This window comes from Paramormyrops kingsleyae, chromosome 16 (genome assembly GCF_048594095.1).
Source record: "Paramormyrops kingsleyae isolate MSU_618 chromosome 16, PKINGS_0.4, whole genome shotgun sequence".
Lineage (NCBI taxonomy): Eukaryota > Metazoa > Chordata > Actinopteri > Osteoglossiformes > Mormyridae > Paramormyrops > Paramormyrops kingsleyae.
Window position 1 is genome coordinate 11,866,609 of NC_132812.1, and position 143,039 is coordinate 12,009,647.

The 143,039-nt window shown below is 47.4% G+C and overlaps 4 protein-coding genes across 10 annotated transcripts in view; 3 read left to right on the top strand and 1 right to left on the bottom strand.

Annotated features, from left to right (window-relative positions):
- Positions 1-9,728: 9,728 nt before the first annotated feature.
- On the top strand, positions 9,729-86,729 carry LOC111845408 (adenosine deaminase RNA specific B1). Of its 5 annotated transcripts, XM_023814804.2 has the most exons (12): positions 9,729-9,980; positions 38,360-38,445; positions 51,605-51,751; positions 68,093-68,167; positions 72,829-73,757; positions 75,927-76,041; positions 76,569-76,737; positions 77,431-77,582; positions 78,692-78,860; positions 80,418-80,599; positions 82,119-82,297; positions 82,475-86,729. In XM_023814804.2, the coding sequence occupies exons 4-12, from the start codon at positions 68,140-68,142 to the stop codon at positions 82,649-82,651; spliced, it is 2,100 nt and encodes a 699-aa protein (XP_023670572.2). In that variant the 5' UTR covers positions 9,729-9,980; positions 38,360-38,445; positions 51,605-51,751; positions 68,093-68,139; the 3' UTR covers positions 82,652-86,729. The 5 variants fall into 5 exon arrangements, with proteins under 5 accessions (XP_023670572.2, XP_072557064.1, XP_023670573.2 ...); XM_072700963.1 differs by lacking the exon at positions 51,605-51,751; XM_023814805.2 differs by lacking the exon at positions 38,360-38,445.
- Positions 86,730-102,459: 15,730 nt separating this feature from the next.
- Positions 102,460-106,201, bottom strand: LOC111845401 (anterior gradient protein 3-like). Its single transcript, XM_023814794.2, has 8 exons — positions 106,088-106,201; positions 105,681-105,790; positions 105,451-105,514; positions 105,309-105,361; positions 104,112-104,188; positions 103,663-103,726; positions 102,826-102,909; positions 102,460-102,619 (listed from the first exon to the last, which is right to left on the bottom strand). The coding sequence occupies exons 2-8, from the start codon at positions 105,778-105,780 to the stop codon at positions 102,570-102,572; spliced, it is 492 nt and encodes a 163-aa protein (XP_023670562.1). The 5' UTR covers positions 105,781-105,790; positions 106,088-106,201; the 3' UTR covers positions 102,460-102,569.
- A 1,265-nt stretch (positions 106,202-107,466) lies between these two features.
- Positions 107,467-123,870, top strand: traf3ip1 (TNF receptor-associated factor 3 interacting protein 1). 3 transcript variants are annotated; one of them, XR_011982940.1, is made up of 16 exons: positions 107,467-107,758; positions 109,634-109,702; positions 111,358-111,519; positions 111,870-111,998; positions 112,268-112,564; positions 112,648-112,722; positions 113,900-113,975; positions 114,110-114,130; positions 114,369-114,453; positions 115,055-115,150; positions 115,240-115,375; positions 115,718-115,754; positions 116,265-116,338; positions 121,552-121,775; positions 122,409-122,949; positions 123,170-123,870. XR_011982940.1 is itself a non-coding variant. In XM_072700412.1 (15 exons), the coding sequence occupies exons 1-15, from the start codon at positions 107,636-107,638 to the stop codon at positions 122,572-122,574; spliced, it is 1,770 nt and encodes a 589-aa protein (XP_072556513.1). In that variant the 5' UTR covers positions 107,467-107,635; the 3' UTR covers positions 122,575-123,870. The 3 variants fall into 3 exon arrangements, 2 of the variants coding, with proteins under 2 accessions (XP_072556513.1, XP_072556514.1); XM_072700412.1 differs by having other exon boundaries at positions 122,409-123,870; XM_072700413.1 differs by having other exon boundaries at positions 113,903-113,975; positions 122,409-123,870.
- Positions 123,871-139,179: 15,309 nt separating this feature from the next.
- The window catches only part of LOC111845407 (uncharacterized), a 7,495-nt gene continuing 3,635 nt past the window's right edge, over positions 139,180-143,039 (top strand). Inside the window, exons 1-2 of the mRNA XM_023814802.2 lie at positions 139,180-139,299; positions 139,965-140,194. The gene's annotated coding sequence lies outside the window, so the exon portion shown is untranslated. The remainder of the gene's footprint in view (positions 139,300-139,964; positions 140,195-143,039) is intronic.

Genomic DNA, 143,039 nt, shown 5'->3' on the forward strand with positions numbered 1-143,039 from the left:
CTCAGTTCCTGGCTCCCACAAAGCACCATTATATGCCATTATGCAGCCGGTCAGACTGTCAGAGCACCTATGCTCTCCTCGCGAGAGTCCCTCACCCAGGGACCTTCTGCGGGTCAGAATAGACCGGCCATCTGTCCTGTTCTTTCTTCCCTGCTCTGTTCCTCCTCTCACCCCAGGAGAAGGGTGCGAAGAGGAGGTGACTTCCTGCTGTTTACAGGATAAGCAAGAAAGACGAGCAGTGGGAAAGGTTTCGAGATGCCCGGAAGCCACAGAGCTGCTGTCACACGACTGTGATTCACGGCCTGATTCATGAGGACAGGGCAGGTGACACAACGAGCCCAACAAAAGCATTAGCTCACAGGGCACCGTGAGTTAATTGATCGATTTTTATTGGTGTTGCTGAGTAGCAAAGTAAAAGGTTGTAAAGGGGCATCGATATCTCACACACCCATTCACAGGCACACAGACATTCGCACGGGCCGGTGAGGCTTAGCCCCACCCACACCAGGAAGCCCCCCCCCCCAGCCCCACCCAAACAGCTGCGTAATGGGAGCGACGCCTCCCTTACAGCCACTGACCTCTGCAGCTACCATTTCCAAACGACTGTCCAGCTATGTCTACCTCCCAGGATACGGCAGAAAACATGCCGACTATATTGCCTGTTTCACCAGAAGCGAGGGCTTCACCATAGCCTGTGAAAGCACTGCCATTGGACAAAGGGAACTGGGTCTCTTGCGGCGTCAGGAAGGAAGCAGTTATGACCTCTTCCTCATTTAACTTCAGTGATATTTTATGTCACATGTACATAATGCACATAAAGCAGAGCGGCTGGTTAATGCCTCAAAGGAGATATTGACCACTGGGGGGCAGCTTATTGAATGTTCCATCAGTTTTTTGCATCAATAGGACATCCTGCGGGTTAAGATGTGCCAGTTGGGCAGTTCTCTAGCTGGCATCCACCCCGTTTGAATCAGAACTTCACGTAAAAGCTTGGGCCCATGATGCAGCTTGTTTTAAATCCCTTCGACCTGATTACTCCAAGCATGGATGTTCTATGCTGTGTCCTCCATGTGTTGCCATGTGTGTTGGCAGCCCTGTGTGTGTGTGGATTAGGTTTATATTACACTGTGGGGAGCAAATGTCCCCCCAATATAATAAAAACCTGTTTTTTTGACATTGTGGGAACCGTTTTTCAGGCCCCCACAAAGATCTATGAAGGCTATCAAAAAAGTAAAAATGCCAAAAGTCTCATATTTTGATTAGTGATAATGCATAAGGTTAGGGCTGGGTTGGGGTTAAGGTTGTCATGTTGGGATTAGGGTTTTCCCCATAGAAATGAATGGAGAGTCCCCACAAAGATATAATTACAAATATGTGTGTTTGTGTGTGGTGTGTGTGTGTGTGTATGTGGCTGGGTGGGCGGAGGTGTGGCCTGCAGCCCTATAAGAGAGAGAGGGTCACATGACCACATTTCCACAATTCATTATCCTGTTCTTGATTGAATGCACATAAATCGCCTCATATCCCTTTACGGCTCTGTTTTTCCTCCCTATCTTCCCCACCCACTCCCTACGTCAAATGACCCTGTCGGCCATTCCGATGCAGGTCGTTCCTAACGCCCTCCATTTGTATAATCCCTTCTTGCCTTGGAAAAGGGTGCAGCCAAAAGACAGCGAGAGACTCACCCTCATGTATCATTCATAACCATGAGGGTGGGGGCGGGGGGGGCAGGCCTGACAGGTGGCTAGACGGCCGTAGGAGGCAGCGGTGAGGAGCGGCCTGGCATGGCGCCCAGAGCACGCCCTTCAGGAGCAGCGGGAACATGGCAAGCACAACCCTGCCGGACAGTGCAGCCGTCCACCATGTTGGTGTCTGTTGACGGCGATGGGCATAAGCTTGTGCATTTCACCAGTCAGTGGGACGTCTGTCCTTCCTACTCACAGAAAACACAATGACACTGGAGACAAATTCCCGGTCTGCCGGGGGAATCCGCGCACTCAGACCACCAACCGCTGCCATTCTGTGGCTCTACAAGTGGGATAATTCCACAAACCGCGTGGATTAGAGGGATGAACCACACTGCAAGGAGATGGAACAATAAAAGTCGCAAAGGAAACTATTTGTAATCCCTACGGCTGAAAAATAATCTTTCTAGTGAGTACCTCACCACAAATGCACATGGCCGAGGTGGCCGGGCAAGCATCCTAACAGGCGGCTTTGCTCAGGAAGGATGAACGCCTTTTAATCAGCGACGCACGTCTCCCCCGTGATCTCAAAGCAGACGTTGGTATCGCTTGTGGTGGAACAGACTTTGATCGGGTCCTTTTCTGAGAGATTTGAGAGCAAACGAGAGTGAGCTTTACGTTCCTTCCTCTGTTGACTGCCCTTCTGGGGATCGTTTAAAACTTGAATTGGTGCCGTGTCTCCGTGACAATGGCACACCTGTGTAATTGCCGTGACAACGTGCCGACCTGAGGTGAACTCTTCTGAGGATCTCTGACCTGTAGCAAACCCGTCTGTTTATTAGGATTTCTGTAGGCTCTTGTTGGTAAAGGGGGGGGGGGAATGGGGGGTGTGATGAGTCTGGGCTTGATAAACCCTGCAGCTGGCATGAATGAGGGCACACCCTTTCTCTGTGGTTCCGGCTCCGAACAACATCCCGACAGCTCTTTCATGCTAGTAAATAAAAGCTTCCAAGGTTGCCGTGGCGACGCCCCTTGGGCTCATGGTCTATTTTTGATGCAGCCACCTTTGAAAGCTCAGTCCGCAGTCCTTTACACCACCTCCGCTGATGCCCCCAGGCTTCTCTGGCGTCGACCTTGTCCTTCGATGCCAGTGGACATGCTTTCATGAAAAACAACAGACTCACCAATTCATAGGTGCCTCAGAGCAAGAAGAGAACAGACACAGACCCCCGTGGAAACAGCCCGATTTAAGGGTGGGGGGCACGCTGTTACAACACCACACCCCCTGCTCTGCATATCCTGCAGCAATTGGCTTGTTTACTTAGGGATCGCCGCCCTGGGCCAGCACACAGGCCACGCCCCCTTGCATGTGCTCTGAGGGCATCTGAAAACACTTACTGTAAGTTCTGAGGATACCGTGGAAATATATCCAAGCATGAACATGTGCTGCGAAATCCCTGTTCATAAATCATCCCACTCCCAGGCCGGGTATGTTCGCTCCCCATCGGAGGGGGGTCATTCCCATTATACGCCATTATGTGTGAGTCTTGATTTCTTCAGGGGGCAAATTCTAACCACAACAGCATGAGGAAGGAGGGGGGATTCTGTGTAAAATCTCAGAGGTGGTTCAGAGTGAGGATGTCAGTGCAAGATCTCATTGGTTCAAGAAAGAAAATCCATCCATGTACTGTATATCCAGGGTGAAGGGGACTATCCTAGACAGCGTTGGACACAAGACAGAGGACAGGGACACAAACTAACATGTATTTACATGCATGCAGCAGGAAAGCGGAGCACGCAGAGAAAACACACACCACGAAGAGAACATGCAAATTCCACACACAGTCACACATGCACACACACACGCACAGATTAGGTATCCATATCTTTGTGAGGGCTCTGCATTCATTTCTATGAGCAAAACCCTAATCCCAACTATGACACCCTTAACCCCTACCCAGCCCTATTCTTAACCATAAGTAACCAAACAAAATACAAGACGTAGGACATTTTTACTTTTTTGATTGCATTCACAGATTTTTCATAAAATTGAGTTCCTCGTTGTGGGAACTGAAAAGACATGCAAGGTAAAAATAGCAGGCTTTTATCATTTTGTGGAGCCATTTAGTCCCCACAATGTAATTTACACATAACCCCCCCCCCCACACACACACACAGAGTGGGGCTGAGATTCAAACCCTCAAGCAGGAGGCTGCAATACTTCCTACAGAGCCCTTCCATCAGTCGAAAACAAGAACATTAGCAGAAAATTGGAAAATCACTAATGTTTACTTTTCCATACGAAACTGCTTGAGTTTCGGGCCTAAATTTCAGCCTGGAGTGACTGTAACCTAATATTATATTTGAAGCCTTATAGGAAAACAACTTCATTTTGCACAAATGAATCTGGCGCTTTCGGCTGTTGTGGTAGCAAAGTAAAACAAGTATTCATCTGGATTCACGTAGAACATGTTGTTTTGATTATCGTCTTGTGACTTTTTCTAGGATTGAAATGTGTACATGCTGATTCCTCCCAATTAACTTAATTGGTCTCAATGGAGCTGATGTATACAAATTAATGTCTTTAAAGGAAAGATTTTCATTAATCAGCCCAGTGTTTCGGCTTCTGGTGGTGAAAAGCTGTTCGGTAAAATAAGTGCGAAACAAAAACTGGAAAAAGCAAGTCAGCTGATTCTGAGATCGAGCTAATTTAGCACAACAGAAGCATAAGCTGTTACTTTTGCTTGTGCAGTCACAACATCGGAGGGCTTCTGTCCAAACTGCCTCTTCCTCCATCTGTCTCTCACTTTAGAGTCCTTCCCTGCCTCATCATTTCCATTCCTAGATCCTTATGCAATTTCCAGCGAAACCATAAAGTGTCGTTTCAGTTCTCCATAGAGGGATTTACTGCAGGATGCACGCGAAGCTCAGCCACAAAAGGGCCGGCTAAATGTGCCCAGTAGCAAACAGCCAAACCACTGTTTTGGGTCTGTTTCCCCAGCACAGGATTTGTGCCCCCCCCTCCCCTTTGTTTCCCACCCCAGGGCAGACACACGATCTATGTGTCCTGTTTCCATTCCTGGGAGCGACCTTAATGGCTGATCGATGCAGGGGGTGGCACTAGGACAGGACATTGCACTGGCTGTGGGGATCTCACCAGTGGCCTAATAAAGGTGAGCCATCCATTATTTTCAGTGATGCAGCCCGAATCCCCTGGGTTGTAGGTTCAAATCCCACCACCCCCATTCTGTAAGTTCTGCCAGTGTCCTGCAGAATTTCTCTGGGTTCTCTGACTTCTTCATGGCCAGCATTCATTACAGTGAGGACGATTATATAAAGATACATATATCATCCATCCATCCAAGCATCCATTATCTGAAACTGCTTATCCTATTTAGGGTTGCAGGGGGTCTGGAGCCTATCCCGGAGGCGACGGGCGTGAGGCAGGAAGCAACACAGGATGGGGCGCCAACCCATCGCAGTACATACATCAGTAATATAATAATGATGGAAAGGAAAATGAATAAAACTGACTAACAGTCTTACAACCACTTCTTATAAACCCCTGCGGTTAAAACATGGTTTTGGCTAAAGTCATTCGCTTTGGTCATGCTGACTTTATTGCGTGGTGTGGGTTACTTTATAGGTGGAGACTCCACAAGCTCTGTCAGGGGTTCAGTCGGTTCTCTCATTCTTTTCCCAGCCTAGTTTGTCGCATGCTGTTATTAAAGTCCACAACTTTGCATTTTAAAGATTCAACGGTCCTGTTGCATGTGACCAGTTTGAGACAGGAGCTGAATTCACTCCCAGGGACCACTGGGGAGCGCTCTATCGGACCCGTCAGGGAGAGCCCGTTTGCCTGGCAGTTGAATTGCTGGCCTCTTGGCAGCATTTATTATACATCACAAGGCTGGGTCCCATATGGTGCATCAGCAGGACCACACAGTGCTCACGTGCACAGGACTGGCCTGTGACCTCAGACACACCCCCTTCACGGCTTCCATTGGCGAGATCAGTGCCACCGGACACCAAACTTTTTAATCTTCTTCTTTTATCTGGTCAACTACAGCCCCAGCAGAGGGAACATCACCCGCTTCCCCTCCTCGTCTTCCTCCACCTCCCCACCTGCTGCTCCCTGAAAGGCTCTCTGATTCGCTTCCAAACATGCCCCGTAGGGTGGGCTGCTGGGAAATGGCAGCCCACCCTTCTGCATGCTGTGGAAGGCACCCATGGCTGCCAGTGCCCTGCAATGCAGCTCTATCACCTTCGGGGGACCATCTGACGAATCATCGTTACTATCGGTACGGGTCCATCAGCTGTGACTCAACCCCTGGACAGGAAACCTCTACAACTGCATAAAGGCAGGAGGAGACTGTGTCCTCCCGGCCGTCACGGATATCCCAGACTCCTCCACCGGCGAGAATAAATAAGGCGATGAAATGCCAGGGAATCGGGGGAGGGAGTGGTGACTGGGGAGTGGGGGTGAGTATTATTTACGTTTTCCTGAAGGGAATCTGTGAAACCTTTAACGGGAGTGGCGGCAAGCCAGAGCGGTGACTTCAGGATTACGTGTGAGGCTGAGCCGGATTCCTGCCATCCCCCCCAAGCCCCCGGCAACCGGCCATCCTGCACAACGGCTGCCACCAATGATGGATGGGAGGGGCTATCTCCCCGGAAGAAAAAAAAACAAACCTCCACATCCTTTACTTGACTTTGTCACCTTGCCATTGCTTTCAGGGCTCTGTGAGAGATAGTCCTATTTTTTGTCCAGAGCTGTGATAATTCAATAAGGCATCAAAGTTATTTTTCACCTTCACATCAAGTTTTTAATTCAATATAAGTGATTTTTACTGCATTTGATGTTTGGAGGAATACCTGAGGGAGCCTGGTATAATGAATCAGGTCACACAGGTGTGTTAAATGCGCAGCACTGATTGTATTGCAAAATCACAAGATAGCTAATATACAGGTATTTTTAAACATGGGATTAACTGAGGAAACAAAGGACTATAGATCCATAAACCTGGATCATAAACTCCCCAAAGTTGCCTGATTTTGGATAACAGGTAGGGACAGCATACATATTCTCAGCAACTCACCTCAGTATACATGGAGGATCTCCATGACAACTGCTGTTGAAGATTTTTTGTTGGCCCTGTGTGCTGCCTTAAGCTGATATTTCATTGGTTGATAGCTGGAGAAGTGCTGAATGTTCTGCGCAGATGGATATTTTGCGGTGATGGGCAGTAACGGCTGCCGTCACGTGTCAGCAGGACCGTGTCATGGAATGGATGTCATTCAGAGGTCGGGACCTCATGAGTATTCAATAAACAGGGCTGCTGCAGTAGAAAGATTCAGGGAACTCTGCTGGGTCTCACCTTCACACCATGACTCTGGACCATCAGCCATTCAGATTACATCTTAATGTAGGGCAGCCAAGTGGGGAGCACTGTATCCTCACACATCCAGGGCTGTGGGTTTGATTCCTGCCCCAGACTCTGCGTGTGTTTGTTCCTTACAGTGGACTGTCTGGTGCTCCCTGAGGACCCGGTTAGGAAACGCTGCCCTACAGAACCCACCTTGGGTCTGCCTGGTATCCCCTGCCCTTTGCTTGCTGGGACTGTCTCTGGGTTAACTGTGTCTGTGTACCAGAGAATCAGTTATGGAAAATAAAGTGATGGATGTTGACTGAAGGCCTGTGTTACATATTTCATATGCCTAATGTTGTTCTTCAACAGGATTAAGTCAGGTTTAAATACACCGAGGCTGTATTTCTCTGTATATATGACTTTCTCTGTAGTCTCACAAGTATATGAAATTCATATGGGCTTGGTGAGGAATACTAAAATCTCCACTTAGGCTGTTATAGCATCCAAATTGTATAAATACCATCGTTTTTACCCATAATTCAGTGGAGTGGCCGAGCTCTCTCCTGTTACACACCCCGTTCACAGGCATGCATTTAGGTTTGGAGAAAGAGCACTTTGTTCTCTTCAGCGGGAAGGAAGGATCTCGGCTTGGACAAAGCTACTGGCAATGGCAGCTGAACTTGCAGCGAGTGTTTTCACGCAGACAGAAACCAATGAGAGGTTGAAGTTATCCAGACAAAGATGTACTGAGAGAACTGTCAATTCCACATCATACCATCATTCCACTGTGTCCTGGGTACACTGTGGCCACCAGATCAATTAAATCTGCCTTCTCAAGGAAGAACAATGCAACTTTATTATTTTACTCCTCTATCATGCTTTATCAGTGTTCACTCAACAAATAGCTGACCTGGATATAACCATAAACCAGTCACTACTAGTGAAACACATGCATGTGTGCGCCGCGTGAGGTGTGGCAGTGTTTAATGGTACAGTATTACGGAGATAAATGGATCACATATAGGTGTCTGACACACAGATAATGATAATGACCTGAGGACTGTGTCCTCAAAGGGATCTAGCTGCTATTTTGGGACTATTTCTTCTCTGAAATGAGTTCCTTCACAGATCAATAAAGAAAGGGAAAGATATAGCTTCTCTTTCTAATCGAATCTGTGAATGCTTGCTAATGGTGTCGCTCTAAGGGGCCTCAATACCAACACAGCGAAACCTCCTTCAATTCAAGCTAAATTTGATTATGCATAACATCCTAAATGTACTATGAATCACATTTGACTTTATTACAGTTGTATAGACTGGCTTGGTGAAGCAAAATTTATTGCATCTTAATAGCAATTAAACTCAGTAAACATTGCATGAACTCCAGGTGTCAGGGTTAAATTTAGGAGCCTTTTATCAGATCTTACTTTTTAAAAGGCATGTTTGTGTATTTATAACAATGATTTGTTTTGCATAATGGGTATTCTCTTCAACCTGCAAAGCTCAAAATGAATCACAAAACGTTAATCAGAGTACAAACTTGCAACATTACTGAGCACTGGAGTTAGGCTAGCTCTCAAATATGTGCATGGAAACGTTTACATGTCACTCGTTGGAAGATTAATATGTTCACATTTGAGGCCCGTGGACCACATGGTGATTCTGGTGGAGTCCGTGCTGTGTCATTTGACATCCTGATATTTGGCAGAAATATATCAGTGTTCACAAGGCAGGATAAAAATATATATATATGCTGAGCAATGGCGGCAAGAACATCCCTGACAACTGATCTCACTACAACACTTATTACATGACAGATTTTGAACTAGCATTTACAGAGCCAAAAATAGGGAAAAATCCGTCTAAATGAATTTCTCCGAATGCTCTCTTTTCTAGAAAAAAAAAATAAACTCGCAGGTTTAATACGCTAAAAAATTAAAGAAAAATATGCTTTGATCTCATACTAACAATAATGTTTTGAAATTATAGAACTTAAAACATTAACGGAGATCTTCAATTATTCTTAAATTATGGTTCTGAACTTCTGAGCACTTCTTCGCCGATCTGTTAGTCTAATTTTCTACAAGTGATGAAAGCTATAAAAAAGCTAGAAAAATATATGTTAGATCATTTTAACATTTTATTAGTTCACATCGACTCTACAGCTGTGCATGTAGATGTTCGTGTAGAAAGGTTTGTATATGTTTGTATTCCACGTTAGTGTTTGATTAACACCTTCTATTGCACAAGCCTATGTTCATCATAGTTGCGAAATAACGTAAGTTATACTCATTGACTTCAGTGCTTTCTGGAGAAAGTTGAATTACATTAGGATGAATAAGGCATTAATTAGTTCCAAAAAATTTAAAGGCAACAAATGTAAGGCAAATTCATTTCTAAATTAACATAATATTCATATAATATAATGGAAACTCAAAAAACCTAAAAGAATAAGTTTCCTACATAAAATGAACTATACAACCTCTAGCAACACAAATACGGCTTTAAAAACACTGCAAGTCACCAATAAATTATGGTTACAGCCAATCCCTTATGACTATTCATCCATCGAATCTCACTTATCCAATCGACTCGCGTAATTTGGCAGCCACCTCTTTCTAATCTTCCAATCAAATCCGTGAGGTGAGGAGCGCTCCCGCCTCCATGCGCACTCCCGACCGTGACCAGAGAAAGGCGGCCGCTCAAACGCCATCCTATCCCCGGGAGACGACGCTGCGTCCATGGTGCGCGTTCGCGACGGGCGCCTTCACGAACGCATCCCGGGCGAATCGCTGGCTGTTCGTTGCTCTCCGGAGCTCCGGCGCTGCGGGGGAAGCGGGTGATTTCTGCCTTTAAATCTAATGGCGGACGAGCACCACTTGAGAGCGCTTTGAGAGGTCCCTTCACTGAAACGACCACAGACACAGTGAGTACTAATACCCAGTTGTTTTTCCCACCGGGGCGGCGCGTGCATGAATGTTCACCGCCGACGAGCGGCACGTTTATCCCGGGTTCCGTGGGTGTTCGGCCGCGCACCTCGGTTTTCTGGTGCTGCTCGGTTCCGCACTTCGCTGCTATATATAGCCGCGGGTTTCGGCTGCGAAATTTCCCTCGGCTGTCATTGTTATTCTCTGTCCGTTTGTATCGTCCGCCTGGTCCTACAGTACCAAAGCGGCTACACTGGGCTCCGCGGGCTGTCACGCGGTGTCGCGCGGGCATCTCACGAGCCGTGCTACAGCTAGCTGCACGGCTAACATGCGACCTAAGGGGGTGGATTGTGATTATGGTAATTTTGGGGGGGTGCGCAATGACACGAGGTGTTAGAGCTGCAGTCGGGACGAGGAGCCGACAGGAGGGTTGCCTGGCGATGTAAACACGTCCTGCGGCAGCCTTAGTGTAGGTAGCAGGTGATCGGCAGTCCCTAGTACCGTGCCCCCGAAGCCCCGCTCTGCACCACGCTTTGTCTATTTGTATAGCCCGAGTGTTAGTTGTTTTTTTTACGACCGTGGTTTAATTATATGGGATGCCGGTTGAAAATGCGCGGAGACAGGCTCGGCTGACGCACGCCTGTCTCCAGGCTCATCTGCCCGCCGGCTCCGTCCCGTGAAAGCGCCTAATAAATAAGGAGACTTTTTCTGGACCGAATTGCCGGGACATTTGCGCCCCTTGCTAGCGATTCGGCAGTCAGAAAAAAATACAACAGTAAAAAATGAAATAAAAAGAATCTCTCCCTCAGTACAGCTTAATCACATGTCATCTGGTCGCAGAACATCAATGGTGATGTTGACAGATTTATAAGTGTGCATGTGTCATGTAAACAGAAATATACATATATTTATATGTGTGGGTAATTATATGTGTCTATATAAATGTATACCAGCTTCTGGACTAGGATAAGCAGTTAGAAGATGTATGGATGGTTGTACCGTATATGTGTATATTTCTTCATACTGGTGATGATCAGGGTGCATAAAGTACTTACAGTCTGTCAGCAGTGTTTGAAGCCTCAGCAAAGCAGATGGGTCCCACTGTGACACTTTTGGACGACGAGCTGCAAAGCAGCAGGCGGCTGAGTGTGGCCCGTCCCCACACCGTGGTGTCTGGTGAGCGGCGCCGGAGCTGAGGTGACATTGTCATGGGGGACAGCGTGACAGCTTGCCGGTGTGACCATGTGACACGCTTTTCTTCAATCTCCATGAATATCGTCATGCAGCCGTTGCTAACACGTTAATCCACCTATGCAGAAGTGTGGGTCTTCTAATATTGTATGCTCTCTGCTTGCATATTGGTTGTTGTTTAGGTAGACTGAATGCTGTTAGGCTTCCCTAAAATAACCTTGTACTCTGTACATCCATCCATCCATCAGTCTGTTTTGTCCTTTTTCAGATGCTGCCACATTTGTGTGACTTTGTTGGGCAAAGATCAGTCATGATCCCTTTGTGTCGTTTGTCATGGTTCTGGATTGTGGAGGGGAATTCCTGTACCTCCCCAGGAAAGAAACCCCTTGATTGGTGCACTTTTTTGTCCGAATGGACTCTGCCACATTCAGCGACGTCATTTTTTAACATACATTATTCGGGGGTTTAGGGGTGTGGGGTTGCATTTTTCTTCAGTGAGGGATGCTCACGCTGGACCCCAGCTTCCGTCTCTCCCACGTTCCCTGGATTTTTCAAAGCTGCTTCAGGCTTATCTTTGAAATGTTATGTTCTGAATGTTCAGTTTGACTTTAACTATCCCATTGATGAATCGTCCAATAACACGTCTGCTTATCAAATAAAACAACATTTGTTTAAGACTGCATAATTACAACATGATGTTCTTGTTATAAGTCTAGGATATAATTAATATATAAAATATAAAAATTATTGGCTCAGGGATATTACCTTATGTGTGGCTGTTCATCCTCACCTGTGTTCATTTAGCGGTCTCTTACTGAGTCTTTAAGCTGCAGAGTGGAGCTTTGTGGCAAGTTGGCAGTCGCAAAAATATTTCTTTAACTGAAATGAATGTGAGTGCCGTGTGGTCGTAATCCATGACAGAAACAAACCTGACCCTGTTTCCTGGCTGATGTGGAACAAACATGCATTCTGGCCACATATACCCAGATGTGTATGTTTACAGTCTCACTTGTGACCTGGACACCAGCCTGTCTTTATCCTGAATTAGGACATAAACACTCCATGCATTTCTGTGGCTGGTGGTCTGCAATGCTAGGCACCAATGCTTGCCCTTTGCGGAGGAATCCCGCACTAACTGCAGTGATGTTAAGTGAAAAGAAAAAATAAATGATGCTTTATTTTGCTATTTGCACCAGGAAATTGGAATTCTTTAGTTTTCAGTAGAGCTGGGCGATATAACGATATTATATTGGGCATGCTCAATGATCACCAGGGTTTCTGATGACAGGCAAAGCATTTGGCCAGACCCTAGCTTTTTGGTACAATACAGACGTTTATTTACACCCATAATTTGGTAAGCATATTAATATTATGGCTAAAATATTAATGCCATGCATTTTGTGACACCTGAAAGTTAATAATCTGTATAAACTTGGTGTATCTTTATGTTTATTAAATTCAGTTGGTGGAGTTCACCACATAATACTGTTTTGGTATACTACGGTTTGGTATACTTCAGGGCAGTATGCACTGAAGTGGCGGCGAAGAAAGGAACAGCTCAGCAGCCACAATGTCTTTTAAAAGAGGAGATCTTGTGGATAAACGAGGTAAAAAGACATAGGCGGTGTGGTGGTACTTTCTGCAGTTTAAAGTCTGACACGTTTATTAAGCATATGGATCTGCCAAATTTATACTAATTACTAACTTTTGGGGGTCATAAAATGCCTCATATTTTAGCTGTACTACTAATCTGCTTAACAATTTGTGGGCGTAAATAAACGTCCGTATAGTACCGAAAAGCAGGCGTCCAGCCAAATGTTTCGCGTGTCACCTGAAGCCCTGGAGATTATTGTGCATGCGCGATATAATAGTGATATGATATCGCCAAGCCCTAGTTTTTGTATCCTGTCTTGCTCTCCAAAGTCTGAGACATAAATATATACAGTTGAAAGTGAAACTTGTGGTCAAGGGAGCAGGTTCATCCATTTATCCGGCACCCTTGGAACATTTTGGGGGACTAAGGGCCTATGTGAACATGTGACTGTACTGCAGAGCATTTGATTCGAACCAGTGACCTTCTGATCACAGGCACAGAGGCCTAACCCTGCGAGTCACACGCAGTGTTAGTGATGGCGTGAGTTTCTTGGCTTTGCAGTGATGTGACACGCCTGGGCGTTTACTGCTGTAGTGCAATACTAGGCTAATACGGACTTATGGAAAGGAACCATGGGGCCGTTGTATCAATTTTTATGCAGTAAAGCAAGTATTCATTTTGTTGTAATAAGTTTTTTGAACATTTTGAACACTCACAGGGGAGAGGGTCCAGTTAAAATTGTCTTTGTTGTTAGGTCAGGATTTCTCACCTCAGTGTGATGGACGCGGGGGTGAATCACACCAGCACTGAAGAGCATTTTATCCTTTTTAAGCTTTCGTTCCCCCCTTTCGGGAAACATGAACACCCCTGTATAAAATCAGTTTTGATTGCTATTAGAAGAAAAATTGGTGTGCTAAACAGTCGGCTACCGCTGCTAACGCTGACCTCTGGCCTTTTCCTTTTTGTTTTGTCCCCAGGGTTATTAATGTGATATTTTAACTGCCCGCTTACTGCCTTTCAGTCGCTGGTAAGTCTGTTTGCCTGAAGAACAGATTTCAGTAAATGTATTTTTTAACATGTTCTCTTTCTTACCTGAATTGAAATCCAAAATACTATTTACTATATGACAGAATGATATCGTCGGTCTGGATTTTACCCCAGCTTTAGAAAAAGATGGGATGCGGCGTTTTAGAAACCCTTTGCATCAAACGGGATGTAATATGTATATATCGGGTAGAGTGTTCCGCTCCACATGCAGGCACTGTGTAGAGCGTGGTGTGTCCCATCCTCCATCTGAATGTGTGTGTTTGTGATCTTCGTCGTAACATAATGAAACATCCCGGGACGAGTCTCGCAAAGGGCACACACCCTTCTCACTTATCTGGCATTTTAACCTAAAGTGACTTACAGTGGATGGAAGGGTTACAGTTTATCCGCGCTCCCTGAGATTCAAACCCACAAACCTTGTGGTGCTCACATAATGCTCTACTTTTTGAGCTACAGGAACTTTTTGTGTTTATTTGCTCTTCCTATTAGAAATAATTCACCCTCAGGTTTTTAAATTGACTACAAACAGTGAGGTTGGAAATGCAGTTGAAAATGTATGTATTTCTTTTGCTCCCCTGATAGAGTCGGGGACATCCGGCAGTCTGTCTGCCTTGTCCTCTCGGGGGAAACTGCGACAGCGCAGGAATGCCGCAGGTATTCTCAGTTTTAATCTGCAGGATACAACAGGACGTGACTGGCACAGATGGATGGGATGTGAGCGAGCGAGCGAGCGAGCAAGCAAGTGAACAGGCGGGAGGTAGAGCCAGATGCTCTGTGTGGAGTATGCCTTGTTCAGAAAAGCTGGTTTGTTTACCGTGTTATGATCGTACTCATATCTTTAACTAGTAACTTGAAGCAGATGTAATTTCAGACCATGGTAATGGCTAAATGCGGGCTTGGGTTGGGTTATATATAAACTAGTAAAATGTGGCGAGTCATTCAGAGAGTCTGTACAGGCCTGGTGTTGCTGGTCTCTGTCTGACATGGGTTGCAGCGTACAGGCTAACTGGGTGCTGGCTCGCACTCTGTGGCTGTTGGCCTGGTTGTGAGGCCCCACCTGAGATTCCAGAAATAGTCATTTGTCCTCCCCAGAGGCCTGCCCCCCTCCCCGCCAGAGGATCTTTCAGGTGCGGTCATTCATCACACCGATGGCGTTTTGGTTTTTTGAATTCTCGGTTGCATAGCTCCACAACCTCTTTCAGGATGGGTTTTGTAACCCGTTTCATAACCTTAAATGTACAGCGACTGGTGTTTGGCAGAATGGCCATGGGGTGGTGGATTGTCAGCATCATGAGGAGATGGGGCATGTCTCGAATCTCCCCAAGTCACACATCCTTACGCTCACTGTATAAACTCTCGGACAGACATTTGTGTATAAACCGCGTGTAAATATGTCGCATGCGAACCTCTGCTGGCAGACACACCCTGAAACTTGTCATTGTTTCAGATTTTTTTCTCTTTCTGCTTTTCTTGGCAGTTGTTAGAAGGAAATTTGTCTGTTACCTTCGCGCCTGATGATCTTGCCCTTTTAAGGACTGAAGTGGTGTGGTTTGGGGGGGGGGGGGGGCGTGGATGGCTCAGGGCAGGGTGACATCACATGACTCCTACTCAGTTTGACTGTTCGTTATTATTAAGATAAGCTCTGTCTGCACCCCTTCGTAATCCCGCTCAGACCCCAATCCCTGTCCTTCGAACCTAGTTGTGGTCCAACAATATCTTATTGTTTATGTGCGTGTTGCCTCCCCAGTGTGCCCCCCCCCCCCCCTCAAGCCTGGAGTTCATGCATAAATAAAGTGGTCTGCTCCTTTCCTGACCGGGGGCATAACCTTGTGGCATTAGCAGTGTGTCTAGGTTCCTGCTTGAGCTGTGCCTTTCCCATTGCTGTTCCCATCCCATCCCATGTGACTTGCTCCCCTCCCCCCGCTATGACCTGTGTTTCATGCGAATTTCCGTCGCGAGGCTGTGCAAACTGGAGCAGGTCCCGTCATACCTGGAGCAATTGCTCAACATGTGAGTGTGGGGGCGGACGTGCTTTTGATTTGTGCTCAGATGTTTCACTGGTAGGTTTTGGCATGCAGGGCAGAGCTCAAGGGGAATGTTGCCAGTGAACAGGTGGGCGAGGCCTTCTGGAGCCACCTCTGGTGACTCACCATGACTTGCCAGGGGTGCATGTTTGGGTAGGGGGTGTTAAGCTACCCTTTCCCCCCCCCACCCCTGTCACCCCTTGCAGGATTTGGGTTTGCCACATGTGGAATTGGAAGTAGCTTCCTGGGATTTTGCGGTTTTTCATTTCTCTGCCATCAGCTTCTCCCTGTTTCCAGAGGGGCCTTCTCTCCTGTGCCATCATCATGTTTCGACTGAATGTGAGGCAGTTTGAATATCTGCCCCCCCCTCCCCCCGACAGTGGCTGTACAGGATGTTCCTGGTTTTGTTCCCTGTTCAGTTTTACTTTTTTTCGTGTCTGAGTTATTTTATGGTCCTACCTCATGTCTTTTTCTTTGGCCACTGGTCCTGGTACCACGGTACCTGTGGCCTTGTTCCCGTGACGATCAAAGAACCGCATTAATAATGCATTGTAGTATTAAAAGCCCACTACCTAGGTTTTGTAAGCTTTCCCTCCAGGCCCCTCTGGCACCCCAGCTGTCCTGTGTGACCATCTTCACTTTGCACAGTTGTCTTGCCTTTGTGTGGCTTCAGATGGGCCTGTATGGATTCTGGATATATGCCTTCATGGACCCTCCCCTTGTCCAGCCCTGGAGATGCACTCCTGAGTAAATCTGTTTAGGAAATATGGCAGAGTGGTCGAATAGATGAACACCATAAGAGCATGTTTTTAAGAAGCTGTCCACCCTGGTCACTCCTCTCCTCTGAGGCCCAATGGAGTTTGCTCAGGTTTTGCGGACCGGAACGAGTTCGGGGGGATTAACGAAGGAGGAGAGTCGAGGCAGAACCGTGGTCGGCTCAGAGTTACAGAAACGGGGTTTAGATTTGTGGCCTCTGGCAGCGAATCATCTGCCGGGCAACCTGTCCCTGGGTGAGCAGTTTCCTGTCCTCGGTGCAGGTGCAGACACCCTTGGGGCATGATGTCAATGGCTTATAATCCCCTTTGCTCTGAAATGAGCATGGCGGGTGGCGCGACCCTGAAATGTTCTGGTGCTTAAGCTGAGAGTTTAGATTCTGTTAATGACCCTGGGCCCACATACTTAGGCACAAACCCATTCCCCTAGATTTGCCCACTTCCTCAGTCAGTTGGGGCTTTTATGTGTATGTATGTATTTTATGTATTTTTTTTTTCTTTTACTGCATTCAGTTTTGTTCATAAATAATCATAATAATTGATACTTTTATTGATCCCCTCGGGGAAGTTATCTTTACACCTCCCCCAGCTTGCTCTCTGTAGGTAAGAGCAAGCCTGCTGTGAAGGGCAGCACCCAGGGAGCTGGGGGTTAAGGGCCTTACTCAAGGACCCCCAGATGTTCTGAGGCCAGACTCGATCCGGCGACCTTCTGAGCATAGGCACCAAGGCTTAGCCCACTGAGCCACATGCTTTCCCTATGCATTTGGACCCCATGACCGGCAGAGTAATCATATCACGGCTGGGCCCTTGAGCAAAGCCCTTAAACCCACCTGCTCCTGGGGTGTTGGATGCTGCCTGATCCTGCTCTCTGACCACAAGCTGCGTCACTTTGGACAAAAGCTTCTGCCGAATAAATAAATGTAAATGTGATTTTACGTCCAGGAATGCAAAGCTGGGTAATTGTTCAACTTCCATGGTCTGTAACAGTGCTGGGGACTTTGTAATTTGAGATCAGGACTTAATCCCTTCTAGTGTTTTCTACTCTGAACAGATTAAAAAAAAACAATAAGGCTGCTGGAGGCTCTCACAGGTTTACAGGGTGCAGCGTCTGTTTTTCTTCCTTCCTTGTAATACTGCTCCTGTAAGTTAGACTCGTTTTGGTTGACAATAAACGTGTTCTTTCCAGGGACAACATAGCAAACTGGTTAAGGATATGCTGTCGTACCCAAAACGTTGTTGGTTCACGTCCCGTTGTGTTTGTGAAAAAGCGGCTTAGGCTGAATTGCTTCAGTTGAATATTCAGTATGTCAATAAATTAAGTATTGGTTTTCTTTTTGGCAAAACGATCAGCTGAGCAACTAAATGAAAGCATGTCCTTGCCGCCATGCTGTTTCTGTTTACCATCGCCACTGCAGTGCCACGCGAGTCCTGTGTTTTACAGTAGTTATAAAGTAACATGGTAATTAACAGGCCCAAATTCCAGCTGCCCCTTGGTCCCTGTGAGCACGTTTGTCCTTCTGGTAGGGCTGTGTGAGGATGCAGGGTCCTAGGGTCTGCCCTGTTCCTCATGCTTCCTTTTGCCTTATGCTGGCACTCACGCTTGTGCTAATGGAGGTTTCCTGGCTGCATGCATAGGCTGATGCATCTGTCCACCATGGCACTGCAGGGCTCCCACTATGGCAATACTCCCAGAAAGGGGGGGGGGGGGGCAGAGAAGGTTTGGTGTTGAAGTGTGAGATGGAGACCTGTATGGCCCCAGTGCATAGGAGAGTGTTTGAAGGGGGCTTCTGTTGGCCAGACTGTACTCATCAATCTCCACTGTCCCCTGTCCCCTCATAGTCCCTGGAGGAGTGTGGGTCAATGGCCTGGCACCAGGGTCCGGTTGTTTTTTGCCTGCTCAGTGGCAGCCTGACCCAGCAGAACTGATTTTCCTCCTGCTCTTAACTTGGCGTGGCAGCATCATAAATCACACCGGCACCGTGGCTGCACTGTCCAATTGCACGTTCCCTGTGACCGATGAAGACCAGCTCCTGATTTAAAGCCAGTCGTTACCAGGCTATAGTGAGGCGGGGTTAAAAAAAAAAAAAACAAAACTGTGTTTTCCCCAACTCCTGTTCTCATCTGCATTTGAAATGAGCCTCACAGAGTATGCCAGGCACTTCATATATACTGAGAATTTGTAATTTTTTCCCTCGTTTCTGGGGCAGCTTTTAGGGTGGAGTGAGGCACCTGATTGGTCGCTGCTACACTCACTGTTCCTCTTCGCACCTTAAAATACATGCCCGGCCTCACGCACGCACCCGAGGAGTCGACACAGCCCGGCTTTTTTCTTTCGCCACCTGGGCTCGTGTGCTGGATGCCCTCCAGGACTTATTTCATATTTTTTTTATAGGGAACAGAGAAATGAGGGTCAGGTGTGCCTGGAATTTTAACAGCAGATCCGGGAGATGTCGTTCCGATAGGCGCGGCGGGAGGGGGAGGGCTCCGTGGGGTGCCTGCTCATCCGACGGGAACATTTTAATTTGGTCCCCGTTTTCCAGTCGGGCCAGGCGTGTTATGGCAGGCGAGGATACGTTCCCTGTGCGGTATCGGGGGAAGAGATGGAGATGGTCCTTCTCCAAATTCCGCTTATTTACATTAAAATATTCCATGTCCCCAAATTCCCTGAATTTATTCACGCTCCGCTCTGCCCCAAGGCTGTCGGGGCTATTTATACAAGCAGCTCCTGACGTAAAGAGCGTATGTGAGCAGGACAGACGGAAGGGGTCCCACTCTGAGGGAGTGGTTCTTCCCGATTCCGTGTCAGGGGCTGGTGGAGTGGTGGTTGAGGAACCGGTTTTATAGATGCCATAAATCACTGAAAGTCATCTCCAAGAAAAACGGCTCTTGTTTTACTTGCCCTTCTGTAGAAGGGTGGCAGGACGAGGATGGAGGAGGCGCGGACGGCTAGGGATCACAGCTAAACAGGTCGTGTCTCATTCGGCCGACTGCTTTTAGCTGAAGGAGCCCCTTGGTAATGTTACTTACAGCCCTGGTGCAGTTTGGGTCTGTTTCTGTAAATGTTAATTTGATCATTTGAGTTTGCTGTATGCTGTATACTATTGGGGGTGGGGGAGGTGGAGGTGATTGTTGTCATGCAGAAATACGCAAGTGAGTGAGCCTGACACGTCTCTGTGGACACAATGGAGAGAACCAGGAACACCTGGGCATGGCATGTGAGATCATTATTAACTCAACAGAGAGTAGAAGTCTGACGTATACAATTCCGCTCTGTTAAAAAGGCAGCCTTTAAAACAGGGAATGGGGAGGATAAACAGAATTATGTTAAGGGTATTAGAAGCCTCCAAGATGGAAGATTTACTGTAGCTGATATTTTGCCTCTTGGATTCTCAGTTTTTTGGAGATTGCTCCAGGCCCTTGTGAAATGCCTGGGTTGTTCAGGCCATTGCCTTGTTTTCCCTGTGCACATCACTGCATTTCTGAACGAATGCATATAAGAAAACACCAGGCTTATTTTTAGTTTGTCTTTCCTGTGTTTTGAGGCAACTTTTTGTTTAGTTGATTAGTTGAATGAATGAATTTACTTGGGTTTCTCTTACCTTGCTTGAGTTCAGTTATTTAACTATTTGCGGGAAACTGACTGAGTTCTTTAAACGTCTGTTTAGCGGACTGATCATGTGGATTGTTTGTCTGGGATCGGAATGCCTCCAGGATTCCGATTCTAGAGCCTCTCATCCGTTACCCGTCAGTGCATGGCAGAATATTAATCAGTTTTATTTATGAAATGCACGGTTTTGGAAGACACACAGTCGGTCTTGAATTGTTTCTTTCTTTAGCTTCCAGATGGCTGAAATTTTGGCAGAAAAATCCTTTGAAGTCGGCATATTACCAATCGTCTATTAGAATGCGGGAAAATGGGAGTAAAAAGTCAGATTCCACTCGGTCTTTGTTTTATTTATTTTTATATTGTTGATGTTTGAGAGAAGAATAAAGCTTGTAGCCAGAATGTCATTGTGATGTTTCTAGAAGAATAGTAGTAATTAGTATGTGCAAGTTTTCTCAGACCTGAGTAATTTTGTAATCTTTGTAGGGTTGGACTTTGTAGGGTGGTTCGGTACGGTCCACGTACGGCGATGTACGGTCTACGTTGGCTTCTAGCATATATGGTGGAAGTCTTGGTCTGGGTTACTCCACACTATCGGTGCCCTGAGGCTGTTTTCCAAAACCAGTGGTGGACCTCAAACCCCCTCGATGCCCTCTGTACGTTCGGCTCCCCCGTCGACCCGGCTGGACGTGGTACTTCAACGGCTGAGTTGCTCTCTGCGTCGGGACCCTCTGCCCTCCGCCTGAGGCGAATGACGGCCCCGGGCAGCCGCCGCTGAAGTAGCTGCCAGCTTCGTGCTGCTCGCTTGTTAGAGTGCCGTTTCCAGCTGCATCGCTTTACAGTGCCGATGTAGTGGTAATTGAGTCGTCTGTCCGCAGGGGTCTTTAGTGCTCAGATATACATCCAAAGGGGGCGGTGGCGCAGGAGGGAGAACGGGCACGTGGATGTGGCCCACAGCGCCGGGAAGATGATGTTCAAAGTAGAGCCCTCAAAACCAGGGAAAAACAGCATGACCTCCTTTAAAAAACCAGAACCCTTCCATTTGTCACCCCAACCTGGTAGGGCGACAGCCCTGTCCCTAAATAGATACAGCAAGGTTCACTCCCGAGCATGAGCTGCTGGTTTTAACACTGCTCTGAGCTTGGTGTCTTGCTGGGTGTCCAACATGACCTAACACTCGCTGTTTCCTCCAGGGTCTTGCCCTAATGTTCAGTTAATACTGAACCCTGACTCTTCATTACATGTGGTCGGTGTTCAGTACCAACAGAACATGTCCTCTGGGGTTAGTGAGCAGCCACTTGTGTCGCAGTATCCCGAGTGAGCAGCTCTGCCCACCGTGCACTGTCGACATCTCTCCTGTCTCATAAAAGCCAGCTTGATTTGTGGAATTTGAAAGGGGATGCCTTCGGTCTCCGCAGTAATGTGTGAAGAACGTGCTCAGGAACCACAAACATGGACATGGGAGGATGATGTCCGGTCTTTTTTGGGTCTTTTTTCCCACGTGGCACGTGAAGGAGAGCGCAGGGTTTTGGCCTGTGCTGCGGTAGCTCTGCTAATTCCCTCTCAGAGGGCTAACCCCGTCTTCCAGCTGCTGTCCAGCACTGGGCTTCTGGGATAACAGCTTGCATTGCTGGTCTGATGACTTTTTAATGAAGGTGCTTTGTAGTGCCTGAAGATGGGTGACGCCAGTGGCAGTAGCAGGCAAAGGCATCCCCCCTCCTCCCCTTGTCGCTCAGCTAACCTGTTAACTGATACCGTTTAGATTAACGGATGTGGCTGTTCAGGTTGACCCGGGAGGAGTTTGTCTCCACAGGTGCTGGGAAATGGCTGCTCAGTGTGTGCTGATCTCCCTGGGATACGGGCTCCATGGCACTTCCTCATCCCCCCTTATTGGCATGGCGTCCTGGTGCCGCGGTGTTTTATTTTTAGCCTTGATGTTAAAGGGCCTTTATCTCAGAACAATAGGGCTGTTGCAGCAAGCAGAGATCATTTCCCTATGGTACGGTAAAGTATCTATGGAAATTTGCATCCTTGTTGCTTCCGTGCCTCCATTCCAGATCAGAGCCACGTCTCCTCCTGTAAATCACGTGCCTGGGGTGTCTGGAGCTGGAGTGCTCGGTATCTCGATGACGTCTTCTGGCTGGCCGAGTGAAAAGGCACCTTGGGCACATTTGCTCTCCTCCTCTCTCCTTCTCCCTCCCCTTCCTCTGTCCTCTGTTGCTTTTTTGGGTTATTTATCCACTCAGCAGATGCAGAGGATGATGTCATTGTTCTCTAACCCACTCGTGCACCTGTGTTCGCTTCTCAAGAGCGTGCCCGCTGTCCCGTGCATCCACAGTGCCTGCGTTGGCGTCTCGGCCGCTGGACGCAGGCCCTGCCACAGAGCTTGAACCCTCTGGCCGCATTAGTGCCATCGGAGGCCCCCAGGGGCTCCTTGCTTTGACCGTTGCTGCCGTCGCTCCTGATTGTGACCTCCACGATCGTTATGGCCTCATCTGCTAATGCAGCTGATGTGCGGCCCCGCGCTGGCCCAGGGTATGCCATCGTTCACCCCTTGCTGACCGATCCTTGCCCCAGATTTCCCTCGCCAGCTCCATCTGCAGGATGGGTGGCGAGGGGGATGCTGAGATGGTCCCTTGGAGCCTCAGCTGTCTGCGGAGTGGCCTGTTCTGAGCTGCAGGAACAAGGTAACCATATATGGACAAATTGCAGGAGAGAAACCCGTATTTGCTCAATTTGATTGCTTTGCTCGATAGCTGGGGGAGGGGGTGGGGGCCTCCCAACTTTGGGCCTGCAGTCGTGCCTCAGCCTGTCCCCCCCTTATGGGGCGGGGCTGTCTCATAAGGGCACCCCCACTTCCCCATACTGGGTGGGGTGCAGGTTCTTTCATCCTGGATCTCCAGGGCTCCTCCAGCAGGCCAGTGGCCATCTGCCGCAGCCTTACGCCCGTGTCATTCGCTGTACGTATTTGGTGCTCCGATGAATTTTTAATGAAATCCTTTCACCCTGAGCCACTTATGTAAGTGTTAGAATGAAGCCCCCCCCCCCCCCCCCAGCAAGCAGAGCCAGGCTGCTCCCAGCTGCTCCCACACCATCACTGTAGGGCTACGTCACGGCCTGCCAGCGAGGTCCACCCGGCCCGGTACTGATCCGTTTGCTGACTCGACACAGCGAAGCGCTTTTTCCCTTAATTGAACACCATTATCAGTAGTGCTTCAGGGGTGGGAGAGAGGGGCTTCGTGGCACGGTCTGGTGGATGTGTTCTGGAGACCCAGCATTCCATCTGGGTTGCTCCGTGTGACTGATCAGCTGATAGGCTTGGGGATACCCACCGGATCTGCCCCCCTTTATCTCCTGGAAGTGAGCCCACCCCTATTCCACACATGTGCTTCCTTGTTCCTGCTGCTGTAGCAATGTTCGCTCAGTGTAACATCCATATGATTGTGCTCCAGCATTCCCCCCTTCTGCAGGTTTTATGGGTTACGGTAGTGTGGAGGTTGGTGGGGGGGTGATCTCTCCCTCCTTATGCTGCAGGCATCTGCTTAGGTAATGTATACACTAGCGTCAGCCCAGTAACATGGATGCATTAACAAGTGTAAAGCAAGAGTCACTGCGGTGTTGGACTGGGTGGCGGTGGGGGTGGGGGGCGCTCAGATTATTATATTATGGTGGTTATCCAAATGTTAGGAAGTAACGCGTCAGCGCAGTGTTTTCAGAGCACACTCTCACGCGGGACTTTAGCCCGGGCTTAGCTGCGACTTATTGATCCAGAAACGCCTTTCATTAAGCCTGTGTTTTTATTGCGAAGTGGAATAAGCAAACCGTGTGAGGGAGCATGTGCTTTAATTAAACGCTGCGTAGTTCGTTTAGGGTTTAAATGCTGTTTATCAGGACGGCTTTATGTGGAAAATTGTGGTGATGGCAACTGAAATGGAAAGAGTCTCATGAAGACCCAGTGTTGTCACCTCCCAGAGTGCTGGGGCCGTCATAAGGGCGTGATTGGTGTCGCCATGCCGACCACAGTTACTCACACATGTGCTCAGTGTTAATATTAATTTCTTTGTGGGGACTCTATTCATTTCTTCTTAACCCCTACCCAGGCCTAACTGAAACCATAAGTAATCAAACAAAATACAAGACTTTTGGCAAATTTAGTTTTTTGATTGATTGATTTTTTATAAAATTAAGTGTCCCCTTATGAGGACAGAAAAATCTCCCCACAAGGTCAAAATATCAGGTGTTTATCATATTGTGCAGGCATTTGGTCGCCATAATCAATAATCTCAGACACACACACACACACACACACACACACACACAGAGCATTGCAGACATGTGCCTTGTTATCAGAATTGATGCCGAAGCCAGGCTGTGGGAGCATTGAGCTGCAAGGCCGACTCCCACTCTCCGCTTGCAGATGCGCAGTTCCTTCGTTTATTCCTGCCCATGGCGTGCCTCTGCATTTTGCCCAGGAACGAGCTGCAGAGTGATCGATTTGCCCTGACAGCCGTAAATAAGGGCAGAGGGGTGGGCATGGGGCGTTCGTCTGGGGCATTATGGTCCCGCTCTGCAGAGGGGTGGGCATGGGGCGTTCGTCTGGGGCATTATGGTCCCGCTCTGCAGAGGGGTGGGCATGGGGCGTTCGTCTGGGGCATTATGGTCCCGCTCTGCAGAGAGGTGGGCATGGGGCGTTCGTCTGGGGCATTATGGTCCCGCTCTGCAGAGGGGTGGGCATGGGGCGTTCGTCTGGGGCATTATGGTCTCTGCAGAGGGGTGGGCATGGGGCGTTCGTCTGGGGCATTATGGTCTCTGCAGAGGGGTGGGCATGGGGCGTTCGTCTGGGGCATTATGGTCTCTGCAGAGGGGTGGGCATGGGGCGTTCGTCTGGGGCATTATGGTCCTGCTCTGCTCTATTCCCATTTTCCCACGGTGAGAGTGCGGCACGGCTCCATATCCAGTGACCAGCAGCAGGTGCTCTCTGGTGTTGTCTTTTTATTCCTTATTTATTGCACCCTGAGTGGTATTAAGGTAGTGGTTTTGTCCATTGGTGCCGTAATGAGTGTGGCACCGTCCAGTTGAGTACCTCTGCGGTTTGCCGGGAGGGCTTGCGGGATGGGGGGGACTGTCCTTGTGACCTGTGGAGAGGTCTTTGTACAGAAATGTTCAAAAATGTTCACTACCAAAAGGTCTGCATTTCATTAAGATGATGGTGGTGATCTGATCTGTTCCTGTCACCTTTCTGATTCAGCCTTTTTCCCAAACTCTGCTGTCCATGCGAATCTTTGGCGGGGGGCTTTGGCTCTGGTGCTGCAGTTTTTCACCTGGCTGAGGGCGAGGTCTGATTGACAGTGCTCCTCACTCACTATGCCCAGGCTAACTTCTCTCCAGTAGCAGCCTCCTGGAGCTCCTTCCCTCCCTTTCAAACTCCATAGCCATCTGTGGCTCTGACACACTGGAGTGGTAGCTGTACAAATGCCCCCCACTGAACTCAAAGACCTTTGGATAATTATATTTCATTGTACCCTCGGCTCCCTCCCCTCGGCTCCCTCGCCCCCACCCCTCAGCTCCCTCCTCTCGGCTCCCCTCGCCCCTTCCCCTCGACTCCCTCACCCCCTCACCTCGACTCCCTTGCCCCCTCCCCTCAGCTCCCTCCTCTCGGCTCCACTCGACTCCCTCGCCCCCTCCCCTCGGCTCCCTCCTCTCGGCTCCCCTCGCTCCCTCCTCTCGGCTCCCCTCGCCCCCTCCTCTCGGCTCCCTCGCCCCCTCCCCTCGGCTCCCTCGCCCCCTCCCCTCGGCTCCCTCGCCCCCTCCTCTTAGCTTCCCTCAGCTCCCTTGCTCTCCGTCCCCACTCCTCTTGGCTCCCTTGCCCCCCCCCATCCTCTCGGCCTCCTTCCCTACCTCCTCTTGGCTCCTGGCTGTTTTTTTTTTCTTTTAAGCCCCCGCAAGGCAAGCCTCTTGTCGCCCTGCCTGGACCCTTCAAGTCCAATGCGCCCCAAGAGCCCTGGGTTCTGCTTGCTGATGTTTCACTGCACACGGCTGACATTTGAACCAGGAGTTCGGCTCGGATGAAAATCTCCGGACCAGCAGAGCAACAAATTCGATTTTTTTTTTTTTCCTTCACTGGAGGCGCCTGACTCAAGATGTCAAGTTAAAACTGTAGTGACTTAATGTTTTTCTCCCCTCTTCTAAGCCGAAAAGCAATTTGCCATTTTTAGTCTGTCCTGTTTAACTTGCAGTCCAAGGCGGGAATGAGTTTTTCCTCTTATTCTGGGTGTGTGACGTGGTCTATTCATTGCCCCCCCCCTCCTCCCCCCCCCCAAATCACTGTCATTGTGCCCTTGCTGCTGAACTGTCCGGAAGACCTACCGCAACCTTGGGCTGTCCAGCATGGTCCAAAACAATCCAAATCTAGTACAACACTTCCCAACATAGTCCAAACAGTACCAACATGGTCCAAAACTGTCCCAAATGGTTCAAAATACTTCCGATTGCTTCCTTTTCTGTAAGGGCGTCATTGGGGCCGAGTGTGGGGAGGTTATGGGGCTTTTCTTGAGCCTTCCTCACGCGCCACTTCATCAGCTTGCTTTGTGTTTGCCTTCGTCACCCTTGTTTGCTATTTAGGGGATTTTATGTACCAGTAAAACAATCAGACAAAGTAACCGCAGAGAACATGCTGTCTACCAGCACTTCCCAGTAGCCAGTAACCCTTTAAAGACCACATTGTCCCACATCTCTCTGTATCTTACTGACCGTTTCTAACACGAACTGCAGTGGGGGTAAGTGTTCGCCCGCCTGTCCCCGTGGATGGGATTCAGAGTGTGGGGGCGAGATGACGTAGCGCTTAGCTGAGGTTGTGCATCTGTGTAGCAACTTCCTGAAGGACAAATGCTACGCGGTGCCCCCTTCTATGTTTGGTGTGAAGGTCCAAGTTAGTGTGGGTCATGTGAAGCTAAAGCAGAGTGCGTGGCTGTGTCTGGTTTAGCTATCAGGATGCGTGGTGTGATGTAATGCTTCTGCGTGTTTCTCCAGGCACCGTGCCGTGCATAAGGCTGGCCGGCTCCTTCGGCTGGGTCACCGAGGACCTGCCCGTGTGTGACCTCTTGCCGGACTCGTAAATCTTTCCATTTATGGCCCATCCCCTTGTCCAAACCCCCCACACCCTCTGCATGCCTGGTCCCATGGGCCCCTCCGTCTGCCACATGAGTGGCCCCACAGTCGCTGGCAGGGGCTCCTAATGGCACATCATCTCCCTTGGGGCCCCACGGAGAAAAGCTCTCTGGGTGCTACGACTGTTTTTACCTCCTACCGTCCTCTCCTGGTCTCTTTTCCAGAGACACACCAGTATGGCCCGACTTGCTTTTAAAGCATTTTCCATCCACGCGTCCACCTATTGATCGACCCCTTCCCAAAATAGCCTTCCCCGCTGAGGGCTGTGGTCAGTTGTGGTTTTGGTGGGGATGCCTTAAGTTCTGTGTTGTAAACGATCAGTGAGCAGTTCTTTTTAATATATGAAATATTCTCTATGAAAAGTATACTTAGTCTGTATTGATTGCTTCCTGCAGTTTGCAGTTAAAATACAAATATCAGGTGTCTTGCAGTGACTTTGACGAGGCTGGAGTTACCTGCATCGTGTTGATACATCTTAGGGAGATTATCTTCTCAGGGGGGAGAAACACTGCTCTGTAATAGATGTTTTTTTCCTACTAACAGGTTTGCGAGCTTTTCAGGCACGTCTGCCGATGTTTGTCAGTGGGTTGGGAGCCACATGACACACGGTCGACTTCATCAGACCATTCGAACCCAGGACCCCAGTGGAGTCCTGCTTACAGTGAGCCATTTTCCTCAAACACAACCTCAAAAGGTCATTTCAAAATTAGGTTTTTGCTAAAGATCTGATGAAAATTATATGTATTTCTGACTTGTACAAAGTCAGCCTGGCCAGTAGGGATCAGTCTGCTGTGCCCTTCATACCAACTCTAATAATATTATGTGACTGTCTTACTGAGCCATTTCTCCATTTTCTTTGGTCTCTTACCATGGTGACTCTTAATGCAGTGTCATGTTTAACATTTAACATCTTTTAATGTCTGCACTTCTGGCCTTAATTTGTTTCAAATCAGCATGTTTGGAAAATCACTTAAGCACTTTGGGAAAGCTGTTTTTGAAGACGCTATATAAAAATTGAATGAGACTGAAGTGAATTATAAACCACAGGTGGGGATTTAACACAGTAAGAAGTGAAGGGTGTGTTTATCCATTTTCTAACCACTAATCCTTGTCAGGGTTGTGGGGGGGGGAGCTGAAACTTCTCTGGGGGAGCATAGGGCATGAGGCTGGAGTGCTCCATGAACAGGATGCAAACACATCTGCTAATTAGGGAAAGTGCTTGTTTTCATGAGAGAAAATCACCCAGACTCTATCTCTGCACAGAGGGTAGGGTGGGATTCGAACCCCGAACCCTGGAGACAAGAGACAGTGCTACCCACCGTACTGCCCTTGGTGTGCTTGTGTTGGCTTAAAATACAAAAAAGGCATGCATATTCAAGTTTACATTTGGCACTCAGCACCAGTGAAATGATCTCTACTGCAGATATCCTGAAATAGATATTCCCCATATCCCTAAATACTGTGCAGGAAACACGCTCCCCAGCTTCATAGGAAGTGACAGTGGCAGACTGGGACATGTGAGTGTGCAGCGCACATGTTCTTGTTTATGGTAATTTATAAAGTATATGTGGGCTTTCATATTGGTCCTTTTCTGGAATTTGCACTGGGTTGTGTGACGATGAGGCTCAGAGGAAGGATTTGCCTCCCCCCCCCCCTTCCCCAGTAATCATCAACCAGTTATCCGGGGGTTTATAAGGGAATGGAGGATGGCAGGTCGGGGGGGGGGGAGGTCTCTCGGCTCCTCTTCTATGCTATTATCTGTAACACAGTGTCCTGACCAGTCACACAAAAAAACAATCTGTCTAAAATATACTCCGGGTCAGTTTGAGATACAGGAACATATTCTTGCATCCTCCAAATGCCCCCGCCAAGCCGGCATTCGTCCTGTGTCCTTCCTGTGTCCGATGTGCCTGTCTCAGACATCGGCGTCAGGCCCTGAGAGAGTCGGCAGGCTCTTCCCATCCAACCCGCTGAAAAGGTAGGACAGGAAGTGGGGTTTAGGGGGTAAAAAAAAAAAAAAAACATGTAGCCTGACACTAAAAAGCAGGAGCACAGCTGTTAACCTGAATGTCAGCTGTGAAATGTCTGCACCTGCGATCTGTGCTGCTTTTTTGAGGATACAGTTCAGGGAGCCGTCCCCACAAAGACGCTAGAGACTGAGAAATGTGTTGTCGCGCTCAGTTCCTCTTTTTTTCATTCTCTTATGCAGAGATACTTAAATAAATTATTTCAGCTGAGACGTCCTTCAAGGTTAGCCGTGTCTGCGACTGTAAACTGGCAAAGCAGGTCGTCAGTTGACACATCCTGGTCGCAGTTTCAACATCTCCCTCCCTGCAGTGTCACTCCCTCCAGGATATATACCACACTGTGGTTCTTCATTTACTGATGGATTTATTCTTCTTATTGTCATCAATCCACCGTCAAACTGTTCACAGTCAAATGAAAGATGTGCACATTCAAATCAAACACTGTAGAAAGTAAAACATAAATACACCCAATGAAACATAAACATAAATAAACATACCTTCCTTGCTCCACACAACCAAGAGGGAATGAGTCCACTTGAAGGAATATCAACTTCAAGACAGGAAACGTAACATCACATTAAACTCTTTAAACCGGTATGCAAAACAACTTCTATTCATAGCTTCATGGCAGAAACACTGCCATTAAAACATCTGTGCACAACATACAACGTAACGTAGTTACTAGTTAGTGTTAATACAAATCAAATCAATATTTATGAAAATAAATCAAATAAGGAAAATAAAATGCAAGAATAACATTAAGAAATATGTAAACAAAACATATCCGGAATGGCATATTTATGGCAGCTAAAGATGCATATAGAATAGGAAATGTACCAAAAGCATGGTACTTGGTGTGGTGGAAAAGCAGGCTAAGGTGAGGGTTTGGCACATTGACTGCCCCAAGAGGCTCTCTAGGGGGATTCCCTCTCTGTACAGGAGCACCGTCCGTTAGACCCCTGAGTGGATATATGCAAACAGCATTTATCGTTACCCTGTTCGCTGGGCGTGTACCGCCGCCTGGCAACCCTAATGAACCTGGACTCAACAGCACCCCCTGGCGTTGTGGAACATGGTGACGGGCCGCCGGCCTTTCTATTCCTCTGATTTATAAACTTTTCCTTTACTTATTTGGCTGCGGTATTCTGTTCTGTATTTTATTATGGCGGCACAGTCGATTTCGATTTAACCTTTAGCCTTTGACCTTTTCCGGTGTCCATCATGCTGCTCAACTGTACTGCTGTGACTGGCACTTGGTGTAGCAGAGATGGAAACCAAGTCCCTGTTGGACCTGCTGGACCCACTCATCTATGCCTGTTTCTTTCCTTCCCCCATTCCCTCCTTCCATCCCCTCCTCCCCTCCTCCTCTCGCTCTCTCCTTCGTTCTCAGTTCACTTCAGTTCATCTGTCTCAACCTTAATGACAAATGATATGAATCGGCAAAACGTTTGGCCAGAAGCATACGTTTACATGTCAGCCTGCCCGACCCCCCACCCCCCCGTTTTTGGATCAATCAGACCCTGCTGAATGTGTGTGAGCCGCATGGCATTTGCTGTTTTCTCCCTGCCTATTTTCTCCCCTGCTCCTGCCCCCAGTGTCCCGGTTTTCTGAGGCTAGGAGGACGTCACAGACTGTGACGGTGCTCATGTCCTTCAGGAGTGCTGGCCTGCCCATTCACCACTCACTCTCTCGTTATCTTCTGCCCTGGTTAATGCTTGTGTTTACTTCTCTGGAAGATGCTGACGTAAAAACTGTCCTGAATAACCCAACCTGTCCCCCCCATCATCTTCCTGAAGGCCCATCTCACCTACCTTTCTAGGCGTCCCAAAAAGGTGACTTTAAGGCAGGACACCTCCTTCCATTCGAGTCCACCACTCCCCCCCCTGTGGAGACCGGGTCACCATGCCTGGTTAAACTTTCCTGCCCTTTCCAGAGAAAATAAGTCTCCTTTAGCTGATCAATTGTATTTTCTTTACATCTGGGTTCTCAGAGAGAGAGAGAGAGAGAGAGAGAGAGAGCTGGGCTGGGCTCCAGTTGGGTCTATCAGGTTGGACGCCCATTTGCCACGTGCACCTTTGCAAGTGGTGGCCATGTGACCTATACCACACAGGTATAGCGTCCTTGTTTGCACCCCCTTGTCTCTCACCCCGCCCCCCCCCCCCCCATCAGACAGCACGTCTCACAGTACGCTATACCTGTGTGAGAGGAGCTACTTTTTTATGGCTCCTCTGGACGTGCCAGTAACCGGCAGAGCACGTCAGGATCGTGGGGGGTCAGTAACCGGCAGAGCGCGTGAGGATCGGGGGGGGGGGGGGTCGTCAGTATCAGTGACAGGCAGAGTGTAGTCAGGGCTGGAGGGGATCAGGGAGTGTGTGCCCTGGGCCTGACATACTCTGCTCGAACCTCCCTCGTTAAGTGGGGGGTTTAACCTCGCCGTACCTCCCCACAAACTGACAGAAGGAGGTGCTTTAAGCTGAGCCTCCATGCGGAAGCCTCTCCGTGACGCCCAGTCCGGCCCCTTCAGCTCCCCGTTACCCGTGCTGACTCACCGTGCCTCCTGCAATCCCATGGACCTCAGTGGGTCGTGCCCGGGGATCGATAACGCTGAAGATTGGTGATGAAGGCATCTCGGGGGAGCTTGGGGGGGAAACCTGCGCATGTAAATGGACCCCCCTCCCCCATCCTGCATGCGCCCCGGAATGCAGCATCGGCCCGGCCTGTGGGGGATGAGCCGTTTAATGTGCCTCTGGGGGCCGAGGCTAAAGAAACTTCAGGTGCCAGGCAGAAATTCTTCAACGGGGGCAGTGGGTAGCATGTAATGACTGTATACTTCACATCCACTGACCGGCAGTGAAGATACAGGCTGAGCCCTGTTCATTACAGGGTTACGAAAAAGGGCATTTTATTTCAGGGCTTTCTCCATGTGGCTGTTCTGTCATCATTCCCACAGCCAGGAAGCCGAGCACATTCCCATTTCTTCCCCCCTCCTCCTTTTTTGATGTCCTTCTCCTTCATTCCTAACCAGCATCAATGTAACATATTCCCGGGGACCCCAAATTTTTCTGACCCTGTGTTTCCACCATTAATACATTTTACATGGACAGTTCATGTTTACTCTTTGCATTTGCCTGTAGATTTTTAGTGCAATTTTCCAGAACGTTTCAGCATGCGGGCGCAAAAGGTCAGGAAAGGAAGTTGTCGGTGCTTACAAGGTGTTCAGAATGCGACAAGGTATTGATCGCGTGGCCCAGTCAGGACAGATGGACATTGATTTTATTCCTGCTGTTAGAGTTCAGCAGGACTGTCACGACCCTGAGTTCATTTCTTCGCGTGAAAAAGCACAAATTGTGTGCTTGCGGCCCAGATTTGTGTGTCCAGATCAGTGTTCCAGATCCATGGTCCACCTTGGCACAGTTTGGGTGCTATGCCTGTCGGGAGCCTGTTGTAGCCCCCATCTCCCAGATTAAGAAATGAGATTTTGTGAGGAAGAGGAGTGCCTGGATTAGCTGAGCTGAAGGTGATGGGCTTGGCTGTTTGCCTGTCCAGTTAATCACAACCTCGTTTGCCAGTCTCTCCTGCTTTAGATATGGGGCTTTAGCGATTCACGTGTTCAAGCCCTCGTCTGCGAATGATGTCGACATGGCAGGTTGTATCCCAGCAGCCCCGTGTCACTGCGGTTTGTCAGCCACTGATGTGCGAGTGATGGCCAGTGCCCTTCCACAGTTAAACGGTCACCCTTCTGTTTCATTTTTGTTTTTCTGATTTCTGAGGTCTATTGGGGGGGAGGTGGAATGTCAGTCTGAATTTACATGCTAGCTTTGATGAAAACATAATTATGGTGGGGTTTTGGTACACAGGCTGCCTTGCCTGCCCCCCTGAGTGATGTGTACCCCTGTGTTAAAGCGGGGATGCCCCAGGGGTGTGTGTCACTGGGACATCTTTCACTGCTCTGTAGCGCTAAATGCTGTGTTGTGTTCTGGGAGACCCGACACCTCCTCCGAGACCTGATCCTGTTCCAGCTCTGGGATTGTCTGTCTGTTACACCGAGTTCTTCTATGACCCCAAGGCCCGGCCCCTGAGTTTGCTGCGAGCTCCTCTCCCCGCCGTCCTCCCTGAGCTTTGTAGTACTGCTGTAAGCTAATTGCCGTCGCTCCCGGCCCGTTAATCCAGATTAGTATGGAAGGCAGCCCGTGCTGGCAGAACGAGGCTCAGCGTCCAGATCAGGGCGGCCCTCTCGGTGGAGGGGTCGGGACAGCGAGACTCTGTCTCCATTTGGTGTGGCGGTCAGCAGGGCCGATGTGTGCCAGTCTGGCCCTGGCTGGGCTTGCAGATGAATCCCTGCACTCCTTCAGTGGATTTAAAAAACAGCCGTTTTATCTTGAATTTGTCCCCTCGTAATTGTTGAATCACATGCGCCTTTCTGCAATTCCTTCCATGATCCATAAAGTATCCATCCATCCATCCATCCACCCATTATGCAGGTATAAACATACAGAGAGGTCTTTCTAACCTCTGTGGGTCGATAAACCCAGATCCAGACTCTGCACGGTGCCAGAAATTTCTATTGGCCACAGCGTCTGGTGGGTTGGGTTAATTCAGATTCTGCTGTTCCCCATGTCTTTGTGCCTCTTCTGGGCTGGTGTTCTGGGGGTCCTGTCCTCACCCAGCACAGCTGTAACCCTTGTCTCACCAAGCGAATGTAGCGACATACATTAAACCAGATTTATGTTAATTTCTCAGCTCAGGGATACATGGTCACTGATCTGGTTGGGGTGACGTACACAAAGGTCCTCTGGTCATTTTTAAACCGCAAATGATCGTGGTGCTGTGAGAGGCAATTCATTTACATCAGCCTGAGAAACATTTATGTCAATAGTGTGCCAAAGATGCTCGGTAAGATGAAAACCTGCAGTTTGTCAGCTCTGAGACTCCCTCAGATAGGCTGGGAAACCCCTCCAGTGGGTCCAGAAACGCTCTGATAGGATAATAAGAATAATGATGATAATAATAATAATAATTATAATAATAACGACACATTTATTGATCCCTATGGGGAAATTATCTTTTTGCCTACTCCATCTTGCTCTCAATGACACACACACACATTTGTAAGTGAGAGCAAGCTTGGTAGCAAAAGGCAGCCACTTGCAGCGGCACCTATGGAGCTGGGGGTTAAGGGCCTTGCTCAAGGGCCCACAAACGTGACTATTCTGCCGAAGTCAGACTCAAATTAGTGACCTTCTTATTACAGGCACGGAGGCTTAACCTGCTGAGCCACACATGAACTCCTCCATTGACTCCTGACTCGCTCTAATAGGCTGAGAAACCCCCCTGTAGGTCTGGCCCCCCCTCTCCCATTGGGCAGGAGATCCCACCTTCCAGGGTTATGATGCTTTAACATCCTCTGTGCTCTACCACAGTGGGACAGAAATGTGTGAAATTTTCCATTTCTGAGAATTTGCACTTTGTTCTTGGTGGTCTCGTCTGTGAGACGATGGCCACAGGGAAGGTGGCCATTGCATATTTCCAGCCCCTGACTGCTCTCTCCCTCTCAGTTTTCTCAGCAGAGAGCTGCCCATACTGCTATAACACCGCACCCAGCCCCTGTCTAACCCTTGAGAGCTTTCACCGAAAATTGCAGGCTACCTTAGAGGCAGGAAAACCTGCATCGAGGTTGCAGATGAATCTGAGAGTCGGTGTCCGGATTTAAAAGGACCCTTCCCCCTTTTTTGCCCTGCGCTGTGGGGGCGAGGCACTGCCTCACCACGGCTTGGGGCACTGGGGAGGGAGCTGAGACCAGGGTGCTTTGGTCCCTCTGGGAGGTGCTGTGTCCTGCTGCTCTCCCTTGTTTGCTTTGACAGCTGTATTCGCTCCCTTACCGTAGTTTCCATGTTTGGGTGTCAGGGTAATGACCTCCAGCTGTAATGGATGTGAGGCTAGTTTCTTCACTCCTCACATGTCCTGCCTCCCCCATGGCACCCAGAGGCACCTCTCACTGGCGTTGGAAGCGAGAGCCCGGTAGGTCCAGCCCTGAGCTTCATGACATACCAGCGCCCGTGCCCCCATCCTGGCACTATCAGGGTGCCCTCCATCCCGCTGCTTTACCCTCTCGCCTGCCGACGTTCTCGCGGTTACGCCTCCAGCTGACGTCAATGGAGACAAGCCTGCTGGAAATGAGGAGGAGGGGGGCATATTTGGGGGCTCGGCGTCACGTCCCACCAACCTGGTGCTGGTTCTGGTTTCGGCACCCGGCCTTGTATCTCAGCCCGTTTGGCTGCCAGGAGCAGCAGGGTCTCACGGTCGCCATCGCCACTCCGCCACTGGGTCGCCGTGGCGACACGCTGCCTAGCGGCGCGCCATGTGCCCTGAAGCAGATGGTTCTGTTTTCTCTGGCTTATCCGGCCATGCTTGCTCCCGCCCCCTGCTGGCCATGCATCACATTTCTGCAGATGGGGCTGGGATCGCCGACTCCGGTTAGTCATTCCTGTCTCTGACGCCTTTTTGGTCTTGGTGGGTAATGGGTTTAGATCTCATGTATAGGGGCATATCAGTGACCTTGTGCCATGCCCTCACCCCCTTCTTACTGCTCAGCCTTTCAGCTTTTTCTTTTTTTGTTTGGGCCAAGGGCAGGGAGGAGAGAGGGGTTTTGTGGAACAGCCTCTCACAGTCTCATCAGAAATGACCTGATTGGACCCCTTCTCCATTCGGTACTCACCCTGGCTTCCATTAGCGGCCATCGGGTGCCCCTTGACCTGTGTGAGAGTAAGGCTTCGGATCACAGTGTCCATTGATGGGCTCCCAGCTCTCAGAACAGCGCACTCAGTCCCGGCCTGCTCTGTATCTGTATCTGGGGGTGGCAGGGGGTCCTTGATATTTAAGATTTATCCACGGGAGGCTGGAGTGTGATTCCGCATGCTCTAGAACAGGGTCTGCGACACCTTCCTCTGGAAATGCGTTGTTGCCGTAGGGCACCGCCGGACCCCTGTGTGCCTGGATGTGTCATGGTGACGTGGTGTCAGTCCTGTTCCCTCTCGCTAAGGGTGTGCCCTCTGGGTAATGACAGTCCTCCCATCAGCACGCCCTATCTGGTGATGCCTCCATTTCCTTCTCCCTCTGTTTAGGACAATTTACATCTACCTTCATTTCTCCTTCCACCCCGTTTACCCTCCATGGAAAGCGACCTGGGGAGCAGCTGACATCCCCCGTGCTGTAAAGTTAGAGGGTGAGGGTCAGTACCCCCTCCCCCCCCCGTTTGGCAGAGCTAGCAATGAAGGAAGACTCTGCTTCTAAGGGCTCTAATGTGTTGTTCCTGGTGGTGCTGCAGGCCGCCCTCTGTGTGTCATATTCGGGACCCCAGGATGTGCACAGACCTTTAACCACAAACCTGTCCTCCGTGCGCTCATAACCACAGGCGAAGCCTCGTGTGGGCGCCACAGGGCCAGAAGACACTCTGTGTCTTTTTTTTTCTTTCTTTATGTCAGCTGACAGTTTAGCCCCTCCAGAAGACAAGGGGTAGTAAATCCTCATTTTACAGAGGAGGCGGTGGGATTTCATTACCGCTGCTGTGCTAGGTGCCAGGAGAGTGGCGAGATGCCTCCGTCTGGTGAGACTGCAGAGAGGACGTGCCCGCCCTCCCCCAACCCGCCGCACTGCCGGCTCTCCATCCCACAATGCACCTCTCTGGCGTTATTCTGTGGTTCGGTTCCTTTTGAGTGACTTGAAGGGATCGTTCCCGCTTTCGAGCTGTGAATTATCAAATGTGTGCGGACATCTCTGTGCTTCGTTAAGTGTTTGAGCTGAAATTACGCATATGGAGCCCTGGAAACTAAAGCATCTGTGGGGGAGGGGGGACCTGCCCCCCTCTGCCCACCTTCTGTCATGTGTGCTGGAATCGCGGCAGCACTAGTGAACAAAGTGGCGTGGAGCAGACACGACTACGAGCTCTTTCGGCACGCATTAAGGAGAGATGTGTCGCTGGGAACTCATGGTGATTCTATACGTGTTTGCAGCTCTCTTTAGAGGGCATGGGGCTGCCACATGACAGGTTTGTGAATTAACAGGCCAGTGTGTCTGTTTTTGAGATGGGGCAGCAGAGGCTGGCTTCTCCTTCATGGTCACATGCCCTGACGAATACCACAAGACTCTGATTGGGGGCGCTGTGGGAAGCTTTCCGGAACTCTGCTGCCTGTGGTGTGTTATGTCCCAGATTATGCCGATTTTGTTGAAATAAATAAAAATTGTCACTGTGAATTGGGATCACCGAATGCCATATTTAACATTGTGCGCATTGTCCCCCCTGTCCCTAAATGGCCCCGCAATGTTTCCGGCCGATGATAAAGAGCCCAGAGTGTCCTTCAGCGGCGTGAATGTTGGGGACACGGAGCAAGCCTGTCCAAGGTCACCCTCAAGTGCAGGGGTGACCTCTCTGCTCGTTTTGGTTTTGAAAGCGGGACTCTGTTCTTTTTCCCAGAATTCCTCCATCTGGAATTCTCTCCCATCCCTGCCGGGTTTGTATCCTGCACCCTTTCGGGCGCGGCCCAGTTTGAACCCCAGGCCCTCATGGGAAGTCCGGATCACACGCTACAGTCTCTCGCCTTGAGCACAGGACTGTTACCACCCAGCTCAATGGCGGTGCCTTGACCATGTTCCGGAAATGAGAGTGACAGTCCGTCCCCGTCAGATTACATGTTGGAGGTGCTGTAATTACACCCTCGGCTGATTAATTTAGGAGATGTAATTAGCGCCAAGGACGTCGAGGGATGGTGGTTAAACTCTCCTGTCTGCGGGGGATGTATCGGGCCGCCCAGGGGCCTGTCCCCAGCTTCACCTCGTCATTCAGCACAGGTCCATTTCAGGCAGCTGATGGGTCCCGAGCTTTGTCATTACTGCATGTGACGGTGGGTGTAGCGACAATGGCGGTAGCTGACGTTGCTTCTCCATCCTTGTTTCAGCGCTTGGAGCTTGGAATTCTGGGCTGAGCGGCAGATAGGGGCCAACGGAACAGACACACACCCCCCTACAGCAGCCCGGGTTACAGGTACGACACCAGCGGGTTCGACAGGCGACAGGCCAGGCATCCTCTAAGCTGGGAGGCTGAGGGCAGTGCCTTTAGCTGCTCTGAGGGGGGGGGGGACACTTTTTAAGCAGGCAATGTCATTTCCTTCCATATCCCCATACGTTGTCTCTGGGCAGTGAGGATGGAGGATGGAAGGTGGGACAGCGCCTTTAGTCTGGTGGGGTGGGGTGGGTCAAGGTGGGGCCTCAGATGTCTCTGCATCATGGATTAATGCCCCCCACCCCAACCCCACTACTGACCTTACAGGATTTAGGAAGGGGGTGAAAAATAAGGTATGTAAATGCTGACCATGGTGTTAGAATAGGCAGCATTCTGTTGGGGGGGTGGGTTATGTAAGTATGGGATCTGGATTTGCTTCCTGGTGACAGTGGCATGTACATCAGTTGTAGGGGGTGGGGGGGGGGGGTCGCACTGCCATACTGACAAAAGCATGTGGACTATACCCTCCCCCAAACCCCCTTCTGAGCTTTAAATCTGAGAGGTTAATCTTTCAATGCTGTGGAAAACGGAAGCATGCTGGATCTTCTTTGCACATGGGGAATTCCTAATCGGCACATTAGATTAACCCGGTGCTGGCACCGTGAGTCAGAGAGGTGCTGAGGCACTGGCGGTAATGGTCCGAGAGGTGCTCAGGGACTGGCGGTAATGGTCAGAGAGGTGCTGAGGCACTGGCGGTAATGGTCAGAGCGGTGCTGAGGCACTGGCGGTAATGGTCAGAGAGGTGCTGAGGCACTGGCGGTAATGGTCAGAGCGGTGCTGAGGCACTGGCGGTAATGGTCGGAGCGGTGCTGAGGCACTGGCAGTAATGGTCGGAGCGGTGCTGAGGCACTGGCGGTAATGGTCGGAGCGGTGCTGAGGCACTAGCGGTAATGGTCGGAGCGGTCCTGAGGCACTGGCGGTAATGGTCGGAGCGGTCCTGAGGCACTGGCGGTAATGGTCGGAGCGGTCCTGAGGCACTGGCGGTAATGGTCGGAGAGGTCCTGAGGCACTGACGGTAATGGTCCGAGAGATGCTGAGGCACTGGCGGTAATGGTCAGAGAGGTGCTGAGGCACTGGCGGTAATGGTCAGAGAGGTGCTGAGGCACTGGCGGTAATGGCAGGACTGTTTCCGTCGCACTGCATTTAGGCCTTCATTTTGTCACAGTGAAATCTTCGTGTTTGGGCTTCCTGGGTCTCATTTAGCAAAGTGTACATAGAACAGTTCCTAAACATGTGTATGATTCGTCAGTATGCCCAGGCAAATTGGTATTTATCACTTGTGAGTACAAACAGCCATATGAAGTAAACGCTGATACAGTCCTGTGAATTTTTTTTTCGTTTTCTAATAAGAAATATCAAAATATTAATATTAAATCTTTCAAGTTATATCTGTAGGTAAAGATGGTGCAATTGTATCACCTATGCAAAAACAAGAAACAAATTCACTTGTTTAAGAAAGGAAATTTAAATATGATGCCAATTCCTACTGAGGAAAAAGTTAGGACACCCAATGCCCTAATAGCTATTATTTCTCCCTTTGGCTGAAATAACCTGAGACATTTCTTATAACCATCTATCAATCTCTGACATCGAATGGCAGAAAGTTTTCCCCACTCTCCAATGCAGAATTCCTTAAGGGTGTCTTCATGCTTCAAATCAACCCACAGCATCTCACTAGGATTCAGATCCGGGCTTTGACTTGGCCATTCCAGAACGCTCCATTTCTTTCTTGTAAGCCATTCTTTTGTAGATTTACTGGAATGTTTTGGGTCATTGTCATTTGCCTGGTCCACCCCTACTTCAACTTCAACTTCTGGACAGATGTTCTCACATTGTCCTCAAGGACCCTCTGATATGATGAAGAATTCATAGTGGATTTTATGATTTCAAGCTGGCCAGGTTCTGCTGCAGCAAAGCAGCCCCAAACCATGACATTTCCACCCTCGTGGAACCTCATGGAACCCCACATACCCCACAGTTGGTATGAGGTTATTTTGCTCAAAAGCTGTCTTCGGTTTACGCCAAACATGTCCTCTATTATTGTGCCCAAATAATTCAATTTGAGATTCATCTGTCCAAAGCACGTTGTTCCAAAAGTCCCGGTCTTTGTCTAGGTTGTCTCTGGCAAACATCAGTCTTGCCCTGATGTTTTTTTTACAACAAGGCTTTTCCTCCTTGCACATCTCCCATGTAAATCTAATTTGTCTCTTTCTGATGGCAGATGCATGTACCTTGACATTAACTGTCAGCACTGCCTTCAGCCCCCACCCCAGGAAACCATCTTGCGTTCTGCTCTTGGGCTGAACTTGCTAGGACAGCATGACCTGGCCATGTTGGCAGTTGTTTTAAATGTTCTCCACTTGTAAATTATTTTCCAGACAGAGGAATGGCTGATTCCAAACACTCTTGAGATCTTTTTATATCCCTTCCCAGACTCGTATGCATCTACAATCATCTTTCTGAAGGCCTGAGAGAGCTCTTTGGATCCCACCATGGTTCTCACCATTTCAACAATCAAGAGCAAACCAAACTTAAATGTCTGTGGTTTAAATAAGACAGGCTCCACCAAAAAGATACAGATATGGTGCACCTGAATCTAATTCTGGGCATTTTAAATAGTGATGAATGTGAGGGCGTCCTCACATGTGCGGCAGGTAGGGTGACCACCTAATCTGTGTCAGAGGGACACTATGAGCTACCTCAGGTTTCACAAGCTACTTTACAACTGAAAGTCTCCTGTGCTTGACTAATTAGTTCAATTCTTCTTGTGCTTTTACTGGTTTGTTTCCTTGATTGAAAGACTCATCCAGCTGTGTCACATTTACATTAGTGACACATGCATGATTATAGGAGACTGACCAATCAACAAAGAGGCTGCAGCGGGATCTTGATTTAATTAGTGACTGGACTAATACCTAGCAGGTGAAATTTAATTTAGACAAATGTAAGGTAATCCATGCAGGGAGCAGAAATATAAAGTACAGATATTTTATGGGCTCCACTGAAATAAAGGTAGCTGATTATGAGCTACCTTTATTTATATGTGTATGTTGATGCTTCCATGTCCCACTCTTGCCAGTGTGGGGAAGCAATTAAAAAGGCAAATAGGATGCTGGGTTTCATCTCTAGGTGTGTGGAGTTTAAGTCAAGGGACGTGATGCTAAGATTATACAATTCCTTGCTAAGGTCCCATCTAGAATATTGTTTGCAGGTTTGGTCACCTTAAATAGGACATTGCTGCCTTAGAAAGGGTTCAGTATAAGGCTACAAGGTTGATTCCTGATTTTAGAGGAATGTCTTATGAGGAGAGGTTAGCTGAGCTGAATCTGTTCAGCTTCGAGCAAAAGAAACTAGGGGGGGGGGGGCATGATCCAGGTATATAGGATTCTAACAGGCCATAGGTAGAGAACATTTTAAACTGGTTTGGAGAAAGCACTTATTTATACAGCGTGTGGTTAAAGTGTGGAATAGTCTTCCTGCTAGTGTAGTGCAAGCTAAGACCTTGGGTTCCTTTAAATCAGAGCTAGATAAGATTTTAATAACTTTAAGCAGTTAGTTGATTTCTCCCCAAAGAGCTTGATGAGCCGAATGGCCTCCCTCTTGTTTGGAAATTTGTTCACAGCAAGAACTTGGTGCACACAGTGTTCACAGTGAAATCCAGGTCGTTTTAATTGAAATGGGAGTTTACAGAGCCTGTCCTAGCCCGTTGTATCCCCCCTGACATGGGTTAGGTGGTCACCGTAGCTCCAAGAAGAAATGTCATAAATGAACCATGTATGGGCATATAAATGGGCATATAAGTTCTGCATGACACACATCAAACCGCACAATAGGAGAACATGTTGCAAAAATAGAAAGCATAAAGAGACATATACCCCTATATCCATATTTCTGTTTGTATTATATGTTGCACTATTTTCTTGTATTATCTTTTATCTTTTTGTACTTATTGTGAATTAAAGTAAAAAAAAAAAAAAAACTGAAAGGGGAGAAATGGATCTTTGTTCTGCTGTATGAATATAAAAAAAATAGGATATTGTTTAGCAACTTTACCAGTGATCTGTCAAAGAAAAAGAAGAACCTAGCTTGGGGACAGGTGACACGTGAAGTTAATGCTGTGTCACCTGTAATAAGAACGACGGCAGAGGTGAGGAAGAAGTGGTTTGGTCTGAAAATGACCATCAAAAAGAGGATCACAGCCCACAGATCCCACATGTGTGACACAGGAGGTGGCCCAAGTACCACGTCAGTGTCACCTCTGGATGGTAATATAGCTGATAGGAGTGCAGCTCTACCCCCCGTGGATGAAGCCGCACTGTCAGATATCGGTACGATCATTTTGGTTGAGTTTAACTGGCTCCAGCAAGTAACGTGTGTTGCAGACCATCAAGTGAATTTTGCCAAAAGTGAATTGTGTCAGACACATCAGTTGACTTGCAAAGAATATATTCAATGACAGTGATATTTTATTTTCCAGGCAAGGACCTTATATGACTTTTGAACGATTCCTTGTCATTAGTGTGACCTGCCTGTACATACTTTTGTGTGAACATAACTAGATCACTGTGTTTGTCTGTTCATGCTTGATAATTAAATGGGAGTCTGTGTGTAGCCTATGGTTTGCTTCAGTCTCCCTTCTTTACCGCTAGGGGTTTGTGCACATCATCGGGAGCGTTCATAAATATACAAGCATTTCTACTCACAGGAAGAATTTGATAAATAACATTCTATGAGTAATAATGTGCAAACGCACCGTTTACACACACACCTGTTTGTACGCACGGTTGATAAATGAGACCCCTAGTCTGACATTTGCAACTTGCCAGTTGGTTGAGTAGAGATGAGGGATCTGGGGTCCAGAAAACCCCACCCCTCCAAAAAACATTGATCCCAAATAGCAGACAATCCTTAGGGCAGGTATTGTGATACTGGGGGCAGGGGTCATGGAAAAGGTGAGAGGGGAGACGTGATTGTGTTGCTGGATGGAGGTGCAGGTGAAGAGGTTCTCATTTATTTTTATTACTGCAATGTATTTTTTCATGCCCTGGCTTGTCAACTAGAAATTATGTTTATGTTCTGGTTTAGGAACCTATTCGTCATGCTGAGTGTTGAGCACGACCTCCGCATGACCCGCGTGGTGCGGCCTGTTTGTGCTGTGACAGCTACCCGCTCGCTATCGTGCGGCCGACTGAGACCGCTTCTGATGTGGCAGTCAGCGCCCCCTCCCGGGCGGCAGTAGTGGCAGGTCTCCGTCGGGTTCTCCCCCCCTGCGGCCCCTGCCACTCTGCCGCGTTTGCCCTTATAAGGAGCTCCAGGCCAAGCTGCCACTGAGGAGCATGGAGACTGACGGGTCCCCGTCTCTGGGCCTCGTTCATCTCGGGCCGCCTCTCAAATGGGGCCTAATTGGCTCCTCCTGCGTTTCGAAGGTCCATTAGTCAGATCTCAGGATGGCTGGCACAGTGAGCGGGGTCGTGATCCCGACTACATCATCGCACATGCAGACACACACAGAGGCCTGCCTTCACTCTAACGAGGTGCAGGAGTCCGCAGAGCCTCTCCAACACACACAACTCCTCTTTGTCTTCTCCCCATCTGTCTTTCTCCCTCTTCTTGTTTTTCTGTCTCTTATCTGTCTATATCCTCTCTCTCTATGTCTCTCTCTTCCTTCCTGTCTGTCTGTCTATCTGTTTCTTTGGATAATTTGGGCTTCCGACCTCCACCTTCTTCAGCTCACCATCGCTTGGTCGTGTGCTCCAACAGGGAAGCGAGGTGATCTCTCTGGTTTCCCGGGGTGGGGGCCGAAGGCGGCGCTGACTAATGACCAGGGCGAGGATGACCTCACTGTCTGTTTATGTTGTAGCCCATGCCCGTTAGCACGCGCTTGTTAGCCATTCTTCATTAGCATTTCCTTGTTAGTGTGCGTTGTTTTCCCAGTTTCCCGAAAAGTCATGCTAACGGATGCCCTGTGTATATCATCACGGTGAGCACGGGAGACATGGAAGGATGGAGGGATGGAGGCATGGAGGCATGAAGGGATGGAGGGATGGAGGGTGGGCACTGCGACCCACCCAGTACATGTACAGTCACAGGGTTCATTAAACTGCAAGCACCATCATTAATGCGGAAACACTGACGATGACAAGCTACCATATGAAAAGTAGGGCTTCATTACCACCAATTTACTGAATACTGACTTTTTAAATTTCTGTCTCAGTCCCTGTTATAATGATTTAAAAAGTTATAGTACTTACACTCAGTGGCCAGATTATTAGGTTCACCTGCTCGTTAACACAAGCAGCTGTAACTAAATACAAAGAACACTCAGACAGTGTAAAGAGGGATAATGTTAATGTGTGTGTCAACTTTAGAATAAGCATTAGAATGTTAAACTTTAAATTAAAAAATGTAAACAAAATGAAACCGCCTACTATGGAAGCTGTTCCGAGTCCTACCTGGTACTGCAGAAGGGTACCTAATAAAGAGACCATTGAGTGAGTCATGTATAAATTATACGTAACATATAAACGTGTCAAATACATTAGACGACTTTAAGATATTTGTACAAGAAATATCCTGCAGGTGGATATTTCATAATTGCCCAGCTTGGACAGATGTGATTGGCCGGGCTGGTCCTGCTGATGTGATTGGCCGGGCTAGTCCTGCCGATGTGATTGGCCGGGTTGTGTATCGCCCTGCCTGGAATGAGGATGTTCACAGAGGGAATCCTAAACATCCACTCCCCTGTGTGTCATCTCATTTTTCCATGCTGGCTCTCGCCTGTGTTTTGATTAGCTTTCCTTCCCTGAGTGACGCCATGATGGTCGCCCTTTTATATAAAAAGCCGTAAAAGAAGAATTGTTTTCCCAGCACGAGCAAAATTGGGGCTGCAGGTATATTTCGGAGAAAGTTTTCCCCTCAATTTTTCCTCTTTGATTTCCAGAGCTCAGTGTTCGTGACAAGAAGCTGGACGTAGCGGCCGTAAGTGGGTAATTAAATATTTATTGGGTTACCAGCTGCTTTCATGCAGCTTACATCATAACTGACTTCTCCAGCTCTTAATTTCACACTTACTCCTCCTTCGTACCCTTTGAGAGTCTCCTGACACCCTGCGGGATGAGCTCCATCGCTTCCCTCAAAGTACCCAAACCCGCTTCAGCTGTCCATCTGTTCAAGAGCCACCTGACATTCTCATTGGTCTGCCTGGCATCTCTTTGGGCATGACATATACCTGCGCAGGTGGGCCACACCGGTTGTAGAGTTTCACCTCAGTGTCACTCCTGTCTCTGGTATGCTGGGGGCACAGGCGTGTTTCAAACGCAGTGCCCAGGAGGGTGTCAGACTCTGTTATGTAACCCTGATATTTGTTGGGTTTTTCTGAAGGAGGAATTAAGGATAAGTTGGTTTAGAGCATCACTCTGAGATTTCTGCCAGTGTAATATGATGGAAAACTTTTTTCCGAATGCTCTCTGACCAGGTCTCCAGGTGGTCGCTGGTTTCTTGCTCACTGTTTACACACCAGTGACACTGAAATTCCGTCCTTTCCCCTGCAAGCCAGTGACGGCATAGGCCATTCGGAGCTCACAGCGACAGGCGCGGTGCGGTACACACAGCTCCCAGTATGTGTGTGTGAGTGAGTGTCAGAGGGTGGGCGATAGGCGGATTGTGCTTGGCTTAGCTAAATCTGCTTAGGTTTAGAGACGGCTGAAGTGTACTTCTCAGCCCAGCTGTGGGGGGAAGTGCAGCGAGTCGGACTTTTCCCCACATTCTGATTTTGTAGACTTCATGACCGCTGTAGGCCTCAGGAGCTGCTGCAGTGACAATATCCACAATGCTTTCAACCACAGGGTTTCTGCTACCTTTCCGAAGTGCTTGGCACTCCTGAGTCTTTTGGGGGGGGGGGGGGGGTGGTGAAGTGACCGTTTTCAGAATGGTTGTGTGGGATGGTAAAGTGATTCGTCGGTAGCTCCTCGTAGCGGCAATGCATGAAAAGAAGAGAAACCATTCCTTCGCTATGTTGTATTTTTGTGGAAATTGCAACACATCCTGGGATAATATTCCTGATGGGAAGTTGTACCTAGATTTCAGATATCAGAGACATGGCACTGTGAGCAGCGAGATGGGGGCGATAATTGTTTTTCTACTGGAGTGGCTTTGAGGTGTTAGATATTCCAGAGTGCCTCTCTCGTTCTTGTATTATCCCGGCGGCACTGCGGACTTGAACAAATGGAGACGGGATGAGGGCCAGCAACTGCTCGGCAGGTAGACCCTGCTAGCTGCAAGACATTAGGAGTAGGGTTGGGAACCGAAAGTAGGTTCCAAATTAGAACTGATAAGGAAATACCTGGTACCTGGGTACCCAATTTTTTATTTTTATTTTTATTTTTTTTAGAATTTCGGTTATCGGTTCCTAAACATTACATATACCTGCCATGACCTTTTTTAGATGGATACGTCATGCATCAACCATGCCTGCCAACAGTGTGAAAGATAGTGAATGGTCAAAAGTGTAGTTTTTCTTTATTAAAGAAAACGACAATTGACACACATCAAAGCTATTCTTAAAATACAAGACTGCTGACATTACTTATCCTAAATCGATGCTGATTTGGCCAAAACCCAGTTAACCCTCCCAGAATAGGATAAGGCATCAATGCCTTAACTTACAAAATGTTCTTAAATACGTTAAACTAACGTCATTATCTTCATCAGTGCTTGTTGCATATGCTTGAAAAAATACATAATCAGAAACCTTAATGTTTACTTTAAAATGCATTATCTCCAACGTAATTCAATAAATCAGCTTTTTTACGAAATAAATACAAATCACAACAGGCTCCTTCATTTTTTCTCTCAAGACGGATTTTATGAAGTGTGTGACAACCTAAATAACTCTGCTTGTTTGTCAGATCGACTTGATAAAAAATATCATTACAAACCTTAATGTGTCTTCATCCAAATACACCTGCTCTCACCAAATACAAATATGTACTTTTATACAAATTATTAAGTAATCAGCTTACTAATTTCTTCATCACCTGTGGACACACCCCCATACACTAGCAGCTATTGATATGCCAGTGACTTTATTTGAGGCAGAGATAAGTCACGTGTAGAAACGCCAACCAAGAATGACAAAGCTGCACACAAAATGAGGCAGGTTCTATTTGCTATATTTACTATGGCATGCTCTCATTTTACCGCTGAAGAAACTCTGCAACAAGTTCAATCATTTCTCGTCAGTGGTGATGAAATTAATACATCCTCCAGTGAAGATTGTGACAGCAATGAGGATTGTTTTAAGAAGAAATTCTTTTAAAGACTGGCACAAAAGTTCTGTTCTTAATCATGCTGAAATGGATTTCTCCATTTTGCCATATTTATCATTCCTGCTGCTTTCAGCAACCAGATAAATTACAAATTGTGTATGATTTTGTCTCTTTTCACGCTGTTATTCAGCACTAGACAGGCCCACTGACAGGCTGATTTGGGTTTCCCAGGTGAATATTATTCATATTCGTGACTACAGCTGTTTGTCCAGGCAGAGACAATTAAACAGAAACAGTGACATACTTAAGTTATGGCTCTCTATTTGTTAAACTGAAAGGAATTTGTGAATGACTTGCAGGCAGGTGTTATGCGCTGCACTGAATGCACTTTAGTTAGCATTTTACTCCCGTTGCTGCTGGGATGTTCAGAATAAAGAATTTTTTTTTGTTAAACATTTGTCATCCTCTTTTTTTACCTTTAAGGAATCGAAATGGGGACTCGATAAGAACCGGAATCAATAAGCAGAACCGGACTCGGAATTGGAATCAATAAAATTCAAACGATACCAAACCCTAGTTAGAAGTAAACTTGGGAATGTGGACCCTGAGAGTGCATGAGGAAAGGCTTGAGGCGTCATGGGAGGCTGGCCCAGTCTAGATGGGCAGAGTGCCGCCGCCAGATTCGGGTTTGTGTGGTGAAGCAGAGTTTGTGTGGAACCTCCGGCTCACCCTAGTCATGTAGGGGTCTCTGGCAGCTTTGGCAAGGCTTGACAGATTGCAGACAAAGCGGGTTGGATAACAGCTTGTCGGTTTGTTGACGTTGGCGTAGATCGAGGGCTCGGTCAAACCCGCATCCCCTCACCCGGCGCCATTTACCATGAGGGTCGTCATTCCACTGCTCCCTCAGCCTCTCACTGTTGTTTTATGGCTTTATTCAGGAAGTAGGAACCGTCCTGTTTTTCATTTGGCCTGGAAATGGCTGGTTGTTTGGGTTGGACTGTGCCTAGCGCCGGAAAGGTCCAGCACATGGCAGTGACTGACCGGTTTTGCCTGGAGAGTCGTGTGTCAGCATCCGATTAGAATTTATTTATTTTATTTTTTGAAGTATGGTGTGCCGGTTGTATGGCAGCTGTACAGCATCAGCCTGAATGAGATCCCATGCTTCTCTTTGTTTTGACTGGAGAGCTTGCTGAGTGTTACTCTGGAAGGATTAGTCTCTGGGGGCACCCTGGGAAACGGTGCTCTGGGGTTCAGGTTGTAGCCATTTGTTTTGTAGTCGTTTTTGTTGGCATTGTTTTGTAGTTGTTTTGTTGACAATGTTTTGTAGTCTTCGTCATTAGTTTCGCCTTTTGTCAAAAATTTCTTTTTGGTCTTGGCTGTTTTTTAGTCTTTTTTAGTTAGTGTAGACGTTTGTCTTTTGGTTTGCTTTGTTTGTTGTTGTTGGGTTCCAGTTGCAATGGCCTTGCTGTTTGAGACTTTTCAGGACAGAACCACTTAAAAAATCAGTGTTCCTGTGCTGGGCCTGTGGAGAATGCCTCGCTGTTTTCTTGCCGGTTCCCGTGTCCTACTTTACGAGGACCGAAACCAAATCCATGGCTGTTGAATGGCGACCTTTGGGAGAGAACATCAGGGTATTGTTTAGGGTCTTCCGGGGAAGGGGGAGGGTTTGCGATCTTGGAGCCTTTCTTTCCCAAGCCAGACAGGAGCTGGCAGGGTGGAGCGTCAGCCAGCTGACTGCAGAATCCCACCCCCCCCCTCCCCCTGGATCCGCTGTGCTCTCCGTTCCTGTCTCTGAGGCAGGTGTTCTCTCACTGAACACGGGGACCATTGACAGGAGGCTGTAAGAGCTGCTGTCCCTGGGCTGGTCACACACACACACACACACACACACACACCCCTACCCCTTCTTACTGGCTTTCATTTTGATGCCTTTAACGATGCTTAACTACAGTCCTCTCAAAAACATGCACAGTTGGTTCAAAGTCTAGTTCCTTTTCTTTGAGAAAAGCTGTTTATTTTGGGATGATACCCCCCACACATGCACTTGCACACACACACACACTTTCTGCAGTTCTACCATGTGCTGGACACTCTCCCTATGACCGATGCTCGCTTGGTGCCACATGGACGAACAGCAACCCTGCCAGGCTTTGCCTCTCCAATATGAGCGATGGCTGTCAGTCCTGTGGTACCCTGTTGCCATGCCTTCTGAAATGAGATTGGACGGCTGCAGGCTCCGTGGTGAGCCGGGGTGCTCCCGTGTGTCAGTGAAAATTCTAATAGTATCTACCTGTTTATTCTTCTTTTAACCTTCACGTCAGAGGTTGACACTCTGATTACGGTGGCTGCCGTGTCAGCTCCCATAATGCCGTTGGCCTGAGAGTGCCTGTGGGAGCTGTTAACCCGTTAGCTGGGTGGGTGTTCCTGTGTGAAGTGCAAAAACACTGCCTGGCCGTCTGTCCATGAGTGTTTGTCTCCTGGGATCCTGTTTTATCTCTGTGGTTTTAGTCAAAATCCCACCTGTGTACTTCGCCACTCCCACCTCAGACAGCATCCCCGGCCCAGTCTGGCCCAGGTCCAGCTGCCTTTCCTCCAAATCCACTCCATTATTCATGGCAGTTTGACTCCTGTGTGTTTATTAAGTATGTTTCAAGCAAGCGCTTCCTTGGTATAACGACCCGCTGGGCCAGTACCCAAGATGCACTCCAGGAAAGACCCAGCAATCAGGCTTTAGAGGCAGAAGCTTGCATTACAGCGTGTGTCCCCACCAACCACGCTCACTCTTCCGGAATGTTCCGTAGAACATGACGACGCGGAGCATCCACGTCATGGTGCAGCCTGGACCATTGCCACCATTGGTTGAACTCGTAACTCCGGATGTTTCCTTGGCATTGCTGAGGAATATTCCAGAAAAATAAGTATTTTAACCGAAATGACAAGTGCAGCTTTTATCCCACCATTTGCCTAAAATTAAATGCAGGAGCAGTAAGGAAAAAAAAATGTAGCTATTGGGTTTTTAAAAATGGATTTCTCAATGTTTGCACAGCATGTTCTTCCCAAGGGCTGACATTAGATTCGGTGATCACGTTAAACCTGAAAAGATAAAGCGGGAAAAGAGGGAAATGATGATGGATGAACTGAACGACTCTTAGAAGTGCAAGGGCTCCCCCTACTGGCGGATTAGTCAAAATACAGGAGGGTTTTGATTATTTTCATTTTGATCAGTGAGATGAACCATGTGACTTGCACGTGCGTTAGGTCAGGCGAATTTAGCTTGTCAGTTGAGTAAATCAGCTGTTTAACTAAGCTTATTCCTTCCACTCAAAGTTGGAATTCATGTCAACGTGATGAAACTGCCATGGATATGAGCCACTGTCTGAATTTTTAATTTTATATGTGTGAGGGTTCATTTTTATGAGTGGGAATTTTCAGATTTCATGGTGTTTTGAAGAGAGAGACTCTTCTGTGGGGTGTGGTTTGCACACTTGGTGTGTGCAGCCTGGCCGTCAGACCTAGCTGCCACTTGCGTCCCTCTGTGGGTCTCTGTGATTTTTATTTGTCATTGTGCAAGTGGGTTGCCATCAGTAGCGGACGGACCTAGCGTTGGCAGGTGGAGTCCAGGGTACCAGATTTTTAACTGAAAATAAGCAGAAATTTGGGTCATCTCCTCTACCCAGCAAGATGAAGGTCTGCATGACTTCGGGTTGCATGTGGGGAGGTCATCCTGTGAAACATTTTTATTTCCATATGCAAATTATGGAAGTCACCGCTTCCTCGATTTGACTGCCTACATCTGTGACCTCAGGACCAGCTGTGACTGGAGGGTCAGTAGCCTCTAATGGGCTTGATCTTTGACTTTTCGCTTGCCCTTCCAGGTCAAGGGGTCCAAGAGCTGCTGTCTGGAAACCCGGGGGTGTGGCCTGGCCTCTCCTGCCGTTACGCCCAGTAAACCTGCTCGTGGTCCCGCCCACTTCCTGACCTATTTGCAGCGAATCCTTGGGTCGGGACGGAGCAGAGCTCAGGTAGGCTGTGAGCGTGACACCTGGCAGCACAGCGGCCGTGTTCTTTCTGTGTTCTTTACATGTCCGTACGGCTGTGGGGCTGTTATCCCTGCTGGATAACAGTCTTTCCAGGGCATTCTGCTCATAATACACCCCCATGGTACTATGTTGAAATTGTGAAAATGGACCATGGTGATCATTCGCAACTCGGTGCCTTAAAGGGGGCATTATTGTTTGCTGTGTTCGTCTGAGATGTTGTGAGGACAAAAATGCCAAAACAATATTCAGACATACTTATTCTTTTGTCCGTCGTGTCACGCACTTCATGCGTCCCCTCATAGGAAGCAGAGGATGCCGCTGGCCACACAGGGCGGCTGCATTTATAAACGCTGGGGGCGGACAGAGCAAACTGACCTCCCTGTTTAAGCGACCCCACCATGCTATATCTAATGTTGCCTTTTTACTGAAAATTCACACACAGGTGGCTCTGATTCATGTTGAGGCCAACTGTATCCTCTTCTTAATCCTTTGATCTTTTTATCTATTCCTTCTTGGTGAAAGTGTTTTGGTAGACAATTCTAGACTTCATTGCAAAGGGATGTCTGTGCATTTGATGTAAGGCTACCTATGTATAATCCACTGGGGGGCAGTGTGTGTCTTACAAATTATGTGATTATGTGTTTGTAGAAGCTCTTTATATTGCAGTAATATATATATTTTTTTCTTTTTTTCAGTCAGCCTTTTTATTACGTTGTGAAACATTTATGTCTTTATGAATATGTAACTCATTTTGATGGATGCAGTAACATGCTTATTCCACATGGTGGCACCAGAGGCTCATTTTCAAATGTATGTCGGTATTGCTACTGCGTTCTGCTGAGTTGAATTCTTGCTTTAATTTAATTTAATTAACAGAACGTGTAAGAGTAATTTCATAGGCTTCAATTAACATAATAGCTAAGGTCGTCTTTTAAAGTATTACATTTATAAAAACGAAAAGCATAACTCCAGCACTTGGCACGACAGTTAAGATACCTGGTAATATCATTGGCTGCAGTCTTTGGTGGGAATTGTGGCAAGGTGTTAATTGGATAGCCGTTAATTCTGATGTACTAACAAGTCACAATAAGTCATGTGACTCACTGTGTTCTGCGGTCCTTGTTGATTTTATAAGTACCAAAAGAAGCTGCTTTCAGCTCCCAGAAGAGGATGTACCTCTGACCCCATGTATGGGATACCACCAATGGGATACCTGACCCCAAAGTGCTATAGTTAAAATCATTCATCCATTTAGAAATGGGGAGAAAACATGAAAGTCTTTGGGCAAACATGTCAGATTGGCCGTATTCTGTTGCCAGGGTTATACCTAGGAATTCTGATTCCCCCCTAACAAAATTTGAGGTATTCAATGGCCCTTGTGAAGTGCTGGGCCCCTTGAAGCTGCCTGGGTATCCATGCACCCCTCTGCTGCCCCCTGCCTGTAGACCTGTCCTTGTTCCTGGACCTTTACATGTTTCTATGTCCATCCACGTTAGCATGAGTCCTCAGCTTGCACAGTGACCTCCCCCATGAGGTGTAGAAGCTGATTCCCAGCCTGGCATCCTGTACGCAGTGAGAGCTGTGCGTCCTCATATGTTTGCCTACCAAAGACTGCCCACACATTCCTGATCTGAGATATCAGTGTTATTATTTGAGCGTAAAAGCTGATTTATGCTTCTTTGTTGAGCCTATACAGACCTTACGCCATGGCTTATGCACGTGGCCTACACTGTTGCTATCATTGTACTTGTGTGCTGGTGTGTCTGCAGTTACACTGCCAAAACACTAGTTGTTTGAGCATGGGGAGGTTTAAGTAAAACATATTTACTCTGTCATATGAAACAAAGCTTAGCAAGCTTTGTCATTTTAATGATGGTGTGTTTTCAAGATTATCTGCTAAAATCAGTTTAAAGTTCTCCACTGTTGCTTTTGCATGAGCTCCGCATGCGCTTATCAAGCCAGTCATAAACATTTTCATCCTTGCTGTTTAAATTTAATGACAAGTCTGAGGGGCAGAGCGTGTCAGTCAGTCTGAGAGAGATGCCTGAGCATGGAGCTGGTCGGGCTGTGAGACACGGCCCGTCATCCACTGCTTACACACTCACTCTCCGTAATTAGCCGGTCACCCGCAGCAGTGTGATGAGAGCACCCCCCCCCCCCCCCCCCGTCCCACTTTAAATGAGCCGTTTTGGAAAGCTGACTGGAGATGCCTGAACACATGGTCTGCTTTCCCTTAGAAAGGTGTGTTCAGGTTAAGCAGAAAGGTCCAGGTTAGAACTCTGCCCGGCGCTGTTCAGGTTGGGAGAAGTCCGACTCGTAAGCAAGTGGCTTCGCTTGAATGAGGTGCCTGACCTCATTAAGCTGACCCCCTATTACGTCAATAGGGTAGAATGATGATACTTAATTAATCCCCCTGGGGAAATTCTCTTTTTGCTTACCCCATCTCACTCTCCATGAGAGACACACACACACACACAAGCAGGTGAGAGCAAGCTTAGGGGTTACCGTATGGGGCCAGCTGGTGTGCAGCGCCCCCCCTGGAGACATTGGGGCAGGAGCGTAGGTTTGGTTTCAACATTGGTGGGGACCAAATCAACCCCAAAACCTCCACTGGGGTCTTTCTGTCATGTCCTGTACCCAGACCCTGCTCCGCCGTACATGGGGGGGTCTCTGTCATGTCCTGTACCCAGACCCTGCTCCGCCGTACATGGGGGGGTCTCTGTCATGTCCTGTACCCAGACCCTGCTCTGCCGTACATGGGGGGGTCTCTGTCACGTCCTGTACCCAGACCCTGCTCCGCCGTACATGGGGGGGTCTCTGTCACGTCCTGTACCCAGACCCTGCTCTGCCGTACATGGGGGGGGGTCTCTGTCATGTCCTGTACCCAGACCCTGCTCCGCCGTACATGGGGGGGTCTCTGTCATGTCCTGTACCCAGACCCTGCTCCGCCGTACATGGGGAGGTCTCTGTCATGTCCTGTACCCAGGCTCACCTATGTACCTAGCCACCTGTCCCATGTCTCACTTGTAGCTAATATTAATATTATGTCCCAGGACTATGTTGGGAGTGGGTTGGGGGGGGGTGTCATCAGAATGACTCCTCAGGCTCCTTCAGACCAGCGCTGCTGACTCAGGGACAACATGCCACCCCTCCCCTGTCAGCCAGCTCTCAGGGACCGACACGGGACATTCGTCATTTTCTACCAGCATGAAGGACGTTCATGACCCTTAGGTGGCAGAAGGACAGGCGTGCATCAGCCTGTGTGTGTGTATCTGTGTGTCTGTGTGTGTCTGTGTGGATATGTATTACATTGTGGGGACAAAAACCTGTTATTTTTACGTTATTGGGACCATTTTTTTTTTTCGATCCCTACAAGGTGAAACTCAATTTTATAAAAATGCCAAAAGACTTGTATTTTGTTTGTTTACTTATGGTTAAGGTTAGGGCTGGGTAGTGTTTTTTCCCCAAATGAATGGACGGTCCCCACAAATATATGAATACAAGTGTGTGTGTGTGTGTGTGTGTGTGTGTGTGTGTGGGACTAGATGGAGGGTGGCTGAATTGGGGAGGGTGGGTGCGTACGCCTCATCTTCCCTTGTGGGAGCTCCTGTTTCTGTGGGCTGCCTCTTTTTCTCTCCCTCCCTCCTCACCTCCCTTCCCTCCCCCCCACCTCCGTTCAGGGGTGGTGGTGGGGGGGGTTTGTGGTGGGCGGGCTGTAGAGGGGTGGGTACAGAGCTGAGCGTGCGTCTGTGCACAGCTGAGCTGCGAGGGGGGAGAGCACACAGTGATGCGAGAGCGCTGGCACCTCGACGCGGCCACAGCCGGGGCCCCGGGCAACGGGGCGCCTCCGGCGGGGGACGCCCGGCAGCCCATGGGGGGGGCCTACTTCTGCCTTATCCGGAGGCGTTTCAAGAGGAGGCGCAAGAAACGCTCCGAGCGCAAAGGTACCCCGTCGCGGGCCGCCAGCAGGGGGCGCCTGTCACGTCGACCGCGGCGCTTAGCGCCGGTGAGTTTAGTTCGCGTCCGTTTCTAAGCCCGGCTGTGTAAACCTGCCGTTTCTGCAACCATGACGCGTGGCACCTGGTAAATAGTAGCACGTGGCAGTGGGCATGCAAGGGGGCATTTAGTTTGAAAGCGGCGGTTAAATGGCGAGAGGGTGGGATGGGCTGAGAGTGTTGGGTAGGCAGTGCTGGTGATGCCCCCCCACACACAGACACACACCGGCTCCGTATGTATTCAGGGGCGTTAGCAAGAGACACTCAAACACTGTCAAACATCCTCAGAAAGGTTTCTGAGTGGGAACAGCACAGCCATGTGTTTTACTAGTTTAATACAATTCAGGGGAATAACAGCAGTGCTCAGTTCTGTGTATGAGTGATATAAAAGTGCCATGTTAACAAAAATAAAACAAGGGAACTCTCGTTTATTAGCCTGTAAAGTGCTGGGTAGGCGTGCAGCTCCGTGCCCTCTGTGCTTATTGTGTTCCTGCTCCTTCACCAAACTCCTCTGTCCGTCTGCGGCACCTTGTACCCGTCCTGGGTCTGAGGATGTTTCCCCCGAAACTTTGTTTGCTTGTTTTTCTCCTGGGATGAGCGACAGCTGATTGATTAACCTGGCTGTCAGAAGAGCTGCATTTGTTCCCACTAGGTTGTATTCCACGATGAGCAAACTCTGTCACTTTACATCATGAATCTGTCCTTTTACATCATCTATGTTTGCATCATCTCTGTATTGTTTGTGCAGATTGGTACAATCCTTGGTGCTCCTGGTCTTTCTCAAATGTGTACCTCAGCATCGTTGGAGGTCTTCTCCCCCACAGAGGAATCACTGGAGCCAGCGGTGCAATATATTCCCTGCAGGAATCCATGATACTCTTCATTACTTAGGAGCTTTTATTTGGGGCTGAAAGTAATCGCTTCAGTACTTATTGCTGAATTAACCCAGCCCCGTTATCACAGCCCTCGCTGTCACCAAGTCAGTAAATTTTACCCTGTCATTGCTGGTGGCATTGCTCACTGGGAGGGGTGGGCAAAAAGATGCACCCTTTTATTGCTGGTTTAGCACGCTCTCTGTTAGCACATTTAAGAAGGACTTTTTGAAGGGCGTAACCTGTAGCACGTATAAGAGGGGCTTTCTATCCAGTGGGAGCTCGGAGAATGACACGATGGGCGCTCAGGGGAGCTGATGTCTGTATATCACTCCTCTGCCTCAGTTTGCTATTTCTTAGCCACCGTCACAGAGACAAATGAGAACTGCAGTTATTGCTCCAGCCCAGCAGGTGGCAGACTAGTTAAAGGCACCCAGGTGGGGTCTGCTGTGCTGTTTTCAGGCTCATCTTTCTAGAAATTCCATGAATCCATAGAAAAGGATGAACATGTAAGCTGCTTTGGATATGAGTGTCAAGTTAAAAGAATTAAATTGTGAATGTAGCCCCTCTCAGTAGCTATGCTGCGTCATCGGCATGGAAATGGACTAATCAGTTGCAATCAAGTGACACCCCTGGCAGTGAGGTTGCCGCGGGCACCAGCTGTGGCGAAGGGCTCCTGTAATTGGCCCTTCAACCCCGGGACGAAGTGCACGGTTCTGCTATAATTCCGGTTTAAATGCAAAGGCGCCATCGAGCCCCCGGCTCATGAAAATGGGGCTTAACTCACCGCGATGGCTCATCTTCTTAATATGGCGTATATGCCATGAGATCGGGGAGCTTGGGGGGGGGGCGGGTGCATTCCAGTAGAGTGTCGGTGAGGACCAGGTGAGGGGCGACTTTTGGCCAGGGGCTGCCTGCGGCATGTAGCCACCCAGTCATGGCGATTTCTTCACTTTTTGTTGCTAAAGTTTATTAACCTGCATTTGGTATTGTTACCAGCGTGAGGCACTGTTACTCCTTTCAGGTAGGATAAGCTCATCCCCGAGCTAACGAGGGCAATTAACACAGGTCATAGCATCATAATGGTCATTAGGGGTGCGGTGCAGGATTTGCATTTCTTTGCCACAGAGCATGTTTATTTTTACAGGAAGTGCCCGTCGCTATGGTTACTCCATGATTGTTATAATGGCCAAAGGAGGACTTGAACTTCTGATTTCTGAGCATTTCTCTTGGAATCTGGAATCAGAGGTGTCACTTAAGACACTGATATGATCAATCGATACTCCTGGCAGTCACTTTTAGTGTCATTCAGATAGTGGAAGCTTCTTGGGTGAAAGTGTAAACATTCTGAAAGTACATACGTATAAATTTTAGGGGGTAACAGTACACAAAAATCACGGTTCGGAACGTGCCTCGGTTTTAAAGCCACGGTTTAGTATGTTTTCATTACTGCGGGCTTAAAAGAGAAAAACATATATTGCTTCTTTTTTTCTTTGTTAAACAGAGGTTTACTAAACAAAGTATGACTGTCTTTCTTAAACAAAAAGTCCCTGTCAATACTGCTGCAACCTACTAATAAAAAAAATGAAATTCACTTAAAAGGAAATCAAAATAAATATTCTCTCAAGTAACTAAAATTAAAATTAAATATCCAGGAAGGTGCACATTTTGAAAATTAACTGTATGATCTGTACTGTATTCACATTAGCAGCTTTCAAAAAATCAAAAAATGCAAAGCATAACAAAATGAATATCCATTATGGTGCAGCATTTAAGAAATACCTGTGCTGTGTTTGTAATCACATTAACATTCAGCTTGGCATTAGGACGTACGCGCGCATAGGCGGCTTCATCCGCCCCTTTCTGAATGTCACTCAGGGGAATCACACAAACACACAGCTTCCACTTTTGGTACATTTGCATACCGAACTGAAAGACCTGTACCAAAAATGTTATGTACGAATACGGGTATCACTTTACAAAAAGGCTCCCTTCTGCCACTTGTAAATAGTAGTAACTCATTAGTAACAAGAAAACTGTTATAAGTTGTTTAAAACTTTCTATTAATAATTTACAAAGTGTCACAACCTAATTAATAACCACATTATAAACCGTTCATAAACCCTTTATATAGGTAGCCTTATTGTAAAGTGGCACCTGAATATGTGTACCGTGACACTCCTAATAAATGTGTATTTACCGTAGCTTCAGAGAGTTTGGAGTAACGAATGTGTAGAGGTTCGCTTCTCCTTTCTGATACCTCCCCCGTGCCATACAGAAAGCCCACCCCCCCAGTACAGGGACACCACACATGTTTCAGACAGGCTGACTGTGCTCAGCGTTTGGCCTCGGGGGGATGTGGGGGGATGTGGGGGTTCAGCCCCTTTCATATTAACCATATAACCATTACATTAAATTATTGATGGCTGTAGATAGGGCCAGTTGTGTGCCGGGTATAGTGCGCATTCAGTATCGTGGCTGCCTTAAATGTGTAGTTAGTGTGCAGGTCTCGCTCATTTAACCTTAAGGTAATTAAATGAAATTTCAGTGTCCCCAAGTGAGGGAGGGGTCCAGCCTGGGTGGACAGGCGTGTGAGGCGGAGCCCGGTCCGATTAGTAAGCAGGGGTGTTGCAATGAAGGCCGCCCCACCCCCCCCCCCCCCAATTCTGCGTCTCCGCCAAGAAGTCCTTCAGATGACATTGTCACTTTTTTTCATTTCGTATATAATATGAGCTGTACAGGAATTATTTATTTTATTATATGTAATTGTTATGCACTTTCATATTGGGCTTCAGGCCTCCTGTGACCCTGACTGTGATGAATGGTTAGAAGATGGATGGAGAGATGGATGGATGTGTTTTTTACACACATACACACATACACACACACACACACACACACACGTATACACACACATATATGGGCGTGGTTGTGTAACCTAAAGGTTGCTTTTTGGAACCCAAGACTGGGCCCCATTACATTTTATGAATTTATTATTTGATAATTCACTAGAAAAATGAGCCCAACAGAGTCCAGCTGCCTGACCTCTTTCCCGCTCGGCCGTCAGACTCCCCTTCGTCAGCTGCATTCCCACACACTTCTCACGGTTTTCTGAAGCGGCTGTAATGAAATTGCTGTATCGCGATTGGGCGTGTTGAACTACGGCTGTTATATGCGAGGGTGAGCAATCTGACTTTTTGCAGTTGGTATGTTAGACATTAGGCATTGCCGTGGTTCCCTGGTCTTCCTTAGATGTTATGCGCCCTCACTTGCTAAATGGCATTAGCCGAATCGCTTCGATGGCCATTAACACACTATCACATACATCCAAGCAGAAAGACAGGTATTGTTGTTCTTAGCGGGCCTTCTAGACGGGCTGCGACCGTATCTGCGGAGACGCAGGCGGAGTGAGCAATCCTAAGGACCGGCCCCAGTTCTTCCAGACTGGCACTAACAGCCTCTCTCCTGATAAATGGTTAGGCAAACCTCCAGCGAGGAAAAACGCCCCTTGAGACCTGTCGATTAGAACGCTCTGCTTTCTAGCCACTGCCGCTCTGTAAAATATAGATTTTGTGTTATTCGTATTATTGTATTAATCCATTTTCCCCCCCTTGGAGTAGATTTCCCAGCAGGTGTGAATTTATTGAGTTGCTTCCTGTCTTCCCGATGTTGCCTACGGATCCGGGTCATCTGCTTCAGCGCCGAACGGCCGCACTGTCCTCAGTTTTCAGGAAGCCAAGGTGATGTTAAGACTCATCATCGCTTTCTGCTGGAGGGTTACAGACTCAGGGCTTCCCCAGAACTGTGAGTTTATTAAATGGCCCAATTTATGTCTCATATTGGAGAGGTTCAGATAGGAGATGGGCTCTGTGCCGGATCCAGCGACAGGCGTGAGGGAGAGGAGGGGCGCTCACACGATTGTTAGCATTTCCTGGTTCCCTCTCCATGTTCCCGTCCCCTGCCACGATCCAGGACAAACAGTGAACTCCATTAGGAATCCCTTCCCCTCCACGTCCACTGTGCTCCAGGCAGATAACCTGTCCCGCTGTTCCCCCCAAGCCCTGAGGTGAGGTAGAAGGGGGCTTTAAGCTGCCAGGGGATGAGGGGCCGCCCCACGAGGCAAGGCGAGTGGCCTCGCTCTGCCATCTGCCCTGCCCGCGAATACCCTCCGGTCCGATACCCGCAGCTGATAGCCGCCAGGTGCCGGGCTGCGATAAACCTGCTGGCGTTCCCCGTTATCTGCCGCCAGCCATCCGGCCGTGCTGCCACCCAACGCCTCCCTGCCCTCAGCGCCACCACCGCAGCCCCTGAACTGCAAGCTGTGGAATCCAGCTCCCGCATTGGCCCTGTCGCCAAAACCCCCCGGAATATCAGAGCGCCCGGCTTGGCCTCGACTCGACTCGACCCGCAGAGGCTGCTGGAAAGATCCTCTGAAGCCCAGCGCTCCTGTTCACACTAATTAACACCCCCGTCCACTCGTCCCGTCCTGACGGGGACTTTGAATCATAGTCTCACCTTCTGTTCTCATTTCTTTAGAGATGTTATGTCCATGGAACCACTTCAGTGTTGATAGTGAATTATTCCTTATATTTATCAAACTATTTTCATTTAGAAAGGAGTTTTTTCATTGAATGAAGAATTATTTTAACTGCTAAAGTGGGTTTGAGGATGGATGGATGCATACGCATACATTATGTTTACAAGGTGCATCTTTTTCCCTGTTCTTTGCTTTCACTTCAGTCTGCTTTCATTTCATCATGAGAATTAGGCGACCCCCCCCCCCCCCCCCCCCCACTGGCGAGCCTTTATTTGGTTTGCGGGGTTACATGATCATCTGGGGTCCACCTTCCAGGTCACGGTCCAGTGCCGGCGGACGTCCCGGTGCCCTTAGCCGTGGAGCTTGGCGTGCCCGTTAGGGCACTGGATTGATATGCCGCCACTGCACCCCCCCCCCCATACCCCTCCTGAGGCGCTTGGGGGCTACATCACAAATTAGAGCTGTCATAAAGATTTTACAGGTCCTGCTGAGAGTGTGGGTGGGGGGAGGGGGCTGCGGGGAACTAAGTGTCCTTGAAGAGCACAGTAAATGATTTTTATTAGCCGAGCAGCGACGCCGTGAGTGACCCACATCCCCCCCACCGCTGGCGGCCAGGCTTCTCTGAAGGATGCCTGCACGGTCAGCCTGGCCGATTCAGGATCCGGGCCCCCCCATTTACTCCCGCCGGGGGGCGTCTGCCATTGGACATGGACACGACCTTGTCCCGAAGGCGACGGATCACACCGCCAGTGGGTCCTCATAAATTTTCCACTCGGATGACAATCTACAAGTCCTCCCCCCGCCCCCACCCCCCACCCACATGCTTTTGGCAATTTAATGGTTCGTGTCTGAAAAGGTCAGTGTTGCAGTACTTATTGATTTCCTTCATTTGCAGACAGTGGGGAGATGTAGTTAATTTGTGATGTTGTCCTATAACGCATCACGGCCAGTGCAGTGTCTCGTACAGTGCTTGCCGGACGCTCCCCCACGTGACGCTCGCCCTCTTCCTGGTCCTGACCACCGCTGCAGCAGCAGTGCTCCTGCTCTTTGTCTGCTAACACACCCGGCTGTAATTCGGTGCGGATCAGGGAATGCTGTGCTTGCCGGTGAAGTGGAATCAGAGCTGGCAGCCTAATTCTCATCTCTTATTAGTGGGTATGGTGCCGAAATTAAATAATGGGCTGCAAGATTGAGGCAGAATGAGGTTCCCCATGTGTCTGGTGGCTAGACCCGTCTGACGGGTGAAAGGTCGCTATCATGCGGGGGGGTGTTGTCCGCCCCCCACTCCCCCACTACACACACACACACACACACACCTCATCAATTCCATTCAGGCAGCCTTGGATACGAGGACCCCTTCCGATTAAAGGCCCCCTGACTCAGCATAGCTGCACGTGTAGCACATTAAGGGTCATTACTTAGGGCCTGAGCAGTGTGTAGGTAATGAGCGGTGTGTCAGGGGTGGGGTAGGGGGGGGCTAGGGGGGGCTTTCTATGCCAGGCACCTTGATGAAGGACACGTCCAATTACCTTTCAATTCCAGCCTTCAGTCGGATTCATCTGAAAGGGAGATTGAATCAGATAAAGTCCAGCATCTGGCGGCTCTGCTGGCGCCCACTTCCTGTCCAATCCAGTGGACATCACCACCCCCCCCCCCCGCCAACGGCCCCGTGTGGAAGACAATGGAGTGCACCACCCACCCCAGCCCTAACTCAGCACTGATGGGCAAATCACAAGATTTGGTCCCCCCCTCCCCAGCACCCAAACTATCCATCAAATCTCATGATTCTCCTGACGTGACAGGCATCCCATAATATGCTCCATAGTTTTGGCCATGATTACCTTTCCTTGAGCGCGCTGTGATCCGGCCTCTCTTTTTGGGTAGTGCTCAAATGACGAGCAGCGTATTCAGGGATCAATTTAAGCGAATGACACTCTGTAATGAAAGGTCCTGTGTGAGGTAAAATATTCGATGGCAGTGTAACATTTCACTTTTTTGTGCAGAATTGATTTTTTTTCCCCCCGTTCGGCTGGGTAGTTACGGCTGGCAAACTTTAAAGTGGCCGTCCAGTGGGGCGGAGCCTTGATGCTGCGCTGGTATATGCGGGCCGGATCTGTGGGGCTGCCTTAGCCTGGTGGCATCTGGGGGGGCGCCTGCGGCTGCGTCATTTATGCAGCTGTGCTCTGGCTTCTGGTTTCCGTAGAAACCCAGGCTTCCCAGGCACCGCGCTCGGCCCACTTTATCCACGGGGATCTTTGATGGTATGTAATTGTCTTTCCTCTGCCCACTCTGGCGCACCCTTTTAAAAGGCCACAAAATGCTGCGAGATGCGGGGGGGACTTGAACGGGGGCGGGGGGGTTGATCATGATGTGTGACTGTCATGGCTCCTTCCAGCCAGCGTGTCGTCAGGTAGTGAATCCCCACCCTGTCCCCATCTCACTGGCCAGGTTACTGTATCCATGCCATTTTTCAGTCCTCTGGCTAATTACTGCGCCGTTATCTTGCGAGCGGGATTCCAAGCCCCTTCGTTGGTGTGGGGGGGGGGGGGGGGGGGGGACTGCATCTCCTCAGTCTGGAGCATGTTCCTGTCGGCTCCCGGCTCCCGGCTCCCGGCACCGGCCGGGTCACACAGGAGCGTGCCGGCCATCCTTGGCAATTGCCTGCTGTTGCATCATCACCTGAATAGCGAGATTCACTCCCTGTGGGAAAGAACAATGAGCGACAGGGAGATTAAAATGTCGGGGGTGGTGGGGGGGGGGGGGAATAGAGTAGATCCCAGAAACCCCTCCCCCCCCTTCCCCCCGCCCCATGGCCTTCATATCACACCTGGTGATAGAGCCTAATTACGTCATGAAAATCCGCAGCTGTCTGGAAGGGGGCACTGTGGGACATAAAGCTCCCCCCCCCCCCACCAATGAATCAGTGAAACTCACCTCAGGCCGGGTCGGGGCAGCACCATCAGGCGGATTTCGCTTTCAGAATTTATAATTGGGGAATGCTGGGGAGTGCATGTGTGAGTGAGAGAGAGAGAGAGTAAAGGACAGAGAGCAGCAAGGGCATCCAAGGCCTCCCCATGTCCCGTGCTCATCCTCTACCCCCCCCCCCCCCCCCATGAAGCATGGCTTTGAGAGTGTGCTGTCTCAGGCTCCCCGTGAGGGCACATGGGCAGGTGTGGGGTGGATACATTTTGGCCCCCCAGTCTTAAAAAGTGGAGCCACATCCTGCTACCTGAGGAGGCGCCAAGCTTCACATTTGTTGTGTGGCGCTTTAGGGGCAGTTCAGCAGGAGGGAGCCGCACTCTGCAGCTCTCTGAGGAACTTCTGATGGTGATGTCACCATAGTGTGTCAAGATCATCCCCCATGACCCCAGTGGTGAGGAGAGCCTGAAAGGGTTGACGCTCTAATGATAATGATGACTAATGATGCAGCATGATTGGACGTCATGTCGCTTCCTCGAGGTCCATGCCAGGCGTCCATGCCAAGCGACAGTCCTGAGGACGTTACAGTACTGGGAGAAACTCTTTAAAGCATGGGGGGGGGGGCTGCTTTCTGCCAGTCACATTAATGGTTAAGGTCCCCCCCAATGGCTCTGTTCCCCACTGGTCATTATGAGGAGAGTAATTAGAAACTGTAGCCTGATTGGCTGAGCCTGAAATGCCCCACCCCTTGGGACCGGGCGTCTTGTCGGTAGATGCCGACACGTAGCCTGATGTGGATTTTTAACCATGGTGATCCTGCAATGACCTGTTCCCCCAAAGCACTATGTGCCTGTGTCAGAAGTCGAGATGTATCGTGTTCGGTTTTGCCAAATAAATTCTGAAAATAAAGTCCGACATTGTAGCTTTAAAGTCATATTTGCCACATGACGACAGCAGGGCATGGTCAGGTGGTTGGGTATGCGGTGTCCATGGAGTGCTGTTCAATTCACACTGGGGGAAAAGTGTCTGACTTTCACACACCATCCCTTTAATCGCACAGATCTACCCCATGAAGTGGCAAGTGGGTATTTAATTCCTCAGCTGGTGTAGGCTGCTGTCCGGCTTCTATCCCTCAGTGAAGACAAGTGTCACCGATTCGAGGCAGAGGCTGGGAGAATTCCGGTGCCTCACGCGGGAATCACACCCTTGTATGTCTTTTTCCATGTAGGATTTGCCTGCAAGCGTGTCATGGATGCGGTGACAGATGTGGATTTGAATGGGGGGAGAGCAGCGGCTGTCCAGGGGAGCAGCTCTTTAAACAGTTTTCTGATGTTGAAGGAGCTTGTATTGACCTCGATCGACGCTCCCTGATGGTCCTTCGGATGGCATGGTCCCGTCCGGTCGGGCTCATGGCCAGCACTCTCGAGTCCCTGTCCTGCTTTGCGTGGCGCGGACTGCTTCGTTTTTTTTTTATTAATTTATTCCAAGCAGCACTGATGAGGTCAGACGCTCCGTATCTCTGTAGCAGCCTCTACAAGCCTGCTTATAGCCTCCATGCTGCCGCTGCCTTTAACAGTTCCCTCTGGCTCTTTTTTTTTGCCCGCACAGTTTATGAGCACGAAACGATTCGCTTTTACCTGAAATGCAATTGCTTTTTTTTTTTATCTCCCTGTTGTCTCCTCCTCCTCCCTGGGATGAAGTTTTATTAAACTCGCGGCTTCTGGGCCTGACGGCCGCCGTTCTCTCCACCGAAACAGTGCCGCTATCTCGGGGCGGCAGACGGGCGCGGGGTGAAAGACAAATCAGACACCTTATTTCCCTCCTGCTGGAGAGATTGACACAGGCCTATTTTACCTCTGAAATCCCTCATCTCTTCTCCCCCATCCCCCACCCCACACACCTCAAAAAAAACCTTTTTTAACTCTGCTGGAAGTCGAACGTGACGATTCGGGGAGCGTTTTGTGTCGCGCGCATCGAAAATCAGGCTCCGTGGGCCCGTGACTTCACACAGATAAGGCATTAAAATCTGATGCAGGGCGGGGCTCGCCTCGCCATAGCGGGTCGGGGAACGCGGATCCACCCCTCCCATCAGGCTGGCTGGCCCGGTCTCGCTGGGGTTTGGGTCCTGGCCTGCCTGTTTCAGTGCTGTCACTTAGGGATGTCATTACATCCATGAATAAAGCTCCCCACCGTCTGATAAGAGCAGATTTGGCAGATATTTCTCTAACCACGGCCTTTCAGAGATGTCCTTCATGCTCGGGTGGAGCCGCTTCTGCTTCTGAAATTGTCTCGCCGTCTTTGGACCCAAGAAGTAAGGTAAAACGAATAAATAAAGTTTAGAAAAAAAAAATCATTGCTGGCTGGTCACATGATCTGTCCTGTCCTCAGGGCTCCAGGAGTTTATAACGATTCATCCTGGTCAGGGCATGGAAACAACTACTGTTCATCGCCTGAAAGTCCTGGAAGGCTTTGTTGTTACGTATGACAAGGTTTATGAGCTAAATTGTAATTTATTAATAGAATTGCCATTGGCAAAACTATAAGGTGGCCTAAAGGATAACAACAGAACAAAAATAAAAAATTTGTAGGATAACTTGGAGTGTCCAGGGTAAAATTGAGTGATGTTGGCTGAAGGCTGTTTTTCTAGTTTACTGTTATAGTATCGATTCCCACCACCCTGCACCATCCTCTCCACTGATGTAGGACTAGAGCTCAATAGCACAGTGTCACCCTGCCCCCTGGCAAGGGCACTGCAGCCAGTCCGGTCCAGCCCAGCTCCTTAAATTGCTCTTGCGGTTCTGTCCCATTTGCCTCCTTCGCACTCTCCCCCAGACCCCCGCTTCCAGCTCAGGCAGCTCCACGGTGCCGTCAGGTTACCGGTGGTCTCCCTCCCCTCATCTGCATGGTTATTGTCCCTAAGGCCCCCTGCCCCCTACTGTAGTGACAGTTTGCGGCCTACAGGGGACAGTTGCATGGTTTGAATGGCAGTGAATGCCGTCACTGCCCGTCTGACACTGCAGGCATCGTGCCAGGAAGCCAGTGACCACGTTTAAGAAGGTGCCGTTATTTTCTGGACGTCTTGCTACCTGGCCGGAGGGCTGCTGAATTTGTCCTGTGCTAATTGAGTCGGTAATTATGTGTGACGCCCCTCTTAGAGCTGGGGAAGGAGACAAGGGGGCCGTCGAGGCAGCGTGCTGCTGGATGGTTGGGGTTGGCTAGGGGGTTTCAGCATTCGCCCCCACTGGCATTATGGCGTACAGACTGCATTAACTCATTACACGGAGGGATCCGGAAACTGCTTTTACCTGGGGAGATTTGAATTAGTGGCCAAAAAGTTTTATTTCTAGAAGGCTTTTCTTTTATATCTTCTGCGGTACTTACAATTTCATTTCTGTAAAAAGAAATCAATTACATCGTATTCGCACAATACCTACAAAAAAAAACTGCTAATGTTGGAGAAATGGGATCAGAGTATTGAGTTTGAAATACAGAGATTGTGATTTTGCAGGTTTTTGGGATTCCCCTCTAGTCGCTTTCTTTTCGATGACAGTTTGACTCGGGCCCTGCCTGCCGTTCCGCATTAGATGGTGAGCATATCCACGTGATGCTCGTTGCGGCGATATTCAGCCCTCCGTCACGTAGCTAATCAGACTACGTGGCCTATGATCGTGACCGTTCGCCAGAAAGTCCTTCGAATGGCGATGACCAGATCCTATAAACGCTGTCACCTTGCTGTGACAGTGCTTTGTTTTGACCACGCAGGAAATGCGGCCCCGATGTCATTGTCACCGTCTAAAAGCTCGTCTGTGTCAGTAGCGGTGTTTTCCCTGCTGGTCGCCATGGAGAGATGGATATGGTTGTCAGTAGACAGCTTCCCGCTATTACGGCCTGTCAGCACATCTCTCCTGCACTGAGATTATTTTATTCTTACTTTAATCTTAAAGTAAAAAGTATTTTCTCACTTTCTCACCGCCCCCCCCCCCCCCCTTTCTTCTTTCAGGTCGAGCCATAGCCCGTCAGCCTCGGAGCCAGCAGAAGTGCCTCACCATGGATATGGATGAAGAGGAGAACATGAGTGAGTCCATCTCACCAGCACGGTCCTTTTCTGACCCCTAGCTGACCGGGCCTGCTCTCCAAACTGGACCTCTCTCCCCCCCCACCCCCTTGAAGAAGGGGAAACTGCTCTGTCACCTCAGTCTAGGGAATCAGTACTCGCTTACGGGTGCATGGGCTTTTTGTGAAAAATGGGTCCACGGAGTGCCGAGGTCCGTTTGCGGACTGGGCTACGTGTCATTCAGGTCCCTCGGGGTTTCCTGTGCTCTGAGATTCAGTGCAGTGCTTTGAGCCAGTGCCACAGTCACTGGGCTGGGCTGCCTTGGAGGAACGTTAAGTCCGAGTCCCGCTTGATATGCAGCGGTTTGCTTAGATTAGATGCCTTTTCCTGCCTTTTCCTGTGCTCAGGCCATCAAATGAGGTGTCTCTCCCCCCCCCATGTCTATGCGGGCGATAAATAGGCTGCTCCTGTATTTATGTAAGATGTATGAACAGCCACCCTCAGGCTATAAACCCGTGCTGGGGGCCTTGGTCTGCTGCTGCCCCATGCCCCATATTTGAAGGATATGCATTTCCAAAGGCAGCCGGCACACATGGAATTATTAAAGGGTAAAAAAACAAAAAAGTGAGCCGTGTCCGATCCGTCACGCTGCTATTCCATCCCGTGCTTCTAATTATTATATGGCTCTTCGGTTTCTTTATGTCCTCGTTAACGATGCCTTCAGAGCGAATCGATAATGAGTCGGGATGGCGTGGCACTGCCGGGTGGCGTGGCAGCAGAGGGCTTTGACAGAAGCCGCACTTCAGACCTGCCGCTCCCAGAGCCGCCGGAACGTCGCTTCCCGTTGGTTCGAAACAGATGCACAGAGAACTGGTAACACACTCCCGGGTGGAGACAGCCTCTCGGGCGATGTGTGGGACGGCTTTAGTCTCCAGGACCCTGGTCTTGTAGATGGCAGCTTTATGCTGGCGTTCCCCCAATGGGAGGGGTGAGCTTCAGTAACTGTGCAGAGGGCCTGAAATGAGAAATACGTCTTAATCATCCCCACCTTCTTCACTGCTCGTGACTAATTGAAAGCTGCAGAAAAAGTATTCATTTTAGTGTGCAGACATCTCTCCCCCTCCTATACCCATGTGACAAGTTTCTAGAGAATGTTTAAATAGCTGTAGAGTTTCTCACTGAAAGCCTTTGATTAAACCTAGAGGAACGTTACAAGAACGTACAGCCAATTAGGTGAGATGTACATCCACAGCATGAAGACCCATTCCATGAAAAGCTTACGGAGGAAAGGCCAATCAAGGACGTGAAAGAAACTTTCTGAAAGGTTGCTTTCAGCAGTGAAACTCTTACATAAGGATTTTGAGAAAGTTTTTCAGAAGTTTTAGACGAGCGGCAGCTGGAACCTGAAGCGGTTTGATGGTAGCCCTCCATTGTGGTTCCAGAGTGTGTGGCTTTGTTCACTGGGCTGTGACACGCTATTAAATCTATTGTCAGTGCCCCCCTTCTTTGAGCAGCGCTCCTAGGAGGGCCCCCCCCCCGGACCTCCGCGGTGGCCGAGCTGTCAGATCACGTTGCCGTCTGGGACACGGCCGTGAGACTGGCATTCCTGTTTTCCTTGTGTCCGAGGTGCTGGCCTGGGATGTCATGATCACAGCAGACGTGACCAAGCCGTCTCGCCCAGGTTTACAGGAGAAGAAACTTTCTTCAGTTTTTGTATGAAGTGTCGAAACCAGGAGATACTGTAGCCCGCCCCCCCCAGCCCAAACTTGATAGGGACACCCTTCAGAGCATACATAACACAACAACCCTGGGGGCGTGGGTGCCAACCTACAAACGGTCAGGGCTGGGACAAGCTTCTTCCCACATAAAAACAGGGTCGTCATCCGCTGCAGCACAAAGGCAGGTAAGGATGCAGAGCAGGTAAGGATGCAGGGCAGGTAAGGATGCAGGGCAGGTAAGGATGCAGGGCAGGTAAAGATGCAGGGCAGGTAAGGATGCAGAACAGGTACTGTAAGGATGCAGGGCAGGTAAGGATGCAGGGCAGGTAAGGATGCAGGGCAGGTAAAGATGCAGAGCAGGTAAAGATGCAGAGCAGGTAAAGATGCAGGGCAGGTAAGGATTCACACAGCAGACATACAAGGACAGCACAGCAGGGAAGCCTAACATCCACAGCATTAAAAATAATAGCCAGTTTTCTTATGTGCGGCGTAACATGTCAGCTTGAAGTTGGGCTGTCACTCCAGGCTCTAAGAGGAATGTTGTTAAATATTTCTTCCTGTGAAATGTTGGGTATAACTATGAATGCCTGTAATGGTCTGGTTCTTAGCAGTAAGTGGGATTTTTATGGTTGTAACATGTGACTGGCGGAGGCTTGAGGATGTAAGGACACTAGGTAGTTGGAAGTGGATGCAGTAGAATAACGCCCCCCCCAAGCCACAGTCTCCTTTTCCTTTGAGCACAGTGACACTTTCAATGAATTTGGCGTAGTCTGAAAAGTGAATGCCTCGCTAAATATTTGAACTGAAACGTGTATATTTGTGTTGTGACCTAAGGAATGTAATTATAACGGGCACAGTAAGGAGGCGCTGTTGCAGTCTGAATAGTACCATTCCTAACCCCTTTAAGCTGTGGTTCCTTCCAGACCTGGACTCCACGGGGTTCTGCTTGGTGTAGGGCTGTACCTAAATGTGTGTCTTGCCTATTAGGTGCTGGTTCTGGCCAGATTGTTTTGTGCTTAGAACCCACATTTCTTATAGTCTTTCGCAGCCTCCCCAGGATGGCCTGCTCTCCTGGAGGCTGCCCCGTCATTCGCTATCCTGAACTCCATCCCTCAAATACCAGCACAGTCATTGTCTCTCTCACACACATACACGCACGCGCACATATTTGTATTCATATCTTTGTGGGGACTCTCCATTCATTTATATGGGAAAAACCCAAACCTCAGCAGTGGCGACCTTAACCCCTACCCAACCCTTAACCTTAACCATAAGTAGCCAAACAAAATACAAGGCTTAGTTTTTTTATTGCAGTCACAGATTTTTAGCAAATTGAGTTTACCATTGTAGGCACTGAAAAATAGTCCCCACAATTTTTTATCACATTGTGGCGACCAAGTGTCCCCACATAATACAGTATATACATAACCCATACACACACACAGGGCTCATTCGTGCATGCACACACAAACAGAGATATACAGTGACACACACAGAAAACCTCCAAATGCACTCCAAGAATATTTTATGCAAAGTATCCAGGAGCAGAACTACTATTCCACCTGAAGGTCAAGCCACGCAATTTAATAGCTGCCTGGTGATTATGAGTGTCTTTCAAAAGTAATTGGTTCACTGGTTTTGAAGTTTGACTCTAAAAACGTCCTCAGAAGAGTGCCGGCCGCGGCATGCAGATGACGAAGACCTGGCCGCTTTGGGGCCCTCGTGTAGCAGGGTTCATGCTAACTAGAGTTTTTCTGCAGGACTAGAACTAGTGAAAGCATGACATAGTATACAGGTTACTAGTGATATAGTTATTTCTGCGTAAGATCCAGTGCAGCTGAATCCAGTGTGTGTTTCTAAGGGGGTTTAAGTTTGTCTTCCAGTTGGCTTTTGTGAAATTTGCTCTTTTTCTCAGTTTTTTATCTCTTTTCTCCTGGGGCGCCTCCTCCCATCTGCTCCTCTCTGTGACGCGCCCTCTTCACCTGCCTGCCTCCCTACTCTCCCACGCCAAGCTCGCTCTCCCCCCCCCCTCTCTCTCTCCCCCCCCCCCCTCATCCCTGTCTCTCTCTCTCTCTCTCTCTCTCTCTCTCCCGGTCTCTCTCTCTCCCCCCCAAAGGAGTAACCTATGGAGCTTTTGCTGGAGGATGTTATAAATGGAAATTTAGTCGACGTTCCATCAGCTTTGTGGACGTGACAGGGTGATGTGTGTTCCTTCCAAACGGCCATGCTACGTACCCCCCCCCCCCCCCCCACTCAGTCCCATAATGGTTAAGGTGGTTGACGTTGTGGGGTTAACATCGTGATTCACTAGAGCAGCACCCTGTTCCCATGACAGCCTGGTCAGAGCGGCATCCGGGTGATGCATTCGGTCTCACTTGTATCTGAAAAGCTCCCTAAGTCAATCTGCTTCTTTCATCCAACCCCCACCCCCCAACATCACTGCCCACCTGTCCCCATGTGTCACCGACACCCCCCAACCCAGTCCAGTACACACACTGGCTCTAGCGCCATAAGAGAGACTTTCTTTAAATTATTAATGGCATCAGATATGAATAAAGTCTACTTTATAAAATTTGATTTATGCATTTTTAATTGATTCATTTTAATGCTTTTGAAGATTATTATATCTTTATAGCAGCAAGCTTTTGTTTACTGTGGTTGATCTAATGTGTTTGTATTGTTCACAGTCGACTGCAAGGTCCTGCAAAGGCTATGCTGTTTCTGGCCTGGTCTTTTAATTACATTTATGCGTGTGTAACTGTTTCTCTGCTACTTTTGTGTGATGCCTCATTTAAAAGTCTGTTGAATTCTCAGTAAGCTCCCCTCCCCCACTGCCCCCTTTAATCAGATGAGGAACACACATCACCCGTTCAGTCACAAAGAGCGGTAAAGGAATTGTTAAATTTTGCATTTACAAGGTCCTGCAACGAAGGCGTTGTAAGTTACTCTTTCTGGGCACCGCAGGTTCGTGCAGCACAGACGTAAAGGAAAACCGCAACCTGGACAACGTCTCCTCCAAGGAGGGGACGGGCGAGGCAACTCCGCTTCCGAATGGCAGCGGTGGGGGCGGCCGCAAGCGCCCCCTAGAGGAGGGCAATAATGGGCATGCGCATTCCAAGTTTCGGCCCAAGAAGCGCAAGAAAACGCCGGGGCCCGTGCTGCCCAAGAACGCTCTGATGCAGCTGAACGAGATCCGTCCGGGGCTGCAGTACAAGCTGCTGTCACAGACGGGCCCCGTGCATGCGCCCGTCTTCGTCATGACCGTTGAGGTCAACGGGCAGCTCTTCGAGGGCTCTGGCCCCACCAAGAAGAAGGCCAAGCTGAGCGCGGCCGAGAAGGCGCTGCGCTCCTTTGTGCAGTTCCCCAACGCATCCGAGGCACATCTGGCCATGGGCCGCACACTCACCGTCAACACCGATTTCACCTCCGACCAGGCCGACTTCCCCGACATGCTTTTCAACGGCTTCGAAACGCCGGCACCCCCCGAGGAGACCTTCTACCTGGCGTCCAACGGCAACGGCTCTTTTGGCCCCTTGGGGGAGTACCCCCTGCCAGCGACAGCCGGCGCCAACAGCCTGGCCCAGTCGCCGTTGCCGGCGCCCTCGGCCTTCGCCACGCCATCCAGCGGCAAAAACCCCGTGATGATCCTCAACGAGCTGCGGCCGGGCCTCAAGTATGAATTTGTGTCGGAGAGCGGCGAGAGCCACGCCAAGAACTTCGTCATGGCCGTCACGGTGGACACGCAGACCTTCGAGGGCTCAGGCCGCAACAAGAAGCTGGCGAAGGCACGTGCCGCCCAGGCCGCCCTGTCCGCGCTCTTCAACATGCAGCTGGACCAGACGCCCTCTCGCCAGCCCATCCCCCGCGAGGGCTTGCAGCTACACCTGCCACAGGTACCGCCCGTGTATGAAGTAGGCCAGTCGCCTGCTGCCTTGTGGGTATTCCTCTCATTAATGCCTGACTCTTCTCCTCAAAGAATGTTCTTCTCTGTTTTGTTTTTTTCGTCCCCCTGTTTTGAAAGCAAGTTTAATATTCATGAGTAGCAGCTTAGTTTCAGGCAGGGAACTGCTGCTGGCCTTGGGAGACGTGGCCGAGTTTGAGAATCGCATTGCTGTGCGTTATTAGATGGTGGTGGAATCTTTAAATAGCGAGCAGAGCTTTAAGTACGAGTCTGAGTTTCATGCAGAAGCTGAAAGGGCCCAGCCACCGGCTCTTCTCAAAAGGAACTGTAATATTTCTAGTGAGCATGAAATTGATATTTCTTTTTTAATTAAAAATATAATATAAGCTTCTGTCTAATACTCTGGTGAATTAAAGCACATTATTACTGATTCTTTCCTTCTGCAGATTTTCAGATTTACGGTTATATTAACGGTTTCTGTCTTTTAAAGTTAAGGCTGTCCGGAAGCGTTGTGAAAATGGATGCATATGTGTAAACAGTGCAGTGTGTGTTAAACCGGCAAAGACCGGTACAAACCAGAATGGGAATCGGAAATAACTAATCTGCCAAGCTGGATTGGCCGTCACATTCCTTTAGAGGTCCTGGTGCTTTTTGGAGATTTTCTGCATGATAAGTCATTGGTCCTTCAGAGCCGAAAGGCAGGCAGACAGAAGGATGGCGGAGGGGTGGAAGTCGGCACAGAGCTGAAGCGCTAAAGTCCTCCATCTGTGGGGGGCGCATATATGCACACATCTGTTAATCCTGGCCCATAATCCCCGATTCGGATAAGAGCTCGTCAAAGTAAACCATAATCTTAATTAACATCACCTCAGCGAAGGTGTCGAAACATGGCAGCTGGTTATGCATCTCCCTCTGGCCAGGCTGTGTCTGAGGCAAACCAGTGTCTGTCGATAGGGGAGAGGCTGCACCCGCCCCAGGCTTTGTTAAAGAGGAAGTCGCTTTATCTCTATCTCTGTCCAGTTGCGCTCGACTGGCCTGCGATGTTGTGGCCACTGGTTTACTGAAAAGCCGTTACCCAGAAACCCAGGCTAATGCTAACGCCTGAGCTCGATGTCTGCTCTCTACAAAGCCGTTAGCTTCTGCGTACGGCTGAGCTACCCAGGCTAATGCTAACTCCTGACCTCGGTGTCTTGCTCTCTGCAAAGCCGTTAACTTCTGCGTACGGCTGAGCTACCCAGGCTAATGCTAACTCCTGAGCTCAGTGTCTGCTGTGTGCTAACAAGATCTATGGGCACAGAGTTTGAAGTGACAATTAGCGCCTAAGTTGTTGGGGGTCCCCCCCCCCCCCCACATGATCACGTGCTCTTATGCTTAATTCACCATGCTGCTTCTCTTGTCTAATTGGCTAATTTGTTGTTCACCCTGGAATATTTATTTAATTTGGCGTGAGCAAAGGTGCCCTCTGTGCGGCCTGCACTAATTAGGAAAGCAGAAATGCTAAATGATGGGATTGTTTGCGTTTATCGCCTGAGTAAAACGCCTCCTTGAGCTTCATTTCCTTTCTGCCCACCACTGCCTAGACCGTTAGAATGTTCCAGGACCAGAAATCCAGGCTCATTCTCTGAATTACTGCTCATAGGGGCAGCAATTTGTTTGCTCCGAATTTTCTACATCGTTGATTGTATTTAAAGTGTGAGGGGAATGGACGGTGAGGACTGGGTTGTGTCATTCACGACTCTTGACCCCCATCCCAGTTAAACCATTGCAGCGTGCATGCTGGGATTTGTAGTCCTGAATCTATTTTTAAATTCTGTTTGGTTTATGTTGGGTGTTCCTTGGGCAAGAAATTTTCATAGCTTCTGTTTAAGGGGTTGGATTATAGATGCACTGTGCCAAAAAGACCATTTGGCTGTTATTCTGTAAACATACAAATAAGAAAAACAACATGACATTTCAAGGTCAAGTGCTTCCATAGTAACAGTAATAGGTATGCCTTTCTGAAACGTGTTCCCTTGCTCTGCACCAGCAATCACTTTGCCATTTGTGGCGAGTTCATTAACTCTGTGTGTCTGTAAGTGTCTCAGCTAGTGCGCTGCACTTTTTCAGCGTGTGCCACCAGCGACCCCGATCGGTGCTCAAACACTATTCTGCGGTGTCTCAGGTGCTGGCGGATGCCGTGTCCCGTCTGGTGGTGGACAAATTCAGCGAGCTGACCGACAACTTCACGTCCCCTCATGCGCGGCGGAAAGTCCTGGCCGGTGTCGTCATGACCACAGGTACCTCTTCACTCCCCTGAAAGTTTCATTCAGTTTTATTGTCATGTGTGTTTGGAAGAGCACAGAGAAATTCCTGGCCACAGTTGCAGGGGAGCGGACAGAGACTTTGGGGGGTTGGGGGGCGGCAATAGGGCAAAAATCAGTGCAATAAAGCACAAGACATTGTAATACAGTAGGGTTTCCCAACCCCTGCTACCAGTCCGTGGCCAGTATTCCAGTATATTTTCAATGTTTCACTACCCCTCACACTCATGAATGCTGTTCACATCTGGGGAAAAAAAATTGAAATGGTTTAACTTATGAAACAGCCAATTGATCTTCCAGACCCCCCCACCCTGGCCATTTTACCAGTTCAATTTTTTTTTTTTCTTACAAATATTTTTGTACAACATAAACCAGTCCACAAACATCAGGAGGTTAGGGAATTGGAATTGTACAGTATAGGAATTGGAACAATAAATATGCAAAAACAAAAAAGTCCAAGAGCCCTGCCCTCATCCTGGTTCCCCCCGCCCGCCCTGATCCAGGCACAGACGTGAAGGAGGCCCAGGTAATCTGCATCTCCACGGGCACCAAGTGCATAAACGGCGAGTACATGAGTGACCGCGGCCTGGCGCTGAACGACTGCCACGCTGAGATCATTGCACGCCGCTCTCTCATCCGCTACCTGTACTCTCAGCTAGAGTTCTTCCTCAGGTATGGAGAGGCTCCGCCCACAGACACCCACCACCTGGGGGTCACATGCACCGCCTTTGTAGCACAAATCAGACACCGGTAGCTGCCATCTGACTGTTGCGCTAGCCTGCTCCCTGCTGGTACAAGACTAGCAAATGCATCTATATGCTAAGCGGTATACACACGTCTGTATTAGCACATCTGTTACTTAATTTCATTTCTGGGGGGGTGTTAACTTTGACACCTACTCCACCATCCATCAACGCCTCCTGTCTTGGGACTCGGCATAATGCCACCCCAGATGCCGTTTCATCATTCCCTTTTCCCACCACGGCGCCAACTAGCGATGAATGGCTTGTTTGCAGGGACCCTTTCCCCCCCCCCCCAACCCCCCAGGACCCGCCGTGAGTGTGTGACATTAATGAAGATTGAATGACGTGGCAGCCTACTAAACGGGGCTCGATCAGAGCGTTGCTAAACGGCCACAAACAAGCTCTGTTATTGCAAAGCTAATAGGTTTCCCCGTTTTCAGTCAGGCCCCTCGTTAACAGCCCTATTAGGTGCTTAATTGAATTATATCTGAGGCTAATAAAACAGAATACAGACTTACATGTGAGACGTGCTTCCAGACTAGACCTAGGGCACGCGGTACACCAGCCCCTACCTTCCATTTTAGGGCAGATTTACATCTCCCTGTCCCCCTCTGTCCTGTAGCAACAACAAAGAGGAGCAACAGAAGTCCATCTTCACCAGGTGCGACAAGCACGGCTACCGGCTGAAGGACAACGTGCAGTTCCACCTCTACATCAGCACCTCGCCCTGCGGTGACGCCCGCATCTTCTCCCCCCATGAGGCGGGCGTGGAAGGTAGCCTCTGCCGCGCGCATTTACTGAAGCGGCTCTGACCTTTGCAGGGTCCCGGCGCCTTAAACAGTACGCCACCTATTGAGCAGAACCCGAACTGTATGCGCAGATATTCAGAAAGATTTTTTGTTCTTTAACGTCGAGAGCCCATAGGTTCCCAAAAGCCATTAGTGTAATAGACATGCAAACAGGCCCAGTGAGCAGGTAAGAGCAGCCTTGGTGACTGGGCTATAATTGGAGGATGTCCTGGAGAGCGAGCACAAGCATACACAGGGTGAACTGATGGATTAATTAATTCAATGGCTATGACTTCATCAGGCTTAAGTATTGCCTCAAGACGCAAGTATTTTATTTATTTATTTATTTTCCTATGAGTGGGGGGCGGGGGGGCGGTGTGGTGGAGATTGAGCCATCACCACAAATCCAAGGTCAGAAATAGGACAGATCAGTGTCTTTCTATTTGAGGTAGTCAGAAAACCAGAAGATATAGATGCCTGAGATGAGGATTGACTTTGTGGATAGATGAGGGATACATCTATGCCCCCCCACACAGCAGACAGGAAACTGAATACCAGAGGAAGCTAGGAGCAGGGTGTAGCTCAGGAGGATTGAACCCCGGGCCCTGCAGAGTGATCATATCGGTAATGGGCCTTTCAGCACGACCCTTGAACCCAGCTGCTGCCAGGGTGCTGGTAGGCCCTGCTCTCTGACCCCAAATCATCCCCTAAATAGATAATTGCAGACGTAATTCCTGGGGCCTTTGGGTTTAGGCCAAGCAGTCATCCACAGATGCATTCTGTCACGCCAGCTCAGTCTTAATGTTTATGGGGTAGGCATATTTTATTTAATGATAAAACAATAATAATAACAAATGTGATATCTAAATTTGGTTGGCTCAGAAATCAGACATTTGCACCACCCAAAGAATTAAACATTTTAATTAAAACCATTTAAATAAAACTGTAGGAAAGTGTTGAGTGATTTTTAGTCTTGCGTCTATAATGTGAAGGACTTTTGCTGACCAAGCGGAGAAGCCATTTCCATGGCAGAGCTGCTCTGTGAGAATTTGCCCTGGCATGCATGTTAAAGGGGCACCGTGTTCCTTTTCGCAGACCAAGGAGACAGACACCCCAACAGGAAAGCACGGGGCCAGCTGAGGACCAAGATCGAGTCTGGGGAGGGCACCATCCCCGTGAGGTCCAGCAACACCATCCAGACGTGGGACGGGGTCCTGCAGGGAGAGAGGCTGCTCACCATGTCCTGCAGTGACAAGATTGCAAGGTCTGCCTCCCGCGACCCACCACCGGGGGCACTAATCACCATGCTTAAGACACACCTTTGTCTATGGCAAACATGAAGTATGTTTTGTATAGAAAATCTTTGTATTTGATGGTCACATGGTTGGCCTTTGAAGGCCCTGGGTTGACACTTAAGTCAGGATGGGTTTTAGTGCTTAGTGACTTGGTTAAGTACTTCATGGTGTCCCAAGAGCTACAGTCAAGTATTACTCTGGCCCTGGTCCAACATGTAGCTTTATTAACTTGGTGATTAGCCTGTGCACAGCCCCCATTAATCAAAACTCTTTGGTTGGCCAACTTCTTTCTTCTGATCACACAGAACCAGTACACTCACACAGGAAGCACGTTTGGATCAGCAATACATAACTGAATAGCTTGTCAGGATCCGTTGTGAGTTGTAGTGACTATAGTCCTATGTAAATGTAGTATTGCCTCAGTTTCTGAAGGTACTCTCTGCATTGTAGTTTTTGTATTCATTGATTTACTGACTCTCATAATGTTATTGAGAATGATGTCAGCATTCACCTTACTGAAACAGGCCAAGCAAAGAACCTTCGATGCAAACCATCTATTAGTCAGATGTGCTCAGGAGCGCCCTCATGTGGTGTATAGTCACACTGCGCATTAGCCGTATAGAGGATTTTCATTGCCATAGATTGTTTGTAGCCTACTCCCATGCATCATCACTGTTGCCAAGTTATTTGCTTTGGCTTTATCAATCCATCTCCCAAGATGTTACGTTCTGGAGTCAGGGCTCGTTAAAGGTTACCCAAGACGTCAGAGGCAGAAACGGGCACCTGGGGAATGTGGTCACGCACGACCAAACCCAGAGAGACAGAACCGGAGATAGAGACCCACGTGAGTGAGCGGAACGGAGGCATAGAGTTATCCGGCGCGTAAAGGGCAGCATCTCCAGGAATCTGCACCCCCTCAGAATCCACCGGTCCCCATGCCTCCCCCATTTGTTTCTTTAAAAGTCCCACCTGAGGGTTAAAAAGGGCTCCAATTTGCCACATCCGTGTGAGTAGCGATTCAAAGGCCCTCGTTAGCGGTGGCGGGCTCGGTGTGGAGCGGGAGGGTGATCAGTGCGGCCGGCCGGCCGGCGCTCGTGGGCTCGGGGGCTCGGGGGGGCCACTGCTTCACTCCAGCGCCAATCACTCGAGTGCCTGCAGCCGGATGTGGGGAGCGGCCGGCCTTGATTAGGCTTTGATTTGACACAGTGGAAACTCCTGCCCTGCTGGGCCTGCCCGCCTGCCTGGGACGTCTTTTTAAGACCCAAAACCAATAGCAGGAGAAAATTAGTGCTTATGACATTGTTCATGGCAGGCCTTTGAAAGAACTCTAGGTAGTATCGTTTTGTTTTTTTTTCCCCTTTTTCCTGATCAGGCCAGCGAGCGTTTCCATGGTGCCATGTGACCGCCGTGTGGCTCGCTTGCCCTCGTGGTCGGTACCGTCTTACGCTCGTAACCCGCGTGAGGTCAGGAGAGCCGAACTCCTTATCCGTGCCATACACCTGAGCTGCCCTCTCCCCCTGGCGCAGGTGGAACGTGGTGGGCATCCAGGGTTCGCTAATGAGCTACTTCACGGAGCCCGTCTACTTCAGCAGCATCATCCTGGGCAGCCTATACCACGCCGACCACCTGTCCCGCGCCATGTACCAGCGCATCGCCGACATCGAGGACCTACCGCAGCCCTTCACTCTCAACCGGCCCCTGCTCAGCGGTGAGCCCCACGCATTTCGCCTCCATTCGTGTTCCATAAAATGTCGGAGGCCTCAGCCTGCCTCCGTGTGCCTCAGCGCCCCCCCCTCACCGACCCCTCTGTGTCTTAATCCCTGTAAATATGTGTGATAATCCCAGGAAAAGCTCGTGCTTGATCCATGGTCTCAGTCCAGGTCCTCGATATTACAGTGGGGGTTAACAAGCTCCGGATTTCACTTGATATTTGCTCAGCAGGCTTGGAATTTATATTACCGTAATCCTTCTTTCATAAGGTCATTTGTTTCTATTTTTATCTTAAATGTCTAGTTTTGTTTCATTTTTTGAGGTTTTGAAGGAAGACGTTGCTCAGTTTCTTTTGTGCCTTTCGTTGCCTATAAGATATTTTTGTCAAGCTGGCTTCTCTTTCTTTTCTTAAGTATAAAAGTTTAATTTTTACTTTTGCAACCATGTATTCTGGGAGAGTCCTGGCATTGCCCCCTTTCCCAGGTAGGCCCGGGGGGGTGAGGAGGTGTTGTGTAGGAGCAGCTCCTGCAAATGGCAGAGGTTCTTCAAGCGGGCTGAGCGCTGGGCTGCTCTGAGTGCATTCTCCGTGAAGTGACCGGATTTGGTGACACTGTGCTGGTCAGCCCCCCCCCCTCCCCCCCGGGTCCCTACAGCGTACTCCCAGGGTCCACAGCGCCGTGTGTCCTGCAGAGATAAAGCAGGGTGCGTGTTATTACACAGAGGAGGGACTCTGTTTGCGTTCTGGCTTTCCAGCCTGCTGGCTGCTCCCTCCCTGCCATCCCACTGGCTTACCATTATTTCAGCTGATCTCCCGTGTTCAGCTCACTGCCAGAGTGTTGGTGGGGGGTGGGGGTTGTTGGTAGGGGTCCATGCAATACAAAGCAACACGCTGAGGCCCTAGGGCACAGCTGGCATGCTGCTGACCCCCCAGGTGTGTACCTGAGAGGAGGCCCCCATTCCTGCTGGTTCGGCCATGTCCCTCCTTCCCCCAACTCTCAAATCACCTTGAGTGAGATAATGGAGTGGTAATTAACCTTTTCCGGTTAAGGAATTTTAAAAAGGGCTTACACTGTCCGTGCACTGTTCATCCCATTAAACCGGAATTGCAGGTCCTAATGTTTCGGCCGCGTGCCGTCCGATGTGGCCCGGCCCGGCCCAGTAGAATCCGGCCTCCGGGGAACCGGGGGATGAAACGGCTTTGAGTCACACATGGGGGAAAAAATTTGTGTGAAGGACGGTGGCTGCCACTGGTCTCTGAAGAGAGAGCTCTGCGTGGTTGAGGTACGGCTGCTAGTGCATGTCCCTGAGCCTCTGGGTAAATGTGCTGGGGGGCTAATCCAGCCAGTGCGGCGGGGGGGGCAGAAACCACGTCCCACTGCTGCTCGTAACAGATCGTTCCGGCTGGGTGCCGGTCGTCATTGGATGACACATCCAGAGGCTAAGACCATATTAAGCTCTGTGGCGCTCCCCTTAATCTCTGGCCCCTGTTCGTGATTGTCCCACTGCGCCCCCTACAGGGATCAGTAATGCAGAGGCACGGCAGCCAGGCAAGGCCCCCAACTTCAGTGTCAACTGGGCGGTGGGCGACCAGGCACTGGAGGTCATCAATGCCACCACGGGGAAGGACGACATGGGCCGGCCCTCGCGCCTCTGCAAACACGCCCTCTATAGCCGCTGGGTGCGCCTGCACACCAAGGTAGGCCCTGCCTTCACATCGCAGTCCAGCATGGAACAGTTAGGGACCAAGACTACAACCACCACTACTACTTAACATACTACTGCCACTATAACAATAACGACAACAATAATGCCCCCCCCCCCCTCCCCCCGCCACCATTACCCATGACTGACACGGCCTCCGTTCCCTCATCAGCTGTCGTCAACGCTGCGTATCCGGGTGCCCAAACCCGGCTCGTACCACGAGGCGAAGCAGGCAGCAGTGGAGTACCACTCCGCCAAGCAGACACTCATCAAGGCCTTCCACAAGGCCGGCCTGGGCGCCTGGGTCAAAAAGCCCATTGAACAGGACCAGTTTTCCCTCAACTCCTGAGAGGAAGCCCGACTTTAAGGACCAGAGCGGGGCACTAGACTACCAGCTGTTCATGTGTGCGTGTGTGTGCGTACGTGCGTGTGTGTGCGTACGTGCATGTGAAGGTCCGTGACCAGACCTCCAGCTCTTCCCTCTTTACTTCTCCTCCATTCCTCCTCGTCTTATCATCCTTTCTTTTCTCTTCTTCCCCTCGCCATTACTACTGCTTTCACGTTTTCAGAACGTTGTCTCTGTTAAGGTTATTAATGATGTCTGCGTTGTATGAAGTCTTGCAGATTTTAAACTGGAAAAAGGATGTGTTGTTTATAGTTTTATTTTATTTCAGAAATGGTAAAAAAAAGCATTTTATAATTGCCAGATGAAAAAGGAAACAAGATTACGAGCCAGTTCCTAGATGAGTATAGTATGCCAAATATGTAGCGTGTGTGGGTTCAATTACAAAACAATTGCAATTGGATCAAGGGATTCTGAGTGTTGCTGTCGTTTACCATGTGACATGTCAATGAAAACCGGTGTCCTTTCGCACATGTGCAGTGTCATGTGGTTTTATATATTTAAAAATTCACGTTAGATTTTTCTCACAGATACTGAACCGCTCGACGATATTTCATATGCTCCTTTTCTAGAATCTTCGGAAAAAGGACACTTACTCATCCCCTTGATTTCCCCCCCCCAGCCCTGATGAAACACAGTGATTCAGAACACAGTTAGTCCTACAGTGTCATATTCTGGTATATTGATGATAGGATTTCTTTACAGCAGAATTACTAAAAGCACCATGTCGCCCTTCAAGGTCTCGTTAGATTTCAGTAGCCACCTGCTCCCATGAAGTTTACGTTAGTTTGGATTACCATGTGCAGGAATTGCCACCGACGCTTACTGGTGCTGACCTGACCTGCATTTTGTTACACAGAGATACTATTTGTTTGCGACACTACAGTTGCATGTTTGCATGCATGTTAGAAATTTGTCCACTGCAGCACATGCGTGTCTTTCCTTAAGCAGATGGATAGGTTTCAACAGACCAACATAGAGAAAATGTCTCCCATTTAGTTTGTTTAGGCTCTAGTCCTAGATGTGCAGCTACATTTATGGTATGGAAAGTATTTGTTGAAATTAAGTATGACAATTGAAATAAATTTGTCTTCAGATTCACTGAAAGATAAAAAAAAGGTACTACGCTGACGTGTGCGTTTGTTTGTACGTGAGTTTGTGTGTTAGTGTTTGTGGGTATGTATGTACATGCACGCAGACTTATGTAATATATATGTATATATATTACACACACGCACAAACTTTTAACTTGAAAATCTGGCCATTTTAATTGGACTCAGTTAAAAGTTATTTGAAATGGTATTGGTTTTAGGAATTTAATGCACGTTTACGGTTAAATAAAGCCATCTTTCTGCATGGTAACCAAAATTATTTTAAGGTGATAATTCAGTTCAGTTGATGTTGTGTACGGACCCTTCATTCGATGGATGTCAATGGCAGTCTTCAGTTGTTTCGCTTTCTTATGTCCTACGGTAATCCTGAATGAGAGCATAAGGCCACCCATGCTATTGCTTAATTCCCTTTGTCTCCTTCCACATGGTCTTCAGGAAGAAACTTCACCGGAGAAAGTTCTCAGCCAATATATTCAATAGGCCATTTCCTTAAAAAAAACAACTTTTTGCATGTTCTGAACATAATATTGGCTTTAGCTGAATGGAATGTTTAAAAACAGTTATTCCGCACAGAATGTTGGCTGAAGCTGAACAATTCAAAAAGAATGTTGGCTGAACATTTAGAACAGAATGTTCTGAATATTCTGCACAGAAGCTCATCTCCCTTCCATTCTAGTTCTTTTTTTTTTTTTTTTTTAACATCTCTGTTACCCAACCAGTTAAGTATGTTACTAAAACTGTGTGATTGCTTTTTTGTTTCTGTATTTATGTTTGGCCGTGAAGATGATGAGAATACAAGAACTTTAACAAGATTTTTTTTGTGAAATTTATTCTGAATGGAGGAGAATGTCCAAATATGTGCACAGTGTAGGAGCCTAATTGCTCACTCAATGAACGGCATTTGTTGAGTGACATATGAATTATGAATGAATGCAGGGGTGGCACAAGTTGTTCTCATTACACGGTGCTTCATATGCAACTATGCAAACATCCAATGGATGGTATTGCAATTGTTGTATGCTAATTTGACCCACCCTACCCCCGCACCATAAAAAAGTGAAGATTGTCCAGACTTTGAACTGTGTTCAGCTCTTTGTAGAGGACATTGTGTCAGGCAGTACTACCTAACTTTAGCTTTCAGCCGTGGATCATTTGTTGGATTACTTGTACAAGCTGTAGATTAAATTCACACAAAGTCAATGCAGATGTCATGCATGGGTCCCATCATTCACTCTTTGGGATCCCCTTGACCACCGTTTTCCATAGAGATCCCCTTTACAGATTCACTTGTGTCTGACTCGTATCACCCAGCATTAGCCTCAGGCCATTAGCGTGCTTGGGAATCAGAAACAAGTAGTGTAATGAACTGTGAACATGCATCAGTAAGACACACACACTACCTGTGATGAGCCCCTCACAGTTGCAGATTAGTTAGCGCTGGTTTCTTCAGGAACAGGCAGCAGGAAAAGGAAAATTTTTCATCTGGGCCTTTGCTGGTCCTGTGCATGCATGCATGCATGCGTGGGTGGCTGTTTCTTCACTGCTGTCAAGCAATTTGGGCACTTCACAGTGATGTCACCGAATGACAGAGAATCTTCACCAAAGATGTCATTGGCTTGTCTCTTCTTTTGATTTGTTCTGTCTTTTTGTTTTGTTTTTCCTGAGCTGAAAAGTTGAGATGCTATTTTTAAAGCTGTGTTTCCTGTCTTGTCTCACAGATTGCTGGTTATAATACGTTTTTTTTTTTTTTTTTATCATTTTACTAATGTATTTTTATTTTGTACAAAAAGACTGAGTGTATAATTTCGTTCTAGCTTTGTGAACAGATGCAGCCGATGTTTAAGTTTTCTGTAGCTATGGATTTAAAGATGTAAATATTGTGAATCTGTTGTTTCAAACAGTGAAAATTCTACATGTATTACAAAAAAAGATGTACATGACTTGTACACAAACACACTTTCCAAAGCATAATTCTTATTTTAGAGACTTGAAATCTCATCTAAATCATAAACATATGCCAGTTTATAAAAACCCAACTGTTCCTACCCTAATGTCCGTAGCTATGATATATCCGATTTGGATTGGTCCTTCCCGCTTATTAAACAGACACTTAGCGCCCAAGCGATATCCCACGCTATATCTCAAACTCTGCAAATATTTGCAGCTCAAATGGTTTATTGCTTATCCTCGTTTAAGCCACGGTCGAATGGTTCCGGGTATCAGAGTCACGGCACTGTGCATATTGAGCATGCAGAGTGGGGATGTGTCATTGAGAGGCCTTTCAGCGTACGCTGGACCGTGTGCAGGTCTGCCCACTCGTCACCTCGGCCCCCCGGTTCTGCACTGTTTAGATTAATGACTTCAAGGTTAGCCGAGGGGAGAAGGGTGGCGAGAGAGAGGGCTGGGTACTTTATGAATGCAACACCGCAACTTCTTGATGCAAAATGTAAATCTTACCGGAAACATAGATAAAGTCTGGCTTCCATGTCGATATCGACGATGTGCTGTACAGCGCAAATGATTTTTTTTTCTATTCGCGAAATGTGTACTGGCATGTGATCTGAGGGTATCTGACGAAGAGATGAGTTGTGGAAGAGAAGGGTGATGTGGAGATGGCCAGTCCGGTTTTCACCCCGCGGCTCTTCCGCGAAGCCCGACCCGGCCGGCAGCCCCGCTCCTGGACGCAGCGATCTGACTGTGGTGTTTTGGTGAATGTGCAAGCCGCGGGTCCCCCTCTATCCGCCTTCCCGCTGTGCCCCCTGTGATGTCCGGCTGCATGAGCTCCCACGCCGAGTCTGCACCCAGCATGAGGGAATTAACGAGTTTTAAAAAAAGAAAATAAAAAATATGTACATGTAGAAAATGGAAAATAGATCTTTAAATGAAAACGAAATAAATGAAAGCTTAGTTTACTTTGGTATACGGTTGTTTTTCTTTCATCTTATGGTTCCCGGGCAGCAATAATTCAGCTGGTCATATTTCCTACAGTCGTGACGCGTATTTGTACCACAACCACATATATAACTGTTAGCAATTCTGCAAGATTTAAAAAAGGTAATTTAAGTATTTTACATATAATACATATTTTCGTATTATATACCGACACTTCTGTAAGGGCTTGTTAAATTAGAAGAATACACCTGGGGTCATTTCTCATTGATACCAAAATGCTGTTTTGTTAACGTTGCGGTTACGGGCTTTCACTAGTCCGAAGCTTTTCTAAGCATTGTGCATAATTAAACGAAAGAATTTCAAACACCCAGGTCTCCGCGATGGTCCTCAGCCAGAGCCAAAGGTTCAGTCTTCCCTTTAATCAGAACGGGGCTTGTTTGCTGTTAAAACGGGGGCGCTTTGATATCGTAGGAAAACATCATTATGAAAACTTCAAAAAAAAAAAAAACTAGTAAAAGTAGCAAACAGTCACTCGGATAGCAATGGGGAAGCCAGAAAGGCAATTCAGTCATCCGTGTGCGCTTCAAATGAGATGTTGATACAAGTTCCTTTTGGAATTGTACTTTCAGCAGATGGTGACCTTTTATTTAGTTACTAAACAGAACAGCAAAGTACCTATTAGCGGCGTAGTAATCGTTGTGACTGGAATGAAATTGTATTTATTAGCGCCTGCGGGCCTCTGCGGATAAGATTGGTTTGCAGACATAATGCATGGCTGCCCCTGCCAGATTATTCTTTGTTTTCCTTTCTCCAACTGCTTGGAGTTTTCAAAGTGTGCTATTTCTTAATCCTCTTATTTTGAAAATATTAATGGTAGCAGTATATTCAAATCTGCACTTAAAAAAGTTTAATTTGGTATTAAAATTTAAAGCAAAAATGTGTTTGTCGCGCAACAAATTAATGTAAATATATTTTAACAAGTAAACTATCTCGTAATTCTGATACTGAATGGATGGTGTCTGAATGATTTATGTATCAATTGCGAGCTTCAGATAGTTTAGAGCATTAATTAGGCTGAATAAACCAAATGATGGGTTTGCTGAATATCTGCAGGATTGCTTGTATTCGAAAAGAGGGCTGTAACAAATTAGTGCTCGGGAGGTTTTACGTTATTATGCCGAACATTTCTGGGAGACAGGATTTCTGGCTCATGTGCAGCGGAGCTGTGGTTCCCTGTTAAACACGGCATGGGTTCGTGTTTAAAATTCACTCCTCATAGACGACTGCTTTTCCTCACAGGTGCTAACGGGCGTTGTGCTGAAGGAACAGGCAGCTGAGAAACACTTTCAGCCAGTTAAAACAAATATATTAAAAACAAATCGGATGGCGATGTGCCAGAAACACACTCGCTAATACCGCAGTTGGGTATTAGCGCTCTCCATTAAATGTTATCTCTGCGATCCACATTGCGATCAGGCGCTGTTGCACGGTGTCATATCAGCGTCCGACACCTGCACAACGTGAAAAGGCAGGTGATAATCCGCCATGGATTACCTGTCCTTCCTGGCAGTGGACGGAACGAAAAAGAAACGTTATCGGCGATCAGCCTCCCGCTGCTGCAGTCGCTGACAGTCTCCTTCATGTGCCTCTGCAGCCGGAAAACCACAATGAAGCAAAACCGAGTTCACAGAAATGTGAGGGGTACGGATTTTCCCCTCTTTTTCTCAGTAGGACGTTTTTCATAAATGGGAAAAAAGGGGGCGGGGTGAGGAAAAATCCTAAACGAACCTTAGGAGTCGGTCGATTTCAAGGTGAAGTGGGATTAGCGGGAGAAGGCTTCATGCTTCCCACTTTCATGTTTTATCTGCAAATTGTGCTCCGGCAGGTTTAGTCCATAAAGGATGGTCTCAGGTTCCCAGCGCCCTGCAGCTTCCCCCAGTGGAACCTTAACGTCAAGAAGCCTCACCACTTGTAAGACAACAGTGTAAAGAGGCTCTCTGTCATCGCCTGACATGCGTTTGGCTTTTCCAAGAAAGCCACAGGGTAAGCTAATTAACGATGCCAGAACAGGATGTCTTCTATTTAAGGGAGGCGGGATGATGCTCTTAAACCTTAAAACCTGTCTTTCACAAACCAGGGAATGAAAGATGACAGAGCTTCCTGAGCCTTCCAAGTAAAGCCCTCTTACTCTACAGCGACATCAATATTTACTAGAACAGTATTAGCCTCCTAAGATTTATTTCCACGCCAGAGGTAGATATGAACTGACATTGTTCTAAACCAGTGTGAGGGACAGTCTATAATTCATGGTCAGCTCTGATTTGAAGGTTCTGAATACCTCATGGAAAAAATAAAATGTTTATTAGATTTCAGTTGAAGCCCTTGGTAATATAGTTTCCCGACTGTAAGAGGACCTCTGCCTTTTGGGTATGCAAGAACCTGCCTGTTTCACCAGTTTAAATGCTGCTTGATGATGATAACAGCGATAAATAAAATAGTAAGGTGTGCATGTCATTCTTATGTCTGAAATCACCTCGAGATCGCAGCATAGCTGGCGTTATTCAGAAAAGCGTCTCCCCCCAATGAATTTAAATATCTAAAAGGGTATTATCCAAGCCTTAAAATAACATTTGTTTCTCACATAATGGTGTTCTGAATGAGGACGGAGGCCTGGGATTTCTGTGGGTTTGCAGAACGTTTCAGTGAAACCTGACTAAGGGTTCGGGTTAGAGGGACCTTGTACGAGAGAACTTGATTAGTACCTACTATTGGAGCACAATTAGCATAATCACTAGTACCTGGGGATACAGTGGAGCATCTCATTAAGCGGCATCGGAGTGAGGTGCGTGCGCAGAAGCTCCAGCGCCTACACAATAGCGTATTCTGTTTGTTTTCGAAGCGCTAATATGATCCCCCGACTACTTCCTGTGTCTGTTTGTAATTAATTTTGCAGATAACAGATTTGCGCACATCTGATTCTTTTTTTCCTCCCCCTGACATTGTTTATTGGTTATTTTTGGATAAAGAGTTTCGCTGTTGATTTAGCTTCTTATCGACGCGGTCGCGGTGACAGGCGGGCCCATGGGATCGCTGCACTGAAGGTGTGCCGATCCCGGTTTGAAGAAAGCAGAGCGTCTCTCCGTCAGAACGAACTCAACAAAGGCGTGGAGTTCCGCTCGTACTCCCAGTCTCCCCCGTGTGGTCCGACGCAGGACGCGCTTGACGGGGGGCGGGTCGTCCTCTGCCGCTGGCGGGTCTCCAGGCGGGCCCTGATTTTTTCGGATTTCTTTCATTTGTTACGAGCCGTTTCCCCCAGTGATCAGCCTCCATTACGCAGCTAATGGAGCTGAGAGCCAGATAAGTTGCATATTGCTCCTTAGCAGATGGTGAGGAGAGCACCCCCCCCCCCCAATAGGTGGGGCTCCGTCTGTCCGCCCCACACTCAGGGTGGTGGACCATCCGGGACCCTTCTTACAACCACCCACTGGATTGGTTTGGGTGGTTCTGGAGTGTTCTGGTTGATTCAGCTCTTCGTCCTGTATTTACAGTCCCTTGGGATTCTAGGTACCTGGGACCCCCGTATAGAATCTCAGCTACACACATCAAGGGACGTACCCAACTGCGCTACTACTCATGAGCTCCTAAGGCGCAGCCACTGGCTCTGCAGACCTGGAGCAACCAATTGAATGGGATTCCCCCCCCCCCCCCCCCAATGAAAGTCTTCCCCTTTTTCCCTCCTTACTGGCAGCCCTGCCTGAGGGTTTAAGCAAGTAACGTTCCCACAACATCTGTGGCATGGATGTCACCTTGTGATAATATTGCAAATGTGTGGCAAGAGCAGCGCCCTTTTAAAATCTCCCCCGTTTTCTGTGAGGTCCCCTACACTGTGACAGCCAATCTGCCACTGCAGAGTCGTGTTTGTGTGTTATTAAGAATGTCATTGCTTCACCTTCCCTCCAGGCAGCACTGTGGTGCAGGCGCCCCCATTTTGGTGTGTCTAGGAGCCCCCACTACCTCCTCCCCCCCCCGGCTCGTCCATCACCCACACGCCTCTGCTGGATCAAAGGGGTCGGCTCTGTCTTGCTGAGTCAGGCCAGTTAAGTGCTGCAGGGACCCAGGGACCAAATGTTTATCTGGATGGGGGGTTGGGTGCGGAGGGCCTACAGCTGGCGTAACTTTCAGCACCTAGACAGCAGGCGGGAATATTCAGTCGTGACGAGATGTCATCCATTCACTGCGTGTCAGCAGACCCCCTGCCTGTCCCCCTTTTGCACAGCTTGGATGTTTAATTTCCCGTTTGCTCTGGGGACAGCGTTTTGGATGAGCCCCGCACTGGTGGTACAGTCACCAGAGAATGTCAGGAGAGCCCCAACCAGGCAGGCGTCACCGACCGTCCGCCATCACAGGTGCGTCTCGGGACAGGAGAAGCAGGACACCCCAGAAGACGAGAGCGGAAGTTCATCCCGATCTGAGCGCGAGTCCCAGGGAACTTCTGCTGGCAAGAATAAAAGATAGAATTGTTTCCCCAAAATGCCACATCTCTGTATACTGCATTTGCCTGAAAATGGCTGCAGCAGCGTCAGTCACACCTGGATGTCATTTTCAGTCCAGGTTTAGGTGTTGTCTACCTGGCCTGGGGGGTGCACCTCATACGGTGGACAGGTGTGATATTCCAGAGCAACCCGCCCTGGATCTCCATTCAGTGAAAAGCGCTGGTCCCAGAAAAAAGAAAAAAAAACGATTATAGGAAGAATCATACAGCACTGTGCAAAAATCTTTGGCAGTCAAAGAAAATGTTTAAATGATATTTATGTTGGTTTAAAACCAATATTATGTCTTCCAAGTTTGTCAGCGTAGACATTTCAAATCCTCTCCTAAAGTCACCCCAGTATTTGCAGCATCCGTCAAACACACCCAAGTGTTCCTCACAGGACCAGTGCCTTCCCTCATATGGATAATCAATACTGACTTTTTAAACAAATTAAGAGATCTTCTGGTGAAATGTAAGGTATACATGGAATGGCTGGGGTGGCCCTGAGGAGAGGTTTGGGAAGTGAAGCGCTGTTCATCTAGCAGTCTAATAAGATATCAATAAGAAATTATTCTTAGTTTTTATAATGTTAACTCTTAATTAGCATACGTTCTAATGTTAAATTATGTTTTTTTGTTCTGAGAAAATATACACTTGCTATAAAATAAATAGTTCTGAACATTTTCTGTGACTGCTTAGGGCTTTGTACAGTACTGTACAGGGAGGGGGCAGGGTGTAGGCATACTTTGATGTGCCTGGACAGTTGTGTGAGGAGTCTGTGACCCCCAGTGGTGCTGGCATATCGGTGTATCAGTGCAGGACTTGCGTAATTACTGCTTCTCATCAAGAGCACCCTCTAATGGTGCCCCTCCGATTGTACGTGGCATCTGTTGATGAAGCCCAGGTCTCTCGAGTCCCTCCCCTCTTGAAAGCAGCACAGCTATAGCTTTAGTTTGTCCACGTATTTATTTGTCGTTACTGGCCCCCAGCAGCTCCTCATCCAGGTTTCCCGGGATTTGACGCCGATGTCGGCAGGATTTCGCTTCCGTCGGGAACGGGGGCCTCGGCAATCAGAGCACTGCTGGCTATGACGTCCCCTGGCTTTCGGAGGCAGTGTCTTCCTCTGTGATTTCGGTGCAGTGGGAGGTTAATTAGCTCTTCCTGGAATACATTAAATGCTAGTTTATCACTTGATGACTGCGCGTGAGTGCCCGTGGCTGTTGAATCCATTATTCTTTCTGCTAAAGCACGAAGCTGTCCCTGTAGTATCATTTTGCGATTTTTTTCCCCTCTTAGACCTGCAAACCGATGCCAGGTTTAGGTTACCTTTGGTTACAAAACAAACCTAAATGAGGTTAGGCGATGACATCCATAAAGAGGAACATACTGTATGCTAGGAGCAATGCCAGAAGAAAGTCCCGTGGGGTCAAGATCGTCCCCACATTAGATATAAATGTGAATTAAGTCTCACATCTCCTCTGAGATTCCATCCATCCAGCTATTAGCCACCTATCCAGCATGGGGTCAGGGTGGTATGTCCTGGATGAGATGTCCATCCATGGCAGTGAACATACATTCACAATCACACGCTACGGGGAATTTCGAGATGCCAATTAGCCTCACTGCTTGCTTCTGGACTGTGGGGGGAAAGCCTCACTCCCCAGGGGAACCCCAGGCGACATGCGGGGGGGATGTGAACCCGCATGCAGCCGCAAGCCCGGCGGTACAGGCAGCGCTGCTACCCATTGAGCCGCCTACAGCAGTTCCGACGCACTTCGCATCAGTGCCGATCTCTGTGGCGCTCGTCAGCTTTCTTCCTCTGATAACTACTTTCCCCCCAGTTGCGATATATATTATGCTTGTTATTATTCTCTCAGTGTTCTTTAAAAAGAAAAAAAAACTTAGCTGTTATTATGCAAAGTTTAACATAGTTTTTTGAAAACTCACGCTGATCTAAAAACACAACTTCTCCAGCTGGGAACAGAGACACGCTGTTGTTCGGCCAGCATCCCTGGAACCCCCCACCCACGTCTCCTTGCAGCTACCCAGCTCAACTGCATGTTTTCAGGGGGTAGCATCAGCTATCGATCTCTGGCGAGGTTTACACTTAATAAAGGTGCATTTTTAAATGACTTTGGTTTTTCATCCCGCAAGTTGGACAAGACATGGCACAGTGATGGAGACATAAACCTCTCAGAACTCCGTCTACCAAGCTGCAACTTGGTGATCAGAGCCTCTTGTTCAACTTCCGGGTGAACAACATTACGCCCCCCCATGATAAATGAAGTGGCACCATTTAGAGACAATAGGACCTGCTCAAGGTCCAGATTTCCATTCCAATTTTCTGCTCAGTGTAGTTGATGTATGTGCTGACTTGGTCAGTCACGCGCCCACTCTCTGTGTACCCCCCCCCCCTTGCGAGGGGGGGGTCGTTTTTGCTCGGTTCGTTGACGTCTCAGGCTGCAACAACAGCTCCACGACCTTGGCGTCTTGCGTATAATGCAGTGAACATGCAGTCGTTGCTTAAACGGGTGGGGACCACCTTGCAGTTCCTATGATGAATGGATGGTCATTTTGAGAACATGATCTACGATGTTACACATCAAGTAGTAACGATCTCCAAGGCAGGCAGGTAAACGCGTATTTTTACCGATCAGGAAATGAATTCCGCCTTCGCAATAAAGCTGGCCGTTTATATCCTCCGTGTTAATTGGTATTACTGTTCATACCGTCTCTTAGGAAACCGGACCATTTTAATTGCAAGCTGTTAGGCTGAAGAAAGGCAGAAACGGGGGGTATATCGAGGGGGCGGGAAGATTGGTGTCAGAACAACGGATAACATTTATCTTGGAGCTCAAGGCCTTGTCTTCTAAAAGCGACTCCAATGGGGTCCTTTGAAGCTGACAGAATAATTTAAAAAATCGACCCACTTTCTATTCATAAGTGGGGGGGGGGGGGGGGAATGGGGACTGAGATTTGCATTTTGACCTTCTGGAGCTGACTGTATACCTGCTCTTTCTCCCCAGCTATCCGGGGCTGCAGGAAGACATCAAATGTCACAGGCCTGTAAAGGCACGTGGAGAAAGAGTTGCGGGGGGAGATTAATAGCTGCCTTCCCCCTCATTACTCTACTCTAGTTGCCTTTTAACAATGGGGATATTTAAATATCTATATAGTCTGCCAGGTAGCAGAAAGCCAGGTAATTGCTCCGCGTCCTTGTCAGAGATCTTAAGAAGTCAAACTGAAACCTTTAAAATTGGAAACAATGCGCTGTGAAATTTCTCAAAGGTCAGCGCTGCAGGAACACGCAAATGTTAGCGTATTGTTATTGTAATGTTGTTTTAACATTCATACTGACTGACTAAGAAAAATGGAAAACCAACAAAAAAAACCAACAAGGCTGAATAAGGTGAGGAAATAAGGCAGAGCACAAACGCTTTCGTTTCATTTACAACTCACTGGCCAGACAGGAATAAATATTGTCAAATTGGCTTTTTCCAACAGCGAGTGCCAAAACAGACAAGCCATTTTGCACTGTGCTGCAGTTTTTTCCCCCCCAAAGTGTTTACATGCAGGGGAAACCGTCTCACCAGAACCACAAATTAAGCGTCCAAAACTCAGGGTGACACATTCCAGTTTGCTTTTTTTCTCTTTTCATGTCAAGTCAGTCTTTATTGTCATTTCAAAATATGCAGGCACATGCTGAAACAAAATAGCGTTTGTCAAAGACTTTAAAAAAACGGCCTCACACAGAACATGACAAGTTAGACACCCAAGACGATATTGAATAAATAAATAAATATGCTGTACATAGTGCAGCTTTCCACTTGGGTGAGGATCCAAGGTACAAAGCAGAAAGTTAAAATACACATGAGTTTCACACAGTGTTTTTTTAATGTTAGATATCTCAGAGGTCACTGTGAAAGGGTGTAACAGAGTCCAAGCAACTAGAGAAGGCAGAACCAACCAATCAGGTGCTTGGACCCACCTCTACAATCTGATTTCTTTGCTCTCTGAATAATGATTGCTAGGAATGAATCGGCACAGGACACACAGAGGTAAGTGTCCAGTAAGAGTTCAGTGAGGGGCCCGTCTGGACCATACGAGATGAGGAGCCCATCTTGATCTTCTCAGTGGCCCTCAGCCCAGGAGGCTGTCCAGACGTTTCACGTTTCGGTTCCAGCTGAGCTGTTAATTAATTATCCTTGATTAGCTGTCAGCTGAATGAATTTGCACAGTTTAAGTTAAACCAAACGTGCTAATTGAGGAGTTATTATCATTCTTTGGAGGCTCACTCTGTAGCAATGTTGCCTCACATCTCCAGGGATGGGGGTTTGAGACCTGCCTCTATTCTGTGAGTGTGGGGTTTGAGGACTGCCTCTACTCTGTGAGTGTGGGGTTTGAGGCCTGCCTCTACTCTGTGAGTGTGGGGTTTGAGGCCTGCCTCTACTCTGTGAGTGTGGGGTTTGAGGACTGCCTCTACTCTGTGAATTTGGGGTTTGAGACCTGCCTCTACTCTGTGAGTGTGGGGTTTGAGGCCTGCCTCTACTCTGTGAGTGTGGGGTTTGAGGACTGCCTCTACTCTGTGAGTGTGGGGTTTGAGGCCTGCCTCTACTCTGTGAGTGTGGGGTTTGAGGACTGCCTCTACTCTGTGAATTTGGGGTTTGAGGCCTGCCTCTACTCTGTGGTTGTGGGGTTTGAGGCCTGCCTCTACTCTGTGAGTGTGAGGTTTGCCTACACAGTGTAAGAAGGTGGGTGGATGTTGTTTAGACTACGCCAATTTTGTGATAGCTGAGAAATATACACGAGTGTGAAAAGAAAAACATAATTAATCTTGTTCTTCCCAAGGATACGTGCTTGGAAGGTAGACAGTTGGATGGGCGGATGGAAGTATTTGCATTTATTTGATTCTTACTGGAATCACATCCAAATAATTTTGCCTAGTAATTAACTTTCACCAATGTTTATGAAAATAGCAAATATATTTACAATTACTCATATTTGGAGGAAAATGTATCCTCTAACATTTTTTAAAAAGCATATTTGTATTACTTTGTGTGTGGAGTTTGCATGTTCTCCTTGTGTTGTTGTGGGGTTCCCTCTGGGTTCCTCCTGGGTTCCCCCTAGGTTCCCCCTGGGCTCCCTCTGGGTTCCCCAGTTTCCCCGCTGCTCAAAAACATGTTAGGTGAATTGGAGCTGCCAAATTATCCAAAGGTCTGCATGGTGTGTGAATGTGCCCTGCGATGGGTTGGTGAAGATAGATGGATGGATAGATGGATGGATGGATGGATGGAAGGAAATTTGCATTAATCGTTATATCAGCACCAAATGTAGGCTAGGGTTAATGCAAATCAAAACACTCAGATTTAAATTTTATATAGTTTGACAAATAATCCAGCCAGCAGCTCCGTAAAGTCTAAATCAGACTTCAGAGCCACATGAAACATGTCTGCTAAGGAGGCGTGGGAATGTTTTGGCAGACATTTTCACTCCTTTGTTAAGAAGCGCACACATTCCTGCAGGCACATTCATTCTGTGCTGAGCTGTACCCACCCCTGGGTACGGGGGAACCATACCAACAACAGGCAGGTAATGGAGAGACCTAAGGAAAGCTGTGATGTTTGTAAACAACAGGAGACCAAGCGTGAGATCGATGGACTAGTCTGGTCTCACTAGAAGAGTGTCTGATAAGAAAGGAGGTAGCAAGAGTTCAGGAATGAGGAGAGGATCTGGACCTCAAGATGATGTGAAGGGGCTTTATGGAGCAGGCAGATGTTCTGCATCTTATAGCACATAAATCCAGGTGCCGTGTGCTGCTATACAGTGGAGGAAGCTGCCTGCCAACGGCAATGCCTTTGAAGACCGAGACAGATGTTCCCTGGAGGCGGAGAGATCAACATCTGGCAACTGTCTAGTCAACAAGTATAGTGCCAAACCTTGAAGAAAATGACAAGTTAGTTGATGTGGATTTCTAGAATGTAGTTAGGAATTTCCAGAAGGAATGATCTGGATGGACCGGGTGTGGTGCCTCAGGCTAGGCTGGAGTTGCATGGGCAAGTAGCCATACAAGGAATGAAAAATGATGTTATGACAGGAGGAATGGAGGCTTTCCTTGGCGTCCAAGTCTTTCCAGAATAACAAAGGCAGCCCATTGAGCATAGGGAACATGGTGAAACTAATTCATTGAGAACCATTGTTGAAAAGAGCAAAAACAAAGCACTTTTACTTCCTTGCTTGGCAACAGTGACCCTGGGAGACTGTCTGCTGACCACAGTTGTTGTGGTAGCCAAAAAAGGTGGAGTACTTTTACTCTGAAGACAACCTAACCATCCTAATGCGGGGGGAGGGGGGTCAGAGGTCTGTCACTGCTGCTCTAACCATATGAGGCAGTGGGCATTACTGGGCACAGACCTGGTGCTCTTAGCCAGAGAAAGCTGGGTTTCTTTATTTTTCTTTGGTGCATCAGTACACAGGAATCTTACTGACGTAGTCCATCTGACCATCCAATCAGGATGGCACATAACAAGACAAAGGCACTCACAATACACCAAAGTAGACGTATGACTAGGAACTGCAGAGGTGCGTATAAATAGGATGTATGGCAGAGTAAAGTGCACTGTGCAGTATTGCCCTGTTCAATAAAGAGTACTGTACATTTCTGAAGCTGGAGTATTATTGCTCTGTATTTAAGCAAGTGTGTGTGACTCCTCATTTGCATAGTCCGAGTTAGTGACCGTGCTTATTTGCACTGAAAGGTAACGGCATAGATTTGGGTATGGACCATGGGTTCCGCTAGGTCTGATCACTCGAGGCTTTAGCCCCGGAGTATTTTAGCCCAGATGCCAATCTTCCTTTGAAAAAAATAGAAGTCAAGCCCCAGGTGAACTTGACTTAGCCCCGGATCTTTTTGGTACCTAGAAACAACCCTGGTATGGACTGTAGGGACATGGTCCTTAAGAATGTTTCATGGCAGTACCTCATATGTTCGTATGTTGAAAGGGCAGCAGATAGGTATTTTACCCCTCATTCCCGCCGTCCTCCCGTATTAGTATTTTCCCGTAAATCTCCCGTATTATAATATCATTTAAAAAAAAATTCCTCTGCCTCTCCAAACTGAACTGTCAGTAGCCTCGCGAGAACTGCCACCTGCAGTAGTCTGCAGGTCATTTACAACATTAGCCAGGTCATAAATGCGGAGGTTAAAATGGCAATACTGTGTGCCAAAAACAACGTTACTTTCACCTTCTGTGATGACTTCAACAAGGATACAAAGTCTGCAACAAATCTGTATAATAAGTCATTAGTGAATGCCAGACAGTCACATGAGTGAACATGAGAAATTAAAAGAAAATGTGTAATGAAAATAAAATGTAAATGACAAGTGGTTATTTTAGTTTTCTTGTACACCTGTCTTAAAATGTAAGGGATACTGGAGCTTGGCTGGGGTGTTGGGGTGGCTTGCGGTGGGTGCTGGAAAATTTCCCTTATTTTCAAATCCAAAACTTGACAGGTATGCATAACAGGTGAACCAGTGAACAAGTTACATTCTGTAATCTATCCTCTTCTCAATTCAGTGATGACTGGTTTCACGTATAAACAAAGGTGGAAATTTCATGTCCTGAAAGTAAAGATCCAGTCCAAGATTTTGTTTCTACCAAGCAGATAAATACTCTGTGACTGTGACTATTTATGCTCAACTGCTTGGTTGAATCAAAATCTTGGACTGGATTTTTACTTTCTGGATCTGAACTACCCACATCAGCATTTCATCTCAAAAGAAGATCCACAATGCCAGACAGTCACTCCTTGTTCTGTTAAACCTCAATCAGCCTTAAAAAGTTCAAGTACAAATCGCAGAGTCATCAAACTCGCTCAGCACCGTAGTGTCGTAAGCACATTGAATAACCTGAGTTCTAAATGTAACATCTCTGTTCAAGTTCTATTTCTGTTTGCCAGACATTTTACTACAGTAAATGAACAGCTGCTTCTCTGCATTTGGGTTAATCGTCTGAATTATTTAACCCCTCAAGTTCACCCAAAGAATCGATGATTGTAAGGTTCAAATCTCTGATCTGGTAGGTTGATTTTGCCGCTGGGCCCTTGAGCAAGGCCCTTAATTACTGCCGGGATTGACTGAACTTCTGGTCTCAAAAAAAAAAAATGTATGTCACTTTGGATAAAAGCATCTGCTAAATAAAATGTAAATGGATGTGTCTTTGTGTAGAGGAGCCCTAACTATGCAGGAATAAAAACAGAAAATTCATCTCTTGGCCTTCATAAAAGAAGCAAATTGTATCTGGCAGTTTATTCAGGAGGTCTGAGAGTCCAGGGCACTGCTGAATGTAGATTTCAGAAATATTAGAAATGACAAAGTGAGGAAGACCTTCACAAAAACTGAAATGTTTTTTTTCCCACAAGGGACACGGCAAGGCTAAGCATCTAGAACTCAACGCTTGAATTCATTTCCTAAAAACTCTTCTGGTGACCTTGTCTAAGGGATGTTCTGCGCTGTCAAAAAGGCAGTTCAGACATGGAACCACTGAAGAGCTGAGCACAGCTGCACCAGTTAGAGTGTGGCAACAGAAGGCTGACTGTGGCCGTTAATTAGTGTGACCTGGTCAAGAAGAATCGACAAGTATTTTTGAGATTTTTATATTGAAAAAATGGTAAACACTGTCACATTCAGACCGGATGAGAACATGCCATTCAGTATGTCTTTATAAAGTCAGAAGGTGAACTTCAACACCCTGTCCCCCATGATGAGTATATGCAATATAGCTCCTTAGATGAGTTTGATTCACTTTTGGTTTGACTTTGATCACACTGTTCAGAATGTGATGTACACAGTGTCTGTGGGCTTTGAGTTACTGTACTGAGTTACATTACATTTGCAGAAGGGCTAAAGAGCGCTCTGCAGATTCTTGTGAGATGACAGGGTTTGGGTGTGTTGTAGAAGGTGACCCTAAAGACTGCTTCCACTCTCTCTACTTCGTCTTCATTCCAGTGGCGGCTGGGGGGGGGGGCAGCTCCGTGGCAAAGCACCTGGATCATTTATGGCATACAGCTAATGCGATGTCCCACCTTGCCACTTAACAAGGATGGAGAGCTGTTGCCTGGGAACCAACCAAGCCGTGCAGTGGGGGCTCTCATTTAGCAGGGTGTGTTCACACTGTATGGTGATGTCAGAGTGGCATCCCTGTCCTCGGTCTTGGAGTGAAGTTTGCTTTGTGAGAAGTTCTGTTAACACCAAATAAGCCGTTTGTCTGCCCAGCACATTGTCCTGTGCCAATTCTGTGACCCTAATCTCTTTTATTTATGTAGATATCTCCTAAGCGGAGGTATTTTAATAAAGCTGTTTAGCATCTCACCGCTTGCTTGCCTTGTTTGTTGCTGTGCCACCTTGTTATGTACCCATGGGTATAATAGCTAGGTGCACAGGCTAGGTGCACAGGCTAGGTGCACAGGCCGGCAGCTTGTAATTCAAGCACAAAAAGCTACAAAGTGCTCCTCTGACCAGCAGGAGTAATATGCGGGCGTGATATGGTTAAGGTTCATTACTGCAGATATCACGGAATAATTATTGCTCTGTTTATTGGTGTTTTCCAATTGAATGTGTTAATAAAATGTTTATGAGAGTTAGTACAAATAATCTCCTTGTTGCTTAAAATAACCTAAAACCAAACAACATTGCCATCTTGTGGACACACAGTCTTATTGCTTAAATCAGCTTGCAAACCTGCTTTACTGCCTTCAGCTACTTCCCCCCACTCCCTGCCACCACATACTTTTCCAGACACAGGAATCTTGAGAATACCAGCAGACATGACACTGTGGAATTCTGCCCATCAGACATGACACTGTGGAATTCTATCCAGCAGACATGACACTCTGTGGAATGCTGTCCAGCAGACATGACACTCTGTGGAATGCTGTCCAGCAGACATGACACTCTGTGGAATGCTGTCCAGCAGACATGTTCACACTAAATATGGCAACAATCAAATAGAACCATAAATAACTATTGTTGCAACCCCATTGCAACAATAATTTGCAAATAAATAACTATTTGCAAAAAAGGGCCTGTTGTTCAGTCCCATAAAAGCGCCAAAATGGCTGCGAGGAGTGTATTGGAAATGAATGGCACCTCACATGTGTCACTTTGGATTAGAAAGTAAATCCAGAAGCTTTAAATATTTCTCATAATCTCTATGAGTTGGTAAAGGGAAGGATATGATGTCAAAACTGGTGACGTGTTGTCATGACGGCCAAACACGGCGCATGGTTACTGCAGTGTCCTGCAGTGTAGGTCACCCCGACAGCCTAGGATGTCATCAGGACTCTACCTCCCGTCAAAGAAATCTTCAATAAGCACTGCATCCACAACGACCCCTCCCATGGCCACTTTAACCTCCTGAATAGCATAGTAATACTTTATTAATCCCCATGGGGAAATTCTCTATTTGCTTACCCTCCATGAGACACACACACATGCAGGTGAGCGCCCCCTGGTGCTGAGGTAAGGGCCCTGCTCAAGGGCTCGTTTACATGTGACTATTCTGCTGAGGCTGGGGCTCGAACCAGCCAGCAAGCTTCCGATCACAGGAACAGAGGCTTAGCCTGCAGAGGCACACACTGCCCCCTAAAGGGCATTCATAGCACTACATTCTGCACCAGCTCCTTTCCTCGTGCCATCAAACTCCTCAACATGCTTCTACCTCTGCACCTGTCTGGAATTCCAGTAAACAACTGAAATTGATAATTGTTAATCACCCATCTGTCTTGGTCGTTTTCTGCATCAGTTGCACATGGCAATGAAAGAGCTGCCTTACACTTTAAATACACTCTATGTATATCTGAGATAGTTTACCATCAAACCTACTGCACAGCCCTAGTCAAACGTGACACTATATGCAGCATATTTATCTATTTATTGATTATTGTCTTGTGTGTCTAACTTATGTTCTGTGTAAAGTCATTTTAAAGTCTCATATGAGCACCATCATTTCTGTGTTTGCCTGAATACTTTGAAATGATAATATAGTTTGACTTGATTTATATCATTAGGGGTCCAAGCAGCCTTAGCTGCTGGGTCCCAGTTGTTTTTCTTTATAATGGTTTGATTGAACCATTATCAAATTAATTTCTAACAAAGCACACAACCAGTCACACATTTACAGAATGGGAACAGGAGAAGCAAAAAACTGCGATAAGAGTCCAGCTATTCTCAGTATTTTTATTGATTTTGGACCAAGTGTGAAACGTGGATGTTGGTGGATTTGTGATTCTAAGTTTATTTACTGTGCTTTCTCCATTTCTGGTTCTGATGAGGTCATAGCTCAGTGTGCAGAAGTTTCTTGGCTTCTATCATGTTGTCCTTCACTGTAGAAAAAAAATTATTGCTATTTAACTTGAAGCCATTTCTTCAAATTCTGGGTTTATTTGATTTAAGGGTTTTTGAATGGGGGGTCCCAAATATAAACATCTCAATTGAATGAGGGGGGGGGGGTGCCCTGTCTGACTCTTTGTGATGTTTATCTGTCAGAGCAGGGTTGACTTGGATTCACAGAGGAAAGCCGTATACTCACATACGTCGATGTCTCCAGGCTCGTAAACATATAGGCCATTGCCATACTTGCCAACAATGTCGTTGCGCACTACCATGGATGGATCTAGAGAGAAGGAAGAAAGGGGTGATGGAAAAGAGAAGCCACATGAGGATGGCCAACAAGGCACCCGGCACGGCACACTGTACCCGTACCCAATAGCCATGTCCGATTATATTCTCTGCGTCAAACACATCTGCTCCATGTTCTTATTGTCTTTACACTGTACTATCAATTGCCTAAAATTGATTTAAAATATAGAAATATATTAAGCTGTAGTTTAGCATGGTTTAAGATGTCAAAATTGTTAAAAACTGAGTTGCCAAGGATTAAAACAGAATAGTGAAATACAATAAATTCAGTCACTTATCAGTGTTTCTCAACCCAGTCTTCGGGGACCCCCAGACCTTTCTGCTCTCTCCCACCCCCCAGCACACCAGTATCAGGTATTCAGTCTTCTTGATTGCTTGGTTCAGGCAGAGGTGGAACGTTCAGGTCCAGAAAGTACAAACCCAGACCAAGGTTTTGTTTCAACCAACCAGTTGAGTAACGCTACACAAAATTGGCTGGTTGAAATATAATCTTAGTCAGGATTTGTACTTTCTGGCCTTGGACTATCCACCTCTAGGTTCATGTGTGCTGGGAGCTGGAAGGAAATGTGTGGGATGTCTAGTGGGCCCTGAGGACTGGTTTGAGAAGCACTGGTCCGACAGAATCAGTCAGCAATATTTGTCAGTACACATAACTTACTAACTTGTTGCTAGTTGCTTTTCTCAATGATAAAAAAATTGACAACTAAGCAGCTGAACCCACACTGACCAACAAAGAGTATCCTTGGGACGTAATATCCATCTGGAGCCAGGTTCTTGTCTGAGGTTTCCTCCTGAAAATAAAGACATTGCACTGAAAGGCTGTACCATTGTGTACATCGGCATGTTAGTTCATGTAATGTGAGTCACTGCTCATACAAATTGCGGCAATAATATGTGGGACGACTCACAGCTCATTCAACACCTTGAGGGAAGGAACTTAACAAATCATCCCTGAATAGGCTCTTGCGTGCATCTGACAGCTAAATCCAAACTATGTTTGTAAAAACAGGCAGCTACTTAGCAGGTAAAAATGTTGAAATCCATGCTGTGCAAGTTATTCTGAATAAGCAAGCAAGACTATAGCAATCTGACAGAACAATTTGCAGAGTAAGAAAATAACATAGATTGATTAAATGCTGTGCGTACTGCAAATATTTAAAAATACATTTAATTCACCATCAGATTGAGCATGATGAAATCCTCTCGGGCCATTTTCTGGATATGTTCATTTGCAGCAAACACCTTTTTAAGGGCTAAAATTAAATATGAGATGCAATGACCTGTTAGAACAAATTCTGTAAAAATGCAAAGAAACTTTAAAAGAATTTATTTAATTTGCTTTGATTAAAAAATAAGTGAAGCCAATCGTCACAATGTAATTGATTTCAATTAATATTACTTGAGATTACAGTAGGAGAGAGTGAGGGCGGCAGCAACAAGCCCCCCAAAGTTAGCCCCCTCCCCTTTGTGGAAGAAAGCAGCCATATGTGACCATCCCTTCTGCAAAAAATACTTTAAGGTCAAAAAGTATTTTTTATGATTAGAGTTTTTGTCACACTGTCTAAACCAGGGGTCTCCAACTCCGGTCCTGGAGAGCTACTATCCAGTAGGTTTTCTGTCCCACTTGGCTTCTGATGAGCCACACCTGGTCCTGGTATTTACCTGAGAACAGGTGTGGCTCATCAGAAGCCGGGTATGATGGAAAACCTACTGGACGGTAGCTCTCCAGGACCGGAGTTGGAGACCCCTGGTCTAAACTGTTTGCGTGAAACATTGTAAAGTCATCTAAATTTAATCAGTGTTTTCTCAGCTTCTAACAGGCACAGCTAGCATGTGTCAAAGCTATTGTGCCAAGCTAGGGCAACAAGTTTTATTTTGGCTGTCAATGTAGGGACATTGCAACCGGTTGTTTTAACCATCCCAACATGCTATTGCACTGAGGGAGGAGGTGTTTATACACAACTGTGAGTATGATGTGAACTAATTGCCTCTGTCACACACATAAGCTACATCACATGCACATACAGACACACACACAAATAATGACTTACCTGCATATCCAGATGCACAAAAAAAACATTCACTTAAACACACACATAGTTCACTTCAGTAAGCTTTCATCTGATGTCCCCTGTAATGGGGTTGCAACATTTGACTTTGTCTATTCAAGAGTGAATTGTACGTATATATCCATATATAGAATGTCGCAGAAGTGGGGGAGGGGAGCTGACAGATGTAGGGTTAACATCTAATTTTGTCTTTCCAATACAAAGAGTCTCTGAGAAATTGAAGAAAATGAAAAAAGTGTTGCAACTGTCCACCCTCTCCCTTACATTAGACCAAATGACCATTTATATGAGGGAGTTCACTCACCTTGGCTGTGTGGACATTCATCCAAATGATGAATTACCATCAAGGGCTTCTGGCTACACAATGCAGTTTGGAAATTAGCACCAAAAAACAACCAAGCATTCTTGTGGCAACATGAATGCTGGGCGTGTAGTAACGTTTTTACCTTTGTTTCATTTTTGACAAGCCTTCTTCATAGGTTTGGGCCCATTTAATGCTATTGCCCCATCCTTAAAATATTAACAGAAAAAAAAAATCATACATCAAATAATTTTATAAGGTTATGAGGTTTGAAATGGAATGGATTGCTTTTGTGTAGTAGCAAAACTGTGTTATTTTATGCATCTGAAATACATCTGCGATGAGAATGTAAACTACGTGTTGAAAGAGATATACCTCTAGACAGAGACCGTTTCTCGGGTTCAGATTTTTTCCCGTGAGAGATCACTAATCCCACCGCAAGAAGTGCCAGCAAGAATGAAGACTGAAAACTCATTTTGTGCAACCTTCAAAGCATATGAAGAAATACATTTCAATACATATACACAATCATTTATTCTCTTATTTTCAAGTACCTAATTAAAGCGCATTTGTAGCAAGTATTAAGTCAATACTTTAAAGATTAATGTTTTGATTTTTTTCTTTTGCTTGCTTAAGCGAATATATAAAAATATTAAATCTGTTGATCTATGGCAACATATTACAAGGTAAACATGTCTGTGCAGGGTTACAGGAAATGTAGCCTCAAGAATCTCGTTTAGGGTAATTATAAAATGTTTGTAAACTGTCAACGAAACACTTACTTTTTTCCCCAATTGGCAGCTGGAAAGCTTTTCAAGGTTGTTACTGCACTCCGAGCTAACTGCTCTGCTTTATATAGTGCCACTGACTTACCTGACTGGCCTAAGATTTCACTTTGATGTCATCAAACCGGTAAGCCAAGTGTCCTTTGTTTCAGAAAAAAATCATAGTCCATGTCTGAAATGGCTCTTTTGTTAAATGAATTCCTTAACATTTATGACATTCCATCCCTGCAGGTGCATTCATGACAAGATGTTAGAAAAGAGAAGCCTTATGGGTAATATTATCTATTATTCAATAAACTGCTCTGATAGAACTACTCTTCACCACTCACAGTCCTCAAAATGAGAGTCATATTTTTCTGCTTTTCATTTCATTTTAAGGCCATGTTGGTGTAAGCCTTCTGCAGCAGACACACGGCTTCCCCTGCAGGTGAATGACTGTGCTGCCATTATGCTACACAACCACAAATGTCAGCTTTAAGTATCCCTTACAATTCAAGGTTGACACAGCAGTCTAATGCATTCAACCAACTACTGGCTGGCCACAGCTCTCAAACACTGATGTCATCGCTGTGTCACTCTGGAGGTTAGGACTTTGTGCTCATGATCAGACAGCTGCAGGTTCATATCCCACAGTCAGCAGAGTGATGTCACTATTGGTCGCTGAAACGCCCGTAACAGCAGTTGCTCCAGGGACTGGCTGACCCTGCATTCTCAATTGTACATTGCGTTAGATCAGGGGTGGCCAGTCTTATCCGCAAAGGGCCGGTGTGTGCGGGTTTTCGCTGTAACTCCCTAATTAGATTACTAATTAGAGGACTGATTGGCTGAAGAGTTTTCACACCTGGGTTTGAACAGCTGACCTACAGGTTATCCCAAAAACCTGCGTACACACCGGCCCTTTGCGGATAAGATTGGCCATCCCTGCATTAGAATAAAGTGTTTGCTAAAATAAATACAAAATGATGTACATTTCTATAACTGTAACATAAGTAAAATTTAACATGAATACTTAAATATGGTTTAAAAAAGTAAAAGTGTAATTTGGTCGCCTATATTATTGTAGCTTGTAATTAAGATGACCATCTGTGTTGTTCATTTTAATGGCATAATCATAATTTTAAATATCCAAAGCTATATTTAGCTATATTTATTTATAAAGCTATATCTGTTTTGTTAATTGGCTACCATTTGTCCTGTATATTATGAAGATGCTTTACTGGAAGAACACTTCAATCAGATCTACAATTTATCAGTAACAATATCTAAATTAAAACATTAAATGTAATAAAAATGTAATAATTTACTGCTGTTTAAGTCTCGTCAGTGTTCAAGTGCGCGCGTTTATTGTTAGATGTTGCCATGGGCGACAGCCATGACAACCGCTTCCAGTGCGCGCATTCTCCGCGAGGCCGACTGGTGCATTGTGGGATTGCTGGATCCCGTAAGGGCTCGGTAACGGCAGGAATCATCCGGGGGTGTTATTTATTCGGCTTTACCGGGAAAAGGGGCCGTTGTTCTGGCAGTCAGTCCGCGATACTGGCGCCCATGAATTCGTCGGTATCCAAGAAGACCCAGGACACCCTGGGCAAAGTGATTAAAAAGCCCCCTCTGACTGAGAAGCTGCTCGGAAAACCTCCGTTCCGCTACCTGCACGACATAGTGACCGAGGTATGAAGGACCGCTTGTTTTATAAGGAGATTCTCAGTTAAACGCCGCGCTCTGTTTATTGGTCCGTATCCCGCAAGTTAAGTTTTTTTTCGGTTCGTTTACCCTGCAGAACTTGCTCCGTAACTAGCTAACTTGTTTAGCTTCTTAGCTAAATTTATCTGGAGGGAGAGGGGGGGTTCACGCGCCGCAGTAAGCAGCCGGCATACGTGCTCGCGCCACCGGTTAGCCTGCTAGCTAACTGAAGGCGAGACATATTCTACTAAAAGCTAGCTCAAGGTAACAGTAGCCTGTTTTGAAGGGGGTCCGATTGACGCTGGCTCACTTGGAAGGTTGGCTGGGCGTTGAGCGTTCTTCCGTTGCTAAGCGCTCATATCCGGCCGCGGAGGTAAACGAAGCGGTGCTCGGCTTCAGTGTGATGCCCGTTTAAGATGCCGAGGATGCCAGGACAGTCTGCTGTCCACGTCTTTGGATGAAGTGTGCCGCAGGATCTATGCTGTCTGAAAGAAGTGACAGCCCTGACCTTTCGAATGCCGTTACAGCGATAATATGCTGATAAAACTCAGTTAAGATGATATTGTCGAAGGTACTCGATTCTTTAGAATTGCACCAACATTGTAACATGCCTAGGTCCTTTAGCGATTCATTTCTTTTCAATACATAAGAACATAAGAAATTTACAAACGAGAGGAGGCCATTCGGCCCATCAAGCTCGTTTGGGGAGAACTTAACTAATAGCTCAGAGTTGTTAAAATCTTATCTAGCTCTGATTTAAAGGAACCCATGGTTTTAGCTTCCACTACACTAGCAGGAAGACTATTCCATACTCTAACTACATGCTGTGTAAAGAAGTGCTTCCTCAAATTTGTTTTAAAATGTTCTCCCGCTAATTTCCACTTATGGCCACGAGTTCTAGTATTTAGACTAATATTGAAATAGTCATTTGGCTGAACAGCATCCAGACCCGTTAGAATCTTATAGACCTGAGTCATATCCCCCCTTAGTCTCCTTTGCTCAAGGCTAAACAGATTCAGTTAGTATAGTTAATCTGTGCTACATTTAACCATTCGGAAAAGCACTTTCTTGTGATTTTTAAGAGGATCTATCTGACTCCAGTTAAATTGAAGAGAAAAGTGACATCAATTCTGTTTGTGGAAAAACACATATTTTGTCTTCGTAAATGTTATGCATCAAGAAGATTTTCTGAGATTTCACTATTAATTGAAGCAGGGATTTCAGAGAGAAACTTTGCAAGGCTGTTTTGAGCTGATTTTGTAAAATTGCGGATTGGATAATTAGTTTATTTGATTCGGATGAGACTGAGTAAATTGCCAGCTCAGAGATTCAGATGAACTTGGTTGCAAAACTAAATTCGGATTATTTAGGGAGAGGGGTTTAGAAGCAAGGTGGCAGGAGCGTGGTAAAATCACTTTGAAAATACTGCATATCGTACCGGGAAGTCATGCCTACTGTATTCCCCCATCCAATAGCATAGAGTCTTTTTAGGATACTGTAGGGCCACTTTTGAGAATGTATTTAAAATTCAACTTATGATACTGTATTCTGCTTTGCACATACTGGGCAGCAAAGTGGGTCATTGCTTGCACTGTTTTCTTTCACCTCTCAGGTTGGGGCTTAAAACCTCACCTTTTTCTTGTGTGGAATTTGCAGGTTCTCTCCGTGTCATACGACTTTCCTCCTGCAGTCCAAAGCCATGCAGTTGGGTTAATTAGTATCTTAGGCTAATTGGTATTGGTCACCATTAAGCATTGTTATTGCCCTTTGGCACCAGTCTAATTTTTGGTGGTTTGAAATTACTTTTCCACAATGCCGTGGTCCATCGTCACAAATTCTATTTTCTTCATCTCATTCTCACAGGTTATTCGAACCACTGGCTTCATGAAGGGACTCTACGAGGACTCTGAGTTGAAGTCAGACAATGTCAAGGTAAGCTGTTCATCGTCTTAACGGACACAACTATCTATGGCCAAATGGTAATGTCAATAGACTTTACATGTCTGGGAACAGTTTTGTTGCATCGGTGCAGTTCACTACTGGATTTTAGACTGTTTTATTAAAATCAGAACAATGTGCAAGTCAGTCACACATTCATTGTGTGTCTTCTGTGCTGAGAACTGATAGCAGGCGAGCAAAACTGATGTGGCATCTGTTTTGTCAGACGCTAAATAGAGCAGATGTTGTTTGGACAGCTATGTCACATTGTGCTCCAGCATTAAATGCATGGGTGTTTCGTGCATTTTAGCAGCTAGCTGAACTAACTAAACAAAAGTAATGTAGCTAACCAGCACTGATGTAACTAAATAAATGGTGTTCTGCATGGTTTCATTTCATATTAGCTGGTGCTGTTCATGTATGTTATCACAGCTGCTGTCTCATGATGTGTGTCATGTTCCTGGAAAGTTATCACACAACACTGTGTCAGAAGCATGTAGCATGAAGTCACTATAGTTCTCAAGCCTTAAAATGCAGCACATACCATCTCAAATCCATTTTCTTTACAAGATGGCCTTGGCGCACTTTTGAAACACTGCTTATCGTGAGCATCTTGTAATATTTAGGAATTTATTATAGACGTTGAATAAAATGTAAACTTCATATCTGTATCCTCATCATTTGCAAAGAGTTTCCATGCCTTCTGATCATATTAACCTTACAATTTCTTCACTCATAGTTTATGTATCTATCAGATGTAGACTATGAGTGTGTCTGTGCAAGCAGTGCAAAAATGGAGAGTAGTTCTTGTGTGGGTTGACTTTATTTTGGTACTATGGTGTTTCTATAGTTAGCATAAGTTGCTGTAAGCCATCTTAGCCACTCCATAGGTGCTAAATTCCAGTTTCCCAACAGAGATTGTCTGCATTGCAGCAAATGCAGCAGGTAAAGGAAAAACAAAGTTCTCCAATGGAATATGTACCTAGCTTTTGGGGGGGAAAGAGGGAGTCAGGGCCCTCTTTCAGCAAACAGTGTTTGTATGTGAGTGTTTACACATCGATACTATGCTGTCACTAGAAAGCACAGCAAGCCTCGATGTGGCCCTGAGCTGAAAGAGACCCCCAAAGAAGGAATTTGCTGTCAGGTTCCTTCCAGGTGTGGCAGTCAGCAGCACTCCTGGCTCAGCTCTCTCTTTACCATGACATTAATGCAGACGCTGCACCAGTCCACCTTTCGATCTCCCACTACATTCTCCCTTCACTCATGAACAAGACCTCAAGATACCTACACTCCTCAGCTTGAAGTAGTAACACATCCCCAACCAGAATGGCACAATCCACACTTTTCCGGTCGAGAACAATGCCCGCCCCCCGAGCAAGTCTGTTTATGGACCATTCTGTGCTTTGGAATCTGCTAATTATCCCTACATTCACATGTAGACTTCTGTTTCATGATTTCATTTCCATTTAAAAAATATATATTAAATATATTCAGGAAGGACTGGTTACTGTGTAGATTTTATTCATCATATTGGTGTTGCTAGTGGATGGCTACAGGTCAAAACTGAGGAGCTGAAATGTTGGCCATGAAATCCTCTGATCTTATAATGTTTTCCATGTATGGTCCTTCTCTCGTCTAATGTGCCTCAGGACAAGGACTCTAAGATTGCCTTCCTGCAGAAGGCCATCGATGTGGTGGCACTAGTGAGTGGGGAGCCTCTGGCAGTGAGACCGGCGCGCATTGTGGCTGGTCATGAAGCCGAGAAGACTAACGAGCTGCTCCAGGCCATCGGCAGGTGCTGCCTCAGTAAGGTGAGCAGCGTGGGTGTCAGGGCGCAGTGGGGGCTTGTGGATGCTTTCTTCTGTGTTATGGCCCGCTGTTCGGTGATGACAGCTAATGCAGTTGTAGTCGGTAGTTATTATATTGTCCATGTAGCTAATGGGGTAGAAGAGGTTAATTTATACCCTTGCAAAATGTAATTGGACTCCAGGGAGATCAGGTAAAGGAAAACCTCAAGCAAACACATTTGTAAATCTCAAAGGAGTCATCCTGGGCCCATCTGTTTGACAAGTGTGCACTTCTGTTCTGCCATGCCATAGCATTCAGCCGGAGCTAAGTTGGTCTTTGAAGGGTGTCACTGAAGATGTTCTCCTGTGCACAGTTGTCCAGTGAGGAGGCTGTAAGGAGAGTGCTGCTAGGGGAGAAGCCTGATCTCAGAGTGAAGCCCAGCAGTTCCAAATCCAAAGACAAAGAGAACCAGGAGGACAGAGAGCACCCTCGGGACAACGAGGTATGGGAAACCTAGCTTAGAGTAAGTATAACCTAGTGGTGTATCCCCTGCTGTTTGCAAAATGTGGAGACTTCTTTACCCATCTTCCACATTAAAGACAAAGAACTAAACAGATCAGGGTCAGACTGATACTGCTGGTACAGTGAGAAGAAATGAAGTATGATTAAGATCTTTGTGTTCAGGACTGCCTTGGTTTAGCAGATTTTCAGTGATAGAAGCACGCAGAGAAATGTCACATGTCAAGGTGGAATTGGTGGTTCGCCTTTCAGCCGCAGAGAGTAAACAAAGAGCGAAGCTCCAGCAGGGACCGGAAGGAGCCTCCGAAGGATCCTGAGGGCAAACGGTCTGAGAAGGACAGACCACGAGATGCCGCAAGGTTTGAGAAGCGGCGTGAGCGCGAGAGGACCAAGGAGCGGGACCGTGACAGGGACAAGGACAAGGAGAGGGACTTGCGCAGAGAGAAGGACAAGGAGAGAGACCGGGAGAAACGGAGAGAGAGAGACAAGGAGAGGGAGCGCCATGAGCAGGCACAGGACCGGCAAGAAGCAGAGGAATCAGAAAGGAGGGTGTGTATTACAGAGCTGAAGGTGCTGCCCTTTCAGAATAAGAGTCTGGCATCATGACCAATGGTGCGATTCTCTACTTTCAGTCCCGTGGCACAGAGGACAAACTGAGCAAGCGGCCACCTGAGCGGCCTGTTGGGAATGGCAAGCCAGAATCCGAGGTCAGCCTCCTATGATTCATTAAGACATGCTGGCCGCTAGCTTTCTGGTGTGATGTGGTGCTCTTTACTAACTCGTTTGTCGACAACTTACTTGGTTTTTTGTCCTGAACGCATGTGCATCTTACCTCGACACGGAAGGGTGGCGATGATGTACATATAAATAGCTGTTTAATTTTTTGATTAATATTAATTCATATTCCCCCTTTGGCTGCATTTCATGAATACAGATAGTGCCGATACCTCAGAACATACTTCATACATATAGTAGCTATAACCTTTTTTGAGCAATTAAATGACTAATGTCTTAAGTGCAGGTCCCAGTATCAATTTTTGTTAGTGACTGCCTCTTAGAGCAGACAAAGCTGTTTGAACATGTTTAATCAGTCGGTTGTTGCAGTGCAGCTAAACGGGGAATCAGTGTCTTAGGTTACTCTAGTGTTACTTCATTGCTGTGTTGTTGGGTTGAGGAATGTCAATGTATTCTGTAACACAGAGTCACCTACTATACTATAGTGTGGTGGGGGGGTTGTGGGCACCTCCCTCCCAAAAGTATTTAGAGCAGTGGAGGTCAGAGCTAGGGGTCTCTAGCCTGGTGATACAGGGTTGACTGCATGGCCTCTGTCCACATCCCTGCAGATATGAGATGAGACCCAGTTTGCAAATGCAGAGACTCAAGCTCAGATCATCCATGTCTTAGCTGTGACGTAAAGCCCGTGCTCTCAACCCTGGGCCTCCGGCTCTCTGGGTGTTGAAACTAAACGTGCTGCTCAGGTTGTTGTTTGTCCATGCAGCTGGTGGAATTCTGGGTAATGCAGGTAGTTCCTTACTTCTGTGTACAAGTTGCACCACATTCTCTACACGGCGTCAGGTTTTAGGCTAAAATGTCACAGTTTGACTGGTCATGTTTGGCCGACTATAGCCCCTTCAGCTGTTTCCGCGGCCATCCCCTCCATTTGACAATAGTAGAAGCCCTAACACGTGGGCCAGTGACATGGCCGTGCCTTTAAAAGCCTGTGACTTGTTCTTTATGATCATCCTCAGCTCTCTGCCCATTACTTAGGCCATACCATCAAGCGCTCTACACGTTAAACTGAGGGTTCTGCTTCTAGGTATGTGCTGCTTATGGGAACAGACTGTGACCAGGGAAGGAAGTTAGTCATGCTCTGCTTTCTCCCAGCAGGACAGTCCCATGAGGATACCCCGACCTTCTTCTGCCAAAGGTCAGAGGAGGTTACCAAAGCCTGGGGGACAGGGTAGGTGACACTTTTCATTGTCACCTGAGTAAGGCTTCTAAGGAGTTTAAAGGGCGTCTTTTGTACTGATGAGTCACATGATTTCCTTTTTGTTATCAGGATCCAGGATGTTAACTATGTTTTTCTTTCCACAGATGAATCTGACAGCGATGGAGGTGCATTTCCTATTTTTCCCTAAACTGCAGTACTCCCTGCCTTCTGCAGATGGCACTGCTGTACAGAACATTCTCTGGAGAGCCTGTGACGACAGATTTCTGCTATTCCTACATATTTAGTCACTGTTATACAATGTGTCAAGGCAAAAAAATGAAGTCTTATGTTATGAAAAATTACATGCCATAAAATAAGAGGTGCACCAAGATATGCTATGATTGGGGGCTCTGTCTGTTTCAGGGCCAGATGCTCAGCCAGAGGAGAAGACAGTCCATCAGGAGAATGGCGACGTGCCGGACTCACACAGACCTGGTGCTGCCTTGAGGTCAGCTGCTGTTGGGTGTGTCTGATGGCCGTCTAGTCCTGGCCGAGCCTGAGGGAGCGCTGTTTACCAAGGGGTCTGGCCCACAGCTCCAGTTTGTTACAATTAGCTTTAATGACCCCCAGAACCCTGCTGCACTGAAATTGTGCCAGTATGGCCAATTTCACCTCAATGGGATCAAGAAAATGCTGCAGGAGGCTTGGCTTTGTAAAGAGCACAGCCGTGTGTGTCTGTGTGTGTGTGTGTGTGTGTGTGTGTGTGTGTGTGTGTGTGTGTGTGTGTGTTCGTAGGTGTGCGTGTGTGTGTGTGCGTGGTTCTCCCTTTCTAGTCCCCAGGGATCTGCGTTTTGGAAGGCCTGTGGAATCCATTGATAAAATCTTTTTTTCTCTCCCCTTGCTGTTTTTTAACCACACGCAACAGCAAATTGGTCGGCTTTCCCAGGCCTCATGTTCAGTTCAGCGGCAGAATAACATTTCTGTAACATCACCTCAGAAACATTCTTCTGTACCGGTGCCAGATGAACCCCTCCTAACTGCTCTCCTGTGAGCGGAACCGGCCGCCTTCGGTATGCTGGGGCAATAACGGGCCTGTCTCGCCCCCACAGCGGTAACCGGGGTCTCCCACGACCCAGCAGCGCACGGCCAGCCCCGCCCCGCGTGAAGAGGCAGGAGGCCCAGCCCGATGCCATGCCCATGGAGAGGTGAGGGGAGACGGCTTGCTTCTCCTGCTCCAAGCCCCACCGCAGTCCTCCAGCACATTTGTGGCTGAGCTCCTTTCCTCCCCTTGCAGGCTGGGTAGCGCCAAGCCCTCGGCAGCGGTGATCGTGGATGGCGGGAAGCCGTCAGAGGATGAAGAGGATGAGGATGCACAGTTCGTGGTGGAGGAAGCTGCCCCCCCACTGCCCGAGATACCTGCGCTGGAAGCGGTCAGTGGCCACCTCTGCCGCTGTATGATGAACAAACAAACAGTAATAATAATAGTAATAGTAGCAATGATAAAACCACGCAGGGCAGCGTAACACATTGTGTGTAGGTTGGGTAAGCTGGCGATGAGCCGCACCGGAATTATAGGGCCCCAGCTCTGATCGATTTACCCAGTAATCATTTCAATTAAGCAATTAGGAGCTTGGGGGAAGGGGACCTCGGTCTCCCCACGGCCCTCCGGGACTGGAGCTGTGTGCCCCATGAGTCACATTGTGATTTACATCATGAGTGGTCCTGGAATTGTATTCATTGAGTTGTTTCTCCTCCAACCCCCCACCCCCCAGGAGGCTGAGATCGAGTTACAGGAGAACGAGAAGCATGGTAAAGACATTTACTATGAAGCGTCACAGTATGTTTGGATACAGGACACGGCGCTCATTTGCTTTAGCTTGGTGTCAAATATTGGGCTATGTGTAACACAGTTATTTAAAATCCTTTGCAGTTTATGCCAAATATGTAATTCTGAGGAAGGGTTCTTACTTGGGTAACTTTGTTCTTGCTAATTCTGGTCCGGGGGGACTCCAATCTATGCCGGGTTTGGTTTTAGTCAGCCTGTGATTCCCAAAGCTGTAGTTGGTTGTAACAATCCAGGTGTCACTAGTAACGATCTCAGATAGCAACCATGTGCTGTCTAGCAGGTGCAGAAATATGTTTATGCCCCTTAAACAAATGAGTACTTCACAGTGCTTAAAACCCCTGAGATCATGGTGACCTTAATGACGAAGCTGCCTGTTTATTATTACTGACTGAATTTAATGATCAGTCCTGGCTGTAGTCATGTTGAACTTTCCATGGGATTGCTCAGTTTTTTAGAATTCCTTCATTTTCCAGGTGGACTAGTGAAGAAAATACTGGAAACTAAGAAAGACTATGAAACTTTGTCGTCACCAAAATCGAAAGACCAGGTAGGTCCAGGCAGCCCCCTCTTCAGATGGTGCAATTTCTATGCCTTGTCACTAGGTGGCAGTGTAATGCCAGGCTATGCCATTTAAGACCACCATGCCTTTTCCTGAGGGTTATGAAAATGCATTTCTGAGATACCACTCTGGGTCAAATGGAAACAAGCAAGCGTGAAAGTGGGCAGCCAATCATGTGTGATCTGAGTGAAGTGTGTGTGTGTGTGTGTGTGTGTGTGTGTGTGTGTGTGTGTGTGTGTGTGTGTGTGTGTGTGTGTGTGTGTAGGGATTGTGTTTATATTACATTGTGGGGACCAAATGTGACTCGCAATGTGATTAAAAACCTGTTGTTTTAACCGCGTGGGGACCATTTTTCAGGTCTCCACAAAGATCTGTGAATGCAATCAAAAAAAAAAAATGCCAAAAGTCTCGTATTTTATTTGCTTACTTATGGTTAAGGTTAGGGCTGGGTGGGTGTTAAGGTTGTCATGTTGGGATTAGAATTTTCCTCATAGAAATGAATGGAAAGACCCCACAACGATATAATTACATACCTGTGTGTGTGCGCTATGTGTATATTACATTGTTGGGACTTATGGGCCAGCGTCCATGAGGCGTCTTTGCACACACAAACGCATCTGTATACTTGAGGATTAGTGCATTTTTGTTGCATGTTCTTAATGTGGTGGATTTTAACTAATATTGAAGTCCAAATATATCACTCCATAATTGCAGGTAGAGCAGTGCGTAAAGTCACACTCCAAATGGCTGCTGATCTGTGTTCCTGTGGGACCATGTTCTAGCGCCCTCAAGTCAGCTGTACCCGGGTCGTTAAAACACCCAGCTCTGTAAATGTTTAAAAGCGTCAGTCGCTTTCTGTGAAAGTGTCATTTGGGGAGGTAGAAGAGAATGTGATTCAGGTGTGGCACCTTGCTCACGGCTCCCAGCTGAGATTCCTACGCATTTAACCTCTACTGGGATATGCACATTTTTTTCAGACCATTGTAATTAGGCTTCACCTGCCCATTTCTTCATGCTTCTCCACTGAGAGGTGATGACAAGGGAAGTCTTTCCTGCATATGAATATAAAAATGTTCCATGGAAAATGGCTCATTTGAGAGGACATTTGTAAGCACTCCAACAGTCCCTGACATGTAATAAATGCACCCCCCCCCCCATTGTAATCATAAGTTGCTTATTCCAAATTTCAGTGTTAAAATAAATGCTGTATTGCTTAACTCCATTTCTAAGTGAAGGATTTCCCCCTGCTCGCTGTTTCAGGCAGTATGTTTTCCAGGAAGTGCCTGTGTAGTGCGTGCTGTGTGGATTTCATTTGCATCTAAAGACCATCTTGTGTTATTCCATGCATGGTGGCTCCCTGCCTTGTGCCCAGTGTTTTTGGGATACGCTTGAGATCACAGTCCTAGAGAAGCAGTTATGGATGGACGGACAATCTCTGACCTTAAATGGCAGCCTGGCCTTGTCTTTTTGTCAAAACCACCTTTGCTTGCATTATTGAGACATTTGCTGATTAATGTAGAAACAAAGGAGATTGGAAGTTAATGCATTCTGTAAACTGTTTTTTTTTTTTCTATTTCATGTATTGGTACAAACCTCCCGATTAGTCTTGTGCCAATCCACGGGTCATTAAGACCATCTTCCCACATGGCAAAGCGCTCTCAGCTTTTTAATTGCCGACAGGATGGCTGGTTTGCCAATCAGTACCACTTTCTTTTCCCCTAACAGTTCCTCTGAGCCTTGCTGCACAAACAGAAGACCCCATGTAAGAGTGTAACCGCTTCCGGACTTGAAATGGTCAAGTCAGCTTAACAAATAAGCCTGTAATCACAGAGGAATAATCACAGTACTGATGGAAACATCAATTTTCCTCATACCCTTGGAGGACAAAATTACTTTAGTTTGGCAGTACTCGAGTAATTGTGTGGCATTATGGATGGTGGGATTGAAACTAATATGTGAAATGTTTTTATAGGTGTTTCATCTTTGTCATCTCTGACTCCAGGCCTTGTCTTGTTTTAGTGTGGCACTGTTATTTCCCTTCATGTAAAATGGGCTGTAGAAGCCTGCTTCTCTGTCCATTCTGGTTTGCCCTGAGTGACACTCTGAAGAATGAGCTGTATGTTTTTGGTGCAACCTTCTCGCCGACCCCCCGGATCACGTGTGTGTTATCATAACATCATTCCTTGAGGTCGTCTCTCTTATTTATACGTCAGGGGGCCTCTAAGCAGCCGCCTTTCTTGTCCTCCTCGCTTTACACCGTCAAATTACCCTTGATGAAGGTTCGCAATGGATAAATAAACTGCTTGAACCAAATGGAGCTCCGCTGAGTGAGGGAGGAGAAGGGCCAGAAAGCCCTAGCAGAGCCTGTGAGAAAATAAACAGGCCATTCCTAGCCCCCTGTCTTCAGCTGGGTAGAGGCACCAAGAGCCTGCTACTCCTGCCTCTCTAAGGTAAGGGCAGTGAGGCTCAGACCCCCAGCCCCCTGTCTTCAGCTGGGTAGAGGCACCAAGAGCCTGCTACTCCTGCCTCTCTAAGGTAAGGGCAGTGAGGCTCAGACCCCCAGCCCCCTGTCTTCAGCTGGGTAGAGGCACCAAGAGCCTGCTACTCCTGCCTCTACAGTAAAGGCAGTGAGGCTCAGACCCCCAGCCTACTGTCTTTAGCTGGGTAGAGGCACCATTAGCCTGCTACTCCTGCGCCTCTACAGTAAGGGCAGTGAGGCTCAGACCCCCAGCCCCCTGTCTTCAGCTGGGTAGAGGCACCAAGAGCCTGCTACTCCTGCCTCTCTACGGTAAGGGCAGTGAGGCTCAGACCCCCAGCCTACTGTCTTTAGCTGGGTAGAGGCACCATTAGCCTGCTACTCCTGCCTCTCTACGGTAAGGGCAGTGAGGCTCAGACCCCCAGCCTACTGTCTTTAGCTGGGTAGAGGCACCAAGAGCCTGCTACTCCTGCGCCTCTACGGTAAGGGCAGTGAGGCTCAGACCCCCAGCCTACTGTCTTTAGCTGGGTAGAGGCACCATTAGCCTGCTACTCCTGCCTCTCTAAGGTAAGGGCAGTGAGGCTCAGACCCCCAGCCCCCTGTTTTCAGCTGGGTAGAGGTTGGAAGACCCCACTTCTCCCAGCTCTTCTTTTGCTTGTTGTGGGCCTGTCAGGCTTTAGAAGTGGGATGTAGATCATCTTGGATCACTTTGGATTGCCTTCATCCTAATGTGATGCAGTCTGGCAGAAATTTGAGCTCCTTGATAAAAACGTAAAGCTTCTTAATGACAAAAACATACTGAGCCTCAGACAGTTTAGACTGGACATCATAAAATCCGCTGTAGGAATGCATAATAGTATTCAAAATTTATTGACAATAAGTACAGAGATTGCTTTGGAAAGTTTTAATAAGACATTTTCAATTTTGTCCTGGAGGTAGAACTTAGTTGGCTTTTTTACTATTCTGAATACCATGACCTACTGCATTATGAAAGCTTACTCATTCAGTTTAGTGACTACAGTTGGATTCTTGGCATTTGTGTTGCTGAATATAATAATGTGGGCAATCCTATGACCCTGACTAGGATAAGCAGTTGGTTGGTTGGATGGACGGATGGATGGACATTCTGAAAACCTCCAACATGCAATATTTTGATTAAATTGCAAGGAAAAAGCACTTTGCAGATGCATAGACACTGTTCTGAGGCCTCAGAGTCGGACTGAGTATTGTGGAAGGGTGTACACTTGAACATCAAAGACAGCATTCGGTTCACATCCAGCGTAGCGTAACTGATCTGCCCTCATCAGTGCTCAGCCCATAGTAACGTCATTCCCTGGGCCTCAGGAGAGAATCTGCCCCCACATCCTGTGTGCTGGTCTGGTCTCTGAACCCTCCACTGCTCTGTATCTTACTCTTGCTATTTTTATGAAATGGTTGATCAGGGCCATCTCCTCAGCCACTGAACAGTGATCGGTTAGTGTTCATCGGACAGCCCACTGCTCCACTGACTACATGTGCAGCATCCTGTGAAAAGCAGGAGGAGCGTTTTCAGGGCCTGGTCAGTACTGCACTAGTCTGGAAGGCCACCCCAGCAATTGGCTCCACACACGTGCTGTTTACCATTTGAAAGGTTGCTGTTGAGGACTCCTACACCCCCATTTAGCCTGCCTGGAGAATAGGATTAATGAAGGATTAGTCACCAAGTGCATAAAGTTTAATGTTAAAAAAACATTTAGAAGAAATTTCAGAAAGCACCCTTTTCCTCCTCTGCTTACCTCATTACGAGTTTTGCAGATTACGTACTAGGAGGTGGGAAGGTTCCCGCACTTGTGCCTAATCACAGGGCCCTGTCAGCTCTGGTCCCAGGGAAAGGGGGAGGAGGTGCGGACCCCACCGCGAGATCCGACTGTCAGCCGCCCGCTTTGCGAGCCCATGTCCCCTCGCTGATGGAAAAAGCAGGCAGCGGCGGCTGCTCTCAGAACAGATCTTTGGTGGAGAGGATCAGGACATGCTAGTGCACCTTGACAGATGCCCCCTAATAAAGGGCAGATTTATGTCCACAGAGAGTGAAAAGCACACCGTGGTTCGGGGGGGGAACGTGTAGGGGCTGCATGAGGGCAGCATCCGCCTTCGCTTTCGGGGTCGCAGTTGCCGACTGCCTCCCAAGTAGAAACGAGCCTTCAGGTAACTAGCCCTCAGAAGATTGTAAAATAAAGAGTTGGTTCTGTAAAATCTGCTTCTCCTCCTCGGTTTTGAATGATTTGAAGACCTTTGAGACTGCATTTGAAAAGGTTCCTGGAGATGAATGAAATGTGCTTTCGATTGTGTAGAAGCCTCCTTTCTGCCAGTTGTTATTACTTTCCCGCTTTTATCCCACAGTCTCTCTTTGCTCTCATCTCTCCGGGCGAGTGTCTGAATCACATTTCTCCATGCGTTCTGAGCAAGGGCCGGGTATCTGGTGTCCTGTGGACCAAATGCACTCTCAGTCAGGACTTCGTTTGATGGTCCTACCATTAAAACCAGCAATACTGTCAAGAGCGGAGATTCAGACAAAAGAAACTGATTTCTGCTGCCATTTTTCTTTTGTTGCTAATTGGTAATACTATAAAAATAAACAGAAATGGCCTTAAAGTAATTAGTTGAACAAACGTGGCTGAGAGCTGACTGGCATCTCTGTGTGACGTTCAGGCTTCCTTATTTGCAATCCTCCCCTCTCCCGGCGCAGGAGCGGACCCCGGTGTCCGAGGCAGCACGGAAGAAGGAGCGGGACCTAGTGTCCCGTGAGGTGGAGCGCTTGCGCGTCTCCGTGCAGACAGTGTGCCGCAGCGCCCTGCCACTGGGCAGGATTATGGACTACATCCAGGAGGATGTAGACTCTATGCAGGCCGAGCTGCAGATGTGGCGGAAGGAGAACCAGGAGCACGCTCAGGCCCTGGTACAGGAGCACAGGTGGGTGTTCCGTATGCCCCACCACACCTCAGCGTTCTCACACCACAGCAGAAGGGTTTAGAACCAAAGACACCATTGGACCATGCCGGCTCTCTCGGTCAGAGCAGAGTCACTCTAGATGATCTGATGGTGTGTAGCGGTGGGGGATCTGCACCTATCACCAGAAGGTTGTGGGTTTAAGTACTCTACCTGCCAGGTTAAACATCTCACGTTTGGAGGCTTGAACATCGTTCAAAAAAAGCCCAACTGCTCCGGGGTGCAGGACACCGGCTGACCTTACGCTAAACCCCAAAACTTGCTCTCACCTATATAGACATCTGTGTTTATACCTTTCATGGACAGCAAGATATGTAAAACCTACCCAGTGTAGCTTTTACCTAAAGTTTTTTTTTTGGGGTGCTAAGGGCCATGCTCAAGAGCCCAACGATATTTCACTCTGCCCACCATGGGATTTCAAAAGCAGTCAAAGCTACAGCAATCCTAAACCACAGAGCCACACACTGCCCCCTACAGGGACAAATAAAGTACCTCTATTCTTAAAAGGTGGACACGGATAAGATGCTAATAGTGGGATATGAAAGCCTGCATGTTTCTTAACTGTCCCCTGTGCCTGTTTGCGTTCCCATCATTCAGAATAACAGAGAGCACGCTGGAACCCCTGCAGGCCGAGCTGGTAGAGGTAGAACAGCTCATCAGGGAGCAGCAGGACAAGATCTGTACCGTCAAGTCCAACATCCTCAGGAACGAGGAGAAGATCCACAAGATAGTCTCCAGCATCAATTCCTCCTCCCGCACATGAGGGCCGTTGACGTGAAGCACATGAGACGTGTGTGGTAGGAGGTGGAACACCTCAGCCCTTCGTAACCAGCTTGAGCGGCACACGGGGAAGCCTGACTGCGCTTAAAGCAGGTGATCTATAAACTCACTGTCGTCCCTTGTTCCTCTCCCCTTCTCAGTAACGTGCCTTCCAGTCAAAATGCACTTTCGGCGGGGTGCCATTGTGGCCCTCGTCCTGTGGTGTCATGAACTCTTCCACATTTTTAGTGGCACTTCCCATCTTGTCAATCTCAACTTTAGTGTATTAATTTATTTGTTCTCAAGCATTAAGAAATAGCTTTATTATAGGCCTGGAAGAGATGGCTTCAACAGGGCACGTCCAGACAAAGCTGCTGTGGTAGGTGTCTATTGGTGTTGACCTACTGAGATTTCCAGTTAGCAATACAACCCTGCCCCCCCCCCCCCCCCCACTGGTTCAGCAGATTTCCTAAAGCAATAGAGCCCGTATAGGCTGGAAAGTGAAAGGCCACCAGGCGTATTTCCAAAGATGCACTTTTGGAAACAAGGCTTCCCTGGCGGGCAGAGCTGTAAGCAAAGGGCTGTTTGTCCGCCTGCAGCACGAGCTCTGCGGGCCCAGTAGGTACCAACTCGGAAGCGATCGGACAGACAGCCCGTGCAACCCCCCCCGGCCAGCAAGTCTGGTGGGCTTCCACCCCATGGGACGCTGCATCTCACTGGCACATCTGGAGGGAGGATGTGCTCACAAAGAGGCACGAAGGAAAGTATTTTGATTTTGATCATATGAATTTCTGTTTTCATTTTTCCAAAAACGCTGCCTCTTTAGATGTAGTCTTGAATTGTATCCCAGTACACCCGAAGAATCGCAGTGGGACATTTGCTCAGAAACGAGTGACTAAACTTGAGATAGAGGAGAGCTGGAAAAGGCTGTGCTCCTCCTGTGTCCCCTCACTTCCCGATGGGCCACAGACTGTCCATCTGCTGTGGTTACAGTGCAGTGACATCAGGGTCGTCCCTCGCGCGTCAGCAGTGTTATTAGGGCTGTCGGCACTCAGTGTGAACCCGAGACGCTCTCGCCTCAGGGCTCGCCGTGGGCCCCACGCGTCTCTCCACATCTCCAAGAAGCTGAGAATCTTCTAGCACGTTATAAAAGGGAACCATTCTCACTGTAATCTGTATCAAACCCTTAGTTAGCTTTCTTATTTGTACATTATGTATATTTTGAGTCTGTATCATAGTTCACAGATGACTATAATTTTTGTAGTGGGCTGAAATAAATGGTTACATTTGAGTAAAAGAATGTACCTGTGGGTGGCCTTTTGTTTATATTGAGGTCCAAACTACAATGCATAACATGTTCACATTTTAGAGACATTACCCATTGCTTATGTCCAGTCTAAAAATATAATTATAAGCACCCACCAGATCTTTTATCACATTTTAGCCACATATAAAGGTACGTGTTCGGCAATTTGCTCAAGGGCCTTTCCTGGAACCCTGAAACTTGTCAAACAAACTCAGTTGTGTAACCACTACTTGCCGTCTTTAATTCAACCTCTTCTGAGAGAATAACATCCTGCTCTTCATTCAAGTCAGAATTAGTAGAACAAAAAAGTAAAGAAAAAAAAATCTGAAGCTTATAAAATGGACAGTAATTGGTCACTGAATTTGCGTTTTCGAATGGCTGATCGTTGACTCAGGCAACACATAAGAGTGATGGAAGGCTGCTAGTATAGCTGCATAAACACAGGTGCTTTAGTAGAGTACCAGCTTTGATAGATCATGGAGCATAGATCAGACTTCATCGCTAACTGGTTTACCAAATACGCCATCACAATGAACGTGTCAAATGTCAGGATCTTACATTAATCCCGCAGCTGACTTAAATCTAGGAAGTGCAATTCAACATGACCCAACAAGTGGACTGATAGTGTTAACATGTATAAGAATAAACCTACTAATTACTACTATATCTCGGGGTGATCATTCAATTTTAGGTACATATAAATAAATATGAAATAAACTAGTTACTTTTCCAGCCAGATATAATAAGTATATTAGAGAAACAAATCCATAGCCTTCAATCACTCAAAGCTTTCCCGTTACACTGTTTATTTCAGCAGTTTTCAGTAATTCATCACTACCATCACCGTTAAAGGACTCGTAGCTCTGGAAGTCAGCATTTTACGTTTTTCATGCCTTCAGCACATCACACGAGAGCTTCTTGAGAGGCTTCAGCTTCATTCCCCGAATTTCTCATAAACAGATCCCATCTCCCCTGCCCTGAGGTGACACCTTAGCAACCTTGGCCTTACAGCAAAGCCAGGACTGAGTGAGTGTCTCCAGCTGTGCACAGCGCTGCTTCTCTTCAAAGGGGAAGTGTTGCTATGCTATGCTATGACTTCGTCTTACGCCATTTCACTGGGCACTAAGTATGGGAAATTCGTCATTACCATTCCAGAGGCAGGGTACATACCATATTGTGATGAATGTCTGTTAGCACTCATAAATACCTCAGTGTCCTATAATGAATTGAGGATGTCCGAGAGATCCTGTATAATTCTAAACAGGGTTGATCGCCCTGCGTGTTTTTTTTTTTTTTTTTGAATAGGCCATAAAATATGTGTGCCCGATTATTGTGACATTAAAAACACATCTTGCAGAAAACCTCAAGGAGTGGAAAGGTAAGGTCTGGGAAATGTCAGGAACTGGCACGGACACACTCAGAACACGCTGGAGACGGGGAATTGGGACTTTGTCCTCCCTTTGCTGGCTGAGGAGGGCAAAGGTGATCCAAATGCTAATGTACGCTAATTTACACTTGTACACAGAATCTGCACTCATACGTTATCCTTACCCCTTCCTTTTCATTTTAAGGAAAACAAAGAATTGGGAATCCCACACACTATGGGCTACAGTTCTTGTTAATCTTTGAATGTCTTTTAAATGTGGACTTGGAAGGGGGCCACTTATCCACCCGAAAACCCTTGAGGAAATCACTATGGGCCATTTGTATAGGCCTTGGGGTTACAGAGTTTGACGCCCCCCGCCCCATGGCCCCCACAGATGGTTAGCGAGGAGCGTCCCTTCACACTGGCCCTTGTCACTTTCACGATCCTGTGTCTCGTAACAGCATGCTCAGCAGGAGTCTTTCTGTGGAGAGTTAGAGCATATGAAGGTCTGGTTCTTGTACCTCCTTGGCATTTGCATGTGTGTCTGCTAGAACTTCAGCTGGAAGTTAGGAAGCGGATCCCTGCTGAGGGGCTCAACACTGTCTGATCAGGAGCTCTAGGGGGCAGTGTCTTCCCGTCAGTCAGGCCATCGCTGTCTTCTGCTAGACTTCAGCACTAAAGGTTTTACTTTATTTGCCTTAGACCCTGGATTTAACATCATGAGACCAGCATAAAAACTTACATAATGGCATAAAAATGGACTTCCACCACAAAAAACAGGAAAAGTACCCTTAACTACTCACTTGCATTTCAGTTCCTAATAATGACAAGCCCAAAATAATTTACCACTAACCTATGACATCATTAAACTCCTGCCTGTAGCATAATCAACACTAACTACGAACTCAAGGAATCAAACTGTCAGTCCAGCTGGCATCAACCTTCAGATGCTCATTTTAAAATTTCTGATCATGCGTTCGGATTTTTATAGTTAACTTTCAGAGGTCAACCTTCCAGGATGGCTCATAAAGTGAAAGAATCAACTGCAAATGTTTCTTGGATTTGGAATAATTACCTATTTGTTTGTTCTGTTTATTTTCTATTCGATTTTATTCTATTCTATGTTTATATTTTCATTTGAGGTATATCCTTCCATTGAATATACTTGCGTCATAAGCTAAGTTACTCTGATGAGACATTTGAAGACTATCGGAGCCGATATGAAATTTGCCCTTTATGTTTCCCCTCGTCAGCTGTGAGAAAGCAGGGCAGTGGCACCGCGGGGTCTAACTGCTCCCCACTAATGTGGAAAGTCGGTGAGCGGGCAGCGCTTGTGGCTCACACTTCCTGCTCTTTATCATCCATTTCATAGATGTGGCCAAAGCTATATTATGCGTCTCTCTGTGGAGAAATTTAACAACTTTACAGTTTCCTAGTAAATCTCTGTTTTTCTTGTAACCTTGTCAAGTGCGCTTTTAAGGAAAGAGCAACAGTGGAGGAGGCTTAACTGGGATTTTTTTCCCCCAGCTATTAGAGAACCATGTTGTTTTGTCATGAATACTAAAGAGAATCATTTTACATTGGCCAGGGTTAACATTTCAGGTTGTTTAATTAAACGGTTCCCTTAAGCATGATCTGTATTATCCTGCCTGCCCAATGTACTTACTTGCTAATTTGATTTTACCGGGTTTTGTCAAAAACCAAAAATGCAAGCTGATTATGATTTTTAATCATAAAATCTTTTGCGCAAATATTTATTCTTTTTTTTTTCCACAAAGGTAGGCCTACCACACAGCAGGAAGTAATGCCTTAATAAATCTGTCAGTCACCAAAAAGATTTGCTATATAAATAATAATAAACCTCAGACAGATGTCTAATAATCTCAATCTGACGTGCAAACAAGCAGATATTTGCAATCAAGAAAAAAATGTAGATCTTTATTAGTGTGTTATATTTGAATGATGCTTAAATATATAAAATTTTGAGTTAAAAATAAATTAGTTATACTCAAACAGTTTAGCAAAAGATGTTTGCAGTATCTTTTCATTTGATGCTGACAGAAAGAGCATTGCCATCTCTACCCGTGTGGCAGCTGGGAGTACCATGTCGACCATTTTCTGTCATTTTGTTATGAACAAATGACAAAAAAAAGAGCTGAATCAGTTTGTTGCATGGCGCATGGGAGACGATGTTGTAATTGCTAGTGAACAAAGCCAAAATAGCTATGGGTAATTGCTTCAGCAAAGTGGAGGCTCGTGGGAGCCGGTCCGCAGTGGGGAGGTTCTGCGCGCTTTGGAAGGTGAACAAAGCCCCGTGCAGACGTGTCTGGAAGGCCACGGGCCCCACTCGCAACGCAGAGCAGGAATTGTCACTGCGCTGACAAACCACAGTTCGACAACAACATCAATGGCAGCCCCTGAAAGAGGGTAAAATAACCATCCCATGGCCGCCATGGGAATGCAGTAAAATGTGTTTTCCTCAAGTCCAGAATCCCACATTTGAACCTGCAGGCATGGAAATGAGCAGAACAAGTCGGGATCTCCTGGGATTCGGGGTCCACCCCCAGGCCTGTGAATCCTGATGGGGGTGCTATTCACAGGGCTCCAGGATGAAGTCACCACTATGTATCATCTAGTAAATCCCATGACATCAAGAGCAAATCCACTCCTCCTACAAACTAATGGTTCTCTCTGTTCTCTCATTTCTTTTCCTATTTTTCGTTTTTAAGTCTTTCTGTTGTGGGGGGAAAAAACAGGCATACACAAAGCAGCTAAAGGTCTTCAAACTGGCGATTCGGCGAAGGTGAGCGTCGGTCTGAGCGTGCAGGGAGCCGTGTAGTTACGCGGAGTGGGGGTGTCCCTCCTAGCGGGGGTCTTGACCCACTGCTTAGCCTGTCCCTCCCAGCAGGACCCCTACGCTAGGGCCGGGAGTGGGGGGCCCGACCAGCTACACAGCTCCACTTCAGATTGACCCTTTCCTCCCCTGACACAGAATCCTAAATGAGCTTTCCAGATGCCAGAATGAGTGAAAAAGGGAAATGAGATGTTTTGGGGCACTGAGCTGTTGGAAGGGGTGTTTTTTTTTTTTTGCAAATCATCTCCTTTAAAGGGTTTCTGGCACTTCCTGCATTAAAGGGCTACCAGAGCACAAGGTTACCAGTGCTATTTAACTACCCCTCAGTCAGTGTAAATAAATACCTTTAATATGGAGGAATCTCAGTTACGCCTACTACAGCCTAGCATAAAACAGACAAGCCTTCAGACATGTTGCACTGGGCACTACCACACCTCTAAGTACCCCTGTGGTGTAAAATCCAGGGCCAGGAAATGGTTGAGCGCTGTGGAGGGGAATTCATGGTGCTGCATGCATAGGCCGTCTGGCAGACAGCGGGACGCAGTGGGACCTGGGCAAAGCCGATATTGTCGGGTCGCCTGCCTCACTCTCCACAGAATTCCCGGCCTGCCTTTTCAACAGCCCCCCTCTCTGCCGAAGCCTGTCAGCAGCGATGTTTGCTCCCTCCCTGCCGAGCCGTGCCAAAGAACCCATATAATCAGTGTCAGCAACGCCCCAGCCTGCGGTAGGTCTTCAAGAATGATCTAGAATATCAAGAAAAGACAGACGATGGGTCAAACACTGCCATGACAGATTAAGTCATTGACAGTTGTGTGTCTGTGAGATTCCTTTTGTGTGCCGCTTCTAAAGCCGTTTAAGAGACAAACTATGGTGTGACTCAAGCTGTCTAGTGTGGCAGCACAGCCGTGATTCCACCCCCCTCCCCCCCCCACAGACTGGGAAGTCCCTCCTGACCCATTCTACACTAAGCCTGCGAACCCTCAAGTCACGGGGGGGCCTGGTGATTAATGGTCTCAGACGCCTGCCCCGCCGCCCCTCCCAGGCCCGATCGGGGGACGAGGACGGCCTCAGTCCTGTGACGATCAGCGGGACCCATCCCCCAAAGAATAGCAGAAAAGATGCAGATCTGATGAACCAGACTGCCCAAGACGCACTAAGCAATTAAATGTAGTGGTTAGGGCGAGGATGGATGTTGCAGGCGGCGGCGTGGTTAAGGGTTAGAGCTATGCGGGGGAGGGGGGGGGAGCATGGGTGATTGGTGGAGGGAGGGGGGCTGCTCATAGCCTTCACTATGCAGACATTAGCCGTGGTGTGTTTATAGGACTTTTTTTTGTTCTGGCACTGATTCAGGCGTGCCGTGCAGATAACAATGCGGCAAATGAGGGCCGGCACCTCTTTCCCTGTGTTGTACCAAAATGGACCTGTGCTTTAAGACGCTTAGATGCTCACGTGTCCAGTCGCATAAAACCCGGTTTTGATAATGTACCGAAAGACTGACATTCCTTCCACTTAATGCAGATGTGGCATAAAAATGCCTTTAGCTGCGTGTGTCGATGCGTGGCCTCTGAGGCAAAGTGGAGGCAACAGGATCTGAAGCTCCGACATCCCGCTGGCCAGTGCTGGTTGGCTTCACTGTGAGTGGGCGGGGCAATTGCAGTACGCACCAAACACGCGTTCAGGACACAGGCGAACTGGGAGCGCAAAGTCTCTTTTATTTTTTCTTTAACCACTGAGATGCACCACAGACCCCGTGGTTAGTCTGTAATTGGTTCTCTCTTTTAGTTAAGAAGATATACACCCATTAACAGAAAGATCCCTCTGTAATTTAGCCATCTTGGAGGCGGATCCTCAATTTACTGCGTTCATCTTGTTTCTCATTTTCTCGTCCACACGCCAGCCACACCGCTGAGGAACTCGTAAACATAAACAACACCGGCCGGGAACGCTGGGATCAGGAAACGCGTTTCCACTCAGCTTTGATGCAGCAACAAACACAAACAATCCCCAATGCTCCTGAAATGCACTAAAATGAAACCTGCAGCACTATGTAACAACACAGTTCATTTACACATTTCAAGTACATTTCTGCTGTTGATCAGACGTGGCATGTGGATGTTGGATGGTGGACACGATGCATCATAGGATGCACAGCTGACTCCAACTGCACAAACTCTTCCTGATCCAAGGAGCGCAGAGCCAGTGCATGGTGGTTCTGCATAAGTCCACAGGGACACTAACGACTGCGTGATCGCAGGTTGGCAGCTGTGCTCACAACCAGGAGAACCTGTATTTGGTCACCTGCAATTGCAGAAAATGTAGCTTTTCAACAGGAAAATCCATCCATCTTCCAGCCACATATCCTGGTCAGGATCACAGAGGGTCTGGAGCCTTTCCCAGGTACAAGGATGAGGTGCACCTTGGAAGGGATGCCAGTCCATCCCAGGGCAAATACACACGCAATCAGTCACACGCTATTTAGAGACGCTAATTAGCCTAAATGCATGTCTTTGGACTGCAGGAGGAAACCGGAGAACATGGAAGGAAACGTGCATGACGGAGAATATGCAAAATCCACACACACAAAGCAGAGGTGGGATTCAAAATCCCAGCCCTAGTGGTGTGACGGGACAGTGCTGCCCCCCCATGCCAACCACTGAAGGGAAAATATCGATTCACAATGAATCAAAAGCTGAACACTGAGTAATATTGGCAAGGTCTCGCATAAACACAGCAGCCTTCTCAGATAGACGTCCCCAGGGTCACACAAGCAGAAGGAACTGACAGTGCCCAATAAACATCTGATTTTTCACTCTGAAATAAATCAATTTTATTGCTTTGGACAATTGCGAGCTGAGCCGGGCACCCTTTCCCCGTAGTTGTTTTAGGCCGTGCGTGACTCCATGCCGGGTTCGGCATTAGCAGAGCTTCTCGTCTGATTACAGAGACGTACAAACGTGTAATCCGGAAATTTACCGTAAAAAATAACCCCTAGGACAGAGCGGAGGAGCATGTGTGTTTCTGCAGCTACGGGGCATTTCCTCCTTTAACGAGTCTGGAATTGAGACGATAAAGTTCAGACGCCTCACATGGTGCCCGGTGCACCACAGGCATCGCCGGAGGTCAGGCAGCAGCCACGCATTCGGGGTGAGATGACAACACCCCCTGATTACAGGCACCTCCCCCGAGGGATGTTCCTGTCCACGGCTTCGCCAAGTCTCACTGGAGCCCCGCTTTGCAATCACGCTCACTATCATAAACTGAACATTTCATGTAGCTTCAGGCCTAGTCAGATACACAAGGGCGCAGGCCGGCTTTTTGTGTATTTTGTTCTGTCTGAGGTCCTGGACTGAAGATTCAGGTCAGCCTGGCCTAATTAGGCTTTTATAGGATCACACATAAACATTTCAAATTCTGGTGGCCTTTTATTTACCATAATGCACTTCCACATCCTACACTAATGGCCGGCATATTTCTCCGGTAGAGACGGCGGGTGTTGCGGGTGGGGGGTGTACTTTGCATGCAATGGCACACACCACTGTGCTTCCCGCAGCTTTTGATGGTGGGAGAGCTGCCAGGGAGGCAGCCTGTTTGTAAGGTCAAATGCATACCACATGTGGGCTCAGGTCTGGTCCTGCAGCACAGGCACTATTTTGTGGAGCCTCCCTGTGCCAGCCAGGCCTGGTAGTCAGTTACCCACCTGTTTCTGAAGCAGTCTGCTCAGTCCAAGGGCAGCAGGGACCTTGGACACACAGCTATCCTGCTACACTCACTTATTACACGGCTCTCTGGAATGCTTGATTCTGATTGGTCAGTTGAGACATTTGCAGGTTCGTTCTTTTCAAATAATAACCGCTCCAAAGTAATAACGCATAGCCGGTACTACTTGTATGTTTAAAATCCCTCCGCGCCAACAAAGATTACCATTTAAAAATGTTAATTTAAAACAAATTTGCCAATAAAATGTTTCAAATTCATATTCATGTCCAGTTTTTTTCCTTATGTGGCAAGTAGCCGTGTAATAAGCGGGATAATGTACAGGCAGCCGTATGGATTGGTCTTAGCCATAAATGTAATGTTGGCATAATATCGACACAAAATCAGGCCACCGTGTGCATCATTGATGGGAAAACTTGCAGGATGTTGGATTTCTCAAATTGTAGCTCTTCTGGCAAATATGATAGGTTAGAGTAACATGGCACAGAGACTCTGCTATGTTCTTGTGTTTAGGGATCGTAAAAACTGGTCCATCGGCTCGGAGATCTGAATTCCCGTATCCTTTGTGGAATGATTTTTATCGAGAATGGCTTCAATTGCAGATTTTCTAAAGCCTCTTTCTGTTTTCGACAGGACTGCGGAGCGAGCCTTTCACAAAACCATGAGAGCACAGCATGCCACACTGCGCCGGGCGCTCTCTGAGCTGGGCCTGTGTGACTCTGTTTCCTGTTATCCTGTGCCATGGATACCTGCAGCGAGGCCGGGTACGGAACACGCCTGCGGTTCTTCTCGGCTAGCGTGCAGTGTGATGCCACTTCAGGGGGGTGGGAGCCTTTTGGAAGCCGAACGGTAAACGAACCAAGCCGGAGTGGCCTTTGCGACAAACTCCTCGGCTCAGCCATGTGGCCATATTTATTTCTTTCCCGGCATCTGCGATCGGGGACTCACATCCGTTGAGTAAATCTTTTGTTTCTTCCCTACCGAGCCACAACATAAGCAAAGGCACGCACAAATTCAGACTCGCATGACCAAGGGGCATGCTCCTACTACGTAAGACGTGGTGGGGTGGGGGAGTGGAGAACACAACATGTGTCAAACAAAAGAAGGGGAAATGGCCAGCCACTGAATACAGAACTGAGTAAACAAATGCAAAGGGTAAGAGGATGCTTGTGTCTTGAACAAGGTCCTGCTTCAAGTCGCTGACCTAAGACTTTTCATTGCAGGGGAGGAGAGGTCAGGTCAGGTTTGGGGGTGTGGAGAGGCAGGGTCCTGCTGGATTTACCCAGTTTAGCTTCAGCTTGGTGGAAACCATCAATTAGATCCCGCTAAGTTGTGATACCAAAGGGTTTTGATAACATACCTAAAGATTGATTCTGGTCTAAAGCTCAAGCCTTCCTCTGCAGTGAGACTCTGGCCGAGATTTTCAACCTGTCCTCGATTATGATACCCCTGAATAAACTGAGCCAAATGCATGGAGGTCTGGGTTCACATTTTTTGGGTTCTCACCATGGAAATGGAGCTGAGATGATTCTGGAATCTGGAACCCAGTATCTGATCAGACTGCACTCACACCAGCTGCAGGGTTGCGCAACAGCTAATAAATGTAATCAATGCGAGGTGACGGCATCTGGGCTATGCCCATCGCAGTGCCCCTGGAGGCATAGGGTGGACCTACACTGCAACTCCCTCCCCACACCCCACCCCCCACAGCCCTAATGCAAAGCATCTTTTGTCGAGTAAGGAAATGGAAAGGATGTGGCCAAAACAAATAAAACAATCATAAAGGGGATCAAAGAGGAGAAGGATTTTTTTTCTCCCCTCCAGCGAATCAACTTTCAAACAGAAAGACGGGGATTAAAACAAAAATGATTACACATCCCAGAAACACATCTTAGGGAACAGGTCACACGCAGTACTGACACTCTTCTGATGAATTGAGTGGACACTGAACCCCCCCCCCCCCCCAGAGCCAATGAATGTGAAATGTTAACGTGGGGTATCTTTCATAATGCAGTCTATTTATAAAGTGTGGAGTGAAGGGGGGAATAGAGGGGTGGGGTCCGGTGGGCTCAAAGGCAGCCGCAGATGTTGGCACGAGCGGATGACAATTATAAAGAGCAGGCCACCAGGAAGTCGGTAATGCTATCAAGGCCCGGACGCGTCGACGGAAACATTTGGTTTGCAACAGGCCAAAGACCCCCCCCCCAGCTCTTTTGTTTGCTGGGTTCAGACATAGAGAGTTGAATGAGGTCACAAAGTGTCACTGTGGTGGCATGGTCCTGGTTGGGCAGAGCTCTCCCCACGGACAGTATACCCAGAATGCACTGCTCCCCAGAGGTGTCCTCCAGGCTGATGCAGTGGGCCGGTCCGGGTGAATTCCCGCGTGACTATCGCATGAATCACATAATTGCAGAATAATGGGACTGAGCATCATGGTTTTACAGTAAATTACGGCGCTTTGTGTAAAAACAGGGAGTAAATGATTGACTTTCCAAAATCAAATGAGCCCATGGGAGGCTGAAACTGCATCAGCGTTCAGTTTTCTACATTTGGTCCATCGCACATCAAAGGCTCCCAAATTCCCATGAAACCGCCCAGTGACGACAAGGCGCTCGGAGATGAATGTGATTTTTTTTTTTCCACGAGAAACACATTTAGCATCATGGTAAATACATACTCCAGATTAACCTTCGAATACTCCCAGTACCCGCAGGTCCATAGCCTTTGCTTGGCTTCATAAAAGCAGCCTGTCAGAGGAGACTGGCACATTCTGCAGGTTCTGTCAGTGGGAATGTATACTCTCTGCTCCAGTCCCACCACCCTCCATCTCCAGAAAACAAAAGAGTCACTGTAGGGTGGTGCGCCTGCTTCGAGCCAGCTTACTGCGTAGCAGTTAGCGGGGGTGGCTAAGGGCCTTTGTAATTACCACAAAGCACATACCAGAGTAGCAACCCAATAATTCATCCGACAAACAACGTCTGATGTCGGTAAATGATCCAAACGCCTCCTGCGAAACCCTTACGGTGCGGTTCGGCTTGCGGTCTCCAGAACCTATAGCGAACAACGATCCTTTATGCTGATTTCCTGCACCGTAAGAAGAATCGGGGTGGCCGATCTGCGGATGGTCCTCACTGCAAAGGTGGGAAAGCGCAGGTATTGGCCTCACGTCCGGCGGTTCGTGCTGCCACGCGCCCTCCGCATCTGGCCAGGCCCGTTCGCACGTACGAGACACGATGAAGTAATTAGGCGACGCAGAATTAGGCAATGAGGAGGACCCCGCTGACAGCTGGCATTCCATTGGCCGAAAAATCCACATGCTCCCGAGACGGCGAAAAATAAACGGGCGACTTTGAAATAAATCAACGAGTAAACGGAAAGGGATGCTAATGTAATGAATAACAGAGGAGTGAGCGAATGGAAAACAAGAGGGAAAAGCTCCAGCGTCGCGGCAGACGACGGCGGCCCCAGCGATAAAATGCCATTGCGCAACAATAATACAGCACCCCCTAATGGTCCGGCAAAGAAATGTCCGCGGACGTGTCATTCGAGAGTTAGCATGCTGCCTTGAAAGGAATAGCTCCACGCTATTAAAATACCTTTTAAAATATGGGAAGCTTATCAAATAATAAGAACCACATTGCTGCATGTGCAGTATCTTGGCAGTCACTTGGCGGGGGAGATATCTCGCTTTCCAGCAGCCTTTGATCTCGATGACATAATGTGGTCCTCGCACGGACGCTTTTCAGTTATAAATATCGTTCGGTTAAACGGCCGTGTGCCGCACATTTATTTAAAACCTGTCACCCGTGGTGACCCCTGCTCCCCCCCCCCCCCCCCCCTTTCCCCCCCACCCCCAACTCAAAGGGGCGCAAGTAAACTTTTTCCAAACTGAAGGAGAAGATGTCACTGGGGAGCTGGGCGAACTCGCTAGCTGGCCAGTGATGTTCTCAAAGCGGAGCCCTCACATCGGTGGGAGCGTGTTCCGGAACTTTTCCGCACGTGGAGCGCTCGAGCGCTCCCACTGCCCCATAAAAGTAACGATCGCTTTCCACACTAATGGAAAAAAGGGAGCATCGGGCATTGTGCAGGAGATCCCACATAAAAGAGTTTTTCCGTAGCGGTGTTTTTCCAGCACTGAGGGGTCCCGCTGCTTTAGCTAGCGGCAGTGTCTGAGGCCCCCGAAACGATACCTCTGAGGGTCTGGCCGCTTATCGCTAAGGATCACTATCTCTGTGGAGGTTATTAGCATGTTTTTCTGCATTCCTGCGATGTTTTCCAAAAATACGAATTCAGAAGGCTGGAGGGGGGTGAGGGGGTTTGGCACGTTAATAGCAAAGGTGGGAGGGTGATACCGCGTGAGCTTGATGGCTTTACCTTCCCGCCACGTGTGGATGACGAGTCTTCCACAGCATGGCTCCTAATGACAAGCCCAGGTAGGGGGTGTTTCTTTCCATGATTCCACCCCCCGCCAAAGCCGTGTTTGTTTTTGCACCCAGCGGTGCCACCCGTGCTGTAATCCACAGTGCGTGACTCTGCCACTAATTGGCCTTTTTTTTTTTTTTGTAGCCTTGCACTCATTTGTAACAGAAGACGTCATGTTTTACACGCCCACGCGCTGCGTGAAAGTTCGGGCTAATCAAATGCAGTGGGTTCAGCATGGTCACAGCGGATCACGGCTTTGTAAAAATCACAGTGGAAGGCAGCTGAGGGATGGGAGGCAGCGGTCCCAGCTTGACGATCAGCCCTGTGGACACCTTCGCCGTGCATTCCTCATTCGTGGCTCACGGTTCTCCCGTCCGGTCCAAGCCGTCGATTCAAACAGCTTCTACAGAGGGGAAATTATTTTTCACAGCCCCCCAGGGGCCCGGGGCCCCGCCAAGCAGTACTGCTCCACGATTCCCCCTGCAGGTGGCCAGCCAAACTCACACTCCTGTGGGAAGGCTCGGGTGACAGGTCACTCCAGTCGGAAAAATGTTACAGGCCTGACCATATTCCACCGTAACGACTGGTCCGCATTATATCGTATATGCAGAGTTACAGATACTAAAACTCGTGGCTTCTGGGGTCATGCAATATATATAGGGGCATAAGAGGGGTATGGAGACCCTGGCAGATTCAGGGGGCTCAAAATGTACCATCACCCCGCCACACTCAGCAAGATATACCAGGGGGACCCTAGTGGGGGGCCCAGTATTTATAGCTACTCCCCTGAATATATGAGAATATTCACACCTGCAACCTGCTTCATTTGTTCTTTCTTTAATGATTTAAAAACCAACCTGTTTTAATATGGGAACAGGTCACTCTAGTATAAATAACTGAATTGATTTGATGTTAAAAGTTACTATTTATTTCTTTTATTTCATGATTTCTACATCTTGTAGCTATGGTAGATTCTTCAGCCTCTGCCCTGTTGTTAATAGATTGAAGATTTGATTTTGAAAGATGTGGGGGAGGGCGGTAGTGTGGTATCACGACACCGTCCTTCAGGGACGGAGGGAACAGGCGTTGGGGGGGGGGAGCTGGACTAGCACCCCACTGGCATGTGAAGGAACGAGACCATGGAACTGCAGAACCTGTCCGTTTTATCTGCATGCTCTTTGTGAAACACAGTGGCTCACTGTTCTTATTAGTCTTTCATGGAAGCACTTTCTAGAATCCTATTTCCTGTTTCCTCTCCTTCTGATTAGTGTTTATGTTTAGTAATCTGTTTCATATAATCTTCTGTGCATGCAGACTTCCTCAAATGACATCTTCCCTAATCATGCGGCTTCAAGCCACGGGAAACGGCGCCAGCATCGCAGGACTCTGCTGCACCTTTGAGAAGCAGATCGAGGACTTCGGCTTACTGTCACGGAAGATGCCAGGAAAAAGGCTTGGGTGGCACTGACTTGCTTTGCTACTTCGTTCAGCGGTCACCAAATAAATGCTAATAATTATACGTGTGAGCAATCTTTTCCACTGTCTCGCACGATGACGTTCATCCTATTCCATGCGATGAAGGTGCTCTTTGCAACGCGAACTATACAAAGACACAGAACTTATGATGAGACATTGAGACCATGACAAGTTTCTAGAAACTTCCCTCTTCAGTAGTTATTGGTTCATTGCATTATTTCTAATGGTTAATGAGATGCTTACAGGTTCAAGACTGCCCTCCAGCACAGAACCAAATCAGCCCAGGTTCCACAAAACTCCCAACCTGTCCATAACCAACACAGCATTAATAATTGAGCTGTCTTTGTTACTCTGGGTGAATGAACTCCCTAATTACCTTAATAATGACTTTAGACTTCAGGCTTCACTACATGACATGGGCTCAGGGCACTGAGGCTTGCCCGCTGTCCTTTTGTCACACACCACCAATGGTGGCACGGTGTCCAAACTCCACCCACCATGACAGATGCCCCCTCTCCCCAGCCCTGACCCTCCTCACCTATGCAGAACACGTGCCCTGACCGCCTACCCTGAAGTGCAAACGTCTCCATGACACTCCGGCGTGGCCTGGCCGCCGCCCGCACTGTTCCGGGGACGCCCCTCTCACATCAGGCTTGGGCTCCCTGCCAGCCGCCTGCTTCACAGAGACCACATTTAATCACTTTCGAATGTGAGCGCCGGAGAGAACCCGAGCAGCGGCTTCTCTCCTACTGGGGCAGCATTAATTTATTGCTGTTTCTTAGTGTGCTTTTCAAAAAGGCTCTTTGGCCTGGGGGGGGGGGCTTGCGTGGGCACTGAGGGGCGGATGTGTTCATGAGGTACAGAGATGTGGTTTCACGCGTGGATGTGTCAGACCATCGCTCCCATTCTGCAACCTCACCATCCCGGTTCTGTTTTTAGATGCAATTACACTCAACCCATTTATTTAAATGAATCACACATTTTGTCACGCTTCAAATTTAATTCATATTTACTATACAACTTCATATAAACCACCTAAGGATCCTGCAAAAAAATCCAATGCAATTAGACACCAAAAAAATTGTATTCTGTCTTTTCCTAATCATTGAGAAGTATGGTCCAGTAGACACAGATGTGAAAAGGCGTATGTCACAGAGTGTAGCTGCTCCCAGCACATGGAGGAAGGTGCCAGGGAAAGATAATGACTTTTCTGAACTGTACAGCACGTCTGCAGATAGGCACTGTGTACAAAAGTGCTGCTCCACGCCTTCCACTGCAATGCCTGACTGGAACTGGGGGGCTGCAGCCGTCGTCTATCTCTGCGACTCCACCTTGGACTGGAGCTGCAAACTTCAAGGGGAAAATATGAACAGAAGAATTACCACATCTTTGAAACTGGCTTTACACATTTGACCGTATCTCCCCCCCCCCCCCCCCCCCCGCCTCGACTCTTTATACTTTATGCATCTCTGGCAGCAGTATGAAGCCCATACTGTGCAGGAATCTTTCTCGACATCAGCTGACAGCCGGAAACCCTCCTGCCACTGCGACAGAGGACGTTTTTTTCCTCCTTCGTCATTCCCTTTAAAAGGTAAGTGTTTTCAATTACTTACCATAATAAACTTTTCCACAACAAATGTATGAAGTGGTAACTACGGTTGAGGGCTTTTTCCTTAAATGTTTTTAAAACGGAAAAACAGAATCCCAAACTGATGCTCGGTCAGTAAAAAAAAAAACCCAGAAAGGCACTGTAATTCCAGTTTTGTGGTGGCACTGAATGCTTCCTCTGCTGCTGTTTCCAACAATTTGCCATGACTCAGAATTTCGGCGAGCCAGGATTGCCGAGTCATCGCTCCTTGTCAGTGATGATGGACCAGTGGCATGGTAACCAAGGAAACTATGCTTGTGGTCAGACCTAGCATTACTTGGCCTCAATCTTGTTAGGATTCTCCACAAATCTTATTGGTGCACCGTAGGCCAGTGTGGGCCAGTGCCCAAGATGGTCTCGTCAGATCCAGCTCAGATACTGGAAAATGATGACCCTGAAGTGATTTTGTGTGACATCTAAGTAGCCCTCAATGGGCGATCTACAGCAAGACACTCATGTGACCAAAGAACCAAGATCCAGTGTTACTGGAATTCAGCATGTATTCATAATGGATACCAGCATACTGCAGTCTTTGTAACATCAATAGGAAAGTGCACTCTTTTTGCCTTCCTCAAATGTATTATCAAATGACATTTGTAATGTTTTAGGAGGAAAATTCCCTATTTTTAGAAGAAGACAACACAGTAGGACATCAGCCATCAGGCGAACATGCTCATCTCACTCTCTGGGCAGTGGCCTTATATATTGGCCCCACCTGGGGGGCAGCAAAGGTCCAACAAAGCCTGGATCTGTGACGGGGTGACAACAACAGCTCCCCCGGTCACCCTGGTGACGGGACCCCGCAGTCCTGGAGGATTCCCTCAATCTCCAGCCTGAGGTGAGAGGTGTGGGTCTTTCCCCCCCCAAATCCTTTGGCCCCTTTTCATGGCTGCTCACACAGTCTCAGTGCTCACATGACACACAGATAGCAGGAGGACAATGGGCACACTCCCTGAATGCAAAGAACATATCCCTGTCTTAATAAAGGGGGCGGCGGGGTTCTGAACTCCCCCTCACGCTCCTGTGGGCTTCTGGCCCAACTCTGGGGACAAGGGGCTATGCAAAAGATTTAATGGGACCAATGTCTTTTCCAGTGGTGGAAAGTGTGTCCCAAACTACAAGGGCATACAGCACAGACCGTCGTCATTCTTGAATCAAGGAAGGAATCATTGGATGCAAAATGTCCCAAAATTTCCGGGGTTGACAAAATATTTATGAGAAATTCATATGAGTAACAATGTGATGTTGACGGTACTACTATATCGTCACTGACCAGGATTTTTCATCAACAGCTTAACCAAGTCTACAGCCATTGAAAAAGAAGGATTTATTTTACTCTAGTACAACGTTTGGATGTTTCAATTTGCTTCAATATAATTTTTAAATGACAAAGTGATACCAAAGCGCTCGGTCAATAGCCAGATATAAGCGCTGGAGGAGAATTTGAAACTGAGCAGGCGATTAGCCAATCTCTGTTCATCTGACCGAGCTGAAAACAGTGCCGAAATGAAAAGAACGGCGTGCAAAACGTGTAAGATTTACCACGCATCTTTTGGTCTGTTGAAAGAAATATGTGCGGAACTTATAGCGCCTCTTTAATAGTCGCGCCAGAGCCTGGCGACCGCATCCTGCGCTTTGCGGTCGCATGCTGCTTTTGGCTGTCGCCAGGGCCACCCTTGTGACACATTTCTGAGCGATTACTCGCCACAACGGAATCCGACTTATTGCAAACCTTCTGAGATTTGTCGAAAGGGGGGAGCTTGTGTTAAAACGGCTTTCAAGGAAAACATTTATACACAGATAAAAAGCATTAGCCTTGACTTTGCTGCAATCACTATGCGGGCTCGGGTCTCTTATAACCGGACCTTTCCGTTTTTAGATGCAAATGACTCCAAAATTCAACGTAATGTGTAACTAAGCATAATTTGAAGCAGTTTTAAACAAGTCGCAAATATCTTAACGTGTGGCTTTTTTGACATTTAATTTTCATTTCAATCTGTAACAAAAACTGGTCTTATTTTTAAATTGTGAAAAGTAGCTGAGGTATTATTTAAATATCATGAGCACAAATACTTATATTTTATCTTTTCATTGTAGCTTAAAGTTTCAAAAATTCGAAGCGAGTGACTGCATACAGATGTAGACTATACGCTGTTTTTGGCGGTTTAACGCTTTTGCTTTTATTTGGATCGAAATACAGATTTAAACTATGATTTTAACTCCGATATTAAATCGTTTATATTGGGTATCGATTTACTTTGGCTATACACATTTTTATATTAATATATATCTAAAGCCTGAAAGCACATTACTATTGTGAAACTATCGTGATATATTATAAGCACTTCGCTTGTTAATTAATTTGTGTAGCGACATATACAGAGCTATGGAGCATGAGCCGGGGCATTACAGGACCTGCGTTTGACAGTGGCGGCACTATAGAGTTCAGTCTGAAGCCGCTCGCGTCCAGCTGTCCCGTACAAGCAGACGGTTCTGACAGGCGCCTTATCCGAAGCGTCCCAAGCCAGGAACTCAAAGTAAATGAGTGCCAGGTCTTAAGAGCAGATGTTATTGATTGCAAGCTCTAATACATTAAATATGCATATTAATAGGTTATATTAATTTCTGTCTGATGTAGCCACATATAACCTGTTTATATAAGCGGATAATTTTGTATCAGTGCAATATTTAAAAATTAATTTTAACTAAATAACAGTGACAAAAGGTATGCCAAAGGAAAAAAAACTACTTTGATAGTGCCTCGAGAATTATTTGAATTTTTATATTTATGTAAAATAATATAGCATATTACGAGTCTTCTGGAAAATGCGTTTTAATACTTTAGCAGGAAAAAAAGAACTGACGCAAATAACCTGCTGTTTACCCGTTTTCACATGAATTACGAAACATTTTCCTTTTCTGTGAGGTCTACTTCCCTCCAAGTTTTTATGGTAGCCCAAGGCTGTAAAACTAAGATGGCCAACAAGACAAAAATGCAAGATCAATACAGGAATTAAAAAATATATATTAAAATAATTCCATATAAAGATTCAACAACTTACCGGAAGAGATGTCACATGATTAAGTAAATCTAGCATTTAAATTTTAAATCGAATAACATTTAACTGAAAGGGAGCAAATAATATATCGAATCATTTCAGCATAATTAAAAATGTAGCCTAATACTATTAAACGTTAAGTTAATTATATACGCATAATTTATATCGCAATAAGTTATATTTTAGTACATTATATCTTTCAAAATATTAGGTCTACTGTTATGTTTATTTAACCGTGTACATACCATTTAAATGGTATTTCCTCAACACGTCCCAAGTCTTGTGGCAGTTTATGGAGAGATTTTAAATTATAGAAAACTAAGTCATCGTGATTCATTCACGTAAAAAAACTGCAGTTTTACAAAAGAGACGGGAAACGAACTAGCAAATAATGCTGATATAGCGGCGAAGAAATGTCTGTGCATTTAAATTCATATTAATGTGTCGTTTCCTTGGTGCTGCATGCAGTACCACGCAGCACAGCTGTCATGTGTGAAACATCTGTGAGGACTTAAACAGAAGCGATTATTTAAACACCCTGTTAAACCATGGAAACCTCTTAAACTATATTTGTGACAGAGATGGGTAATCACCCCCAATTTCAGTAATACCAGAACACTACCT

Bases quoted from the DNA above. Each gene is read 5' to 3' on its own strand.
- LOC111845408 (XM_023814803.2), top strand. From the start codon at position 55,557: ATGCGAGAGCGCTGGCACCTCGACGCGGCCACAGCCGGGGCCCCGGGC. The intron at 78,861-80,417 runs GTCTGCCTCCCG...CCCCTGGCGCAG, and splicing joins TGCAGTGACAAGATTGCAAG to GTGGAACGTGGTGGGCATCC. The intron at 82,298-82,474 runs GTAGGCCCTGCC...TTCCCTCATCAG, and splicing joins GGGTGCGCCTGCACACCAAG to CTGTCGTCAACGCTGCGTAT.
- LOC111845401 (XM_023814794.2), bottom strand. From the start codon at position 105,780: ATGAGTTTTCAGTCTTCATTCTTGCTGGCACTTCTTGCGGTGGGATTA. The intron at 105,515-105,680 runs GTATATCTCTTT...TAATATTTTAAG, and splicing joins GAAACGGTCTCTGTCTAGAG to GATGGGGCAATAGCATTAAA. The intron at 102,620-102,825 runs GTGAGTATACGG...TTTTTTCTACAG, and splicing joins GCCTGGAGACATCGACGTAT to TGAAGGACAACATGATAGAA.
- traf3ip1 (XM_072700412.1), top strand. From the start codon at position 107,636: ATGAATTCGTCGGTATCCAAGAAGACCCAGGACACCCTGGGCAAAGTG. The intron at 107,759-109,633 runs GTATGAAGGACC...TCATTCTCACAG, and splicing joins TGCACGACATAGTGACCGAG to GTTATTCGAACCACTGGCTT. The intron at 114,131-114,368 runs GTGCATTTCCTA...TGTCTGTTTCAG, and splicing joins TGAATCTGACAGCGATGGAG to GGCCAGATGCTCAGCCAGAG.